The sequence below is a fragment of the Salvelinus alpinus genome, chromosome 27, assembly GCF_045679555.1.
Source record: "Salvelinus alpinus chromosome 27, SLU_Salpinus.1, whole genome shotgun sequence".
In the NCBI taxonomy this organism is placed as follows: Eukaryota; Metazoa; Chordata; class Actinopteri; order Salmoniformes; family Salmonidae; genus Salvelinus; species Salvelinus alpinus.
The window spans coordinates 35722514-35866692 of NC_092112.1; the positions used below are offsets into that span (position 1 = coordinate 35722514).

The 144179-nt window shown below is 42.2% G+C and overlaps 6 protein-coding genes and 1 long non-coding RNA gene across 20 annotated transcripts; 4 read left to right on the forward strand and 3 right to left on the reverse strand.

The window, feature by feature from the left end:
* Window positions 1-217: 217 nt before the first annotated feature.
* On the reverse strand, window positions 218-26113 carry LOC139556474 (protein sel-1 homolog 1-like). 4 transcript variants are annotated; one of them, XM_071370464.1, is made up of 22 exons: window positions 25601-26113; window positions 25310-25353; window positions 24798-25002; window positions 24040-24207; window positions 23193-23298; window positions 21241-21403; window positions 19481-19534; window positions 18914-18973; window positions 18713-18794; window positions 17598-17752; window positions 16677-16733; window positions 16288-16356; window positions 16055-16132; window positions 15569-15631; window positions 12617-12704; window positions 11435-11583; window positions 3876-4041; window positions 3165-3242; window positions 1934-2106; window positions 1724-1852; window positions 1246-1465; window positions 218-1191 (listed from the first exon to the last, which is right to left on the reverse strand). In XM_071370464.1, the coding sequence occupies exons 1-22, from the start codon at window positions 25773-25775 to the stop codon at window positions 1148-1150; spliced, it is 2526 nt and encodes an 841-aa protein (XP_071226565.1). In that variant the 5' UTR covers window positions 25776-26113; the 3' UTR covers window positions 218-1147. The 4 variants fall into 4 exon arrangements, with proteins under 4 accessions (XP_071226565.1, XP_071226564.1, XP_071226563.1 ...); XM_071370463.1 differs by having other exon boundaries at window positions 1228-1465; XM_071370462.1 differs by having other exon boundaries at window positions 218-1465; window positions 3165-3239.
* Window positions 26114-34807: 8694 nt separating this feature from the next.
* On the reverse strand, window positions 34808-44905 carry ahsa1a (AHA1, activator of heat shock protein ATPase homolog 1a). Its single transcript, XM_071370469.1, has 9 exons — window positions 44354-44905; window positions 39840-40030; window positions 38488-38570; window positions 38185-38302; window positions 37993-38090; window positions 37333-37458; window positions 35816-35917; window positions 35668-35719; window positions 34808-35312 (listed from the first exon to the last, which is right to left on the reverse strand). The coding sequence occupies exons 1-9, from the start codon at window positions 44431-44433 to the stop codon at window positions 35140-35142; spliced, it is 1023 nt and encodes a 340-aa protein (XP_071226570.1). The 5' UTR covers window positions 44434-44905; the 3' UTR covers window positions 34808-35139.
* On the reverse strand, window positions 41111-43459 carry LOC139556478 (uncharacterized). Of its 2 annotated transcripts, XR_011671127.1 has the most exons (4): window positions 43320-43459; window positions 42658-42697; window positions 42158-42282; window positions 41868-42007 (listed from the first exon to the last, which is right to left on the reverse strand). It is a non-coding gene; the product is annotated as an uncharacterized lncRNA (long non-coding RNA). The 2 variants fall into 2 exon arrangements; XR_011671128.1 differs by lacking the exon at window positions 43320-43459 and having other exon boundaries at window positions 41111-42007; window positions 42442-42697.
* A 608-nt stretch (window positions 44906-45513) lies between the features above and the next one.
* Window positions 45514-71165, forward strand: vipas39 (VPS33B interacting protein, apical-basolateral polarity regulator, spe-39 homolog). 3 transcript variants are annotated; one of them, XM_071370468.1, is made up of 20 exons: window positions 45584-45630; window positions 46280-46410; window positions 51996-52088; window positions 58277-58382; window positions 59980-60120; window positions 60441-60479; window positions 60583-60647; window positions 60802-60858; window positions 61121-61213; window positions 62615-62648; window positions 62978-63080; window positions 64668-64695; window positions 65061-65134; window positions 65548-65623; window positions 66036-66170; window positions 66709-66750; window positions 67093-67269; window positions 67633-67722; window positions 68214-68318; window positions 70582-71165. In XM_071370468.1, exons 3-20 carry the CDS (start codon window positions 51996-51998, stop codon window positions 70600-70602), a joined length of 1479 nt encoding a protein of 492 aa, XP_071226569.1. In that variant the 5' UTR covers window positions 45584-45630; window positions 46280-46410; the 3' UTR covers window positions 70603-71165. The 3 variants fall into 3 exon arrangements, with proteins under 3 accessions (XP_071226568.1, XP_071226569.1, XP_071226566.1); XM_071370467.1 differs by lacking the exon at window positions 46280-46410 and having other exon boundaries at window positions 45514-45630; XM_071370465.1 differs by lacking the exons at window positions 45584-45630; window positions 46280-46410 and adding an exon at window positions 46154-46234.
* A 9696-nt stretch (window positions 71166-80861) lies between these two features.
* LOC139556479 (probable G-protein coupled receptor 132) lies at window positions 80862-96366 on the forward strand. 2 transcript variants are annotated; one of them, XM_071370472.1, is made up of 3 exons: window positions 80866-81010; window positions 81333-81432; window positions 93661-96366. In XM_071370472.1, exons 2-3 carry the CDS (start codon window positions 81420-81422, stop codon window positions 94728-94730), a joined length of 1083 nt encoding a protein of 360 aa, XP_071226573.1. In that variant the 5' UTR covers window positions 80866-81010; window positions 81333-81419; the 3' UTR covers window positions 94731-96366. The 2 variants fall into 2 exon arrangements, with proteins under 2 accessions (XP_071226572.1, XP_071226573.1); XM_071370471.1 differs by lacking the exon at window positions 81333-81432 and having other exon boundaries at window positions 80862-81010.
* Window positions 96367-117611: 21245 nt separating this feature from the next.
* cdca4 (cell division cycle associated 4) lies at window positions 117612-121941 on the forward strand. Of its 2 annotated transcripts, none has more exons than XM_071370473.1 (3): window positions 117612-118723; window positions 119120-119508; window positions 119827-121941. In XM_071370473.1, exon 3 carries the CDS (start codon window positions 119834-119836, stop codon window positions 120638-120640), a length of 807 nt encoding a protein of 268 aa, XP_071226574.1. In that variant the 5' UTR covers window positions 117612-118723; window positions 119120-119508; window positions 119827-119833; the 3' UTR covers window positions 120641-121941. The 2 variants fall into 2 exon arrangements, with proteins under 2 accessions (XP_071226574.1, XP_071226575.1); XM_071370474.1 differs by having other exon boundaries at window positions 119242-119508.
* A 5759-nt stretch (window positions 121942-127700) lies between these two features.
* Window positions 127701-139688, forward strand: LOC139556481 (SERTA domain-containing protein 2). Of its 6 annotated transcripts, none has more exons than XR_011671130.1 (3): window positions 127709-128217; window positions 135464-137959; window positions 138282-139688. XR_011671130.1 is itself a non-coding variant. In XM_071370478.1 (3 exons), the coding sequence occupies exon 3, from the start codon at window positions 135468-135470 to the stop codon at window positions 136137-136139; it is 672 nt and encodes a 223-aa protein (XP_071226579.1). In that variant the 5' UTR covers window positions 128078-128217; window positions 130719-133680; window positions 135464-135467; the 3' UTR covers window positions 136140-139688. The 6 variants fall into 6 exon arrangements, 4 of the variants coding, with proteins under 4 accessions (XP_071226577.1, XP_071226579.1, XP_071226578.1 ...); XR_011671129.1 differs by having other exon boundaries at window positions 135464-137163; window positions 137825-139688; XM_071370478.1 differs by adding an exon at window positions 130719-133680 and having other exon boundaries at window positions 128078-128217; window positions 135464-139688.
* Window positions 139689-144179: the final 4491 nt, after the last annotated feature.

Genomic DNA, 144179 nt, shown 5'->3' on the forward strand with positions numbered 1-144179 from the left:
AACCTGAGACACAGAATCATGCGCTGCAATGAGGAAGGAAATGGGATAGCTAGTGAAGGGGTAGCAAAGGATTCTCTATCCTTCATTCTGATGCTTGACCATAGCATAGCAGAGCTGAAATGACTGACAATAATATATTTCATGACTTGGTCCACTCAAACAAGTAAGTTGACCAAAGTTCAGCTACGTAGTGAAAGGTTTTGAACTGGACGTCAAATAAATGAGCAGTTTTATGTTTACTTCATTAGTTCAACACATGTGCTAACAAAGCATATTCGCTAACAAAATAAGATCCTGAAGAAAACGTCTGCATTGAAAGACAAACAATGCATGTTTGCTAAAGAAATATTTGCACACAAAAAGCTTTAACGCTTGCCAATCAAGCAAATGTGCTGACAAAAGCATGCTTGAAAAAACTAGCTTGATAAAGAATCAATGTTTATGAACAGAACATGCTTACAAAATGTGTTCTTAACAAAACTTATTTGTGAAAACATTTTGCTAAAGACAAGGAGATGAAGATGACTTCACGTGCCCAGTTCTGATTGCTGCCACCTGACGAATATGTTGGTATTGCAAGGTTTGTGTAGCCATCTGGAATCTTATTTTGTAACCTTAAACTCATACGTAAAATCTGAAAAGGAAAAGCAGAAAAAAATCTGGCCATTGTTTCCAAAGCTTAATCTCTACTAGAGCGCCCAAAACAAGACAGTTTCATTCCCAGATCGGACGATAATTAAGAAGATGCCTCGATTGCCCCGTGTGGCTAGTTCTGAGAAGTGATTCTGCTGCCGGTACCCTGAGTCACACACTAAGAGGTTGAGTCTATATTGTCTTTTCTACAGCCTCTGTTCCATGGCCTTGTCCATCAACCTGCTCCACTCTCCCTCTCACCGATTCCTTTCTTCATTCTTCAACTTGGGAGGTCTGAGAGCATTGATAGAGACGGAGAGTTAAGTAGGGCGAGTCTGGCCTGTTCAGTAGCCTACAGTCTGTGGTCAACATGCCGGAGTCAGGAGGGAAAAGGTGGTGCCCAAGATGGGAGCAAGTTAGTCTGCCTTTACCCACCAACCCTCCAGAGAAGAGGTAGAGGGTATGGATCAGGATATCGCCTTCCCTTTCTCTCTTCCCACTCCATCTCTATCTCTCACTGCTGCGCCTCTTCGGCCTGGGGCTGGGCCCGGGCCTCAGGTTGGGCCTGGGCCTCAGGTTGGGCCTGGGCCTCAGGTTGGGCCTGGGCCTCAGGTTGGGCCTGGGCCTCAGGTTGGGCCTGGGCCTCAGGTTGGGCCTGCTCCTGAGCAGGCCTGGCTGGGGGAGGAGGGGGCTGCGGGGGCATTGCCTGGTGTTGTCTCTGGCGGTAGGCGATGACGGTGCCTAGCAGCAGGGCGATTACCGTCATTAGGTAGAGGTCCCACTCAGGGCCCAGGAGCTGGTCCAGGTCCACCTGACTGACCACCTCACTCATCTGGTGGAGGGGGAGGGAGGATGATACAGGGTGGGAGGGGAGAAAGAGAGGGGAGGTCAGAGGGAGCAGAAAGAGAGAGAGAGAGCATTGACTACATTGAACAAACATAGTACAATCCCATGAATCCTGTACAAATGTAATAAATTAAGTTAGCCTCAAACATTGAGCCTGGCCCCCATGAGTTGAAATGGAAACAACCAGGGAAATGAAACTCCCAGAGGCACCGGATCCAGGAAGTGCTCTGTACTGTACACTCACGTTGAGGTCGTGCAGGTATTGCAGGGTGTAGACCAGGCCCAGTTTACACAGAGCCAGGAAGACGGGCACCTGGGCTTCGGGACTAGCCTCGGCAGCCATGTCGTAGAAACGCTTGGCCAGGTGGATATCCTACAGGAGGGGGAAAGTAAGGGGTTAGACTTATAGGGTTGCATGTGTGTATGAATGAGTTTGTTTATGTGCGGTGCCAACCTGTTTGATGCCCAGGCCTTTCTCATGCATGTAGCCCAGGTTGAACATGGCCTGAGCGCTGTGCTGCTGCTCCGAGGCCAGCCTATAGTGGATGACAGCGGTCTCGTAGTCCACGTCAGTACCGTACCCGTAGAAGTGGTAGTCCCCCAGCTTTATCCTAGCCACTGTATAACCTGGGTAACAAAGTTGAACATACAGCACACACACAAGTCAGTACGGGAACCGTACACACATTAAGTACTTTACACCACTGGTACTAAGTAAAAATACTTTAAAGTACTACTTAAGTAGTTTTTTGGGGTATGTGTACTATATTTTGACAACTTTTACTTTACTACATTCCCAAAGAAAATATTGTACTTTTTACTCCATAAATTTCCCCTGACAACCCAAAGTACTCATTACATTTTGAATGCTTAGCAGAACAGGAAAATTGTGAAATTCACACACTTATCAAGAGAACACGTGGTCATCCCTACTGCTTATGTTCTGGCAGACTCACTAAACACAAATGCATATTTTGTGAATCATGTCTGAGTGTTGGAGTGTGCACATGGCTATCCTTACATTTTTTTAAAGAAGAAAAGGGCACTCTCTATATTAAACCCTTTGCTTAATATAAGGAATTTGAAATTATATATAATTTTACATTTGATACTGAAGCATATTTTACCAATTACATTTTCTTTTGATACTTAAGTATATTTAAAACCAAATACTTTTAGACTTTTACTCAAGTAGTATTTTGGGTGACTGTCACTTGAGTAACTTTCTATTAAAAAGTTATCAATACTTTTACTCAAGTATGACAATTGGGTACTTTTTCCACCACTGGTTAGTTAGTACCATAACCGTAGAAGTGCTAGTCCCCAAGCTTTATCCTAGCCACTGTATAAACCGGGCCCAGTTTTTCAAACCAAATATCATGGGCTCATATACCATGATCTTTGTTTTAGCATATAATGGGATCCTTCCTTTTTGTCTTAAAAATGCATCTAAATATGAGGGACCACATCTGAAGGGGAAGCAGAATTTAACACAACTCAGGATCATTTTGATCTGGATGAAATGTTTTGAAAAGCTTGGCCCTGGGCAACACAGTTGAAGATACAGTGTCCCCCAGCATCATCCAACTATCCTCCCCTACAATTACTGAAGGGTACAAAGACAAGATGGCCGCTCAGTACAGCAAAAATATGGAAGGGTGATTTATGAAGGAGGCTCAACCAACCCTGTGCTGCTGCTCTGGTCCAATGGAGGAGGGCTCGAGGGTATGTCTCGTTCTCGTTGAAGATCTGCGCCTCCTCTACTTAAAACGAAACACGCACGCACACACGGTTCAAATAGAAAATGGTACCAAATGGTTTAATATCATCGGAAGTGCTTATTAAAACGCATTCACAAAGGTCATGTCTGTAAATAGATATCAGAAGAGCTGCACAAAGAAATTGATTGTTTTGGCATGGTGTAGCAATTTCTTCATATCTAAACAACCACAGGGGATTCATTGCCTTCCAGTGATTAGCGTTCGGAACACATTACAACAGATGGCGGGCCACAGACCGTCCCCAGGCCATATGCTTGGTTCACATGTTATAGGGTCACAGTGCTCTCTGGTGACAGAGGTAAGTGGAAGCATTGGTGTCTTACCAATGTACATAGAAACAAATTTTCTCGCGAAGCGTGTAGTTGTTCCCCTCCCTTCATTCATTCATTTAAAAAGGAAGGATCATGGCTCCCTTTTGCCCATGCTTACTGCAATCCAAATGCTTTTGAAGCCTTGCGGGGGAGTGAACAAGTGCACACTTCAGGGAGAAGGGGGAGAAACAGAACTGGGCTGAGGTTCCGAGATGGTTGCTGCTAAACAGTACGGAACTCAAAACAGTTCCCCTGTCAGCTATCTAGTGGACTCTTATGACAAATACTGTGTATTTGTTCTTACGCTGGTCCAGGATGAAGGCCACGTTGCTCTGCGCCACCTCATATCCCTGCTCGGCCAGCAGCAGGTACTGCACCAGCGCCCCGTCCATGTCGCCGTCCTTGAAGTTGCCGTAGGCTGCCATCAGCCTGTCCGACCAGCGCCCACGCTCACACACATTCTTGAAGAGCTGCCCACAGACACAAATATGAAGACACAGACACATGCAGTTAGAAACACAGAGAGACAAGAACAAAAGGGGCTGTTAAGGCAATTCGAGGTAGAAATTGCCCATAATCACAGATCTAGGATCTGATTACACAACTCCTGATTTGAACTTTTACCATTGGGAGGATAAAAATGTACCCGAACCTGGTTGTGGATCAATGGCTAAGGAATGGGTAAGTAGGTTTTGGCTAGACAATGACTGACACCGAGTAGTAAATGGCTAAATAATTAACTAATGGATGGCTGAATGGCGGCTAATGGAGGACAATAAATTGCTAAACAGGTGGCTAATTGGTTCATGCCTAGCTAGAAGACAGCTAACTGGTGATTAATGCATTGATCTAATGGATAAAGGTTAACAGATGGCTTATTTAAGCAATAAGGCCCGAGGGGGTGTGGTATATGGTCAATATACCACGGCTAAGGGCTGTTCTTAGGGACAATGCGGAGTGCCTGGATACAGCCCTTAGCTGTGGTATATTGGCAATATACCACAAACCCTGGGATGCCTTATTGCTATTATAAACTGGTTACCAATGTATTTAGAGCAGTAAAAACAAATGTTTTGTCATACCCATGGTATATGGTCTGATATACCATGGCTATCAGCATTCAGGGCTCGAAACACACAGTTTATAATGACGATTAATGCACAGCTAACGAAAAGCTAATAAACTGTGAAAGGCTAGCTAACGGCTAGCTCCAAGGTGGCTAGTGTAGCAGGGTTGCTTGATACTTAAAGGCTAATTAACTGAAGCGCTGGGCCTCTGAACTAGCTAGCTAATTGCTAATCCTACAGCTTTCCAATTATAGAGCGCTATCTAAATGACTAGTTAATGGCTAATGCTGTAGCTAGCCAATTACAGTGCATTCGGAAAGTATTCAGACCCCTTGACTTGTTCCACATTTTGTGGTTACAGCCTTATTCTAAAATTGATCAAATATTTTTCCTGTGTACAAATGTATTAAAAATAAAATACAGAAATACCTTCTTTACATAAGTATTCAGACCCTTTACTATAACACTCGAAATTGAGCTCAGGTGCATCCTGTTTCCATTGATCATCCTTGAGATGTTTCTACAACTTGATTGGAGTCCACCTGTGGCAAATTCAATTGATTGGACATGATTTAGTCTTGAGGAATCCAAGATGGCGTAGCAGTCGGACGTGTGTTTGTCTTGTCTTGTCCCGTGTAAATAGTCCTCGTATTTTTCGTATACATTTCGTATATATTTTAATTTCACTTTCCATCTAGGAACTGAATATACATTCCTACATTCCGCCTCACCCAATGTGGTACGGACCTGCTATTTTTTATACTTTAGAACCGTAACCCCAATCAGAAGCTAGCCAGATAACTAGCTACTAGCTAGTAGTCAGTTAGCCACTGCTGCGGTCTTCACCCTTAACTCGGACACAGCCAGCTTCAGCTCGGGCCAATACCTGCCACTCTGCAAGCGCGATATCAACCCAGAGCATATAGGACTGCTTTTTCTCTACCACATCACCGGATTCCTGACGCAAGCTCTGGACAATTACACCGTATCATCACAGCTAGCTAGCTGCAACCGAGTGGCTACTACTGGCTAACACCTCTGTCCCGAAGCAAGCACCAGTTAGCCTTGAGCTAGCCTCGAGCTAGGCCCATCTGCCGGCTAGCCGAAGAGGTCTACCAGCGAATTCTTGGGCTACAATACCTCTTTTGCCAATTGGACTGGACCTTTTTTTGCCGACACAGAGCCCTGCCAATCCATCACAACTGGTCTAAATCAGCTACAAGCTAATTTAGCCATTTTTTGCCGCTGCTAGCAGCCTTTACCTTCTGCACAGACACCAGCCCTGTTATTAGCCTGGATATTACTCACCAATTTACCAGCATCGGACTGTCTCTCGACAACAACGCCGGATTCCTGCCGTAATCCCTGAGCCACTACTTCTGATCCTCACAGCTAGCTTGCAGCTAGCGCAGCTAGCGCCACTGCCACGAAGCTAGCACCAGTTAGCAAACACAATTCTACAATTCACAACCTCTCTTTCGCCATCGCCATCCGGCTTGGATTCTCTGTCGACACGACCACGTCTGAGCAGACCCCCTCCATCTGAGCAGACCACCCCCCGGGCTACTAACTTTAAACGCCGCGTGCTAGCTTAGTGGAGGCCTCCCTGCTCCATCTACGGCTGCCCCCTGGACACTATGATCACTTGGCTACATAGCTGATGCCTGCTTGACTGTCCATTAATTCACGGTACTCCATTCTGTTTATTTGTGTTTTATCTGTCGGCTCTGTGCTTTAACTCAGGATCTGTGTGTAGTTAATCCGACCCTCTCTGCCTAGTCGTCGCCATTTTTACCTGTTGTTGCTGTGTTAGACTAGCACCCTGTTATTGCTGCTGTTATCTTACCTGTTGTTTTAGCTAGCTCTCCCAATCAAGACCTGCAATCACTTTATGCCTTATTGTATGTCTCTCTCAAATATCAATATGCCTTGCATACTGTTGTTCAGGCTAGTTATCATTATCATTGTTTTGGTTTGCAATGGACCCCGTAGTTCCACTCTCCGTACCTCTGATACCTCCTTTGTCCCACCCCCCACACATGCGGTGACCTCACCCATTGAGACCAGCATGTCCAGAGATACAACCTCTCTTATCATCACCCAGTGCCTGGGCTTGCCTCCGCTGTACCCGTGCCCCACCATACCCCTGTCTGCACATTATGCCCAGAATCTATTCTACCACGCCCATAAATCTGCTCCTTTTATTCTTTGTCCCCAACGCTCTAGGCGACCAGTTTTGATAGCCTTTAGCCGCACCCTCATCCTACTACTCCTCTGTTCCTCGGGTGATGTGGAGGTAAACCCAGGCCCTGCATGTCCCCAGTCACCCTCATTTGTTGACTTCTGTGATCGAAAAAGCCTTGGCCTCATGCATGTCAACATCAGAAGCCTCCTCCCTAAGTTTGCCTTACTCACCGCTTTAGCACACTCTGCCAACCCTGATGTCCTTGCCGTGTCCGAATCCTGGCTTAGGAAGGCCACCAAAAATTCTGGGATTTCCATACCCAACTATAACACTTTCCGTCAAGATAGAACTGCCAAAGGGGGAGGAGTTGCAATCTACTGCAGAGATAGCCTGCAAAGTTCTGTCATACTTTCCAGGTCTATGCCCAAACAGTTCGAACTTCTAATTTTAAAAATTAATCTCTCCAGAAATAAGTCTCTCACTGTTGCCGCCTGCTACCGACCCCCCTCAGCTCCCAGCTGTGCCCTGGACACCATCTGTGAATTGATCGCTCCCCATCTAGCTTCAGAGTTTGTTCTGTTAGGTGACCTAAACTGGGATATGCTTAACACCCCGGCAGTCCTACAATCCAAGCTTGATGCCCTCAATCTCACACAAATCATCAAGGAACCCACCAGGTACAACCCTAAATCCGTAAACATGGGCACCCTAATAGACATTATCCTGACCAACCTGCCCTCCAAATACACCTCTGCTGTCTTCAATCAAGATCTCAGCGATCACTGCCTCATTGCCTGTATCCGCCACGGGTCCGCGGTCAAACGACCACCCCTCATCACTGTCAAACGCTCCCTAAAACACTTCTGCGAGCAGGCCTTTCTAATCGACCTGGCCCGGGTACCCTGGAAGGATATTGACCTCATCCCGTCAGTTGAGGATGCCTGGTCATTCTTTAAAAGTTACTTCCTCACCATATTAGACAAGCATGCTCCGTTCAAAAAATGCAGAACCAAGAACAGATATAGCCCTTGGTTCACTCCAGACCTGACTGCCCTCGACCAGCACAAAAACATCCTGTGGCGAACTGCAATAGCATCGAAGAGCCCCCGCGATATGCAACTGTTCAGGGAAGTCAGGAACCAATACACGCAGTCAGTCAGGAAAGCAAAGGCCAGCTTTTTCAAGCAGAAATTTGCATCCTGTAGCTCTAACTCCAAAAAGTTCTGGGATACTGTAAAGTCCATGGAAAACAAGAGCACCTCCTCCCAGCTGCCCACTGCACTGAGGCTAGGTAACACGGTCACCACTGATAAGTCCGTGATAATCGAAAACTTCAACAAACATTTCTCAATGGCTGGCCATGCCTTCCTCCTGGCGACTCCAACCTTGGCCAACAGCCCCGCCCCCCCCGCTGCTACTCGCCCAAGCCTCCCCAGCTTCTCCTTTACCCATATCCAGATAGCAGATGTTCTGAAAGAGCTGGAAAACCTGGACCCATACAAATCAGCTGGGCTTGACAATCTGGACCCCCTATTTCTGAAACTGTCCGCCGCCATTGTCGCACCCCCTATTACCAGCCTGTTCAACCTCTCCTTCGTATCATCTGAGATCCCCAAGGATTGGAAAGCTGCCGCGGTCATCCCCCTCTTCAAAGGGGGAGACACCCTGGACCCAAACTGTTACAGACCTATATCCATCCTGCCCTGCCTATCTAAGGTCTTCGAAAGCCAAGTCAACAAACAGATCACTGACCATCTCGAATCCCACCGCACCTTCTCCGCTGTGCAATCTGGTTTCCGAGCCGGTCACGGGTGCACCTCAGCCACGCTCAAGGTACTAAACGATATCATAACCGCCATCGATAAAAGACATTACTGTGCAGCCGTCTTCATCGACCTGGCCAAGGCTTTCGACTCTGTCAATCACCATATTCTTATCGGCAGACTCAGTAGCCTCGGTTTTTCTAATGACTGCCTTGCCTGGTTCACCAACTACTTTGCAGACAGAGTTCAGTGTGTCAAATCGGAGGGCATGTTGTCCGGTCCTCTGGCAGTCTCTATGGGGGTACCACAGGGTTCAATTCTCGGGCCGACTCTTTTCTCTGTATACATCAATGATGTTGCTCTTGCTGCGGGCGATTCCCTGATCCACCTCTACGCAGACGACACCATTCTATATACTTCCGGCCCTTCCTTGGACACTGTGCTATCTAACCTCCAAACGAGCTTCAATGCCATACAACACTCCTTCCGTGGCCTCCAACTGCTCTTAAACGCTAGTAAAACCAAATGCATGCTTTTCAACCGTTCGCTGCCTGCACCCGCACGCCCGACTAGCATCACCACCCTGGACGGTTCCGACCTAGAATATGTGGACATCTATAAGTACCTAGGTGTCTGGCTAGACTGCAAACTCTCCTTCCAGACTCATATCAAACATCTCCAATCCAAAATCAAATCAAGAATCGGCTTTCTATTCCGCAACAAAGCCTCCTTCACTCACGCCGCCAAACTTACCCTAGTAAAACTGACTATCCTACCGATCCTCGACTTCGGCGATGTCATCTACAAAATAGCTTCCAATACTCTACTCAGCAAACTGGATGCAGTTTATCACAGTGCCATTCGTTTTGTTACTAAAGCACCTTATACGACCCACCACTGCGACCTGTATGCCCTAGTCGGCTGGCCCTCGCTACATGTTCGTCGTCAGACCCACTGGCTCCAGGTCATCTACAAGGCTATGCTAGGTAAAGTGCCGCCTTATCTCAGTTCACTGGTCACGATGGCTACACCCACCCGCAGCACGCGCTCCAGCAGGTGTATCTCACTGATCATCCCTAAAGCCAAAACCTCATTTGGACGCCTTTCCTTCCAGTTCTCTGCTGCCTGCGACTGGAACGAATTGCAAAAATCTCTGAAGTTGGAGACTTTTATCTCCCTCAACAACTTTAAAAATCTGCTATCCGAGCAGCTAACCGATCGTTGCAGCTGTACATAGTCCATCGGTATATAGCCCACCCAATTGACCTACCTCACCCCCCATACTGCTTTTATTTATTTACTTTTCTGCTCTTTTGCACACCAGTATTTCTTCTTGCACATGATCATCTGATGATTTATCACTCCAGTGTTAATCTGCTAAATTGTAATTATTCGATTTATTGCCTACCTCATGCCTTTTGCACACATTGTATATAGATTCTCTTTTTTTTCTACCATGTTATTGACTTGTTTATTGTTTACTCCATGTGTAACTCTGTGTTGTCTGTTCACACTGCTATGCTTTATCTTGGCCAGGTCGCAGTTGCAAATGAGAACTTGTTCTCAACTAGCCTACCTGGTTAAATAAAGGTGAAATAAAATTTAAAAAAAAATTGGAAAGGCACACACCTGTCTATATAAGGTCCAACGGTTGGCAGTGCGTGTCAGAGCAAAAACCAAGCCATGAGGTCGAAGGAATTGCCCGTAGAGCTCCGAGACAGGATTGTGTCGAGGCACAGATCTAGGGATGGGTACCAAAAAAATGTCTCCGGCATTTGGAGTGGCCTCCATCATTCTTAAATGGAAGAAGTTTGGAACCACCAAGACTCTTCCTACAGCTGGCCGCCTGGCCAAACTGAGCAATCGGGGGAGAAGGGCCTCGGTCAGGGAGGTGACAAAAAAACCTGATGGCCACTCTTACAGAGCTCGAGAGTTCCTCTGTGGAGATGGGAGAACCTTCCAGAAAAACAACCATCTCTGCAGCACTCCACCAATCAGGCGTTTATGGTGACGGAAGCCACTCCTCAGTAAAAGGCACATGACAGCCCCCTTGGAGTTTGCCAAAAGTCACCTAAACACTCTCAGACCGTGAGAAACAAGATTGAATGCCAAGCGTCACGTCTGGAGGAAACATGGCACCATCCCTACGGTGAACCATGGTGGTGGCAGCGTGGGGATATAGAAAAATAAAATAAAAAGTTCAGGGACTGGGAGACTAGTCAGGATCAAGGAAACGATGAACGGAGCAAAGTACAGAGAGATCCTTGATGAAAAACTGCTCCAGAATGCTCAGGACCTCAGACTGGAGCGAAGGTTCACCTTCCAACAGGACAACAACCCTAAGCACACAGCCAAGACAATGCAGAAGTGGCTTCAGGACATGTCTCAATGTCCTTGAGTGGCCCAGCCAGAGTTCGTACTTGAAACCGATCTAACATCTCTGGAAGACCTGAAAATACCTGTACAGCAACGCTCCTCATCCAACCTGACAGAGCTTGAGAGGATCTGCAGAGAAGAATGGGAGAAACTCCCCAAATACAGTGGTGACAAGCTTAGTGTCATACCCAAGAAGAATCAAGGCTGTAATTGGTACCAAAGGTGCTTCAACAAAGTACTGAGTAACGGGTCTGAATACTTTTGTAAATGAAATATTTCTGTTTATCAAATTTGCCAAAATGTCTAAAAAACTATTTTTGCATTGTCATTATGGGGTATTGTAGCTTGATTAGGGAGGGAAAAACGATGTAAACAATTTTAGAATAAGGCAGTAATGTAAAAAGTCAAGGGGTCTGAATACTTTCTGAATGCACTGTATGTACAGCAGCTAGCTAAAGGCTAGCTAGCTCACCTCCACGGCGGTGTGGCAGGAACGCAGCACGCCGGTGCCTGTGGCGTGCATCTGGGCCAGGTTGTAGAATGCCAGAATGTGCCCTGCCTGCGAGGCCAGATTGAAGAACTTGAAGGCCTGCTTGTAGTCACGCTTCACCCCGATGCCATCTGGAGAGGAAGAGGAATAGATAGACAAAAGTGAGTGAGATACCCAACAAAGAAAAATGGTGTGCAAGAGAATAAAAATAGCATTTCTATAAAAACAATTATGGGGTGGCCAAGGGGGGACCAAAACCAGTCATGGGTGGCCATGAGAAATCAGCAAATTCTATCACAAATAGCATTGAAAATTGGCTTAAACTACGATGCATTTTATTTAATGGTCTAGGTGCCTACTTTGTTTCATGTTTAACAAATTTAAGCTCACAAATCAAATACAGGGCAAAATAAAACATGTCAAATGGGGGTATGTACTGGTTAAAAAAATGAAAGACTTTTAGCTGTTTAATGTTGTTACTATATGTCTCAACTCTCATTAGAAAGGGAATAACACCCTGCTGACACAGGAGCAAACGGTGAACAGTGGTATTGACGAGAAAGACACCCGTTTCAGTAGTGCGAGTTGCGGCTCATAATGGAGAATGCAGTCTTTCTTTTAGAAAATGACCTCGCAACTCAAGTAGACAATTGACAATGACTGCATATCAACAGCAATCATTTCTGTAATCAGCTGTTAACGATGATGTGCGGAGCGCTTTATATCCGTAGAAAATCATTTGAAAAGGTGCATATCCCTTCTTACTAACTTTACAACATTGTTGCGTTAGATAGGCGTATTTGTTAAAATGTTTCCCCTTTATGATGATGATCAGGACCTGTTAGTGGTAGTTTTGTGAAGAGAAAAACAAGACATCATTTTCCAGTGAGGGAATTTGTTCTGAACCAGATTGACAGCGCTCTGACCCAATGAGAATGGGGTGTCACTAAGGGTGGCCAATCATATTTCATGAGTGGCCGTTGACACCCCGCTGATAACACCCCTGCTGCGGAGAGTGCAGAGTTGGGAGCAGAATGTTGGTGGGCAACTAACATTGCACTTCCAGGAAACCAAAAGTGACAAGGCTGCTTTACACTATACAACAACAGAAAAAAAAGGGTGGCCTATACACACACACACACAGTCCCACATGCACGCACTCACTGTAGTACATGGTGCCCAGCTGAAGCTGTCCATCCACCCAGCCCTGCTCCGCTGCTTTCTGGAAGTACTTCAGTGCCAACTCGTAATTCTGGAGGATGGAGACACACACACAAAATTGTGTAAATCACACAGGAAATACCGACATACGGTGCATTCTGACCCCTTCACTTTTTCCACATTTTGTTACGTTACAGCCTTATTCGAAAATTGATTAAATTGTACCCCCCTCAATCTATACACAACACCCCATAATGACAAAGCAAAAACAGGTTCAGAAATTTTTGCAAATGTATAAAATAAAAAAAAGGAAATATCACATTTACATAAGTACTCAGACCATTTACTCAGTACTTTGTTGAAGCACCTTTGGCAGCGATTACAGCCTCGACTCTTCTTGGGTATGACGCTACAAGCTTGGCACACCTGTATTTAGGGATTTCTCCCATTCTTCTCTGCAGATCCTCTCAAGCTCTGTCAGGTTGGATGGGGAGCGTCGTTGCACAGCTATTTTCAGGTCTCTCCAGAGATGTTCGATCGGTTTCAAGTACGGGCTCTGGCTGGGCCACTCAAGGACATTCAGAGACTTGTCCCGAAGCCACTCCCGCGTTGTCTTGGCTGTGTGCTTACGGTCGTTGTCCTGTTGGAAGGTGAACCCTCACCTCAGTCTGAGGTCCTGGAATAGGTTTTCATCAAGGAGCTCGCTGTACTTTGCTCATCTTTTCCTCGATCCTGACTAGTCTCCCAGTCCCTGAAAAACATTCCCACAGCATGATGCTGCCACCATGCTTCACCGTAGGGATGGTATTGGCCAGGTGATGAGCGGTGCCTGGTTTCTTCCAGACGTAACGCTTGGCATTTAGGCCAAAGAGTTCAATCTTGGTTTCATCAGCCCAGATAATCTTTTTTCTCTGGGCTAAAGGGCAGAGTCCTTTAGGTGCCTTTTCACAAACATGTGCCTCATACTGAGGAGTGGCTTCCGTCTGGCCACTCTCCCATAAAGGCCTGATTGGTGGAGTGCTGCAGAGATGCTTGTCCTTCTGGAAGGTTCTCCCATCTCCACAGAGGAACTCTGGAGCTCTGTCAGTGCCCATTGGGTTCTTGGTCACCTCGCTGACCAAGGCCCTTCGCCACCAATTGCTCAGTTTGGCTGGGCGGCCAGCTCTAGGAAGAGTCTTGGTGGTTCCAAACGTCTTCCATTTAAGAATGACTGAGGCCACTGTGTTCTTGTGGACCATCAATGCTGCAGATATCCCGTCTCGGCACTCTACAAACATTCCTTTGACCTCATGGCTTGGTTTTTGCTCTGACATTCACTGTCAACTGTGGGACCTTATATAGACAGACGTGTTCCTTTCCAAATCATGTCAAATCAATTGAATTTACCACAGTTGGACTCCAATCAAGTTGTAGAAACATCTCAAGGATGATCAATGGAAACAGGATGCACCTGAGCTAAAATTTCAAGTCTCATAGCACAGGGTCTGAATACTTAGGTAAATAAGGTACGTTTTTTTTTATACATTTGTAAAAATAAAAAAATAAAAAAAACGTTTCTGTTCTGTCATTATGGGGTAGTGTGTGTTAAAAAATGACATTTAATCCTTGTTAGAATAAGGCTGTAAGGTAACAAAATGTGGAAAAAGTGAAGGGGTCTGAATACTTTCCGAATGCACTGTAAACCTACAGTACAGGGCTGCTGGATTCTATTGCCTATGCCAATGTCTACAAAAGCTGAATTTAGGAATGTAACCACAGTGCAAAGCAGGGATAGGCAACTGGCTGATCGATCAATTCCACCCCCCAAATTTTTTTTTTATTAAAGTGGGGGTCTCAATTTACTGTTGAGAATTAGAATAGTAAAATACAAAAAAGGTGCAAATTTGGATGTGCATCAGCAGTTCTCTCTTGCTATGTCAGTCAGTAGGCAGGTGTCCATTGACCCAGGTTTGTTTTGACAAAGGCAATGTCGCAAAAATAATAATTGCATTATGGTAACAGCAGATATAGGAGAAATTTAGTAAAGATAAACAGCATTTTTATTCAATTGACAGGGGTGTACTTTTCTTTTGTTAAACTTGTGACAAATGGAAACTTGAAAAATGACCTATAGGGTCCTACTAGAGTAATGTGAAAAAAGAAATTATTGCTGAATACTTTTGAAGGTACGCAGGGCACGTGATATCATTTAACTGTAAGCTACACTCCACATTTCATTCTAAATGCCTGCTGCTTGCAAAATGAAATGTAACTATAAAAATAATTGCAGGACAAGGATTGTCCTGACTTTCAAGAATGCCCGAATTACTTCGCCTTGCTTTTCTGAATGCAAGTTTCAACCTCCAATTATTACAGATCTACAGAAGTGCAAGTTCATGGCACGGACCGTGGCGATACGTTGGCACATGATAATTATTAAAATACAGCAAATATTGGTCAATAATTGTATTCTATCCATGCTGGCTTTCGCAGGTTACCTGAGACATGAAAGATCGGTGGGAGGGCACACAGGCAGTCGCCAATTTATTAATACGCAATTTGACTAAATGGGCAAACCCTTCAACTACTCCATTTTATTTGTTTTTGGGTGTGACGTTATTACGTCCAGTTGTTTTTATCAACACAAGATAGTTAAATGGAAACGCACCCTAGCAGGCAATTGTCGCCTACATTCTCTATGCAAACGGTCTAAATGTCTACAACAACAAAAACTAAAAATAATATTGTGCAAGTTCATAGAAACAAAGCTACTGACAGCTAATATGTTTTAGATTGGTTAAGTTAGTCTAGCGGCCAGCTATCTAAACTTGAAGTAATCATAGTCGAATTACCAACCGGTGGCCCCGATTGATGTTGTTAGTCACTCTCACGCAGATAGAATATTAAAAACTGCAAACATTTGTCTCCACCCCATAGCAAAGTGTGTAGAATTGCAGAGGGAGAGCGGTCACTCACCACCGGCACACCTCTCCCGTACAGGTACGCCATGCCCAGCCCACTCTGCCCAACAGGGTTACCCTAGGGGACAAGAACAGCGAGTAACGACATCAAAAAGAGACAGAAACCACCCAAGACACAACAATAAGTATTGAAAATAATAGTGCACTCTTTAAAGAACCACATATATAAACCTGTTAAAATGTTACTATTAATATAACAGATTGATCCTGAAATAGCATGTGCATTGAAAATATATGTACAGTATAGGAATGTTTCTGTCTAACAGTTTGACCACTATAAGCAGTGGATTGTTATATTGGTAATTGTTACATTCAGTACAGACACTGTGGGCTTTGTGCAAGATATCCATATGAGTGAATGGTTTGATAATAGTAAAAAGGAACCAAACAGAGCTATATAGATATTATTATGGATGCCTAACAATCCATGGTTGGACCACAGATATAGAATGTCCATTCTAGTCAAGGTTTGGTTACTCACCAGGTCGGAGGCCTTCTTGAAGTACTGCAGGGCCGTCTCATTGTTCTGAGACAAGTACTCACTGCCCTCCGAGTACATCTGAAAGATAGTGAGAGAAAAAGAGAGTGAAGAGAACAAATGAAAACAGAGTAAGAGAAACCACTGAAAGGTAGCACAGCCACAGAGTAAGGGTAGAGATACTTGCTTATTTCTCCACAGTGCTACAGGCCTATAAGATCATGTAATAATCTTACCTTCCCAAGGAAGGCCATGGCGTGCGTGTTCCCAGCATTCGCGGCCTGGTTGAAGTAATCGTAGGCCCGCTGTCGACAAAAAAAACATCCACACTAAATACAGGAGTGAGCATGACAGATGTAGGATCTTAATTTGAGCCAGTTTGCTACAGCATGAAAATAATCATGCAGCCACAGGAAATGTGAATTATAACTGTTTTTTAGGGTTGATACATTTTTTGTAAGGGAAAATCAAGTCTGAAATGTCTAAGTGGATATGACAAACTTCCGAAGCCTTTTTAAACTTCAAATACACTACAAGTTTTACATTTCCTGCACAGGGTGATCAAATTAAGATCCTACACCTGTAGTGTTTGAACAAGGTTGAAAATGGGTCAGGGAAAGGTTACCTGGTGGTTCTGCTCTACCCCCCGACCACCGTGCAGATGCAGCTGGCCCAGTCCCACCTGTTGGGAGCAAAGCATGGGGTCATAGCACGAAACGCCACGTCGGAATACCAAATGGCCCCCTAATCCCTACATAGTGTATCACTTTTGACCAGGGCCCAGCTTTTCAATCATTACCCGCTTACTCATTATCTTGCTATATTCATGCAAGCACCAGAGAAACTTTAAAATTAGATAATTAGAATATTTCCATTAACTCCCACGAGGAACGGTATAATGCCTTGCTGCCAAATATACTCCTGAACTCATCATTTACGGAATTTTCCATTCTCCCTGACTGTCTAGCTCACATGTCAGACACAAGGCCCGCGGGCCATCTTGCTAGTGACATTTATATCATTGCGCAGTCTGGATTTGGGTTGTCAATTCATTTTGGCCCACTTCCATACAGCCCCCAGCACACTGTACTACAGGTCCCAGCAAGCTCTGCCAACATCCTGCGCACCAAATGGCAGTGCATTGCCACATACCCCTCCTCCCAGACCCACCCACCTACAAGCCAGCCAGTACACGTTCATACTGTACGTTCATAAGTGGGCATTATGAGGAACCATTTAAATGTTTTTTTTAACGATGTCCAGTTTGGGTGGCATTTATATGCATGTTGTTTATTCCCCAATATGGCCCGTGCTGCGATTGAATTCGACACCTCTGGCCTTTATTTTATATAGTTAGATCTTAAATATCACATTATAAAAAAAATATATATATAGGTCCATTATCTTTTTCTACATACTTTATACTTAGTTTTAGTCATTCAAGTTGATCCGGAATGCCTTTTCCATCGCAAAGAATCCTAAAGAATTTCCTATGCAGAAAAATAAAAAACCTCGTAAGAGCAGTGTGCCCCATCTGAACCCTAACCTGGGCCTGTACATCTCCCTTCTCAGCCAGGAACTGGTAGTACTGGATCAGGTCTTCCTCCAGCATGCCGCTGGTAGAGCCCGGGTTCTCCACCTCGTCCAGTAGACGCACCCTCTGCACCGCACTGCCCCCAGTCAGGGACACGTCACTGGCCACTGGAGGTTAAGGAGAGAAAGAATGAAAAACTCCCTGCTCTTTGCGTAACACCTAAGGAAAGCCTCAGGACTCAAATCTTGCTCTGTGAATCAAAAAGTGACTTTTTGAATGCAGCCTTTCCTTTTCGTTAGTCAGTTTGCAGCACCTACAATTTAGGGCTTTTCAAATGCAGGTCTTCTCAATTCAAAACACTAACCAGGTCTCCATCCAACCTTTTTATGCGAGTCAAGTACATGTCGGATAAAACATTTCACGACAGGCCTGATGGAAACAGCAAATTTGTCGGTAAACTCTCCAAATGTCGACAAAATGCTTTAGACAAGATGGGATCTTTTTTGTGTCTGTAAAATGTATTATGCTAAGTAAACTTGGAGTCATGCGATGATATGCTGCGTGGTCCTCCCACTACGACTCTGGAAAGCATGTAGTTTATTAGGCTACAGAGGAAATAAAATTACGAGAAAGTCACAGGGTGGTGAAAGTGCACCGTGATGAGCTTGATGCTCCCAGACAATAAATAGGTTATTATTCTGGTGACATGATGATCAATGCTTGCCTGCCATTTGACAAAAATAATCTTGCTATTTTTTTCATAATCTCATCATCTGCACTGTATCCATGAGCTGTTGGCTAGAGCACACGTGCCAAGACCATAGTGAGCACATTTGTTAAATTACACAACACTTTTGGTGGCAGAACCATCCGTAGAGTTGAAAATGCGATGGAAACCCATTGAACTTGTATTTGGTACATGGGAATTTAACCGCAACAGTATATTTTTTTTATGCACTACGTTTTATCCGCAACAAGGTTATATGATGAAAACAAATTGTTTTTATGCCGAATTTAGAATATTCACATGAAAATCTGTCACCTATTGTATAGAAACCTAGCTACTGAGACGAACTCATCTGAGACAGTGAAAGACGTTCATTGGTTGAGAGGGGGTGGCCTCCTACCGTGATTGGCCACCAGTCTGTAGTGCGTCAGTGCTGATTCGCAGCTCTGGGGTACGCCCACACCACCCCAGTATCGGTATCCCTAAAGAGAGAACAATAGCAAAGGACGGAAAGGTAAATCATTATTCAGTATATCCAGGAAGAACAAGAGACATTATAAGGCTTCTCTACTCAAAGGTACAAAGAGCAGAAGTAGCTCACCAGAATCATATGAGCCACCAGGTTCCCGCCCAAAGCCCCAAAGGTGTAGTAAACCAACGCCTGAAACAGAGTTGGAGGGTTATGCTTTACATTCCAGGCTTAGCAGCCAACTTTGACATCATCTAGGAAATAGAGCTGGGACGATAAACCAAACATAATCAACACCAACCAAACTGACAACTTATCGTGGACTTTTTGCTGATATCGTTCATTACGATAAATAACCTATAGGGCCCTACTAGAGTAATGTGAAGTTTGAAATCAAGTAAGTTTGCAAATATCAGTGATTGTTAAACTGGACAATTGATAGCTACAACATTTAAAGTAGTAATAGTTAAGGGTAATATTTGTATTTATTTAAATAACTGTGGTGCACTGTAATGTTATAAACTCATGCTTCTACTTATTATAATTCAGTCAATTTATCGTAATATGGATGCGTGTCCATGTCGCCCTGCTCTACTACAAAAGCTACCTCTGAACAAACAGAGCTTTTGATCAGTATATAGGCTACATGGGAAAAGGAGAGGTTTGGGGAGAGAAAGTGGAGAGGCTGGGTGTTGGTACCTTCGCTTGACTGGAGTTCACTCCTAACCCGGCAGCGTACAAGAAGCCAAGTGCCTATAGGAAGTACAAGGTGGAGCGTTAGGCTACCTACAACCACACAGAGATGCATGAACACAGATGAAATCTTATATGCATTCAACAATTGTCCGTCAAAAGTTAAATTCAAGTCTGTCAACTTCTTTTAAGCGAGTTGCATACGTAAAAAGACTGTCATTGGGCTTTTTTTGACGGACAATCAACTCTGTTATTCATCATCCATCAACAAATGACTCCCATTGAAAAACAAGGTCAATCATATATTTTAACACAAAATCTACGTGGCTGTAGCTTTAATAAGCAGCTACAGAGGATGTGTAAATGTCCCAATAGAACTACAGTTGTAGGGATAGTGCGAGATTTGGGCAATTAAATGGTAGGAAGCATGAGATTTTACTCACCAAAGTAACAGTGTGGTCAAAGACTAAGTAACTTAGTTGTAGTCACGATCTGGTTACCTATAACTTTTTTATTTGTGTGTGTATATAACTTACTTCCAGATACCTTTAAACTCCCCACAATGCACTATTTCTCAACGTCATATGGAGAATCTACTCTGCATTAGCTAGCCATGCAGACCAATTGTTGGCAGTGGTGAGATACAATCGACCAAATCACGTGGTGGTGTGATGTAAACAACCAATCACACGTGCGGGCCGCAATGATCTTACAACCAATCACACGTGCGGGCCGCAAAGCCATCTTATCCCGTAGACTTCCAGTCATTGTGCCAATGCTACTTCGCAATCGCCTGGAGACAACCTGAAACCCCATTGTCTCAATGACCATGTTTACATGCTGACCAATATCCTGTTATTATTGTGATGATGTTTCCATTTTGTCAAACAAATCACTTTTTTTTTTTTTAAGTAGGCTACTTGCACAGTTCGATCCACCATAATTCCATAATATATTTTTCTCATGCTCCGTACAGCCTACTTTCACCCTAATTTAGACAACTTATGATTTCCGACATTTGGTAGGCCATATTATATTTACGGACATTTGGTAAGGCCATTTGTTTGTCAACTATAGTTAGATACGTGCAGCTTCTCTTCTGTCATAACTTGTTGCCCTAGAAGACTAAATAAAGTAGTGCTCACCAGAATGTCTTACATTGATAGAATGAATGCATTAGTAACCTATTTAACACAGCTAAATTTGCCTTTTTCTATTTAGGGACCAGGGAGAAAATGCAATAACTCCAAAACAATGGAAAGCTGGGTTCTGTGCAAAATGTCCAAATGTCATCAGTTGACGGTTAAGGAAATGTAAAGCTGAGAAAACAATGAAACACGTTTCTGATAAGACTTCAGTTCATCTTGGGCGCAAATACTGTCTGCTTGCATAACAGTGTCAAAGAAAACACATTACACAGGCATTTCTCAAGTGATGCTGAATGGGAAGAAGGAAAAAAATAACATTTATCTTCTGTTGTATCATTTTACTGCAAGAAATGTATAATTATGCAGGAGTTAATATTATATAACGCTACATGTGAGAGGTTATAGACCTAGTCAGTGTCCATATTTCAGTAACTATTCCATTTAACCCATATGAACGTCAATTAGGAATATTCTGTTTATTCATGGATACTTGAACAGCTTATTCCAAATAAGACATTAAGCGGGACATGAGCTACAACCCGGAATATGATGCACATGTAAACGTGGTCAATGAGACTACCCTGGATCCATTAAGTTTAAATAGGAATGTACCATTACCATCTGAGCTTTGGGGGAGCCCTCCAGGGCCAGCTTCTCAAACAGCTCCTTGGCCTTGGGGATGTTCTGGGCCATGTAGTCCCCAAACAGCATGGCATAGGCCACCTTCTCCATGGCCTTGTGGTGGCCCTTGCCGGCAACCTTCAATAGCTTCTCATACAACCTGGTGAGGAATAAGATGAAGAATAGGAGGAAGGTTGAGTAAATAAAAAGGTGCTGTGGATGTACAGAGCCTTCAGAAAGTATTCACACCCCTTGACCTTTTCCACATTTTGTTGTATTACAGTCTGAAATGAAAATATATTAAATTGGCATTTTGTGTCACTGGACAGATAGACACAACAGCCCATAATGTTAAAGAGGAATTATGTTTTTAGACATTAAAAATGAAAAGCTGAAATGTCAAGAGTCAATAACTATTCAACCCGTTTATGGCAATCCTAAATATATTGAACAAAGATATAAACTAAACATGTAAAAGGTTGGTCCCATGTTTCATTAGCTGAAGTAAGAGATCCCAGAAATGTTTCACATGCACAAAGGAATCAATTTGTTTACATCCCTGTTAGTGAGCATTTGTCCTTTTTCAAGATAAATCCATCCACCTGACATGTGTGGGATATCAAGAAGATGATTAAACAGCATGATCATTACACAGGTGCACCTTGTGCTAGGGACAATAAAAGGACACTAAAATGTGCAGTTGTCACAACACAATGGCCATAGATGTCTCAAGTTGGGGGAGCGTGCAATTGGCATGCTGACTGCAGGGATGTCCACCAGAGCTGTTGCCAGAGAATTTAATGTTCATTTCTCTACCATAAGCCGCCTCCATCGTCATTTTGGAGTATTTGGCAGTATGTCCAACCGGCCTCACAACCGCAGACCATGTGTTACCACGCTAGCCCAGGATCTTCAGATTCGGTTTCTTCACCATGCGGGATTGATGAAACTGGGTTTGCACAACTGAAGAGTTTCTGCAAAAACCATCTCGGGGAAGGTCGTCTGCACGCTTGTTGTCCTCACCAGGGTCTTGACCTGACTGCAGTTTGGCATTGTAACAACTTCACCTTCAATGGCCACTGGCAAGCTGGAGAAGTGTACTCTTCACGGATTAATCCTTACTTCAACTGTGCCGGGTAGACTGTGTGTATGGTGTCGTGAGGGCGCGCTGTTTGCTGATGTCAACGTTGTAAACAGAGTGTACCATGGTGGCAGTGGGGTTATGGTATGGGCAGGCATAAGCTATGGACAACAAACACAGTTGCATTTTATTGATGGGAATTTGAATGCAAAGAGATACCGTGACGAAATCCTGAGGCCCATTGTCGTGTCATTCATCTGCCGCCATCACCTCATGTTTCAGCACGATAATGCACGGCCCCATTGTCGCTACGATCTGTACACAATTCCTGGAAGCTGAAAGTGTCCCAGTTCTTCCATGGCCTGCATACTCACCAGACATGTCACCCATTGAGCATGTTTGGGATGCTCTGGATCAACGTGTACGACAGCGTGTTCCAGTTCCCGCCAATATCCAGAAACTTCGCATAGCCACTGAAGAGTGGGACAACATTCCCACAGGCCACAACCAACAGCCTGATCAACTCTTTGCGAAGGAGATGTGTCCTGTTGCATGAGGAAAATGGAGTTCACACCAGATGGTTCTGATCCACGGCCCCTACCTTTTAAATGTTTTTTTTTAAACAGATGCATATCTGTATTTGCAGTCACGTGAAATCCATAGATTAGGACCTAATGAAGACACTAACCTGCTACAAAAAAGTCATAGCTGTATTGAAGTGGGGTGTTTTTAGGGAATCTCTTAAGCAAGAGGAAGAACGATAAGACTATGTGAGATTTCTAGAGTGTTCTTGCTGTCAGCAAGCGCACTTATGAACATTAAGGTGAACACTGTAGATGAGACAATAAAGAGGAGAAGGAGAGCTCACTCTTTCTTCTGGCTCTTCCGGTTGGTTCCGTTGATCATGCGGAGGGCTGTCTGGTACTCCTTTTCGGTCTCCTCCGCTAGATGCCTCTGCTCCACCTGCTCCTCCGCTACAATATACAACACAACTAGAGTTGCAAAGGGAGGGTATATTTCTGGTAAGTTCCTAAGTTTACCAGTAAACTACCAGAATTTTTTGTAACTTTCAAGGTTTTGGGGGGAATTTTATCAAATGGAATCTAGTGGCCTTTTTGGGTACTTCAGATTATCACAAGTATCTTATTTCTGGCCCTCTGTGTGGTCTTATCACATGTAAAATATATAATAAAATTATTCTTAAAAAAATAGAATGGCAAAGCTGTAAAACATCCTAAATATACCATTGGTGTTGAATATGAGGGTTTCATTATGAAATATCCCTTATATTTACACACTTATTTTACTATGTCAAAATGTCTTTGTAAATGTTTTGTCAACAAACTGGTGGCAGTTATGAAAAATTACAATAGCTGGAAGAGTTGCTTCATTGAAAAGTGAATTTAAAATAATTAGGTTATTTCCACTAGAAACTCAGACAATATGGACAGATATAAAAAAATGAACACACATGAATGCATTATTTTAAAAGTTATTCAACTATAAATCACCAAAGATTCTAGTAACTTTGGTAAATTGCAGGTAGTTTTGCAACCCTAAACACAAAGCAACTTTATTCATCCGCCAAGGACAATTTGTTTCAGCCACATAAGTGGTGTGTCCATGTGCGAGTCCCTCTAAGGCAGAGAAACAGGGTGGGTAAAAAAACAATAATATTTTTTTTTTAACACGTGTATGCTTTAAGGGAGACTTACTCTCACAGAAGCCCCATCTCTTGTCCCTGTCGTAGTCGTAGGTGGTGGCGCACCACAGGCGGTCGTCCCCCCGTCCATCGGTAGTACAGTCCATATACTCCTTCCCCAGGAAGAGGAAGGGGAAGAGACAGGGCTTCCCGTTGGCTGTGCCACCATTCACCACAGGAACTGCATCAACCAAAAATCACAGGTGGTAGGGGCAGGGTGGTATGTTTAAGCAAAAACACTGACAGGAAGCAGATGGATGGTGATTAACATGTATGTGGAAAACATCAACAAATTGAAGCTCAAATCTGTTTTAAGTTATGCTAAAGATTGAACCATTCTGGTTAAATTATGAAATAAACCCTACAGTAGTGGCCAAATGGTGCATATACCCTTCACCAGAGTACTTTCAGAGATGTCACAGGTGCAAGCGTGTTTTAATTTCCCACGAGGGCCAACGGTTTCACTGAGCACAAGTTCAAAAAGACATTGCATTGTTGCCATGCTCAAGGCCAGGTGTCAGCAAAGCTTAGTTTGTCCCAATTTCTCAATGTTCTCAGTTCTAGAGGTATAAATGTGGGGTAGCTGAAATCTATGGAGTGAAACTTTCAGTGGATTGCAGACAGATCTCATAATTAATTACTACATAGATATGACACTTCATGTAACATTCCGCAATTATTTTATTAGTCAAGACAGACAAGTCATAGAAATCAAACTGCAATGGCCACTAGTGACACCTGGCCAATAAAGGCTATCTTACGGATCCTTACCCTCTTTAGGCCTTTCCTCGACGGGAGGAGGTTGAGTGGGCAAGTCCTCCTTCTCTTCCCCCTCCAGCCCACCTTCCTGGACCCCACCATCGAGTCTTCTCTCCCCCTCGGCCTGCGAGGCCTCCCTGGGGGAAGTCACCATTCCTGCTACAATCCTGGCACCTACTGGGACCTCATCCTCCTCAGAGTTGGGCTCATGGTAAGACTAGAAGGGGAAAACAAGCAATATGAGGGGATGGAGGGGTTACATGATGTAATAACTTCACTTATTATATTGTCATTAGCTTGAAGGTTAGTGGATTTGAGTGAGATCAAGGCTATACGCGTGTTTTCTTATGGTTGGTTCTTTGCAAAGCAAATCTGCTTTTGCCATTTATGATGCTAACCTATATTTTTGCTTGCATGATACCAAACAGCTTCTTATATAAACTTGGAAAACGATAGGTAGGCCTACTTCCATGTCTAAATGCAATAGAAAAGGGCAATGCAGGTTCATGTTTACAGCTAACTACCTTCAATTCAGGAGCATGATCATTATTCCCCTCTGGCTCTTCATCTGCAGAAAGACAACAAAGAAAATAGTAATTGATTAGGTATTGCGCATCAGCTGACAAACAATATTCATCCAAAGAACGACTCCGTAGAATAAAGCACTTCCCTGCTGACAGTAATGATAACTAACGTTAGTGCCTCAGAAAATGACAAGCTTGCTAGCTAATGCTAGCCAGCACTTGCGTTACACAATCTGTCAAATAGTTTCAACGTTGACATCTACCTGGCTGACTTTTTTTATTTTTACTTACCAGCTGTTGTTCCGTGTGAGAAAACTATTAGGAGAATCACCATAGGCAAAATCATCCTCGTAGTATTTAATGACCCTTTAGATAACAAGCTAACGATTGCTAGCCAGCTAATTACCAAAATTAGCTCCGTGGCTAATGTTAAACATTCAAGTACAGGATTACTCTTCTCGTGCATACGCTGCTAACTAACATTCATTAGGACAAAGCCCACGAACTGAGGACAAAGCCCACTAAATAAATAATAATTGAAAGGAAGGTGCAGCTTTAAAAAAAAAAAAAAACTAATGCTTTCTAACAGCTAAAGTTAACATGCTAGCTAAACAAAAGCTATAACGTTAACGCCGGTAGGCTTCGCTATGCTTTGATATAAATATTTCGTCAGGTAGTTATATGTACGTGTTCCTGGTCTTTGAAGCTTGTTAATAAATACCAACGATCAGCTGTACTTAGCTAATATCGTTCGCAGTTTAAGACAACAGCTAGCAACCCCTGACCCTTGAACACCACTTCCTAATCCCTCCGATAGACCAATCCTAGACCACGATGACTAACATTGACCAATCGTTGATGGTAGAGGACATGTCATCCAATCGGCTGTGCACACACACGTTTCTTGCTTGTACAGTAGACAGGTTCGTCCACGACAGCCGAAACGCCTTCTGACACATATCGGGATCTTCTCTCATGTAAATTTGTGTGGCAAGCAATACAATGTATTTGGCAGCCCCCAAATAGCAAATTTGAAGTACTACTAGCAAATAAGCACATTTTAGCATAATGGGTATAGTAAGCTACTGTTAACTGCCAAAATTAAGGAAACACTTAAGTAAATGAGGGATACAAAGTATATTGAAAGCAGGTGCTTTAATCCACACAGGCGTGGTTCCTGGGTTAATTAAGCAATAAACATCCCATCATGCTTAGTGCCATTGCTGTACAACAGGATCTTGTTGCCATCTGATGCACATTCAGATGGCATAAATCAGCACTGCAGAACTCTCCCTGTCCTATGCCCTGCCTTGATTGTATTACTGTTGATGATATCTGGAAATGTGCATGTACACATTTGATAACACTGGAAGATTATTACCTAAAATGGATGAATTGAAAGTGTGGGTTCACAGCTCCAATCCAGATGTGTTGGTCATTACTGAGACATGGTTAAGGAAGAGTATTTTGAATACTGATGTTAACCTTTCTGGTTATAACCTTTTCGGCAAGACAGATCTTCCAAAGGTAGGGGAGTGGCAATCTTTACCAAGCAACACCTTCAGTGCTCGTTTGTCTCCACCAAGTTTGTCCCTAAACTATTTGATTTGCTGGTTTTAAGTATTAAACTTTCAAATAGCTATTTGTTGCCTGTTGCTAGGTGCTATCGTCCTCCATCAGCACCGGCCTGTCCTAAGCTCTCTTCTGGCCCCTTACACTAAATCTGAATTTGTCCTGCTAGGTGACCTAAACTGGGACATGCTTAAACCACCTGACCAAGTCCTAAAGCATGGGACTCCCTGAATCTTTCTCAGATTATTACCAATTCCACAAGGTATGACTCCAAACACCCAGAAAAGGCTACTCTTCTTGATGTTATCCTCACAAATAATCCTGATAGGAATCGGTCTGGTGTTTTCTGTAATGACCTTAATGATCACTGTTTCACAGCCTGTGTTCGTAATGGCTGTTCAGTAAAACGACTTGTCCTGATTTGTCATAGACGCTTGCTAAAAAAACTTTAATGAGCAAGCCTTCCTTCATGAACTGGCCTCTGTGAAATGGTATAGAATCAGCTTGATCCCCTCTGTCGAAGACGATTGGACCTTTTTGATATTTTCAGTGGTATTGCTAACAAACATGCCTCCATAAAGAAAATGAGAATTAAAAACAGATTCAGCCCCTGGTTCTACCATGATCTTGCAGAGTTACTCCACCTCAATAATTGCATTTGGCGAAAGGCTCGGCACACGCATACTCAGACTGACTGGCTCTCGTTCAGGCAAATGAGAAATAAGTGCACCCAGGCTATCCGGAAGGCCACATTTAGTTACTTTAAGGAGCAGTTCTTTCTCTGCGGTTCTAACCGCAAGAAGTTCTGGAAAACAGTTAAAGACCTGGATAATAAACTCTCCTCCTCACAGCTGCCTATGTCCCTTAAAGTTGATGTGGTTGTTACTGACAAGTAGCACGTGGCTGAACTTTTTATTCACCACTTCATTAAGTCAGGATTCTTATTTTACTCAGCCATGCCTCCTTGCCCGTCCAACATTTCCTCATCTCCCACCCTTTCTAATGCGACTATCCCTAATGCTTCTCCCTCTTTTTCCCCTGCCTCGCTACAAAGTTTCTCTGAGTCCGAGTCAGAGGCCGAGGTGATGAAGGAGCTCCTGAAACTTGACCCCCAAAAAACATCTGGGTCAGATGTTTTAGACCCTTTCTTCTTTAAGGTTGCTGCCCCTATCATCGCCAAGCCTATCTCTTTAACCTGTCTCTCCTCTCTGGGGTGGTTCCCATTGCTTTGAAGGTAGCCACCGTTCGTCCTTTAGTTAAAGGGGGAGATCAAGCTGATCCTAACTGTTATAGGCCTATTTCTATTTTGCCCTGTTTATCAAAAGTGTTGGAAAAACTTGTCAATAATCAACTGACTGGCTTTCTTGATGTCTATAGTATTCTCTCTGGTATGCAATCTGGTATCCGCTTAGGTCATGGATGTGTCACTGCAACCTTAAAGGTCCTCAATGATGTCACCATTGCCCTTGATTCTAAGCAATGCTGTGCTGCTATTTTTATTGACTTGGCCAAAGCTTTTGATATGGTAGACCATTCCATTCTTATGGGCTGGCTAAGTAGTATTGGTGTCTCCGAGGGGTCTTTGGCCTGGTTTGCTAACTACCTCTCAAAGAGGGCAGTGTACAGTTGAAGTCGGAAGATTACATACACCTTAGCCAAATACATTTAAACTCAGTTTTTCACAATTCCTGACATTTAATCCTAGTAAGAATTTCCTGTTTTAGGTCAGTTAGGATCACCACTTTATTTTAAGAATGTGAAATGTCAGAATAATAGTAGAGAGAATGAATTCTTTCAACTTTTATTTCTTTCATCACATTCCCATTGGGTCAGAAGTTTACTTATACTCAATTAGTATTTGGTAGCATTGTCTTTAAATTGTTTAACTTGGATCAAACGTTTCGGGTAGCCTTCCACAAGCTTCCCTCAATAAGTTGGGTGAATTTTGGCCCATTCCTCCTGACAGAGCTCGTGTAACTGAGTCAGGTTTGTAGGCCTCTTTGCTCGCATACGCTTTTTCAGTTCTGCGCAGAAATTTTCTATAGGATTGAGATAACAACTACAAAGATAACAACTACATATTAAAGCAAGTGTTGTACATACAGATGGCTTTGTGAAGGCTACTCCAATACCTTGACTTCGTTGTCCTTAAGCCATTTTGCCACAACTTTGGAAGTATGCTTGGGGTCATTGTCCATTTGGAAGACCCATTTGCCACCAAGCTTTAACTTCCTGATTGATGTCTTGAGATGTTGCTTCAATATATCCACATAATTTTCCTGCCTCATGATGCCATCTATTTTGTGAAGAGCACCAGTCCCTCCTGCAGCAAAGCACCCCACAACATGATGCAGTCACCCCTGTGCTTCACGGTTGGGATGGTGTTCTTCGGCTTGCAAGCCTCCCCCTTTTTCTTCCAAACATAACGATGGTGATTATGGCCAAACAGTTCCATTTTTGTTTCATCAGACTAGAGGACATTTCTCCAAAAAGTACGATCTTTGTCCCCATGTGCAGGTTACTTACCGTAGTCTGACTTTTTTATGGCCGTTTTGGAGCAGTGACTTCTTCCTTGCTGAGCGGCCTTTCAGGTTATGTCAATATAGGACTCATTTTACTGTGGATATAGATACTTTTGTACCGGTTTCCTCCAACATTTTCACAAGGTCCTTTGCTGTTGTTCTGGGATTGATTTGCACTTTTTGCACCAAAGTACGTTCATCTCTAGGAGACAGAACGCTTCTCCTTCCTGAGTGGTATGACGGCTGAGTGGCCCCATGGTGTTTATACTTGCATACTATTGTTTGTACAGAGGAACGTGGTACCTTCTGGCGTTTGGAAATTGCTTCCAAGGATGAACCAGACTTGTGGAGGTCTATAATTGTTTTTGAGTTTCCCATGATGTCAAGCAAAGAAGCACTGAGTTTGAAGGTAGGCCTTGAGATACATCCACAGGTACACCTCCAATTGACTCAAATTATGTCAATTATCCTATCAGAAGCTTCAAAAGCCATGAATTTTTCCAAGCTGTTTAAAGGCACAGTCAACTTAGTGTTTGTTAACTTCTGACTCACTGGAATTGTGATACAGTGAATTATAAGTGAAATAATCTGTCTGGAAAAAACTGTTGGAAAATGACTTGTGTCATGCACAAAGTAGATGTCCTAAGCGACTTGCCAAGACTATAGTTTGTTAACAAGACATTTGTTGTGAGGTTGAAAAACAAGTTTTAATGACTCCAACCTAAGTGTATGTAAACTTGCGACTTCAACTGTATAAAGTCAGAAAATCTGCTGTCTCCACCACTGTCTGTCACCAAGGGAGTATCCCAAGGCTCAATCCTAGGCCCCACTCTCTTCTCAATTTACATCAACAACATAGCTCAGACAGTAGGAAGCTCTCTCATCCATTTATATGCATTTTCTTTTTTTTACATTTTAGTCATTTAGCAGACGCTCTTATCCAGAGCGACTTACAGTAGAGTGCATACATTTTTACATACTGAGACAAGGATATCCCTACCGGCCAAGAGCAGACGCTCTTATCCAGAGCGACTTACAGTACTTACAGTGCATACATTTTAGTAAATATATTTATTTTTTTACATACTGAGACAAGGATATCCCTACCGGCCAAACCCTCCCTACCGGCCAAACCCTCCCTAACCCGGACGACGCTATGCCAATTGTGCGTCGCCCCACGGATCTCCCGGTTGCGGCCGGCTGCGACAGAGCCTGGGCGCGAACCCAGAGACTCTGGTGGCGCAGCTAGCACTGCGATGAAGTGCCCTAGACCACTGCGCCACCCGGGATGCAGATACGACTCCATTTTGTTGCTTCCAGCCTACAAACAGAAACTAAAACAGCAAGCTCCCGCGCTCAGGTCTGTTCAACGCTGGTCCGACCAATCTGACTCCACGCTTCAAGACTGCTTCGATCACGTGGATTGGGATATGTTCCGCATTGCGTCCAACAACAACATTGACGAATACGCTGATTCGGTGAGCGAGTTCATTAGAAAGTGCATTGACGATGTCGTACCCACAGCAATGATTAAAACATTCCCAAACCAGAATCCATGGATTGATGGCAGCATTCGCGTGAAACTGAAAGCGCGAACCACTGCTTTTAACCAGGGCAAGGTGACCGGAAACATGACCGAATACAAACAGTGTAGCTATTCCCTCCGCAAGGCAATCAAACAAGCTAAGTGCCAGTATAGAGACAAAGTAGAGTCGCAATTCAACAGCTCAGACACAAGAGGTATGTGGCAGGGTCTACAGTCAATCACGGATTACAAAAAGAAAACCAGCCCCGTCGCGGACCAGGATGTCTTGCTCCCAGACAGACTAAATAACTTTGCTCGCTTTGAGGACAATACAGTGCCACTGACACGGCCCGCTACCAAAACCTGCGGGCTCTCCTTTACTGCAGCCGAGGTGAGTAAAACATTTAAACGTGTTAACCCTCGCAAGGCTGCAGGCCCAGACGGCATTCCCAGCCGCGTCCTCAGAGCATGCGCAGACCAGCTGGCTGGTGTGTTTAAGGACATATTCAATCAATCCTTATCCCAGTCTGCTGTTCCCACATGCTTCAAGAGGGCCACCATTGTTCCTGTTCCCAAGAAAGCTAAGGTAACTGAGCTAAACGACTACCGCCCCGTAGCACTCACTTCCGTCATCATGAAGTGCTTTGAGAGACTAGTCAAGGACCATATCACCTCCACCCTACCTGACACCCTAGACCCACTCCAATTTGCTTACCGACCCAATAGGTCCACAGACGACACAATCGCAACCACACTGCACACTGCCCTAACCCATCTGGACAAGAGGAATACCTATGTGAGAATGCTGTTCATCGACTACAGCTCAGCATTTAACACCATAGTACCCTCCAAACTCGTCATCAAGCTCAAGACCCTGGGTCTCGACCCCGCCCTGTGCAACTGGGTCCTGGACTTCCTGACGGGCCGCCCCCAGGTGGTGAGGGTAGGTAACAACATCTCCACCCCACTGATCCTCAACACTGGGGCCCCACAAGGGTGCGTTCTGAGCCCTCTCCTGTACTCCCTGTTCACCCACGACTGCGTGGCATGCACGCCTCCAACTCAATCATCAAGTTTGCGGACGACACTACAGTGGTAGGCTTGATTACCAACAACGACGAGACGGCCTACAGGGAGGAGGTGAGGGCCCTCGGAGTGTGGTGTCAGGAAAATAACCTCACACTCAATGTCAACAAAACAAAGGAGATGATTGTGGACTTCAGGAAACAGCAGAGGGAGCACCCCCCTATCCACATCGACGGGACAGTAGTGGAGAAGGTGGAAAGTTTTAAGTTCCTCGGTGTACACATCACGGACAAACTGAATTGGTCCACCCACACAGACAACGTTGTGAAGAAGGCGCAGCAGCGCCTCTTCAACCTCAGGAGGCTGAAGAAATTTGGCTTGTCACCAAAAGCACTCACAAACTTCTACAGATGCACAATCGAGAGCATCCTGTCGGGCTGTATCACCGCCTGGTACGGCAACTGCTCCGCCCACAACCGTAAGGCTCTCCAGAGGGTAGTGAGGTCTGCACAACGCATCACCGGGGGCAAACTACCTGCCCTCCAGGACACCTACACCACCCGATGTCACAGGAAGGCCATAAAGATCATCAAGGACAACAACCACCCGAGCCACTGCCTGTTCACCCCGCTATCATCCAGAAGGCGAGGTCAGTACAGGTGCATCAAAGCAGGGACCGAGAGACTGAAAAACAGCTTCTATCTCAAGGCCATCAGACTGTTAAACAGCCACCACTAACATTTAGTAGCCACTGCCAACATACTGACTCAACTCCAGCCACTTTAATAATAGAAATTGATGGAAATTATGTAAAAATGTATCACTAGCCACTTTAAACAATGCCACTGAAATATAATGTTTACATACCCTACATTACTCATCTCATATGTATATGTTTATACTGTACTCTATATCATCTACTGCATCTTGCCATCTTTATGTAATACATGTATCACTAGCCACTTTAAACTATGCCACTTTATGTTTATATACCCTACATTACTCATCTCATATGTATATACTGTACTCTATACCATCTACTGCATCTTGCCTATGCTGTTCTGTACCATCACTCATTCATATATCTTTATGTACATATTCTTTATCCCTTTACACTTGTGTGTATAAGGTAGTAGTTGTGGAATTGTTAGGTTAGATTACTTGTTGGTTATTACTGCATTGTCGTAACTAGAAGCACAAGCATTTCGCTACACTCGCATTAACATCTGCTAACCATGTGTATGTGACAAATAAAATTTGATTTGATTTGAGATAGGTCTCATACTCAGCTGGCCCGTACCCGGATTTTGTGTTAAATGCTCTACAACAAAGCTTTTTTAGTGTCCAACAAGCTTTCTCTGCCCTTACCCTTGTTCTGAACACCTCCAAAACAAAGGTCATGTGGTTTGGTAAGAAGAATGCCCCTCTTCCCACAGGTGTTATTGCTACCTTTGAGGGTTTAGAGCTTGAGGTAGTCACCTCATACAAGTACTTGGGAGTATGGCTAGATGGTGCACTGTCCTTCTCTCAGCACATATCAAAGCTGCAGGCTAAAGTTAAATCTAGACTTGGTTTCATCTATCTAATTGCTCCTCTTTCACCCCAGCTGCCAACTAACCCTGATTCCGATGACCGTCCTACCCATGCTAGATTACGGAGACGTAATTTATAGATCGGCAGGTAAGGGTGCTCTCGAGCGGCCAGATGTTCTTTACCATTCGGCCATCAGATTTGCCACCAATGCTCCTTATAGGACACATCACTGCACTCTATCCTCCTCTGTAAACTGGTAATCTCTGTATACCCGTCGCAAGACCCACTGGATGATGCTTATTTATAAAACCCTCTTAGGCCTCACTCCCCCCTATCTGAGATATCTACTGCAGCCCTCATCCTCCACATACAACAGCTGTTCTGCCTGTCACATTGTGTTAAAGGTCCCGGAAGCGCACAAATCCGTGTCGCTCGTCTTTTCAGTTCGCTGCAGCTAGCAACTGGAACGAGCTGCAACTAACACTCAAACTGGACAGTTTTATCAATCTCTTCATTCAAAGAATCAATCATGGACAGTTGTGGCTGCATTGTTGTCTACCTTCTTGGCCTTTGTACTGTTGTCTGTGTCCTATAATGTTTGTACCATGCTGTGTTGTCATGTGTTGCTGCCTTGCTATGCTGTCGTCATGATGTCTCTCGTCGTGATGTGTGTTTGGTCCTATATTTATATATATTTTTTTATTTTTAATCCCAGCAGGAGGCCATTGTTTTGGTAGGCCATTGTTTTCCACCACCATCGACAAAACATAAAATTATAGAATTTCTCATGGAAGAATGGTGTCGCATCCCTCCAATAGAGTTCCAGACACTTGTAGAATCTATGCCAAGACCAATTGAAGCTGTTCTGGGTCGTGGTGACCCAACACCCTATTAAGACGCTTTATGTTGGAGTTTCCTTTATTTTGTCAGTTACTTGTATATCCAGTGGGATAATATATCCCCATCTATCCATCCATCTCAATCTTGTATGATCGTATCCAAAGGACTTTCTTCTGGATGTGTTAGCTGAACTATATTATTGATGCCAAAACCTTTTGTAATTAAATGTACATGTATCCCTTGCTGTCCATATTTCATGAGTTGTGCAATTTGTTTGACGTCTTCATTGTTTAAATATGCATGCTTTCTATTTATTCAGACTAATATCACTAAGAATATCAGGCTTGAGCAACCGTTTCCATACCATTTTTTCCAGAGAAACATCACGTGACATAGGGTAGCCATTGCGCAACAATATTAACAAGCATTCTTTTGATCATTCGTCTTGCAGTTAGTCGTCATTAAACCCACAAAACATAATTCAGTAAAAATGTAATTTATTTCACCATGACACACTTTAAATGTGCAGAATTGGAGATTGAGAATGCTAATAGTTAATTCCAAATATACTGTCGTTCGAGTAATTGTTTCTACATCTCATTTTGCTTATAGACTCAGTAAGGTAAGCACAGACATCAAAGAAAGCCTTGAACCAATGACCCTTACACGGACTGCCAGTCTTCCAAGTGGAAAAGGCACCGTTTGTCTACGCACGATGTAGGGCTGGTGCTACAAGAGAGACTGTGCTAAAGAGAGTATTCATCCACATTAAATAATCTGTTTATTTTTTATTTTATTTTTTTAAACATTATTCAGTAGAGTCGGGCCCCGAATCCAAAAGTCTGTTTGATGGCTTCAAAGTAGTGTCTCTTCCAACCCTCCTTTGTCCGATCCTCCTCTACCGTCGGGACTCCTTTACATTCTACCTTCAGCTCAGTCTCATTGCCTCGATCCTTCATGTTCAGGGTAATAGTTGCATAGTGCTCTGGAAAAGAGAAATCAGAGCCAGTTTGAGAATCATTTGTTGCTAAAACAATAATATATCCAAGCCAGTTATGTTACTATCCAAGGTTTCTCAAGTCCAGTTGTGGGCACCCAACAGGGTATGCACGTTTTTGTTCCTGCCCAGTATCAACACACTGGATCCAACTAATCATCATGCCTGTAATTAGTTGAATCAGGTGTGTTCGCTGTAGGATGGACCAAATCCTGTACACCCTGTGGGTGCCCAGGAGCAGAGTTGAGAAAGCAGTTAAGAATTGTAGAAATTACCCGTATAAAAAAAATACCTAAGTAACACACAAATCAAGAGCACCACTGGGCAAGTTGGGGAAACCTACCACAGGGCCAGGTCTTGAACCTCCATTTCATAACTATCTTTTCATCTGGGACCTAAGAAGTGGAAACCAAAACCAGTTAGATTTGGTATTTCTCCACCAATGGGTCATGATCAACAGAACATGATCTCAAGCAGATGCGTGTCCTCACCAGCTCCAGAAACTCTCCGTTGACGCTTCCCTCTAGCAGCTGAAACTTCCCTCCTTTGTCTCCGTCAACCACTGCTGCAGTATGGGTGAACGCCTGGACCATCTGCATTACGAGAGAGGAGACCATAGATTAGTCAAATCAGCACTGATTCCTATGCCCTCAGCCAATTGTAGTCATGATTCAAAAGAATTATGGGATGACAATTTAAAAATTAGGTTGGCGTTATATTATAATAGGCAACATTTTTAAAGCGGAAGTAATCCACAGAGAGTTAAAGTCTAGTCTATTGAGGTTGCTCTTCGTTCCCTATTAAAAGCAACAGATGCAGTAAAATCCAACATAAGGGTATTTGTGTGAAAAAAAAACATTTGCACTGATAAAATGATTTGCAGTGGTAAAATTAATTTCAGTAGTGAAGTGCAGGAGAAAAACAATCGCAAATCAAAATTCTATCAAAACCTTGGTAGAACACTTTCCATTGAAGGCAAACAAACACATGCACTCATATATACTTACTGGTTTTCTGTACATAGTGTATTTATGCAAATTGTGTCATAATTCAGCTTTGTTGCTATTGATACTTTGTAATGTCAAATTTGTGAAATAAACCATTCTCTACTTCCTCAGTGACTGGGGAAAGTACTGGGGTGTATTCATTAGTGCACACTGTAGAAAAACTTTTTGCAACGGGAATGTTTTGCAAAGAAAACCAAGTTAAGAGTTTATTTCCAAAATGCTATTAAACTTGTGTTTTTCATCAGAAATGACTGCCTATGGGTACCTTCATGTGTGTTAAATATTACGCTTCTCATTTATAGATTTTAGATATAAATTAAACAATTGTTTTCACAAAACGCTGTATCATTGTTAGCTGGAATGGAATGTTTGTATCCTGTATATTTGACTCTGATATGTGGTTGTCTCACCTAGCTATCCTAAGATGAATGCACTAAGCTAAGTCGCTTTGGATAAGAGCATCTGCTAAATGACTAAAATGTGAAATGTAAATGTTTTAAATACAGATCTCATATGACAGTATTCATAATTTTTTATGTCACAAATGTATCATTTGTACATCTGTATTTGTTATGTTTGACTGTAAAACCTGAGGCAGATATACAGCGTTTTGCTAAAAATCATGATTTGTCTCTTTGAAATGAAAACATCAAGTGATAGATTTTAAACAAATATATGTCTGTCATTACACAACCCAATGCCATGATTAGATTGTGAAAAAACTCTTTCAGAAATTCTTTAAACAATAAATGTTAATTTACCAACATTTCTGAAAATGGATATATTGCTTTTTGGATATAAACTCTTCAAGTGTTTATCGGACAAGTTCAGGTTAGTCCCTCCAGTTTCTGCCCTTACACGTTCGTTTGGTTCCTAGTGAATTCACCTCTGGATTGGTTTCCAAGCATATTACTTCAGCCTGTCATGTCTGGCCCAATCAGTGATGTTGGAGGAAAGGACACAAGGAAGGGAAGCTAGTATTTGACTACTTTACTACTCACGTCCTGGTTGATGAAGGTTCTGTACAGCTCGTCAGGTGAGGTGAGGAAGGTCTCCTTGAGACTAAACTTGCAGGTGGGGATCTTGACCCCTGTGCTAGGAGAGGGGGCTGATACGCAGGAGCCAATCTGGGGACGTAGACAAGCGTGATCATCCTGTTATTCATAAATTCTATGATTATGTACATTAGGTGAAGCTCACGTGATGCTCAATAAGCTTGAATACTTAAAATCCAGAACGTGGGAAATTCAGTAGATGGATTATGTATTGGATTCATTATGTGGCACTTTACATCAATAAGGTGGATGGGGAAATCACTTAATTCACTACCTATGTTGGAATGCTACTTGAACGGAAACTTATCAGTTGAATTCTTGCCAATAAAAAAAAGCATTCTCTAATTTATTTTATCTTGAACATACAACATGTACAGACACGGTCTGTTATTGCCAGTAAGGTTTTAATCATGCTCACTAGCCCCTTGATACAATGGTTCTTTGATTGTGTCTCAATTCTTCCCCCTTCTCCTTTTGTGTGTATTGGATTGACGTAAATATTAGCTGGAGAGAGTTTCCACCATTGTTAAATCCATGACGGAAGTGAAATAGAAAGGAGAAAGGTAGATAATGGAGACGTAAGGTAAGAAGGCAACTGCCACCCACCTGGGTTTTGTCCACTTTGACCTTTGTCTGCGTCTGCGACGGCTGTGGCTTGCTCGCCACCCCATTCGCCGTTGGGAGGATCATGCCCTGAGTGAACTCTGCAGTCATCGGAAAAGTTCAATTTCAATCAGTATCAAGCTGAACTATTAATATCTGTATAAAACAGGCACGAGGGCTAAATAAAGGCCTCACCGGATTTGAGGTGGTCCACATAGCTCCCCAGGGCAGCGCGCACTTTCTTCGCTCCCTCCTTCTTCATGAGTTCGGTGAGGGTTGTGTTGGGTTCATCTTTGCAAAGTGACACACTGATCTGTGCCCGGGGGGGGGGGGGGGGGGGGCAAAGATTATACCCAATGTCATGTTAGGTGTGGTCTTGTTCTTTTTACCATACAAAATGCAAAGAAATAACATTACAACCAATAGCCATCAGCGGTCGATGTGCAAATTAGCCTGACCAAACATGATCCTTAATGGCATTCTGTCATAACAACCTACATCTAGGTCGTCCATGTCATTTTCATCGGAGAGGTTGGGAACTTCGATGTTCCCTTTGTACTTGATTCCGGTTTTTGATGTTCCTGGGACAGAGCGAGAGAGAAAGAGACGTCATGAAGCGTACTTTGAAGAGACACTTTGACAACCCACCCACTTCTCACTGAACCCCTGGGGCGTTGTGTGCTGGAGAATATAATTACAGTCTCATTGCCATGGAAACAAGGGCTATGCTGCTCTTTAGTAGGCAAAACCCTCTGCTTCAAACAAAATGTAGGATACATTTGGCAGAAAATACACTGGCAGAAAACCTAACATATCTTACCATATGTTCAACATGAGTTCCATATAGAGTGATGTGTGTGCCTGCTAGTGGTCACGATACCAACATTTTACTAATGATACAATACTAGGCCAAGTATCACAATACCGAGTAGTATCAAGATACCACGGTGGGAAAAAAATTCAGAGTAGCCTAGCCATCCCGTTCGCCCTGTCCCCCGGACGCTTTTCTAAATCTTCTGAGCATGTGCTACGCAAAAACCTGTCAATTAAATTCACACTTCTACTCAATACAATTCACACTTCTACTTGTATAGAATACAGCATAGAATGGTGCTTCTACACCTGCATTGCTTGCTGTTTGGGGTTTTAGGCTGGGTTTCTGTACAGCACTTTGAGATTTCAGCTGATGTAAGGGCTATATAAATAAATTTGATTTGATTTGAATGGCTGATTTGCTCATATTTGCAAAGACCTACCTTTGGCTGCAGGAATATACGTGCATGAGCTGCATGTCATTGTGGTAGGCTTCAGTTAACACACCTCCCTCCTTCACACTGTCTACCTCAAACACACACACCAGTCTCTCTCCCACAAACACTGCTCCCAACTTTCAAAACACTGAGCACCAAACAGAACTTAAGGAGCACCAGAAAGATCGGGTTTTGAAATATTTTAGGCTTCCATTAGGCCTATATGAATCACATCTCATGAGTAGCAGACCCTTTTCCTTTCTTCCTGTGCCAATCAAATTTGCCTAAATCTACTGTCAAGCTGCCAGGTTGTTAGCTAGCTAGGTAACATGACTGAACATTGTTATCAAACCAATAATTAGCGACCCCGGATTGGTTTAAAACGGCCTGCGACATGGTTTGTGAAATGATATAAAATGCGCGCGAATCCCGAAAAAGATTAAAAGGCATCTCTGGTAATATGGGTCTTGTTTTTTTTAACCGTTTAGGCTAGAGACAAGACGTTTTCTTTGCTGTAAAGCTGCAAGCATGCTTGTCAATTTACCCTCTCTGGCACTCAGAGGCTGCGTTCAACACTAGTCTAGTCTCTGCTGCACTCACCAGTCCACGTCGCCTTGACGTTCCACTCGTAGAAGTAGATGAGCTTCCCCTTGCGGTTGTTGATGGATGCCTCACCGTCCAGCTTGGGGACGTCGGTGACCTCGCAGCTCCCCTCTGGGCCCTCCACGCGCAGCCCCAATAGGAGCTCCTTCAGCTTGTCTGTCGACCAGCCTGTCACATCTCGTTCGGTCCTGTAGGGACACATAATGAATATATTCAACTGGGTCGTGTTCATTGGGAAAGAGTCACTGTAACAAAGCATTCTGTAACAGAAACAAGCATTTGTTATTGGAGGATTTCCCCATTTCAAGGGCTTTTTCTAGAGGGACTCAAAAGGCAAGCTCTTTTAATAACATTCTTACGCAAGTGAATTGTTTCCTGTAGGAATATAGTTCAGTTGTAGTTAAGGGGATTCATTGACAGCGTTTCTTAGCTTGCACCATGATCACAGCGAGGCAGACCATAATGAAATTTCCCCCGAATAAAAGTAATGATCAGGTAGAGAAAACATTTCGCTCTTTTCGGTTCAGAGGGTTGTGATCATTGCTACCGTTCGGTGTCAAGTGTTATAAATATCCCCCATCTGCACCCTGTCCCTGGTGCTCCAGAAATAGCTTTGCTTAAAACCCTTCAGTCAGTGCCACCAACTAGAACATTCCAGAGGCTTCTGGACAGACCATGGGAGAAAGGGGGGGGACAAACACTTGGGAGCCTAACTCTCAGAAAACATTTTGATAACCGTGTGAATCTCTCCGACAAGGTGACTTATCAATATAGTCTGCTCTATTTACTCAGATTTGAAAAAGCTAATTACCATCAAAGTAGCTATCATACAAGACTGCAAGTCCCCACACATCATCTCTAGCTAACAAGTTTGCTGTCAACTCGCTAGCTACCTTGATCCAAAATTAAGATATACGTTTTTAAAGTGTATTTACTGTTCCATATCTTATTTAACTAATATTTGTTTATGCATTTGGTCTTGTATAGAACACTATCCTAGTAGCAGTCTAGTATTTATAACATGCCATGAATACTAAGCTGCTCTGCAAAAAGAACTAGCCATCTGTTTGATATTAGCCTCAACCTTACTTCAGCTAACCAGATCCTCTTCTCCTTCAGCCAGTGTCAGTCTTTCCTTAACTATACGAAATCTATTTCAATTCATGGTGTCAGAATGCACTGCTGTACTAAAAGCAATTCAGAACTAACTTGTTGACATGTTCTGTTGCAGATTCAAACCCAGATTAACTCATTGCAGAAAGTATCCATTATGAATAAGTGTATTTATTTGACAATGTACCTAGTCACCCATCAAATCACATCACACCTGAACTCCAACAATTACATTGTTTAAGAAATCAAAATAGTAAACAATGCATAACATATAAACCTCTGAATTTAAGCCAACATTAAAATGATTTAATCATCAACGTCACAAACCTGGAACGTCGAAGAACACCATATGAACTATATTATTATTATTATTATCTGAGAGCGCACAGATTCTGCTTTTCCATTTTAGGAATTAGACCAGTACAAATAACAGTGTAAAACAAAATATTGTGATTTTGGTAGGCAAGTTACAAATTGAAAAAGTATTTTATATAAAACCTAGTTAACTCCAGGAGAATGAGTAACACACTTATACTCAAAACAAGGAAGCCATGCCTAAACGCAGCTATATCAACACCCTTCTTGTCAATTTAACAGGTCCATGTTGCTGCTGTCAATTGTGAGCAGAATATTTATCACTGCATTCAGTCTGAACCCCAGAATAAGCAGCAGGACAACATTACACAGGTGAAAAAAAGGTAGCAAAAACAGTACACCACAACACTTTTAAACATGTTACTGAGTCTAGATGTTATCAAATCAGGAGAAGAACAAGTGAAGGAAGCAGCATAGGGAAAATGTGTGAAGGTAGGGTGGGTTTATAGAGATAAGATTGAAACTCTCGAAGTGTTGAAAGTTGAGGGACCATAGAAAGGTATAGTGTGGAGTAATGGTTAACTAGAGCTGGTTGACCATGGAATAACCATAAAATGGGGTGCTTGTGTGCTTCTGCAGCCCTTTTAGGCCCATGTCCAGTCATACTCGGGGTCTCCATGTGTGTCCCTTGACGTCATTCCGTCTGTTGCAGCATTCAATTTGTGGTCATCGTGCGTCTATGAATTACAACATTAAAGATAAGTGATCACAGCATTTCAACAAATTGAGCCATAGACAATACAACTTAAGCATTGAGGACAGCATTTTGTTGACAACATGGTGGTTTACACTATGCCTACTGTGTGTGAATGATGGAAGAATCTTACACTCAAAATGGACCTACAGCTAGTGTATGTGCTTCCTTAGGCCTGCACATCAACCAGTACTGGGAACACTGGAGACTTGGAATGCTTGCTCTCAAAGTGCTGCTTGAACGTCTTCGGGTCTGAATCTATAAACATCAAGTACAAAATGGAGGAAGTTAATCTGTGGCTTAGATTGAATTCAAAAGTTGGCGAATTATAAACTAAGCAATACAAAAATCAACTACCCATATGAAAGACTGTACCACACACATGGAGAGGAAACTAAAGGCACATACAGTACTAACCAATACTACTCAACCGACAGACAGGGCAGGTGTGGACCAGGGATGCAGTCTTCTGGTTCGCAGCTGCTGCCTTCTTAGCAGCCGCCATGGTATCAGTCAACAAGTTCAACTTGAGTGGAGCATGCCTTATACATCAATAAACCCATGCAACGTCTTCCTGCAATGTCTTGAACAGACCAAAGCAGGAGAATAGTGTTCCAGGTTGAAACAGCTTACCTAGTTGAGAGGTGGCAAGACTCAGGCACACCCACTGGTTCTGGAATAGAGAAGGTGCAAATAAGGTTCGCAATTTGGCATCAATAGTAATTCTACCTCAAAAATAAATGTGCGAGTACTAATTAATTTAAAACCCACCATAGTAGGTAGGACTAAATAAGGTTACATAACATACTAGCTATACTAATGATCTGTTCAGGCGATAACAGCAAACAATGTTTTCCCACAGTAAATTAAGCACACTTGCCTCAAGAGGATGCTAATCAGTCCATCTCTGAAACCTCCCAAAAAGACAGACTAACATAATACAGCTAGCTTGGGTAGCTATAAGTCAAGTAGGCTACCCACCCCTCACCCACAAACACACATAAACGCCTAGCCCTAGCTTCACCATCTAAGTTAAGTAGAAAGCTAGACTTCGTTTATAAAAAGCCAAAGACATCTACACTTGTTTTAATTAATTTCTCATGCATTTAAATGGCTAGAGAAACAAACGGTTAATGTAGCCATCTAGCCAGGCTAATGTTGCTAACTAGATAACAGGCAATTTCAATTTAAAACTTGCCCAAGACAGTTAACATAAGTCAATTTAAAACAACTTTAGCCAATTTATGATTTACTAAATGAGGCTAACATTAGATAGTTAATCCAGAGATTCTTACCTTGGCCTCGACTTGGCAGTATCGTCCAGATCTTCATGGCCCTGGTGAGTGTTGTTAAGCTTGAGACAGGCATTTGTAGTTCTAGATGATGGCCGCATTAGCAGCTAATTAGCATTTCATTTTTGGAGGGGAGGGTTTACATAGTTATCAAAACGTCCCGGCAGGGTATACCTACATGAAAACACAGCCCTTAATTGAAGCGTTTCTAAAATCCACAATGGATCAAACGAATGATGGACACACGATTGGAACCATTTCTGTGTTTGACCGCTAGGTTTTATGTGTATTACGACTAATACTGTCGTAGACTGTAGGTAAGTGGGTCGTCCACCAAATTCACACAGAAATATGAGTTACAGATCTTTCACTCTAATTGAAAGCAAGTCTAAGAAACAGTAGATATGTTCTATGTGCACTATTTATATTGCTTCCATTCCGTAGGTTTCGTTTTTGCATATTTTACTTTTGGTATTGTACACCAGCTTCAAACAGCTGAAAATACAATATTTTTGGTTATGGGAAATATTTCATAGCGGTTTAGATAGTACAATGATTCTCTACACTATACTTGCTTGTTTTGTCAGATTAACTGAAATTAGGTTAACTATTAGAATTTTAGCAACCAAGAAATGCCGGCGCTGTTTCTGCATAGTGCATCTTTAAAACGCAGAAATAGTCTAGGGTAAAGAGCGACGGAACGCTCAACTCCGATCTCATTAAAAAAAACGTAGTTGAACGTTTCGTTCTCATAAGAAAACATAGTTTAGCGTTCCTCGGCTAGGGTGGATAGGGACAGTACAGCTCAGATGCTGCTGTAGCCTCTCTCAACCCCTCACTTGATAACGACCTGCCGATAATCACCCTCACAAGAACAGAAATTAAGATAGAAACGGAGGTGCAGGTTATGCAATGTATACAACAGCATAATCGAATCCCACAAAATATGCGATATTTGAAAAAGGCCTTTTGCCGAGGTCTTCTCAACTGGATCTGAGACAGCCCATCTAGCTGAAGAAAGCACAAACGTTACTCACCAGTGCCAGTTATTGACGTTTGTTGCATCGGCTCTCTCCTCCACGATCCAGCGTGGATCCCCTTCTCCCCATTTCGCCATGATGACAGCGGTGTCTAGTTATTGTTTTAGCTACAGTAGCTAATATTATTTGCTAACTACTACCAAAAAACTGTTCAAATGATTACCTAAAGCTGGCTAACTAGCTAACTAAATTAATTACAAATGCCTATAACCAAAAAGGATGAAACGTGACGACGAGCTACGTTAGCTACACAGCTAGCCACAGGCTAACGTTGGTAATATCAACCTAGATGGCAAAGTGTAGCTACTGTGTATGTATTTTTAATTGACAAATAATTCAATTAAATCGCTAACCAAAACATTAACTTTAGCTAAGCCGACTGTATCATTTGTATTTAATCTATCTAAAACTGCGTTATGGCCGTAGAAATGTACCTGAGCGCCGGTGTGCTTGGTTTTAGGACCCTGGTTTTTCTCAAACTCGTTTCGAAATGCAAGGAGCTTGCGCACTCGCCGTAGAAATTACTAGAAGCGGACTAGAAATTACTGCAAGGGGAAAAGAAGCGGATGTAGCTACATGCGGAAGTTCCTGTCAAAAGAAAATCTTCGTCACTAGTTCCCAAAGCCACACAGTCATACACCTCGCCTATTTCTACCCTTTATCTTACTTAACATTATGCCTTACCTTCAATTAAGACAAAATAATATATTTTTTTGTTTTCATTAATTATTACGACATAGCGTCTTTGTGGCTGTGGTAACTAGTGGAAACCAAATAAAAGCACCGATATTTATTCTTACATTTAAAACAAATAAAGCCTATATTACAGTACTAACAGTATTTGATATCAAGACACGTCTTAATACTAAACATATTGCTTTGTTTGGAAAATGTGTGACAGGAAGGTGATTCCTGTCTCTCTACGATCCATTGGTTCCACAATAGGATTTTATTAAGAAATCATAACAATAACATTGCCTCTATTTGGACGTTTTAATTTAAATTAGTTATTATTGTGAGTTATTAAAATGACAATCAGGTTGGCAGTAAAAACAATATTACTCGTGAATAAAAACAACCATTTTAGGGGACACGGAAGTAAAACAATTGAGGATACATGAAGATATTACGTTTGTAGTCTTTTTGTGGTTATCCTTAATTCTTTGAAGCATACGGTAAATCACAAGCGCACTACATTTCCCATCAAAGGGTAGGGCAGATTGACCAAGAGACGTCTACTGCTACCGACCAGCTGTATAGCTACATTTCTGAAGGTAATTATTCGTTTATGAGCTTTTAGAGCCATCATTTACTAATTATCCTTTACTCTTCCACAGCCCTGAAATATGTCGATATTTCCCGAGATAGTCATGATAGAACATTTTCCTTTCCCTCTCTGCCTCCCTCAAAAATACCTGCCATCAATCACCACAATCATAGCCTAGCTACAGGCTCACAAGAAGAATACTTACCTGTTGTCTAGCAATCGAAAACCCTAATCTCCATAGTTTTTAGCGGTTAGCTTTCACACAGCTGGCCATGTGAACTACAATTCTAAACCGACGCTGTGTTACAAAAATCAATAATAATCGCTTGTGAAACGTTTTTTAGAAACATGTGGCCCTTGTCTTCCATATCAGCGAGAAATAATCTTTCCAAAAAAACTACACACTTACTATAACTTTACCAGATTTGCACAGATCCATACGCTGTGTGTGCCACCAGATGACAAACTACACTTCATCCCCAGTTAAGTTTACAGGAAACATACACACAGGTGTTCGACGATACCTAATTAGAACAGGTGGTCATCTGTCTTCCGTAAACAAGCACTGTAACATGGAGACATGGCTGTGTGGGAACACTAACCCTAAAAAGGTGTGTAGTAATTTAACTTTTGTTTTTTGTTTTTATTATTTCTAGCTGATATGAAAGATACGTTCCATCTTTCCAAAACCATTCCGCAAACAACGCGGTTTAACGTTCAGAACAAGCTTCGGGACTGTTAACAAAACTTCCCGGCCAGAATATACTATCATCAATAGGCGCTTAAGGTAGTTAGTGTCTATTTTTTCTTTTTACCATGTTTGTCATGAGTGTGCAAATCTAACAATAGTGTCAGAAGCAAAAGTAGCAGGGGAAAACATATCCCAATATATTAGACCTCTGATTATTTAATGAATTAATAAGACAAGGTCTAAGGGAAATCCATAGTGATTGCGGTTGAGATAACTAATGGTCCAATGACTGTACCTGCTAGCAGCATGTGTCCAAAGCTACATACATAATCTATAGACGGTTCTGATTGTTTTTAGATGCACCCCCACCCACCCAAATCAAAATCTACACGAAGAAAAATATTAACGCAACATGTAAAATGTTGGTCCCATGTTTCATGAGCTGAAACAAAAGATTGCAGAAATGTTCCATATGCACAAAAATATTATTTATTTCATATTTTGTGCACACATTTGTTTACATCCCTGTTAGTGAGCATTTCTCCTTTGCCAAGATAATCCATCCACCTGACAAGTGTGGAATATCAAGAAGCTGATTATACAGCATGGTCATTACACAGGTGCACCTTATGCTGTGGAAAATAAAAGGCCACTCTAAAATGTGCAGATTTGTCACACAACACAATGCCACAGATGTCTCAAGTTTTGAGGGAGTGTGCAATTGGTATGCTGACTGCAGGAATGTCCACCAGAGATGTTGCCAAAGAATTTAATGTTAATTTCTCTACCATAAGCCGTCTCAAACATCGTTTTAGAGAATTTGGCAGGACGTCCAACAGGTCTCAACACCGCAGACCATATGTATTGTGTCGTGTGGGCGAGCAGTTTGCTGATGCCAACGTTGTAAACCGAGTGCCCCATGGTGACAGTGGGGTTATGGTATGGGCAGGTATAAGCTATGGACAACGAACAGAATTGCATTTTATTGATGGCAATAAAGAGACCCACGGTCATGCCATTAATTCATCGCTATCACCTCATGTTTCAGCATGATAATGCACAGCATAATGACACAAGGATCTGTACACAATTCCTGGAAACTGAAAATGTCCCAGTTCTTCCTTGGCCTGCATACTCAGACATGTCACCCATTGATCATGTTTGGGATGCTTTGGATCAACGTGTACGACAGCATGTTCCAGTTCCCACCAATATCCAGCAACTTCACACAGCCATTGAAGAGGTGTGGGACAACATTCCACAGGCCACAATGAACAGCCTGATCAACTCTATGCGACGGAGATTTGTCGAGCTGTATGAGGCAAATGGTGGTGACACCAGATACTGACTGGTTATCTGGTCCACTCCTCTACCTTTTTTAAGGTATCTGTGACCAACAAATTCATATTTGTATTCCCAGTCATGTGAAATCCATAGATTAGGGCCTAATGAATTTATTTCAATTGACTGATTTCCTTATATTAACTGTAACTCAGTAAAATCTTTCATTGTTGCATTTATATTCATTTTTTGTTTAGTACAATATGGATGCCAATGTTTTGTTTTTGCTTTGTGCGCACACCTGTCTGGTTGACACCTGTTTCTTGTTAGCTAATGAGTCCCGCAAAACAGGCAGGTGCTGCCCCAGAAGGGTAGTAAAGGAAACGTGTGCGCATTGGTATTCATATTTGATTTTGATTTGGGGAAGGGGGTATCATCTAAAAAGTGGATTTAAGTTTCTTGTTCACTGCTCGGCACCGTAAACAGCGATTCTCCAATCAGAACCATCTACCAATTATGGATGTGGCTTCAGACGCGGGACACAAGCATCTAGCAAGTAGTCATTGGACCAATGATAACATTTTATGGAATTCTATAATGTGAATGGAATTCTACAGTTTTTAAATTAAATGTTTATAGGACAAAGTTACATGTATTTAAGTATGTTTTTGTTGTAGTGGGGACAGTAATGTACATTTGTTTTTACTTTAAAGTAAATATATTTTCATGTTTAGCTCACATAATATAATTTCAAAGTATGCATTAAGGTCTCTATAATGTAATACATTTGCCAAAAACAAATGTAGACATTCATAAATGCATTTCTATAGCTTTTTTACAACGGTAGGGGAGTGCCAATATGGAGGTACAGTGGCTTCAAAACCGTGTCCCCTGGCAGTCATCTAGTGTACATATAAATCATTGCATTAGACCATGAATTATCTGGAACGCAGTCGCTATGGAATGCCCTTAGACCTTGTCTTATTAATTAATGAAATAATTAATCAGAGCTCTAATATATTGGGCTAGTGGAAACAAAGTGCACAGTACATGCTGACACTGACCAAGTGTGTCAGCTACAATCTCAAGAAGCATTTCAGTTAGGCCTCCAGCAGGGATAGGCAACCCTGTTCCTGGAGTGCTGTAGGTACTGACGGATTTTGTTCCAACTAGGCACTACACTTGACCAACTGAGCTTTTGATCAGTTCAATGATTGTCTAAATTCAACACACCTGGTCTTCCAGGTTGGTAAAATCAAAAACACGAATTGCCTGTGGCACTCCAGGACCAGGGCTGTCTACCCCTGACCTACAGGCTAGTGAAAAGACTATATTTGAATATTCTATGACATTTTGGATACAGTAGCGAATTCTGGAGGAAGCCCGGCTGGGACTTGAACCAGCAAGCCTAGCTTCTGTCTGTCCTTATAGAACATAGTCATCGACATGGCCACAGTGGAGAAAGTCGAATGCTTCAAGTTCCTGAAATGGTCCCTTCACACCAACATTGTGGCGAATAAGGAGCAACAGCGCCTCTTCAAACTCAGAAGGCTGAAGAAATTCGGCTTGGCCCCTAAGACCCTCACAAACTTCTACAGATGCACCATTGAGCATTCTGTCGGGCTGTATCATTTACATTTACATTTAAGTCATTTAGCAGATGCTCTTATCCAGAGCGACTTACAAATTGGTGCATTCACCTTATGATATCCAGTGGAACAACCACTTTACAATAGTGCATCTAACTCTTTTAAGGGGGGGGGGGGGGTTAGAAGGATTACTTTATCCTATCCTAGGTATTCCTTAAAGAGGTGGGGTTTCAGGTGTCTCCGGAAGGTGGTGATTGACTCCGCTGACCTGGCGTCGTGAGGGAGTTTGTTCCACCATTGGGGTGCCAGAGCAGCGAACAGTTTTGACTGGGCTGAGCGGGAACTGTACTTCCTCAGAGGTAGGGAGGCGAGCAGGCCAGAGGTGGATGAACGCAGTGCCCTTGTTTCTTGATAAACATGAGTTATCATCTCATGCAACTTCACTGCACACAACCGCAGGGCTCTTCAGAGGGTGGTGGGGTCATCCCAACGCATCCCCGGGGGTCCAGGACATCTACAACACCTTGTGTCACAGGAAGTCCAAGAAGATAATCAAGGACCTCAGCCACTCGAGCCATGACCTGTTCATCTGGCTATCATCTAGCAGGCAAACACAGTACAGGTTCATCAAAGCTGGGACCGAGAGACTGAAAAACAGCTTCTATGTCCATCACTAGCCGACATCCGCCCAGTACACTGCCCTGCACCTTAGACACTGTCACTAGCCAGCTACCACCCGTTACCCTACCCTGTACCTTAGAGACTGCTGCCCTATGTACATAGTCATTGACTATTTTAGTAATGTTTACATAATGTTTATTGTTCTGAAATCATTTCTGTAGTTAGAAACAGATAAGATTAGCATTCCTGCAACATTATGTTGTTGAAATTTTTATTTGATCTCTGAGAAATTACGCTAAATGTTTACTCATTTTATATATACATACTGTATTCTCGACATACAGTAGCTCATCCTATATAACTACTGCTGGGCATACCTTTTCCTACTTATACAGTGCATTCGGAAAGTATTCAGAACCCTTGACTTTTTCCACATTTTGTTAAGTTACTGCCTTATTCTAAAATATATAAAAAATACTCACCAATCTACACACAATACCACATAATGACAAAGTGAAAACAGGTTTTTAGAAATGTTTGTACTTATGGAAATACTTTATTTCAAGCCATGAGGTCGAAGGAATTGTCCGTAGAGCTCCGAGACAGGATTGTGTCGAGGCACAGATCTGGGGAAGGGTACCAAAACATTTCTGCAGCATTGAAGGACCCCAAGAACACAGTGGCCGCCATCATTCTTAAATGGAAGAAGTTTGGAACCACGAAGACTCTCCCTAGAGCTGGCCGCCCGGCCACACTGAGCAATCGGGGGAGAAGGGCCTTGGTCAGGGAGGTGACCAAGAACCCGATGGTCACTCTGACAGAGCTCCAGAGTTCCTCTGTGGATATGGGAGAACCGTCCAGAAGGACAACCATCTCTGCAGCACTCCACCAATCAGGCCTTTATGGTAGAGTGGCCAGACGGAAACCACTCCTCAGTAAAAGGCACATGACAGCCCGCTTGGAGTTTGCCAAAAGGCACCTAAAGACTCTGACCATGAGAAACAAGATTCTCTTGTCTGATGAAACCAACAGTGAACTCTGTGGCCTGAATGCCAAGAGGAGGAAACCTGGAGGAAACCTGGCACCATCCCTATGGTGAAGCGTGGTGGGGATGCTTTTCAGCGGCAGGGACTGGGAGACTAGTCAGGATCGAGGGAAAGATGAACGGAGCAAAGTACAGAGAGATCCTTGATGAAAACCTGCTCCTTTCACCTGCTCCTTCCACCGCACCTTTCAACAGGACAACGACCTTAAGCAAACAGCCAAGACAATGCAGGAGTGGATTTGAGACAAGTCTCTGAATGTCCTTGAGTGGCCCAGCCAGAGTCTGGTCTTGAACCCTATCGAACATCTCTGGAGAGACCTAAAAATAGCTGTGCAGCGATGCTCCCTATCCAACCTGACAAAGTTTGAGAGGATCTGCAGAGAAGAATGGGAGAAACTCCCCAAATACAGGTGTGCCAAGCTTGTAGCATCATACCCAAGAAGACTCGAGGCTGTAATCGCTGTCAAAGGTGCTTCAACAAAGTACTAAGTAAAGGGTCTGAATACTTATGTTAATGTCTAAACCTCTTTTTGCTTTGTCATTATGGGGTATTGTGTGTAGATTGAAGGGAAAAAAACTATTTAATCAATTTTAGAATAAGGCTGTAACGTAACAAAATGTGGAAAGTCAAGGGGTCTGAATACTTTCCGAATGCACTGTATATTGTCCATACTGTCCGTACACAGTATTGTACTGTTAGACACTTACTGCACTGCTGAAGCTAGAAACATAAGCATTTCGCTGCACCTGCTTTAACATCTGCTAATCTGTGTAATGCGACAAATGAACTTAGATTTTTTTAGCCATTAGGCTATGCCAAGAAGTCTCAACTTTCTGATAACATTCCTGGTGTTGTAAAAGACACCTCCCCCTTCTGAAGCACGCCTCTATGTTTAACTACCTCATGTCTCCCATGGATCCAAGGGATGTTTCCGCTGATCTCACTGTAGCACCATCCCACTTCTGAGACTAATGTAGCAAATTCTGGAGGACTCAAACCTGCAGCCTTATGTCTGAAACCGCTTGATATGGTTGCTGTTGTTGTACTAAGGACGCATCCGCAATGGTTGTATAAACAATAGAGATATGATATATCCTTCTGTGGTATAAACAATGTGCAGTAAATGTAACTAACTCTGTTCCAGATGACAAGGGGTAAACCAGATGAGGAGGAATACTGGAACAATTCGAAGTTCAAAGCTTTCACATTTGATGATGAAGATGATGACTTTACCAAGGTAAATAACTTGAAAGTCTTAGGGGTGTCCCAAATGGCACCCTATTCCATATATAATGCCCTGCAAGGTTTTTATAGTAAACTGAAACTAAAACCCATGAAATAAAATAATATACCAACCAGTTTGAACTGGGGGTAGCTGACTTGATTTTTCTTACATACTAAAGTTAACAATCGACCACCGCGGGGTCAATGTGTACAGCTGTCCCAACGCTCTGTCTAACTGTTAATAATCATTGTGTGCAATACAGTTATGGAACCTCAGAAATTCTACTTTTATATCACCCCAAATAGATTTTACAAATACAAAAGATACATGTACTCTGTGGAAATCCCTGGTAAAACCGCTAACAGTAAGTGTATCTTTTGTATTTGTCAAGTCATTTTTGTATGATAATTAAGTTGTGTTCAAGGTTTCCAATGGCAATCAAAGATCAATTGTTTCTTGATAGAGTGTTTCACACTTTACCAAATCACCTCAGCTAATCAAAAGGGATGTGGAATTAGTCATGAGAAGGGCTTACCTAACCTATGACCTGATCCACAGTTAAGGCACGATGTGTTGATGAGGAATTGGTAAACTGTATGGTTGAAAGGAGTGCCTAAAAAGTCTGGCTGCACATCTGACTGGATGATTTGCATAGATAATAACAGAGAGTAGCAACGGCGTAAAGGGGGGGATGCAAATAGTCTGGGTAGCCATTTGATTAGATGTTCAGGAGTCTTATGGCTTGGGGGTAGAAGCTGTTTAGAAGCCGCTTGGACCTTGGCGCTCCGGAACCACTTGCCGTGCGGTAGCAGAAAGAACAGACTATTCCTAGGATGGCTGGAGTCTTTGACATTTTTTAAGGTCTTCCTCTGACACCGCCTGGTCTATAGGTCCTGGATGGCAGGAAGCTTGGCCCCAGTGATGTACTGGGCCGTTCGCACTACCCTCTGTAGTACCTTGCGGTCGGAGGCCGAGCAGTTGCCATAACAGGCAGTGATGCAACCAGTCAGGATGCTCTCGATGGTGCAGCTGTAGAACCTTTTGAGGATCTGAGGACCCATGCCAAATCTTTTCAGTTTCCTGAGGGGGAATAGGTTTTGTCGTGCCCTCTTCACAACTGTCTTGGTGTGCTTGGACCAGGTTCGTTTGTTGGGGATGTGGACACCAAGGAACTTGAAGCTCTCAACCTGCTCCACTACAGCCCCGTCAATGAGAATGTGTGTGTGCTCGGTCCTCCTTGTCCTGTAGTCTACAATCATATCCTTTGTTTTGATCATGTTGAGGGAGAGGTTGTTGTCCTGGCACCACATGGCCAGGTCTCTGACCTCCTCCCTATAGGCTGTCTCGTTGTTGTTGGTGATCAGGCCTACCACTGCTGTGTCATCGGCAAACTTAATGATGGTGTTGAAGTCGTGCCTGGCCGTGCAGTCATGAGTGAACAGGGAGCACAGGAGGGGACTGAGCATGTACCCCTGAGGGGCCCTGTGTTGAGGATCAGCGGTGCGGATGTGTTGTTACCTACCCTTACCACCTGGGGGCGGCCCGTCAGGAAGTCCAGGATCCAGTCGCAGAGGGAGGTGTTTAGTCCCAGGGTCCTTAGCTTATTGATGAGCTTTGAGGGCACTATGGTGTTGAACACTGAGCTGTAGTCAATGAATAGCATTCTCACATAGGTGTTCCTTTTGTCCAGGTGGGAAAGGGCAGTGTGGAGTGCAATAGAGATTGCATCATCTGTGGATCTGATAGGGCGGTATGCAAATTGGAGTGGGTCTAGGGTTTCTGGGATAATGGTGTTGATGTGAGCCATAACCAGCGTTTCAAAGCACTTCATGGCTACAGACGTGAGTGCTATGGGTTGGTAGTCATTTAGGCAGGTTACCTTCGTGTTCTTGGGCACAGGGACTATGGTGGTCTGCTTGAAACATGTTGGTATTACAGACTCGGACAGGGAGAGGTTGAAATTATCAGTGAAGACACTTGCCAGTTGGTCAGTGCATGCTCTGAGTGCACGTCCTGGTAATCCGTCTGGCCCTGAATGTTTACCTGTTTAAAGGTCTTACTCACATCGGTTGCAGAGAGCGTGATCACATAGTCGTTCGGAACAGCTGGTGTTCTCATGCATGTTTCAGTGTTATTTGCCTCGAAGAGAGCATAGAAGTAGTTTAGCTCATCTGGTAGGCTCGTGTCACTGGGCAGCTCTCGGCTGTGCTTCCCTTTGTAGTCTGTAATAGTTTGCAAGCCCTGCCACATCCGATGAGTGTCGGAGCCGGTGTAGTACGATTCGATCTTTGTCCTGTATTGATGCTTTGCCTGTTTGATGGTTCGTCGAAGGGCATAGCGGGATTTCTTATAAGCTTCTGGGTTAGAGTCCCACTTCTTGAAAGCGGCAGCTCCAGCCTTTAGCTCAGTGTGGATGTTGCCTGTATTCCATGGATTCTGGTTGGGGTATGTACGTACGGTCACTGTGGACAACATCATTGATGCACTTGTTGATGAAGCCAATGACTGATGTGGTGTACTCCTTAATGCCATCGGAATAATCCCGGAACATATTCCAGTCTGTGCTAGCAAAACAGTCCTGTAGCTTAGCATCTGCTTCACCCCCCCCCCCCCCCCCCCCCCGGTTGCACATTTAACATGCTGATAGAAATGTGGTAAAACGGATTTGTTTCCCTGCATTAAAGTCCCCGGCCACTAGGAGTGGCTCCTCTGGGTGAGCGTTTTCCTGTTTTCTTATGGCGGAATACAGCTCATTGAGTGCGGTCTTAGTGCCAGCCTCAGTCTGTGGTGTTATGTAGACAGCTACGAAAAATACAGATGAGAACTCTCTAGGTGGATGGTGTGGTCTACAGCTTATCATGAGATACTCTACCTCAAGCGAGCAAAACCTCGAGACTTCCTTAGATATCGTGCACCAGCTGTTGTTTGCAAATATAGATAGTCCGCCACCCCTTGTCTTACCAGACTCTGCTGTTCTATCCTGCCGATACAGTGTATAACCAGCTTATGTTGATGTCGTCGTTCAGCCACGACTCCGTGAAGCATAAGATATTACTGTTTTTAATGTCCCGTTGGTAGTTTAATCTTCCTCGTAGGTCATACATTTTATTTTCAATGATTGCAAGTTAGCTAGTAGATCGGAAGGCAGTGGGGGTTTATTCGATCGCCTACAAATTCTCAGAAGGCAGCCCAACCTCCGCCCTCTTTTGCTCCGTCTTTTCTTCACACAAATGACGGGGATTTGGGCCTGTTCCCGGGAAAGCAGTATGTCCTTCACGTCGGACTCATTAAAGAAAAAAAAAGCTTCTACCAGTTCGTGGTGAGTAATCGCTGTTCTGATGTCCAGAAGTATTTTTGGGTCATAAGAGACAATAGCAGCAACATTATGTTCAAAATAAGTTACAAATAATGCAAAAAAAAAAAAACACAGTCAAATGTCAGCCATCTTCTCGGGCACCATGATATATCATCACAAAACCATTTGATGTTACCAATTATTTTAATGATTACTTCATTGGCAAAGTGGGCAAACTTAGGCAGGAAATGCCAACAATGAACAGTGAGCCATCGTACTCTGCATAAAAAAAACGAATAATGAAAGAAAAGCATTGTAGTAAGTTTGAATTTTGTCAAGTTAGTGTGGGAGAGGTGAAAAAGTAATTGTTATAGATCAATAATGACAAACCTCCAAGTATTGACAACTTAGATGGAAAGCTACTGAGGATGGTAGCTGACTATAGCCACTCCTATCTGTCATATCTTTAATCTGAGCCTAGAGGAAAGTATTTGTCCTCAGGCCTGGAGGGAAGCCAAAGTCATTCCGCTACCCAAGATTAGCAAAGCGGCCTTTACTGGTTCTAACAGCAGACCTATCAGCTTGCTGCCAGCTCTTAGCAAACTGTTGGAAAAAATGTATTGACCAAATACAATGCTATTTCTCTGTAAACAAATTAATAACAGACTTTCAGTATGCTTCTAGAGAAGGGCACTCAACATGTACTGCACTGACACAAATGACTGACTGGTTGAAAGAAATTGATAATAATAAGATTGTGGGAGCTGTACTGTTAGATTTCAGTGCAGCCTTTGATATTATTGATCATAACCTGTTGTTGAGAACTTATGTCTTATGGCTTTTCAACCTCTACCATATCGTGGATTCAGAGCTATCTATCTAATAGAACTCAAAGGGTTTTCTTTAATGGAAGAGTCAAACATGTAAAGTGTGGTGTACCGCAGGGCAGCTCTCTAGGCCTTCTACTCTTTTCTATTTTTACTATTGTTCTGCCACTGGCATTAAACAAAGCCTGTGTGTCCATGTATGCTGATGATTAAACCATATAGACATCAGCTAATGTAGTGACTGAAACCCCTAACAAAGATTTGCAGTCAGTTTTGGAATGGGTGACCTGTAATAAACTGATTCTGAACATCTCTAAATCTAAGAGCATTGTTTTTGGTACAAGTTCTAGACCTCAGCTGAATCTGGTAATGAATGGTGTGGCTGTTGAACAATTTGAGGAGACTAAATTACTTGGTGTTACCTTAGATTGTAAACTGTTATGGTTTAAAACATATAGATTCAATGGTTGTAAAGATGGGGATATATTAATACTATGCATGTCAGTCTCTCTTGGCGAAGAGTTGAGGAAAGACTGACTGGGTCACTAGTTTTTATTTTAAACGTTGTGTTGGACATTCCAAATGGTTTGCATAGTCAACTTACACACAGCACTGACACACACACACACTTACCTCAACAGACATGCCACCAGGGGTCTTTTCACAGTCCCCAGGTCCAGAACAAATTTAAGGAAACGTACAGTATTATACAGAGCCATGACTTCATGGAACTCCCTTCCATGTTATGTAGCGCAAGTGAACAGTAAACCAGGTTTTAAAAAACTAATAAAGTAACACCTCACGGCACAACGCCTCTCCCCCATGTGACCTACTCCCCCATGTGACATTTATACTGACATGTATGTGTAACTCTCTCACACACACGCTACATGTTAATGTTTCTAAATGTATGTCAATTGTAAAGTCTTTTTTTCAGTAATGTCTTTTAGGTTTTGTGTCGGACCCCAGTAAGACTAGCTTTCTCCATTGGCATCGGGCTAATGGGGATCCTAATAAATCAAATCAAAACCATTACCTTATGTATTACTGGCCCCCAGTTGCAAGAACTGACATCCCTAAAAACCAAACTATATAACCCAAATGGCTCCTTGCCTCCCACGCACGCTTTCTGTCCATAATACTAAAATAAAATATATAAAAAAATGTAACTACATTAAAGAAATGTGCAAATCAGGTCTGTAAACTAACTGGAACTAAGCTGGATTGCATATTTTTTGTGTGAAAAACTCATAGAAATAAAACACTAAACCATATAAACCTTGATGCACTACTTTTTTACCGTGGCCTATAGGGGTGGTACTATGTAGGGCAGTGTTGCCCATCTCCGGTCTTCGAGTATCCCCAACAGTACATCTTTTTTTTTCATGGCCCCAGGCCGACAACAAAAATGTGGGCTGTTGGGGGTACTCGAGGGCCTGATTTGGGAAACACTGATGTAGGGAAGGGCTCTCCTAACCTGTTTCTGGAGAGCTAACCTGTAGGATTTCGCTCCAACCCTAGTTGTAACTAACCTGATTCAGCTGATCAACCAGCTAATTATTAGAATTGGTTGCGCTAGATCAGGGTTGGAGTGAACCTACAAGAACTTAGCTCTCCAGGAACAGGGTTGGAGAGCCCGATGTACGGAATACGATGCTATTTGGGACGCAATACTTTTATGCCAGGCAGTTGGCCAATCCTCTTCTTTAAACTACTGAGTATGCAGGCTTTTGCTCCAGCACACTTGATTCTATTAATCAGCTGCACATCAAACCGGTGTGTTTGAGCAGGGCTTGAGCAGAAGCCTACAAATCCTAAAGATCTTCAAGAGGAGGGTTAGCCACCTCTTATGTATGTTACATTTGGATACTTTAACTAGCTTACCCTATCACACAAGGGTAGGACACCAAAGAAAGACAATGGTGGAAACTTTTAGCAAATGTCAACATGGAAACATGGCCAGCGGCTGGGTATGTGGCATCTGAAGTTTGGAAACATACTTGCTCACATTGGACTGTCAAGGTACAGAAATGTAGTGTGAACATAAACATGTTTTTTCTATTTCTAATGTATTTAAGCTAAAGGAATCCAAGCGGGCTGTGAACAGTATCCGCAGCCTGGTAGAGGAAGAGGATGAAGAAGATGATGTGGAGAAGGTCAGCTGGAGTGGAGAGCCTGTTGGAAGTAAGAGAACTGTCCATCATCAGTTTTTTCTCTGTACTGAAAGTGCACTATATTGAAAACTTGACTGCTGAGTGACATACATTTTGGGGGATTGTATTAACCGTAGACTAATGAACAAAATATTAAAAGCTTTTTAAGTGAACTATTCTTTTAAAAAGGTGCAGTCTGTGTGTTCTCTTTCCTGTAAAAAAAAAAAAAAAAAGTTGCTTGCTGACAATTAATGGGTCTTTGCAAGTGCCAAGATGAGAAGATGAGGTTGGTGCAGTCATTGGTGTAAACCGAAAAATGAAAAGTGCTACAATAGAAATATACATTGAGTGTATACAAAACATTATGAACACCTGCTCTTTCCATTATATAGACTGACCTGGTGAATCCAGGTGAAAGCTATGATCCATTATTAATCCACTTCAATCAGTGTAAATGAAGGGGAGGACACACGTTAAATAAGGATTTTTAATCCTTGAGACAATTGAGACATGGATTGTGTATGCAACTCAATATTTAGAATCTCCATGATCTCGCCATCACGGTTGACAACTCCATTGTGTCCTCCTCCCAGAGTGCTAAGAACCTTGGCGTGATCCTGGACAACACCCTGTCGTTCTCAACTAACATCAAGGCGGTGACCCGTTCCTGTAGGTTCATGCTCTACAACATTCGCAGAGTACGACCCTGCCTCACGCAGGAAGCGGCGCAGGTCCTAATCCAGGCACTTGTCATCTCCCGTCTGGATTACTGCAACTCGCTGTTGGCTGGGCTCCCTGCCTGTGCCATTAAACCCCTACAACTCATCCAGAACGCCGCAGCCCGTCTGGTGTTCAACTTTCCCAAGTTCTCTCACGTCACCCCGCTCCTCCGCTCTCTCCACTGGCTTCCAGTTGAAGCTCGCATCCGCTACAAGACCATGGTGCTTGCCTACGGAGCTGTGAGGGGAACGGCACCTCCGTACCTTCAGGCTCTGATCAGGCCCTACACCCAAACAAGGGCACTGCGTTCATCCACCTCTGGCCTGCTCGCCTCCCTACCTCTGAGGAAGTACAGTTCCCGCTCAGCCCAGTCAAAACTGTTCGCTGCTCTGGCACCCCAATGGTGGAACAAACTCCCTCACGACGCCAGGTCAGCGGAGTCAATCACCACCTTCCGGAGACACCTGAAACCCCACCTCTTTAAGGAATACCTAGGATAGGATAAAGTAATCCTTCTAACCCCCCCCCCCCCTTAAAAGAGTTAGATGCACTATTGTAAAGTGGTTGTTCCACTGGATATCATAAGGTGAATGCACCAATTTGTAAGTCGCTCTGGATAAGAGCGTCTGCTAAATGACTTAAATGTAAATGTAAATGTAGAAGGTGTTCTTAATGTTTTGAACTCAATGTATTTTCCTAAATGAAGCAACAGACACTATGTGTGTTTATAATTTAGGTTGATTCTTTGTAATTTGGTTCGTTGCCACAAGGGAAACAGAAAACGAATGGACTGTACCTTTTTAAGTTTTGTGATAAGTTCACTTAGGACCAGTACGTTTGCTAGTAACTTGAATGGTTCTGGGCCTAAATGTTGTAAGTTGTGGCCTTAAATGTTGATGTTCCCTCAGGTATCTCGTGGTCGGTCAAGGAGACAGAATCCAGCATTCGCTCCACAGGAGAGGTGCGGGACCAGAGCTTCCCCAAAATCCACACTGCCCCTTCGTTGCCCAAGAATAGTTCTGGCTACTCCTTAAGCTCCTTATTCAAAGGTACAACTCAGTCCACCTCTTGACAGGTTTTTAAGGCCATTCTCGTTGGGTGTATTTAGATTGGAAGTGTTGTGTTGTGGGTCGATTTTTGAGTTTGGGATAACCGATCTTGTGACCGTTGCATTCGACCCAATCAAAATGGGTTCGCTTCATTCTGTCAAACAGATTTGCCCTCGGTACAGTTTTGAATCTATAAGAAACACCAATGAGCTCTAGCTATACACTAACCATTGTCCCTAGTTTTGCACATTCTCAATGCGAATACTAATGTCAACATAAGTATTTCCTTATCAATTAACACACACTCTCTCATTTTTTAGGAAAGGCCAAAACTGGGAGCTTCCAGTCCTTCTCTGAGTGTGGGTAACATTTTAGCGAGAGTTGTTACTCCATTTCTGCCATATGTGTGTGAAAATTGCTATTTTGAAAAGCGTGGTTCTCAACTTTTCTAGTATTTTATAGCTTTCGGTGATCCATCCATCCGAAATTACGCCCCGGAACTTCGGAAACCAAAATCTGAATACAAGGTAAGATATGTTTTATGTTACACATAATCAGTATATTTCAGAGCACTCTGAAGAGTTGTTCCACAAACTGAACTAACTGTTATTAACATCACTAATACTGTATTTACTGGACTGTCGTTGGTCTATTAATGATGACGTCATCTTGTTGTGGCAGGACTACGTCAGTGACTGGACCCCTGAGGAGACTGTGAAGAGGATGCAGCAGGGAAAGGTAGGATCAATGGTGTAAAATCAACATTTATTTGTCTTCAAACTGACTGTAAATTGTAAGCTGACTGTTGTTATGCCTACTGTTAGTCACTTTGGATAAAAGTGTCTGCTAAATTGCATACAGTTTATTAGGTTGTTATTATCATCGGTTTTATAATGCTCCAGTAAATACTCTGCTTTATGTATTTAACAATTCTATGGACTGTGATATAATATTAATATTGTATTATTCTAACTCAGTCCATGATTGTATTTTCTCATAGGTCTACTCTTTGGAGAAGTTCCGCTCCTTACAGGACAAACTGCTGCTACTGGACGAGGCTGTGAATGCACATGATGGAAACGTCATCACTGCGGTACGATTTGATTTGACTCTAGTTGAAAGAAAACATCATTTTTATTACAATGAACAAAAATATAAACGCAACATGCAACAATTTCAAAGATTTTACCGACTTACAGTTCATTTAAGGAAATCAGTCAATTGAAATACATTCATTAGGCCCTAATCTATGGATATCACATGACTGGGAACACAGATATGTATCTGTTGGTCACATATACTTTTTTTTAAAGTTATGAGCGTTGATCAGAAAACCAGTCAGTATCTGGAGTGACCACCTTTTGCCTCATGCAGCGCGACACATCTCCTTCGCATAGAGTGGATCAGGCTGTTGATTGTGGCCTGTGAACTGTTGTCCCACTCCTCTTCAATGGCTGTGTGAAGTTGCTGGATGTTGGCGGGAACTGGAACACGCTGTTGTACACGTCGATCCAGAGCATCCCAAACATGGAAGAACTGGGACATTTTCAGCTTCAAGGAATTGTGTACAGATCCTTTCGACATGGGGCCGTGCATAATCATGCTGAAACATGAGGTGATGGCGGCAGATGAATGGCACGACAATGGGCAATCTTTTCACGGTATCTCTGTGCATTCAAATTGCCATTGATAAAATGCAATTGGGTTTGTTGTCCGTAGCTTATGCCTGCCCATACCATAACCCCACCGCCACCGTGGGGCACTCTGTTCACAACGTTGACATCAGCAAACTGATCTCCCACACGACACCATATACTCTGTCTGCCATCTGCCCGATACAGTTGAAACCGGGATTCATCCGTGAAGAGCACACTTCTCCAGCGTGCTAGTGGCCATCGACGGTGAGCATCTGCCCACTGAAGTCGGTTACGCTGAAATGCAGTCAGGTCAAGACCCTGGTGAGGATGATAAGCATGCAGATGAGCTTCCCTGAGACTGTTTCGGACAGTTGTGAGGCCAGTTGGACGTACTGCCATATTCTCTAAAATGATGTTGGAGATGGCTTATGGTAGAGGAATGAATATTCAATTCTCTGGCAACAGTTCTGATTGACTGTAGTCAGCATGCCAATTGCAAGCTCCCTCAACTTGAGACATATGTGGCATTGTGTTGTGTGATAAAACTGCACATTTTAGAGTGGCCTTTTATTGTACCCAGCACAAGGTGCACCTGTGTAATGATCATGCTGTTTAATCAGCTTCACGATATGCCACACCTGTCAGGTGGATTGATTATTTTGGCAAAAGAGAAATGCTCACTATCAGGGATGTAAACAAATTGGTGCACCACATTTTAGAGAAATAAGCTTTTTGTCCGCGTGGAACATTTCTGGGATCTTTTATTTCAGCTCATGAAACATGGTACCAACACTTTACATGTTGCGTTTATATTTTTGTTCAGTATACTTATACTGTTCTGTAACCTCTCATTGCAGGTTTTAATATATTTAAAGAAGTCATTAAGTAAAGGTAAGGTTTTTAATCCGTTTTTTTATTTTTTTATTAGATTGAACTTTTTTTTACCTCACTCTATTCTGGTTGAGTTACCAGGAATTTACGCCAGTGCAAATTTTGCACCTTTTATTTTTCTATTTTCTTCGTCTTCTACATTTAGTTCTACCTTTTTTATTTATTATTCCCAGGTGTTGAAAATGTATGCATGCTGACAAAAGCATCTGTTAAATGGCATATACTATTCCTTTAGAACAATAACAGTTGCAAACTTTGGATGTTGCAAAAGTTAAGTGCACATGGCAAATATTCTGCAAATAATGACAGTTCACTGTGTTTCTGTGCAGAGATTCTCTTCCGGGAGTTGATAACAAGAGAAATAGCTCTTAGTCATTATATCCACTACCTGAAGGAAATAGGAGAACAGAAGCTTTTGGTGGAGCTTTTCAAGTGAGTAACAATTCACTAAAATACAGTGTATTCGGGAAAGTCTTAAGACCCCTTGACTTTTTCCACATTTTGTTATGTTACAGCCTTATTCTAAAATGGATTCATTATTTTTTCTCATCAATATACACACAATACCCCATAAGGAGAAAGTGAAAACAAGTTTTTGGAAATTTTTGCAAATGTATTAAAAGAAAAAACAGAAATATCGAGACAGGATTGTGTCGAGGCACAGATCTGGGGAAGGGTGCCAAAAAATATCTCCAACATTGAAGGTCCCCAAGAATACAGTGGCCACCATCATTCTTAAATGGAAGAATTTTGGAACCACCAAGACTCTTCCTACAGCTGGCTGCCCGGCCAAGGTGAGCAATTGGGGGAGAAGGGCCTTGGTCCGGGAGGTGACCAAGAACCTGATGGTCAGTCTGACAGAGCTCTAGAGTCCTTTCTGGTAGAGTGGTCAGACGGAAGCCACTCTTCAGTAAAAGGCACATGACAGCCCGCTTGGAGTTTGCCAAAAGGCACCTAAAGACTTTCAGACCATGAGAAACAAGATTCTCTGGTCTGATGAAACCAAGATTGATCTCTTTGGCCTGAATGCCAAGCGTCATGTCTGGAGGAAACCTGGCACCATCCCTACGGTGAAGCGTGGGGGTGGCAGCATCATGCTGTGGGGATGTATTTCAGCGGCAGGGACTGGGAGACTAGTCAGGATCAAGGCAAAGATGAACGGAACAAAGTACAGAGAGATCCTTGATGAAAACCTGCTCCAGAGCGCCCCAAACTGTGGTGAAGGTTCACCTTCAACAGGACAACGACCTTAAGCACACAGCCAAGACAACGCAGGAGTGGCTTCGGTACAAGTCTCTGAATGTCCTTGAGTGGCCCATCCAAAGCCCGGATTTGAACCCGATCTAACATCTCTGGAGAGACCTGAAAATAGCTGTGCAGTGACGCTCCCCATCCAACCTGACAGAGCTTGGGAGGATCTGCAGAGAAGAATGGGAGAATCTCCCCAAATACAGTTGTGCCAAGTTTGTAGCGTCATATCCAAGACTCAAGGCTGTAATCGCTGCCAAAGGTGCTTCAACAAAGTACTGAGTAAAGGGTCTGAATACTTATGTAAATGTGATATTGAAAAAATATATATATATACATTTGCAAACATTTCTAAAAACCAAAAGGCAGTTTTTGCTTTGTCATTATGGGGTGTTGTGTGTAGATTGATGAGTGGGGGAAAAAATCAATTGTAATCAATTTTAGAATAAGGCTGTAATGAATACTTTCCGAATGCACTGTATCCTTTAAGCCATAAGATTGTATCAATGTAGTTGTCATGTAACCTTGTTGGACTGGTTTTTACCGCTCCTGTTCAAGGAGTGTAGCATCTGAGTTGTGTTTATAAGGCACCAAAGGAAATAAAACAGACTGAAACAGGGAGGGACTGTCAGGATTTGTCCATTTTAAGAATTATTTTGCAAAAGATTTTAAATATTTTCCATTGTGTACCCAAATGATGGTACTGTGTGGTCAACTTGCTACTTGTATGCAGGCATTCTGATCAGTCCTCTTTTCTCTCGTGTCATCAAGGTCCCTGGACAGAACAGAAGACATGGCGGTATGTACTTCTCATGAACTGCCAAGCCATTCTGGGGGGGGACAGTTACCTCAAAAGTCTAATTCAGTTACATTTCAGTCCATCCTAAAATGTGTCAAACAAGTGCAGGGGCAGCACATTTGAGTTGAAATAACCTAACATAGCAGGTGTAAAATAAATGCATGAGCAGGGTCTCCACATCTGGTTTTCAGGGGAAAAGGAAGCTCGGTTGAAGATACTGTATCCCTGAAAACTGTCTGTGACACCGCTGACGGTGGAGTTGAAATGAACAATACAGATTGTGCCTTTTTAATGCTCTGCACTCATTGGTTGTTGATGGTTTTAAATCTCAATCCACCTTCCTCTGTTTCCATCTCCATATTCAGCTCATGCAGTACAGAGATCACCTCAACATCAGAGACGAGAACAAGAGGAGGGACTTTCTGAAGAACTGCCTCAGGTAAAGATCCACTCCACATTACCTCACGTCTCAGGGTCGTGTTCATTAGGCACAAAACGGAAGAATTCGTACAGACACAGGAAGGCACTACATGACCGCGTCCAAAAAGAAGTGCTGATTTTCGTTTTCTGTTGCAAAATGTTTTCCGTTGCGTACCCTAAGGAACAGAACCAAGGTAAAGAATCCAAAGTTTTCTCTCATGAACAGCATCTTTTTCTTTTCCCGTTTTCTGCCACATTTTGATATTGTTGACTGGGGTGTTTTTAAATCATACAAGGTCGTACAAACCTTTTCCTGAAGTAAGGTCATTTAACACATTTGAATGTTACCTACTCCTGGAGTCAGAGATACTACACAGCAGGATTAGCTTTGGAGAACAGCGTTACTAACTAGCACCATGGACTTTGTTGCAGTCTCCCCTTCTCACCAGACGATGCCACTCACGTTCAAGACCACTACACACTCCTGGAAAGGCAGATTATCATCGAGGTGAGAAACCGCTGCTATTTTTTAAACATACTCGACTGAAGAACACCAATGGCTGAATCTTGCTCATGGTACAGTAGTAACATTTTATTTTGCGCTTTAAATAAAATCTTGTTTGAAATCTGTTAAAAAGCATGGCGCACTAATATGGTCGTCATAAGGTTTCAATGTGTAATTTGGGAGAACAGTTTCGCCACAGATACCTACGCTATGACATATTTTGTCATAAGCTCGATCATTGCATAATATGTCAAATCCTATGTCATGTTTGACATGTTTATGTAGGCTTTAAAACCAAACATTCCAAACCTTCCCTTCTCTGTTTCTCCAGGCTAACCATACGTCATATCAAGCCATGCTTATGACAGCTTTATGTAGGTTTTAAAACCAAAAATTCCATGTGTTCCCCGTTCAGGCTAACGACAAACAGGTGGAGAGTAGCGGCCAGGCGGACATCTTTAAGAAATACCCGCGGAAAGCCTCCATCCTCAACATGCCCATCATCACTACTCTCTATTACTCCTGCTTCTACCATTATGGGGAGTCTGATGTGAGTTCTGGAACTGAAGTGGCCCTCAAACCTGGTCCTGGAGAACCACAGGGTGTGCAGGCTTTTGTTCCAGTACGAGCAAGTGCTCCAGATTTGGCATGATGATAAGTTGATCAGGTGAATGTGGTGTTAGTCCTGTTAGGGCTGGACTGGAGCCAGAGCTGGCACACCCTGTAGCGCTCAGGTTTGATGACCACTGTGCTACGGAGACAGTTTTTTTCTGACTGTAATTCTCTATTGCGACCACAAGATGGAGACAGAGATTGTCAGTCACCTGGCTGTAGTAGGGAACCTAGTGTTAATCAGTGTTGATGTAAAAATGCATTAATCTGTGCATTAATCTATCAATCTTTTATATTATACATATTGCCATTATATCCAAACATTTAATAATTAGTCTTGTTTTTAATTGAAATAACATTATGGTTGGAGTTGATTAAGGTCTGTTTGTGCGTGTGTGCCTGTATGTGTATGTGCCTGGGTCTGTATCTGTGTCTGTGTGCACAACATCAACTAACTAGCCCAGTCTCTCCCACAGGGCACGTTCAGCAGTCCAGCCAACATACGGAAGACCTTCAGGGTAAGAGAGAGAGAGAGAAGCTCGGACTACACATTAGTATTTGTCTGTCCATTTTGTTTTGTCTTTATTACTAGGTAAATGTGTCTGGCTTGAGTCACTGTTGTGAATCTTTTCGTTAAACAATATTCTGGCTCCGTTTGCAATGAGACCATATGAATATTTTTGTTATTCATGCCAATCCATCTGTCCAACTATTTTAAGACCTTCATTGAGCTGAAGTTGTCAGAAAGACATCGATTTGCCTTCAACCCTATTTCCCAACAGAGTTAAGGGAAAATGTGTGTTTCCAGGTTAAACAACATTCAATGATTGTAATAACTCCCAAGTTTTGTCATCATCCAGATTTCAGATAAACAGTTTCTCCTCACATGTCTGGGTGCGAGGGCGAAGCTGAAAGCCTGGTTCGATGTGGACGCTCTGTTCACCACCAAGAACTGGCTGGGCTACACCAAGAAGAGGTCTCCCATTGGCTTCCATAGAATAGTGGACATCCTTCAGAAAAACAACGCACCAGTACAGGTAGGTAGGACAACTACAGCTGCACTTCCCCAGTCTGAACACCAGGTGGTACTGTGTTTTTAAAATCACCTGAAATAAGCACTGGTCTCTATTTCCATTGTTTTCAGTATTCTGCAGATATATTGGGTGTGGCACATTACATGCAATGCAGTTGAATTGGACAATTCAAAATGCCATAAGCATAATAGCTCAAATTAAACCAGAAAATGGCACTAAATAGAATTTAATTCATAGCTAGATGCTGTGTGTTTTCGTTTTTTGGGATTACACTGACTGTTATGCCACATCATGCAGATGTGTTGCCACATTTCTTTTAGTCGCTCATCCGTCTCTTTCTGTCCCTCTTCTCCTTTCTACTCCTAGGTGTTGCAGGATTACGTAAACCTGGTTGAAGACGCGGAGCAGAAGATCAGTTTGGCGCAGAAGTATAAGTGTCACGACGTCATCATCAATGTGAGACATCTGACAGACACACATGTTATAGCTCGATGTAGGAATCACCCCTAACCACAGATCTAGGATCAGATTATGCAATCCCATATCCTAACCTTAACCCTTAGAGTCATAGAAAAATGGGCTGACCCTGGATCAGTGGTTAGAGGTAATTTCTACCAACTTCCATGTTTTAAAGCACTATAATGAGTATTGATTATCTATTTATTTTTTATTTCAACCTTTTTTTTAACCAGGCAAGTCAAATTCCTATGTAGAACTACATCCTATGTCTCTAGCACTACTGTTACAGTATTTTGACATAACTTACATTGGTAACAGTACTGCAGTTTAATACTATGCCTACAATGCCTAGTGCGCAAGAACTCGAACAATTGTGGCAAATGATATCATTGACAGTACGGATAACATTTAATCTCTTATACTGGCATCACATGCTATTTATCATTATGTGGCATGATGATTGATTGGCGGTTCCTTTGCCCAATCAGACGTACAGGGACCTGAAGGACCGGCAGCAGTTGATTGTGTACCGGGGGAAGGTGGAGAGAGGCTCATCGGAGTACAGGAAGATCGAGGAAATCCTCAGCAACTCGGTAAAATAGGCTCTGGGGGGGAAGTTTCCCCTAGGTACAGATCTAGGATCTGCTTCCCCTCCTCCAATCTTACCCTTAACCATTAGTGTGGGAAATGCACCCTACACTGTAAGATAGGGGTCATCACCACAAGTCGGCTTCAGTCACATAATCTGAGAGCTTTTCTGTTACGCCAGCGGTCACTAACCCTGGCCCTGGAGAGCTAAAGTGTGTGCAGGCTTTTGCTCCAGCCCATCACTAACACACTTGAGTTTACAAATATGTTACTCAAAAAAACTCAATGAGGTCAATCAGTGGTATAAGTATCCGAGTTGAAAGAAAAAGCCATACACCCTTTAGGTCTCCAGGGTCAGAGTCAATGACCAATGAGTTACCCTGTACACTGGAGGGCAGACGTGTACCGGCTTTTGTTCCAGCCCTGCACTAACACCCCCGATTCGGCTAATTAAAATCTTGATTAGCAGTTCGTATCAGGTGGTATAGGGCGAAGCTGGAAAGTACAGCCTATACGTATAGTGACCCTCCCAGGTCCAGAAGTGAAGAACACTTATAGGTGTTATTACGACACAAATACAACACAATTTGGCCCTAAGGAGACAGAAAATCAACAATTAAAGTTGCTTTGATTGTAAAGCGCGAGGACATTAAGCAAAATGACTTCTTTCAACACCCAACAATACAAGACTCCTTTGCATCAAAGGGTTTCTTGAGAACAATATTGTGCAGTAGATTGCCTAACTATGTGCAACATCCTGCATTTCCCATGTGAATTGGGTCATTTTCATTGTGGCACACAACTGAAACGTTTTTTAAACGTTTTGCAATACAAAAATATCCAGGTAGCCCCTCCCTGTTTCAGTCTGTTTTTCTTCAATTTGGTGCCTAATGAAAACAAACCTGTCTGAAAGTGTCACGTCTCTAGCAAGACGGGAAGTCTGCTTGTGTAAGGAAGTGGTGAGGATCAGATAAGGTGCAAATTTAGTCTCTCGTCTGTTCCTCTTGTAATGATAAATATGACAATCATAAGAGGATGGCTCATAATAAGACAGTGTGATGATGTGTCTACTTCAACTGAAGTGGCTGGTCATTGTCAGTTTTAAGTGGAAGGCTAAAATTGACAGCCCTATTTCCTTATGGGGCATCCACTGTTGTGTAACACAATCTGTTTTCTCAGTCTGGTTGTGTTTTTATGGAAAGACAGTAGTTCCTCTTCAACCTTGGTTCCTTTCTGTGTTGATACTCATGGCCAGACAATGTATTTAACCTTCTAAAACACTTCCACTTCTCTTTTGTACATCTCAACAGAACTACACTTGTGCATGGTCAAATCTGAGTTATGTAATCAGATTAGTCATGTTGAAGGGACATTTTCACACACCCATATTCTCCAGCCTATTCTAAACTGCATTATAGTCAAGACTAATGATAATTTGGTCTTGGGACATGATCACTTGAATTGTGGGCTGGGTGGTCTAGCCTAGGGTTTCCCAAACTTTAGACAGGCAGCCCAATTCTGATCTGTTTCCACTAATTGGTATTTTGACCAATCACATCAGATCTTTTCACATCAGATCTTTTGCAGAGATGTATGTATGTATTACGTAGTAATAAAGTAAAGTAACTATCTTCGAAGTGTTTTCATTTCTCAATTATAAAACCGATATGGATGAAAATACCCTCAAATAAAAGGTGACATTCTGATCTGTCGCCTCATATAAAAATGCTGATCTCAAATCCAAAATGTTGGAGTATAGAGCCAAATTAAAAGTTTAAGCATCACTGTCCAAATAAATATGTTGGGGAGTGTATATTTTTTTTAAATATATAAAAATAAGTTTGAGTCACAGAGTGACTTCCAGGGATGCAATGGCGGACTAGTTTGTCACTCCGATGCACTCTGTGTGAACTTTTTGCATTTATTTGTCAAATTATCCTATAAAACTGTGTTATCCACTTCGAAAAGTGAACTAAACCCTTGGTCTGAGCAAACTGGTCTGAGCGTGGCAGGCAAGCTTCGAAAACAAAATAAGTTAGAGTCACAGTATTTAGTCCCAGCTCTAGTCCAGAAGAATTCATCCAATGGTAATCAAGTTTGATGAAATCACATTTTTAGTTGTCCATTAAATAATTAGATCTGTCTCTGGATTTATTCAATCAGAATCTGTGAAACAATTAGATAGTTGTTTTATATCAAATCATAATTCAACATGGTTAAAGTCAGAGTTTTATCATCACTAACAGGACTTTGGCTCTTTTCTTGCAGCAAATCCGATGGAAAAACTGACATCCATTGCTAGAAGACTATGACAACACTGCTTCAAATGGACATTTCAAACTATTTGTTTCAGATGAGACATGATGTGTGGGACAAATTATTTTAAAGTAACGGCTCCTGGAGTGAAGATGCAGTTGACGGTTTGACTGCAAGACGAAGTTCACCTTCCATACTTTGTTAGCTCTGGTCCATGGCATTAGTTTGCATTGCTCCACTAACCGTTAGTAGAGGAACACACACTAACGCCCTGGACCAGAGCTAACTTTAAGTGTGACAGCCTAGGAGAGAGCAGGTGGCCATACGAATGAATGAGCCAAAACCTTCCATTTTCATGACTTTTTTTTTGGTTTGCAGTCTTGTGTAATGCTTGCTCGACGTGCGTATCCATCTTTTTGCCAACCCTGTTAGCTGTGCTCTTTACACAAGCCGAAGCAGAAGGTGCAACAGCGGTAGGAAAAGTCTGAACAACAGTATATAGACATGTATTCCTCTGACCCCCTGATCTACTTTATGTTTTTATAAACATGAAAATAAAACTTTAAGAACGGCTGAAACACGTTCTTGACTTGCAACTGTGGTGGTACCTACATTTTAGAGCTCATTTACCTTTTTGGTGTACCATTTATTTATTTTTTTAATCTAATTCGTTGTTTTTTTTCAACAGAAGGTTACTCAATTACTTACAAAATGGTGGGTTGCAGTCAGTTTGTTACAGTCAACATCAAATTCATCATCTCCAGCTCGACTGCTACAGTATGTCAACATGTGTGAAAATGACAGGTTTCTAATATTGTAGTAAAAAAGCTAGAAGATGAGGGACAGTTGGAAATGTACTGGGGTGGGGGGGTTGTCTAACTTTTACTTGTTTTCTTTGGAGAGGGTAGTGTGTTTTTTTTTTTTACTGCTTTACTTTCACCCTTTTGCAGGTTTTACTATATTATTTATTCCATCCTAGCCACATTTCCTCAGCTGCTTGCATGGGCACCCCTATATCAAGGTGTTTTGGTACTTCCCTTATGCACTACGCTTTGAGGCACGCTAACTATACCACAGGTCAATATAGTCTACCTGTCTGTATATCCTGCCCTCTATCCACCATTCATAGTGACAATATAGTGATAGGTGGATCATTTGTCCAGATCTGCAATAGGCTAACTAGCAATCATACCGCACATAAAATCATTCAAAGCTGCACCAATTTTCTATATAAGCGGAGGGGCCAGGTGCATCATTGTGCATGAAAGAACAGTGAAGACATGAGACACAGCTCAAAAGCTCCCCTATTGATCTTGTTCGGGGACAATACAATTATCCTACCTAGGCTAGCCTACAACACCAGCATGCAATCAATAATTAATTGACGACGCGACGGTGGTAGGCCTGATCACCGGCGACGATGAGCCTACAGGGAGGAGGTCAGTGACCTGACAGTGTGGTGTCGAGACAGCAACCTCTCCCTCAATGTCAGTGAGACCAAGGAGCTTATCATGGACTACAGAAAATGGGGAGGGGGGGGGGGGGCGAGTATGCCCCTATCCACATCAACGGGGCTACAGTGGAGCGGGTCGAGAGCTTCCTTGGTGTCCAAATCACTAAGGACTGAAAATGGTCCACTCACGCCCACAGTCATGAAGAAGGCACGACGGTGCCTCTTCCCCCTCGGGAAGTTGGAAAGGTTTGGCATGGTCCTCCAAATCCTCAAAAAGTTATAAAGCTACACGATTAAGAGCATCTTGACTGGCTGCATCACTGCTTGGTATGGCAACAGCACCGCCCTCGATCACATGGCGCGACAGAGTGGTATGGACAGCCCAGTACATCACTGGGGCCATGCTCCCTGCCATCCAGGACCTCTATATCATCCCACAAAACACCAGTCTCAACGTCAACAGTGAAGAGGTGACTCCGGGATGCTGGCCTTCTAGGCATTGTTCCTCTGTCCAGTGTCTGTGTTCTTTTGCCCATCTTAATCTTTCCTTTTTATTGGCCAGTCTGAGATATGGCTTTTTCTTTGCAACTCTGCCTAGAAGGCCAACATCAATTTAATGAAGCTACCAGGTAAGGACTTGTGAGGCGTCTGTTTCTCAAACTAGACACTAATGTACTTGTCCTCTTGCTCAGTTGTGCACCACAGCCTCCCACTCCTCTTTCTATTCTGGTTAAAGCCAGTTTGCTCTGTACTGTGAAGGGAGTAGTACACAGCGTTGTACGAGATCTTCAGTTTCTTGGTAACTTCTCGCATGGCAAAACATTCATTTCTCAGAACAAGAATAGAGTGACGAGTTTCAGAAGAAAGTGCTTCGTTTCTGGCCATTTTGAGCTTGTAATCGAACCCACAAATGCTGATGCTCCAGATACTCAACTAGTCTAAAGAAGGACAGTTTTATTGCATCTTTAATCAGGACAACAGTTTGCAGCTGTGCCAACATAATTGCAAAAGGGTTTTCTAATGATCAATTAGCCTTTTATAATTATAAACTTGGATTAGCTAACACAACGTGCCATTGAAACACAGGAGTGATTGTTGCTGATAATGGGCCTCTGTACGCCTATGTAGATATTCCATTTTAAAAATCAGCCATTTCCAGCTACAATAGTCATTTACAACATCAACAATGTCTACACTGTATTTCTGATCAATTTAATGTTATTTTAATGGATACATATTTTTTATTTTCTTTCAAAAACACGGACATTTCTAAGTGACCCCAAACTTTTGAACGGTAGTGTACGTTTTTCCAGCAACAGACTATGATCAATAATGTCAAAAGCCACACTGAAGTCTAACAAAACAGCACCCACAATCTTTTTATCATCAATTTCTCTCAGCCAATCATTAGTCATTTGTGTAAGTGCTGTGCTTGTTGAATGTCCTTCCCTATAAGCGTGCTGAAAGTCTGTTGTCAATTTGGTTACTGTAAAAAAGCATTGTATCTGGTCAAACACTTTTTTCCCCAAAAGTTAGTAACAGGGTGATTGGTCGCCGATTTGAGCCAGTAAAGGGGGCTTTACTGTTCTTAGATAACGGAATAACTTTTGCTTCCCACCAGGCCTGGGGGCATACACTTTCTAGCATATATTTTATTGAATTATAAATATAGCATCAAAATTATGAAAATCTGATTTCTACCTAGCTGAGCATTGTCTGCAGCCGGCTCTGATTGTAATGTAGCCTAATGAAGCAGGCAGGGAGAGTTATCTTGTCCGTGGTGGTCGGCGAACCCTCAACCTTCTGGCCTGTAGCCCTGCTTGGCGTCGACTGTGCCACAAAAGCATGCTGAAGTGGCAAAATCGATATCCACGTTTATAAACACAGGGTCGCAGTTATTGTTATTTGTGGTTGTAAACATTCATTTTGAGTCAATTCTATGAGTATGGGGGTGGTGCTTTTTTTTTTTACCCCACACATACAGCTGAAATTGGAAGTTTTCATACACCTTAGCCAAATACATTTAAACTCAGTTTTTCACAATTCCTGACATTTAATCCTCGTAAAAATTCCCTGTCTTAGGTCAGTTAGGATCACCACTTTATTTTAAGAATGTGAAATGTCAGAATAATAGTAGAGAGAATGATTCATTTCAGCTTTTATTTCTTTCATCACATTCCCAGTGGGTCAGAAGTTTACATACACTCAATTAGTATTTGGTAGCATTGCCATTAAATTGTTTAACTTGGGTCAAACGTTTTGGGTAGCCTTCCACAAGCTTCCCACAATAAGTTGGGTGAATTTTGGCCCATTCCTCCTGACAGAGCTAGTGTAACTGCGTAAGGTTTGTAGGCCTCCTTGCTCGCACACGCATTTTCAGTTCTGCCCACAAATGTTCTATGGGATTGAGGTCAGTGCTTTGTGATGGCCACTCCAATAACTTGACTTTGTTGTCCTTAAGCCATTTTGCCACAACTTTGGAAGTATGATTGGGGACATTGTCCATTTGGAAGACCCATTTGCAACCAAGCTTTAACTTCCTGACTGATGTCTTGAGATGTTGCTTCAATACATCAACATAATTTTCCATCCTCATGATGCCATCTATTTTGTGAAGTGCACCAGTCCCTCCTGCAGCAAAGCACCCCCACAACATGATGCTGCCCCCCTGTGCTTCACGGTTGGGATGGTGTTCTTCGGCTTGCAAGCCTCCCCCTTTTTCCTCCAAACATAACGTTTGTCATTATGGCCAAACAGTTCTATTTTTGTTTCATCAGTTCAGAGGACATTTCTCCAGAAAGTCTTTGTCCCCATGTACAGTTACAAACCGTAGTCTGGCTTTGTTATGGCGGTTTTGGAGCAGTGGCTTCTTCCTTGCTGAGCGGCCTTTCAGGTTATGTCGATATAGGACTCGTTTTACTGTGGATATAGATACTTTTGTACATGTTTCCTCCTGACTTGTGGAGGTCTACAATTTTTTTCTGAGGTCTTGGCTGAATCCTTTTGATTTTCCCATGATGTCAAGCAAAGAGGCATTGAGTTTGAAGGTAGGCCTTGAAATACATCCACAGGTACACCTCCAATTGACTCAAATGATGTCAATTAGCCTATCATAAGCCTCTAAAGCCATGACATAATTTTCTGGAATTTTCCAAGCTGTTTAAAGGCACAGTCAACTTACTGTATGTAAACTTCTGACCCCCTGGAATTGTGATACAGTGAATTATAAGTGCAATAATCTGTCTGTAAACAATTGTTGGAGAAAATTACTTGTGTCATGCACAAAGTAGATGTCCTAACCGACTTGCCAAAACAAAACTTTTAACAATAAATTTGTGGAGTGGTTGAAAAAATATTTTTAATGACTCCAACCTAAGTGTATGTAAACTTCCGACTTCAACTGTACAATTATCTGTAAGATCCCTCAGTCAAGAAGTGAATTTCAAACACAGATTCAACCACAAAGACCAGGGAGGTTATCCAATGCCTCGCAAAGAAGGGCATCTATTGGTAGATGGGTACAATTTTGAAAAGCAGACATTGAATATCCCTTTGAGCATGGTGAAGTTATTAATTACACTTTGGAATGTGTATCAATACACCCAGTCACTACAAAGATAAAGTTGTCTTTCCTAACTCAGTTGCCGGAGAGGAAGGAAACCACTCAGGGATTTCACCATGAGGCCAATGGTGACTTTAAAACAGTTACAGAGTTTAATAGCTGTGATAGGAGAATACTGAGGTTGGATCAATAACATTGTAGTCACCCCACAATACTAACATAATTGGCAGAGTGAAAAGAAGGGAGCCTGTACAGTATAAAAATGATTCCAAAACATGCATCCTGTTTTAAACAAGGCACAAAAGTAATACTCCAAAGTAATTAACTTTTTATCCTGAATACAAAGTGTTATGTTTGGGGCAAATCCAATACATTACTGGATACTACTGTCCATATTTTCAAGCATAGTGGTGGCTGCATCATGTTATGGGTATGCTTGTAATCGTTAAGGACTGTTTTTTCAAGATAAAAACATAACTGAAGGGAGTTAAGCACAAGCAAAATCCTCAAGGAAAACCTGGTTCAGTTTGCTTTCCACCAGACACTAGGATCTGAATTCACCTTTCAGCAGGACAATAACCTAAAACCCAAGGCCAAATCTACATTGGAGTTTCCTACCAAGAAGACAGTGAATGGCAGATAAAAAAAAAAAAAAAACTGAAATCTGCTTGAAAATCTATGGCAAGATTTAAATGGTTGTCCAGCAATGATCAACAACCAACTTTGACAGGGCTTGAATCATTTTGAGAAGAATAATGGGCAAATATTGTACAATCCAGATGTGCAAAGCTCTTAGAGGCGTACCCAGAAAGACTCACAGCTGTAATATCTGCCATAGGTGATTCTAATATGTATTGACTCGGGGGTGTTAATACTTATGTAAATGAAATATCTGCATTTCAAAAATGTCTAAAAACATGTTTTCACTTTTTCATTATAGGGTATTGTGTCTAGATGGGTGAGAGAGAATTTTTTTTAATCAATTTTGAATTTGGGCCGTAGCATAACAAAATGTGGAATAAGTTTAAGGGTATGAATCTGGTGCCCGACGACACTGTCAATGACATGACATTGGTTGATGCATGCAACGCAGGGGAACACAACCACTGATGACGTCTAGTGTGCATCATGTGATTTTAAACAAAAAAGCTCATTTTAAACAAATCACATGATGCACACCAGATGATGTCATCAGAAACTTTTCTTCTTCCCTTTAATGCCAGAGACGTGGTTTTGTTTATCTGATACTGTAGCTCAGGGTTTCCCAAACTCGGTCCACAGCTGATTCAAATGTAAATGTTTTAAATATTAACCTTTTATTTAACTAGGCAAGTCAGTTAAGAACATATTCTTATTTACAATGACAGCCTACCGGGGAATAGTGGGTTAACTGCCTTGTTCAGGGGCAGAACAAAATATTTTTACCTTGTCAGCTCGGGGATTCGATCCAGCAACCTTTCGGTTACTGGCCCAATGCTCTAACCATTAGGATACCTGCCGCCCCATAATTAAAGCTTGATGATGAGTTGATTATTTGAATCATCTGTGTAGTGCTAGGGCAAAAAACTAAACGTGCACCCAGGGGGGGCCCCAGCGCCGAGTTTGGGACACTGCTGTAGGTCACCAGAAAATTCTGAAGTAACAACAGGTTTGAAACCACTGATGTACAGCCCTGTCAAGAACCCTTAGGCTCACCGCTTCCCCCTAGGCAATTGTGTTCAACTGAAAGAATTTGATAAGTATAGATAGGCAATTGCAATTTAGTACTAGCTCCATCTTTTCCCCAAATGGGTTAGAATTTGGTCATAGTTCTTCACATCTATCCAGTTATCTCAGATCTACAAAATTTCCCAGGGAAGTTCCACACCCACGGTTTCGGGTCAACAAGGGCAAAGGGAAGCTGGGTCGTGTTCAGTAGGGCATGCAACAAAAACCTTTTTCAAACTTTTTGAAACGTAAATAAGTGTTTCGAAGCCCACCCTGAGATTCCTGACATCCTGTCCCTGGGTCGTATTTATTAGTGATCACCGTAGCAAAACATTTTGCAATGAAAATTAGCTTATTTTTGGACAAGTTTAGGCAGTCCCTCCCCATTTTGGTCAGTTTATTTCTAGTGAATACAACCCAGGTCTCCCCTGTCCAGAGGGAAGATGAGAGAGAAGAAAGCTATGGTTCTAAAATATGACTACTACACCCCTGAAACTATCACCTCGCCTGAAGTTCCCCTTTTTTAGGGGGATTTGGATTCCGATATCCTCATGATTATATTGATATTAATGAAGTTTTAATATTTTTTTTATTTAACTAGGCAAGTCAGTTAAGAACAAATTCAAATTTTATAAATAAGCATCAACCAGTGGGTCTTGTGACGGGTATACAGAGATGACCAGTTTACAGAGGAGGAAAGAGTGCAGTGATGTGTCCTATAAGGAGCATTGGTGGCACATCTGATGGCTGAATGGTAAAGAATATCTAGCCGCTCGAGAGCACCCTTACCTGCCGATCTATAAATTACGTCTCGGTAATCTAGCATGGGTAGGATGGTCATCTGAATCAGGATTAGTTTGCCAGCTGGGGTGAAAGAGGAGTGATTACGATAGAGAAAACCAAGTCTAGATTTAACTTTAGCCTGCAGCTTTGATATGTGCTGAGAGAAGGACAGTGCACCATCTAGCCATACTCCCAAGTACTTGTATGAGGTGACTACCTCAAGCTCTAAACCCTCAAAGGTAGCAATAACACCTGTGGGAAGAAGGGCATTCTTCTTACCAAACCACATTACCTTTGTTTTGGAGGTGTTCAGAACAAGGTTAAAGATAGAGAAAGCTTGTTGAACACTAAGAAAGCTTTGTTGTAGAGCATTTAACACAAAATCCGGGTAGGGGCCAGCTGAGTATGAGACTTATCTGCATATAAATGGATGAGAGAGCTTCCTACTGCCTGAGCTATGTTGTTGATGTAAATTGACAGGCCTAGGATCGAGCCTTGGGGTGCTCCGTTGGTGACAGGCAGTGGCTGAGACATCAGATTTTCTGACTTTATATACTGCCCTCTTTGAGAGAGGTAGTTAGGAAACCAGGCCAAAGACCCCTCAGAGACACCAATATTCCTTAGCCGGCCCACAAGAATGGAATGGTCTACCGTATCAAAAGCTTTGACCAAGTCAATAAAAATAGCAGCACAATAATGCTTAGAATCAAGGGCAATGGTGACATCAGTGAGGACCTTAAAGGTTGCAGTGACACATCCATAACCTGAGCAGAAACCAGATTGAAAATCCGAGAGAATAATATAGACATCAAGAAAGCTAGTCAGTTGATTATTGACTAGTTTTCCAACACTTTTGATAAACAGGGTAAAATAGAAATAGGCCTATAACAGTTAGGATCAGCTTGATCTCCCCCTTTAAATAAAGGATGAACTGTGGCTGCCTTCCAAGCAATGGGAATTTCCCCAGAAAGGAGAGACAGGTTAAAAAGGTTGAAGATAGGCTTGGCGATGGTAGGGGCAGCAACTTTAAAGAAGAAAGGGTCTAAACCATCTGACCCAGATGTTTTTTTGGGGTCAAGTTTAAGGAGCTCCTTTAGCACCTCGGACTCAGTGACTGCCTGCAGGGAGAAACTTTGTAGCGGGGCAGGGGGGAAAGAGGGAGAAGCATCAGGGATAGTCACATTAGAAGGGGTGGGAGATGAGGAAATGTTGGACGGGCAAGGAGGCATGGCTGAGTCAAATAGGAATCCTGACTTAATGAAGTGGTGATTAAAGAGCTCAGCCATGTGCTTCTTGTCAGTAACAACCACATCATCAACATTAAGGGACATGGGCAGCTGTGAGGAGGGTTTATTCTCCAGGTCTTTAACCGTTTTCCAGAACTTCTTGGGATTAGACCCACAGAGAGAGAACTGCTCCTTAAAGTAACTAACTTTGGCCTTCTGGATAGCCTGAGTGCACTTATTTCTCATTTGCCTGACCGAGGGCTAGTCAGCCTGAGTATGCGTGTGCCGAGGCTTTCGCCAAATGCAATTCTTGAGGTGGAGTAACTCTGCAAGATCACGGTCAAACCAAGGGCTGAACCTGTTTTTAATTCTCATCTTATTTATGGGGGTGTGTTTACAATACCACTGAAAATATCAAACATTTTACAGCTTGCTCATAATTTTTTTTTAGCAAGCGTCTATGACAAATCAGGACCGGTCGTTTGACTGAACAGCCATTACAAACACAGGCTGTAAAACAGTGATCATTAAGGTCATTACAGAAAACACCAGACTGATACCTATCAGGAATATTTGTGAGGATACCATGAAAAAGAGTAACCTGGGTGTTTTCTGGGTGTTTGAAGTCATGCCTTGTGGAATTGGTAATAATCTGAGAAAGATTTAGGGAGTCCCATTGCTTTAGGACTTGGTCAGGTGGTTTAAGCATGTCCCAGTTTAGGTCACCTAGCAGGACAAATTCAGATTTAGTGTAAGGGGCTAGGAGAGAGCTTAGGGCAGGTAGGGTACAGGTCAGTGCTGATGGAGGACGATAACACCCAGCGACAGTCAACAAAGAGCTATTTGAAAGTTTAACGCTTACCAGAAAATCAAATTGTTTGGGGATAGACTTGGTGGAGACAACCGAGCACTGAAGGTGATCCTTGGTAAAGATTGCCACCCCCAACTTTGGAAGGTCTGTCTTGCCGAAAAAGGTTATAACCAGAAAGGTTAACGTCAGTATTCAAAACACTCTTCCTAAACCACATCTCAGTAATGACCAACACAGAAGTCTTTCTTTCGCCTTTTATTCTTTCAGTTTCTCTAGAGTTTAGGTTTTGAAAACATGGCTCAGGGTGGTCTTGTTTTTGGCCACGTTTTGTGCAATTTTAGGTGGCTTTTGGCTCGGGAGTGGAGTAAATTCAGAACATCCCTAGCAGCTTTCCCACTAATCATTGCTATAGCATAAAGGCTATGGAATTACTCAATGTCATGGCCTTGGCTAAATGTTAGCATTGTTGCAAATTATGACCGTGCTGGCTTACTCATTGCATTCCCTTCTGTTTTTACACAGAAGACTTAGTAAATGAATCACCAACAGATTACATTTTTTAAAAGTATTTTTTATATATATAAAAAAAACTCTCGTGCTCATGTGTGTCTTTTTCAAGAAGTCAGTGCAATATATTTTTTAAGGTGGTAAGAGTACACTGGAGCAATACATCAATGATTTGTCACTTGTGGTATTACTATATTCAAACCACGTGACATTTCAGAGCGCCGGGATCTTCCCCTGCGCACGTACTACTATCGTAGCGGATGTTTAAACAGCACTTTAACAGTATGCTTATGAATGTAGAATGTATGACAAAGGTGGAAGAAGCATGCTCTCTTTCAGGCAGTAATGGATGAAGACTGTTTACGGATTTCGAGAGATGTTACAGGAAAACGGTGAGTTTCTCTGACAAATGTTGAAATGTGTGATTGAGATAATTGTAACTTTTAAGAAATTATTGATTTAGGTAGCAGTTAGCTCTGGTCCAGGTCCTTAATGCGCCTTCCTCTGTAGTGAAAGGATACGCACTAACCGCCCTGATCCAGAGCTATCATGCAGCGTGCACTTCTGGATATTACGTTCTGACTGATATTATTATTTGCGACTTAGTTATCAGTTCAGTTTTATGGTCTATCGTGCCGTGATTGGAAGTGTAGTTTTGTATTTTGGTGATCGACTAATGAGAAAAACTCTAAAAATGTTTTTTTTGTCTTCAAGGATCATGCGGGGAAATGTAGATACATTTATAGGTCACCTCAGTTACTGGTAGTTTGCTGTTATTGTAGCCTACATTGGCGTAAGGACATGAAAGAAAATTGTGAGTTTATTGTTGGTTATTTGTTATTTATATTTTATTATAATAATATTTCAAAGCAACTGTGATTAATCATTCCAGACGGCTATGCATTATTAAGTGTTCAATAAGCAAAGCATAGCTGTTCACCTTGCCACCATGTTCGACTCAGTGGGTAGTTAAATGTTGCATACATTTTTTTTTGTAAACAACGAGATGATCAATATTTAATGAATTGTTTAAATGGTAAAATATTTTAAATCAGTCAGGTTGTTGTAGGAACCTTGCAGTGCATGTTGTTTATGTCAATTTATGTGATTAAATCTGTCGCACGAGCGCTCACGCACGCTCAGCCGGTTATATCTCAACCTTATTCTCAGAATATTGTGTGTGCCATCAGGTAGGCTACGCTAGCCTAGACATAATAACAAGATAGTGTAGCACAACACGACCCACTTAGGTCTCCCATACAAACTGTCAAGTGAGTTGAAAGAAGCGCCTCCTCAAAAATCCCCGGAGCACCGAGATTAACGGGGGTGAAATGAATGTGCGCTACCGTCACTAATGGCAGGCGACACATAGAGCAAAGGTTTTATTTTCTCCTAAAGTCATCGTGTTCATCCTTAACATAAATGTGTGTCAGGAAAGAGGACATGTGACACAATGAAGACAAAGCCTTACAGCAGGCGGAGGAGCCAGCCCCTCTTTCAATATCGATCAAAAGTGTCTAGTCGGGTGGTAGATTTCCTTTCAGCACACAAACTCAGTTTCAGAGAAAACGGTCCAATATATATATATGTAGGCTATGCACTTACTGAACCAGTGTGCTGGCCCATGGTTCTGTAGAAGCTACAGCTTCTGGGCTATGATTTATACATTCTGAATCGTAAATGCCATGCTAAATGCGTAGGTTACTTGTATTACTATGCATTAATGATTCAAATTTGCATTTGTTTTATATAGCCTATCTCCTAGTCTCGTTTGTCAGGCAGCAGTTCCCTGATGCCTATTTTCCCAACCTGGTTTCATAGACTAGACGAACATAGTAGACGTAACATAGTAAATGTAAATCCGAGATACTCAAATTAGGGAGTTTCGAGTTCCAATCTCATCACTGATAATTTTTCAACTACTTACTATTTTTTGGCTACTTTGCAACTACTTAGCATGTTAGCTAACCCTTCTCCTAACCCTAATTTGTAACACTATACTACAGCATTTAATTGTAACATATCATACCAAATGGGTGGTGGACATCCAAAAATTAATACATACCATACGAAACATAACATATCATATTAAATGGAGTGTCTCAGATTTACGTACAGAATAATACGGAATGCTCTGAGACCAGGTTGATTTTCCCAGTGCTCTAGTGATCCATTCATTCACCCCTCTCATCATAAATGTGACCGACCAGCTTGATTCGGTCTTATGTAGCAAAATTTGAAATTTACATTGGATAAAAGTAGAGACTCAGAGCTAGAAAATTGTATATCATACACTACAGTTAAGGAACAATGGGAAAGTAATTATGCTTTGAAAGTTGATGAACTTGTAACCCCACTTTTGAGAAAATGGCCCTTGAATATTTTGGTGCACCTACTGGAGAGCTCTTCTTTGTCTACACACATTCAAATCAAAATCAAATCAAATTTTATTGGTCACATGCGCCGAATACAACAGGTGTAGTAGACCTTACAGTGAAATGCTTACTTACGAGCCCCTAACCAACAATGCAGTTGAAAAAAGTATGGATAAGAATAAGAAATAAAAGTACCAAGTAATTAAAGAGCAGTAGTAAAATAACAATAGCGAGACTATATACATGGGGGGTACCGGTACGGAGTCAATGTGCGGTGACACTTGAGGTAATATGTACATGAAGGTAGAGTTAAGTGACTATGCATAGATAATAACAGCAGAGAGTAGCAGCGGTGTAAAAGAGGGGGAGAGTGTGGGGGGGCTATGCAAATAGTCTGGGTAGCCATTTGATTAGGTGTCTTATGGCTTGGGGGTAGAAGCTGTTTAGAAGCCTCTTGGATCTAGACTTGGCGCTCCGGTACCACTTGCCGTGCGGTACCAGAGAGAACAGTCTATGACTAGGGTGGCTGGAGTCTTTGACAATTTTTAGGGCCTTCCTCTGACACCGCCTGGTATAGAGGTCCTGGATGGCAGGAAGCTTGGCCCCAGTGATGTACTGGGCCGTTCACACCACCCTTTGTAGTGCCTTGCGGTCGGAGGCCGAGCAGTTGCCATACCAGGCAGTGATGTAACCAGTCAGGATGCTCTCGATGGTGCAGCTGTAGAACCTTTTTAGGATCTGAGGACCCATGCCAAATCTTTTCAGTTTCTTGAGGGGGAATAGGTTTTGTCGTGCCCTCTTCACGACTGTCTTGGTGTGCTTGGACCATGTTAGTTTGTTGGTGATGTGGACACCAAGGAACTTGAAGCTCTCAACCTGCTCCACTGCAGCCCCATCGATGAGAATGTGGGCGTGCTCGGTCCTCTTTTTCCTGTAGTCCACAATCTTCTCCTTTGTTTTGATCACATTGAGGGAGAGGTTGTTGTCCTGGCATCACACGGCCAGGTCTCTGATCTCCTTCCTATAGGCTGCCTAGTCGTTGTCGATGATCAAGTCTACCACTGTTGTGTCATCGGCAAACTTAATGATGGTGTTGGAGTCGTGCCTGGCCGTGCAGGCATGAGTGAACAGTACAAGAGGGGACTGAGCACGCACTCCTGAGGGGCCCCAGTGTTGAGGATCAGCGCGGCGGATGTGTTGTTACCTACCCTTACCACCCGTGCGGCCCGTCAGGAAGTCCAGGATCCAGTCGCAGAGGGAGGTGTTTAGTCCCAGGGTCCTTAGCTTATTGATGAGCTTTGAGGGCACTATGATGTTGAACGCTGAGCTGTAGTTAATGAACAGCATTCTCACATAGGTGTTCCTTTTGTCCAGGTGGGAAAGGGCAGTGTGGAGTGCAATAGAGATTGCATCATCTGTGGATCTGTTGGGGCGGTATGCAAATTAAAGTGGGTCTAGGGTTTCTGGGATAATGGTGTTGAGGTGAGCCATGACCAGCCTTTAAAAGCACTTCATGACTACAGACGTGAGTGCTACGGGTCGGTAGTCATTTAGGCAGGTTACCTTCGTGTTCTTGGGCACAGGCACTATGGTGGTCTGCTTGAAACATGTTGGTATTACAGACTCGGTCAGGGAGAGGTTGAAAATGTCAGTGAAGTGAACACCCCCTTTAAAAATGTTTTGTTGCCTTACAGCCTGAAATGAAAACACATCAAATCAGACTTTATTTACACATGGATAACCTACAACCTACAATATCCAAGTGAAAAACATTTTCAAAAAAACTCTCTAATAAACAGTAAAATACCCTATTTGGATAGGTGAACACCCCCCAGAGTTAATACTTGATGGAATCACCTTTTGCTTGAATTACAGCCATGAGTCTCTTTGAATACGTCTCTACTAACTTTGCAGACCTAGACTGTGCAATATTTGCCCATTCTTCTTTGCAGAATTGTTTAAGCTCAGTCAAATTGCATGGTGACCGCTCATGGACTGCACTCTTCAAGTTCTTCCACAGATTCTCAATAGGATTTAGGTCAGGGCTCTGACTAGGCCACTCAAGGACTTTCACCTTAATTTCCTTCAGCCACTGTACGGTTGCTTTGGCAGTGTGCTTTGTTTCATTGTCATGTTGAAACGTGAACCATCTTCCCATTTTTAACTTCCTGTCAGAGGGCTGCAGGTTCTCCTCAAGAATCTGTCGGTATTTTGCACTGTACATTTTCCTTTCTATCCTGACAAGTGTTCCAGTCCCTGCTGAAGAGAAACACCGCCACAACAGGATGCTGCCACCGCCGTGCTGTACTGTTGGCATGGTGTTCTTTGAGTGGGAAGATTTATTGGGTTTTTGCCAGACATATCGTTTTGCTTTCAGGCCAAAAAGTTCAATTTTGGTCTCATCTGACCACAGCACCTTTTGCCACTTAGCCTTGGAATCTACAATCTACAACAAACGAGACTTGATGTGGCTTTTTTTGAGGACTGTTTTTTTTCTTGCCACCCTCCCATAGAGGCCAGATTTGTGGAGCGCTTGTGATATTGTGGTCACATACACACGTTGACCAGTCTTTGCCATAAAGGCCTGAAGCTCCTTCAAAGTCTCTATTGGCTTCTTGGTAGCCTCTGTGATCAGTCTCCTCCTTGCCCGGTCATCCAGTTTGGAGGGACAGCCTGAACTATGCAGGGTCTGGGTTGTGCCATATGCCTCCCACTTCTTAAAAATGGTCTTAACAGTGCTCCGAGGGATAGACAAAGCCTTTTAAATCGTTTTATATCCATCCCCTGACTTGTGCCTTTCCACAACTTTATCTCGTAGATCTTTTGAAAGTACCTTTCCGCCCGTAGTGGATTCTTTGCTTTGAATTGCACCACTAAGCAGTGGAGTCCTCTATGAACAACTGCTTTTATTTTGAACTAATCAAAGTCACTACAATTGATCACAGATGGAAGTAAATTAGCTTGATTTGTGATCTGGAAAGTGTTTGGTTATACCTCAGAAAGTTTGAAATTGCAATTCTAATTCTTATTCAAGTAGGGTATTTTACTGTTTTACTTTTAATACATTTAAAGATCTTTTTTTCTCCACTTGGATATTGTGGGTTACTGTGTGTAAATAAATTCTGAAAATGTCAAATGTTGTGTTTTCATTTCAGGCTCAAAGGCAACAAAAGGTGAACATTTTGAAAGGGGGTGGTGACTTTCTATACCCACTGTACATGGATGAACGCTTCTCCCTCTCTGTCACGGATGCCATGGTTGCCCTTAGTTTGACGATGTAATCCGGAGACAGGTGTTTTATACAACAGCTTTCTGTGTGTTCTATTTTCAACTCCCTCTGCATATTTGCAATCAAACGGCAGCTTCCATCGGGCAGAGCTAGCAGGAAGGTTCTTGTCTTTTTCTGTAGTTAAACCAACAAGGCTCGTAATTTAACAATTTTATTCGTATTTACAGATGGCAATACAAGTTTGTTATTAAGGCACATGAAAGTTCACATGTTCCAGAAGGCATTTCTGCCAAAAAACACATCTTGATAAAAATAAAAGTATGTTAAAGTCAAATGCCTGTCCTGTGAAGTAGTGACGTGCGACATACACCTAATTTCCTGAAACGAGTCACAAATGTAACTGGGAAATAAACAATTTATTATTTAAGCATCCATCTTGAACAGCCATAGGGTAAAAAGTCTGCTCTGCCACACAGGAAAGTGTTGCTCTTGTAAAAATGTAATTGGTTTAACAAGGCTTCTTGACCCACACTCATTTCAGAAGTATTTTTTGGTCAAGTAAAGACTGGGCTGGTCCAATTTGTTAATTTCTCCTCTGCACATCACAGGGACTGAGTCAACTGTATAGCTGCAGGGTTAAATCTTTTTCAGTTAAAAAGACAAAAGCAAGATGTAACACACTCTTTGGCTGAGTCTTTGCCTTAGAGTGCAGTTTAACTGCTTAGAGTGCAGTTTAATTATCTAACTGCTTTGACACAAGTCACTCAACAATTACACTGTATAGAATTACACAAGTCACTCTCTAATATTAAGGAAGTCTCGGTTCTGCTCACCTGAGTTAGAATACCTCATGATAAGCTGTAGACCACACTATTTACCAAGGTACTTTTTATGTATATTTTTTGTAGTATTTAGTATTTACCACCACAAACTGATGCTGGCACTAAGACCGCACTCAACGAGCTGTATAGGGCCATAAGCAAAAACTAAATAAATGCTCACCAAGAGGCGACGCTCCTAGTGGCCGGTGACTTTATGTGGTCTGATGAAGCGGATGCTACACTACACGACTGTTTCGCTAGACCAGACAGGAAAATGTTCTGAGATTCATCCGATGGCATTGAAGAGTTTAGCACATCAGTCACTGGTTTCATTAATAAGTGCATCGACGACGTTGTCCCCACATTGACCAAACATACATATCCCAACCAGAAGCCATGGATTACAGGCAACATCCGCACTGAGCTAAAGGCTAACGCTGCCGCTTTCAATGAGCGGGACACTAATCCAGACCCTTATAAGAAATCCTGCTACGCCCTCCAACGAACCGTCAATACAAGACCAAGATCGAATCCTACTACACCAGCTCTGATGCTCGTCGGATGTGGCAGGGTTTGCAAACTATCACGGATTACAAAAGGAAAACCAGCCGCGAGCTATCCAATGGAATGAGCCTACCAGACAAGCAAAATACGTGTACCTTCTAAGTACGCTTCGAGGCTAGCAACACAGAACTATGCATGAGAGCACCAACTGTTCCGGACGACTGTGTGATCACGCTCTCCGTAGCCGATGTAAATAAGACTTTTAAACAGGTTAACATTCACAAGGAAGCAGGGCCAGACGGATTACCAGAACACATACTCAGAGCATACGCTGACCAGTTGGCAAGTGTCTTCACTGACATTTTCAACCTCTCCCTGACCCAGTCTGTAATACTTATATGTTTTGAGCAGACCACCATAGTCCCTGTGCCCATGAACGCCAGGGTAACCTATCTAAATGACTATCGCCCCGTAGCAATCATAGCCATGAAATGTTCACATCTCTCAACTCCACCACATTACCCTCTGCAAAACCCTGCCAAGTCTGAGTACCTAGGCAATGTACCCCTCGAGCTCCTCTGAGACCGCCGGGGACCCTCCCAATGCCGTCTCTTTATACCTGCAGCCTTTCCCCTCCGGAATAGTTGCCTTTTCCCCCCGACCTCAACAGATTTGTCTACTGCAGCTTGCAGCACTCTTGCTGGGCCATCCCGTTGACTGTCCGACTGCAAGACCCACATGGAATCATGAGGGTCGACCAATTTCTTTTTTTGTGCACGATCTTCTCACTCTACAGAGGGACGGTGATCTTCCTTCTTCCCACGACCTTTGTTGGAACCACATAACTGGTCTGCCTCCCAATGTTCGCCCTGACACGCTTCAGCGGGGCTTCCTCTCCAGAGTCGGTGGCGGTCCCACTTTGTCACAACTTCCTGGTTGGTGAAGAGTAGTCCTTGAAGGTCCCACATGACATTCATTCCCATGATGCCGGGCACTTCTTGTGGTTCCCTACTCTCTGACGGAGGATGCTTCAAGAAGAAGACACACTTCCCATGTAGTTTTCTTCCCATGCACTTCATGTCTGTCTCCAGACAGCCAAAAACAGGAATATCCAGCCCTTTGGTGGCTGTAAAACGCACCCACCTTGCACACGACAGTTCTAGATCACCAGATAGCTAGATCAACTCCAAAGTGCTTTTTAAAAGTGTGTCTTGGCAATGGTGGTGACCTCTGACCCAGTATCAAGCAAACATTTAGTCTTAACTCCAGCAATTTTCACCTCCACTATCAGGCAGCTACCAAAAGCTTTCAAGGTCTTTCACAGTCTAACTGACTGCAGATGGTTGATACGTTCCTTCCACCCTGGCTATCAATGTCTATTAGTTGGACCAAGACTGGCATGGTTATACCAGTAGACCCCCCTTGAAACCCCTGCACCATGTGCAGTAATGGCTAGTATGCCCCGGCTGTCCGCACGTGTACCAAATACAGTGCATTCGGAAAGTATTCAGACCCTTTGACTTTTCCCACATTTTGTTACGTTACAGCCTTATTCTAAAATGTATTAAATAATTTTTTCCCTCATCAATCTACACACAATACCCCATAATGACAAAGCAAAAATAGGTTTTTAGAAATCTTTGCAAATGTATTAAAAATAAAAACTGAAATATCACATTTACACAAGTATTCAGACCCTTTACTCAGTACTATGTTAATGCACCTTTGGCAGCTATTACAGCCTCGATTCTTGGGTATGATGCTAGAAGCTTGGAACACCTGTATTTGGGGAGTTTCTCCCATTCTTCTCTGCAGATCCTCTCAAGCTCTGTCAGGTTGGATGGGGAGTGACGCTGCACAGATATTTTCAGGTCTTCCAAAGATGTTTGATCTGGTTCAAGTCCGGGCTCTGGTTGGGGCACTCAAGGACATTCAATGACATGTCCACGAAGTCACTCCTGTATTGTCTTGGCTGTGTGCTTAGGGTCGTTGTCCTGTTGAAGGTGAATCTTCGCCCCACTCTGAGTTCCTGAGTGGTCTGGAGCAGATTTTAATCAAGGATCTCTCTGTACTTTGCTCCGTTCATCTTTCCCTCGATCCTGACTAGTCTCCCAGTCCCTGCCACTGAAAAACATCCCCACAGCATGATTCTGCCACCACCATGCGTCACCGTAGGGATGGTGCCAGGTTTCCTCCAGACGTGACACTTGGCATTCAGGCCCAAGAGTTCGATCTTGGTTTCATCAGACCAGAGAATCTTGTTTCTGTGGGACCTTATGACTGTGGGACCTTATAACTGTGGGGCCGTATATAGACAGGTATGTGCCTTTCCAAATAATGTCCAATCAATTGAATTTACCACAGGTGGACTCCAATCAAGTAGTAGAAACATCTCAAGGATGATCAATGGAAACAGGATTCACCTGAGCTCAATTTCGAGTCTCATAGCAAAGGGTCTGAATACTTATCTAAATACGGTATTTTCTTTTCTTTTTCTTTTTTTAAATCTAAAAACCTGTTTTCGCTTTGTCATTATGGGGTATTGTGTGTAGATTGATGAGGGGAAAAAAATATTTGATCAATTTTAAAATAAGGCTATAACTTAAGAAAATGTGGAAAAAGTCAAGGGGTCTGAATACTTTACGAATGCACTGTGAATCGTTCATCGTTGTCCATCAATGGAGGTCTGGTGTTCCTCCTCCCTGGGGCCTGTTCCTCTTGGGGGGTTCGGTCTCTCCTGGCCTGGCAAATGTCCTGAACCAGTTCTTCCTGCTAAGGAAGCTATCTTCTGATTTGTGTCTTGGAGGCCCTCTAAAGCTACAGAAGATGACGGCGTAGCCGCCGCAGCCTCACTCACCGTGCCTCGTGATTTGTTGCTGTTCTTGGCTGGGGTTGGGGGGTGTTTTTCCTCCTCTTACCAGGTGATGGCAACATTAATCATATCAATGAAGGGCAATTTTTTCTCCTTTAGGACCATCTTCATCTCCCGACGAAGGCCATCCTCACTGAATTCCAACATCAGCTGTTTCTTGAGTATTTCTTCCGGCTCTGTAACACAGTTGGGATCTTTTTTTAGCACTCTGTCCAACTTTGTCTGCAGGTCATATGCATAGGCCCGAATGGTCTCATCAGCTCCTTGCGTCTTCCCATACAACTCCTTAAACAAGGTCCCCAGACGAACCTTACCCCCGTACATGTCCAAAAGTACTGCATAGATGCCGGCAACATCCTCTTCATCCTCTAACATCAGCTTCACCGTTTCACTGGCCTCTCCTTTCAGGTGCTGCCTGATTAGCTCCGCCCAATCACTTACCGGCACACAGGAGACCCGTAAGCTCAACTTCACCAGGGCTAGCCATTCCTCAACCGTCTGCTCCCAAGAGGCCCCACTGAAGTCTGATAGTTTTCGGTCACGAGGAATATACACAGTTGGTGCAGCAGTTAGGCTTGGGCGGTATCCAGATTGTCATACGTTCATACCGACCTTGTGCCATACCAAGATATTCAATAAAACCGACACTGAACACAAGGGGCTTATGAAGTGTGTGCAGCCTGTGCAAGAAACAAATCAGAGCTCATGCTTTTCATGCAACTTTTTTCAAATCATCATAAGTCACATCATGCAGCATTAGAATTAATTAAAAATCAAAACATATAGCCCATCGTTTGTATCACAACTAAAGTTACATAAATAACTCTAAATTAAGCATATAGGAGGGCCTGTTTCTTTGTTAACCGCTCAACACAGAATAGACGCATGTGCGCACCCACCTCAGAAATCGTTTGGAGAAAATATCCTTTCTATTTAATTCAGCTTTGTTCAGTTGTATTTTTAATAATATAAAATAATTGTATATCTTACCTTTTATTTAACTAGGCAAGTCAGTTAAGAACAAATTCTTATTTACAATGACGGCCTACCCTGGCCAATTGTGCACCGCCCTATGGGACTCCCAATCACGACCAGATGTGATGCAGCCTGGATTCGAACCAGTAATGCCTCTTGCACTGAGATGCAATGCCTTAGACCACTGTGCCACCCGGGTGCCCAATAATAATAATGCCATGGAATTCTCCGAAAATCTTGTCTGCTAAATTAGTTAGCATAGCCCACAGCCATGTGGCATAGCCAGATAAGGGCCTAACATAAGGAGAACTCAGAGTATGCTATTCTGTTCTTCTGAAATAGACTACATTTTCTTCATATCGTGTTTCTTTAGACCTTTCTAAAATAAACATTGGATTTATTGTGATGGTGCAGGCTATATTAAATTGATTTATTATAATTCTTAAAATGCAGATGTTCGAAAGGTCTACATCAGTGGCTTGTAGGCTATGTGTGGAAGCCAGGAGATGCTAAATGTGTTTATGTTAATTAACGGTCAATTATCATGAGACCGGCAGTTATTTGCTTGACAATCACTGGCTGACAAAATTTCATGACAGCCACATCATCCATCTCCAACTTAGACTGGGACCCCTTTTAGTTTGGTTTATCTAAAATGGGTGACAGAATAGTTCACAAAATAGCATACTGTAACCTACCTCACGTGCACGTGTAGCCTAGTTTAAAGCCAACCAATGAAAACATACCAATACAACCAATACAACCTAGAAGTCTTAGAGCATTTGTATCAGATAGCTCAATATCAAAACGAACAAGTAATAGGGAAAGCCACATCTCTCAACTCCGCCACACATATCTATAGACGCCTTTACAGGGTGGGTTCCAACGTGTTTTCCCATTGAGAGACTTCAGAGTTGTTGCAGGTAAATTATATTCATTACTCACAAAGAATTGTCTGGGTTGTCACACAGTTCCAGGCTGATAAATGGAAGAACAAACAATATAGTCCGGGTGTTCTAACAGGTTCCAAGATGGTAACGATGTAAAAAAAAAAAAAGGTAAAGCCATGAATGTAAAAAAAACATGGTGGTTTGGTTGAAAAAACAATGGTTTACACGGTTGAAAGCTGTTTCTCTTTGGCATCTTCCATATAGGCCTCCTACACTTCTTCCAATTATACTGAGGCCATCTTTACCCATAATCCCTTTATGCTGTCCAACAGGCCATTAGGTGTCACAATAGTCATAAAGTTGGGTTTCTGTACATACAATAAACAGTTGTCATACAATTCTATATTCAATAACAAATCAACCAAAATATATTTTATACTGTACATTTTCTTTATGTACCAAAATGGGTCTAACAATGACCATCAAGGTTGATGACTAGATCAAGGTAGGTCAACAAAGTCGTTTTCAGTTGAGATACACCAACTAGGAGTTGTGGTATTACTTGTCTATCGTGTGGTTTTTGGTTGCTTGCTAATTGATTCTCAGCAATGAAGCGCTTTAACATGCAAATGACTCAACATGCTAAGGGCCTTGACAAATCAGATGTACATTTCCATAAAGCCGAGGGCTGACTTTAAACCATGTTGCCGCTTTTGGACAGTCGCACATAGTCATGTATGCACTATGCACATAACTCAGATGCACATAACCACTATGCACATAACTACTATGCACATAACTCAGATGCACATAACCACTATGCACATAACTACTATGCACATAACTCAGCTTCTGTGTCCTTCGAGCAACTCACTCTCACTCATTCTTCCTTTAGTGGCCCCTAAGGGGTTTTCTGTGAATACAGAGTAATTATGTTTCTGTCTCTGTATGTGTGTGTAAGTAAGGTAAAGTCTATCACATTAGACTACAGTGGCTGTAGAGTAGACAAACCACGAGAAGGAATGGATGTGGCTTACATATTAGGGGCATACTGTAGATCTAGAATTTTATAAAACAGAAAGCTGTGAAACAAGCCAGAAAAACGCCTTTTGCGATCAAAATTAAAAAGCCCTTGTTAGTTTGCTTACTAGGCCAATAGGCCATCTTCAAGCATGATTTGTTCCGGAGATATCCAACCAATATGAATGACATGTAAACGTCTGTGGGAAAATGCTCTGCAAATAGAGTGAATCTTGTGATTTCCTCATTTGTGTTTGCATACATTCAAAGGTTTAATATATCACACAACCTGCATACCAAAATAGGAAATGTGACCTCGCTTTTTCTCTCTTTCCCTCTCTCTCTCTACCCTCCAGACACTATGTATGAGACGACCATGACTCAGATCAGCGTGGCAGCCACCAACTGCAACCTGACCTACTTTGAGGACCGCGTGCCCCTGGTTGTGCTTTACAGTGTGGTACTGATTATTGGGCTGCCCGCCAATATCATTACTGTCTACCTGACCTTCCTCCAGGTGCGCCGCAAAAACGTCCTGGGCATCTATCTGTTGAGCCTGTCCGTGTGCGACCTCATCTACCTCTGCACCCTGCCCATGTGGGCCGACTACGCGAACATGGGCCACCAGTGGCGCTGGAGCTCAATGGCTTGCAAGGTGACGGGCTACTTCTTCTTCAACAACATGTACATCAGCATCTTCCTGCTGTGCTGTGTCTCCAGCGACCGATATGTGGCCGTGGTCTACGCCGTGGAGTCGCGCGGCCTTCGCCAGCAGAAGCTGGCAGTTGCGGTTACCTTGGTAATCGTCTTGGTGGTGTTCATGGGCCACGTGCCAGTTTTTACCATGATGGAGGGCAACGTGGTAGAGAAGAAATGCTTTGAGCCGGGCCAGAGCACGCTCACAGTGACGGGTTTCAACTACGCACGCTTCGTCATTGGCTTCTTGGCCCCACTGGTCGTGCTGGTGGTCACCAACCGTGCCATCCTGGCCAGCGTGCAGGCCAGCACGGGGCTGCGGCCGTGCCAGAAGGAGCGGGTGCGCTACTTGGCGATTGCCGTGGTTATCCTCTTCCTGGTGTGCTTCGCGCCGTACCACATCATCCTGCTGCTGCGCGCAGTCACCTTCCACATCCCCAAGCTGCAGAAGACATGCAACTTTGAGGAAAGCATATACACCCCTTACACTATCTCTTTGGGCCTGTCCACCTTAAACAGCGCCATCAACCCCATCCTCTACGTGCTCTCCAGCGACAACATTCGCAAGGAGCTGCGTAGCGGCCTGAAATACCTCCGGGGGCGGGCCACCCTGCAGCCGCGTTCCACCGACAGCAGCCAGCACAAGATGCACAACTCCAAGAACTCGTCAGAAGTGGCAGCCGCCATACTGGATGTGGCAAAGGATGGCAGAGGAAGGGTAGAGGTTTGATATGGGAGCCAGAGGGGTATCCAGATATGACTGCTGAAGGAACTCTGGGATGGTGACTTGCAGGTACTCTGGAATATTAAACAAACTCAGCATAGAGCCAGGTGGAACCCCAAACATAGCAAGAGCAATGGGAGACAATGTATTCCAGCCATCCCAGAAACTGACTGGAATGTATATGATTGAAATGTGTCAAGCAGGACTTCAACTCCGCTTTGAGTTAATTTCTGCCTAATTTTTTGCTGTTCGTCTCCGGTTGAAGAAATTGGGTTATTCCTGCTATGCGGTACCTTTAGGACCTCATAACTTTTGTATTCTATTTTTAGTTTACTATCAGAAAAAGGGAAACATATTGGTCAAACTCAGGAACTTACATTTTTTTAGGTGCATAATCATAACATGGTGGAACATAACAGGGTGGAACATAACAGGGTGGAACATAACAAGGTGGAAATGTGGAGCCTATATTAGCCATAGCGCTGGGAGTGAGCAAGATTGAGCTAGCATAATGGTGAACACTTGAACAGGATTTTAAATTCTCTTATCAAACATATTTTAACATTTGTAAATGTTTTGACTTGCTCTAATTTAGCCTAACAGGGTGGAAATGTATGAGTGGGACATGCAGACTATTAATATTTATTTAGCCGTGCACCATTGTTTTCCCACCAAGGAATTATGACTCTTCCTAAATATGGTGTCATTGTAGGAAGGGGTTGTTTTCTTAAGTGGAGAATTACGACAAACTAACAGGATGGAAAGTGATATCAGGGACACACAGAAATAAATAAAATGATAATAAATAAAGTAATCATGAAAAAAACGTTATTGATGAGAGATAATTTAACTAGGACTATAAAATAATGAAAACATATTTTAAATAGTGTATTTTATGGCTAATATTTCTCATGGAAGTTGATGAATAACAACCGGGGGACAAAAAATGCCTACATCTACTGAAGAAAAGTGTTCAAAATGCATAGAATTCCCTTTTAATATCCATATTTTTAAGGTAAAGGACACCTGACTTTATATTTAAAGCCTTTTAGAATCCACATTTTACACTGAATAAGAAGTAATATACTGAATCCTGGGTGACAGAAAAGGCGCCACATAGTTGTAGGAATGACCCAATTGTCAATGTTTGCCAAATTCAGCATTTATTTGTGTCCATGTGAAAGAAAAGTTTGAAACTTGACTGCTCTGGTGCTAATGTAGGAGTGAGAAACAGATTTTCTATTAATGGAAAAATTGTGTTTGCCTTTGGACAAACAGTATTTGTTAAAGAAATTGTGCAAAATGTGATACGCTGCAATACATATTATATATATATTGTGTTTGTCTCTAGAAACATAGGTGATTTCACAGTAGATGATCAACAGCATGCTCTTACAGTTTATTTTATTTTGAAAACGAAAATGTTTAGTGTTCGTCATGTTTTTGGTGTTGTGTTTTGCAACATGAAGATATAATCTTCGTATAACCTTTAATATACATTTAGTGTTTTTCGTCCTATGTTGCAGACCTTTTTAAAAGTTTGTAAAAAGCAAAGGCTTGTTCTTTTTATTGAAACATTTCATCTCGATGAATATTATTTATACTGTTTCTGTACATTTTTAAATAAACATTTGAAGTAAAATGTGACATTTCAGTTTCATTTTTGAAGTGGAAGTCTGTCCAGATTTATCTTGCTCCTACGGGTGAAACGTGAGTTTCACACTATAACAGGAACAAACAAAGAGTGAGAATGCATAGGCACTTAAAGGTACTGACACATAATAAAAGCTTTATTCCACTAATGCACTGTCAGGCTTTTTAGTTTGCATGCATAGCCTATATTACGTGTGGTTTCAGTGTTGTGACAGAAAAAAAACAGCGTTTGATGTTAAAAGAATATGAACATGCAGATGAAGGTGTGTTTAGGAGCTGTCTCAATAGAAAGAGCATCCGGTAAGCTTGTGGTTTGGAACATTGTTTTTTCGCGGCCAAAAACATGCATAAAAGTGTCACGTCTAGCTGTTCTTGGGCATTCATTTTGGTTGACACGGTCATGGATGAAAAGTGCATGAGGTGGAGAGATTGCGTAGAAACATGAGAGATGTGGGCCATAAAGTTGCAGGAATTCTTACCATTCTTAACCCATTGAATGGTTTCTCTTGTACAGCTCTATGTGTATGAACACGGTTGCTATTTGACATGCGGGTGTAGCGACACCTGCAAAAACATCTGCTAAATATGTGTATGTGACCAATACAATTTGATTTGATTTAGTTCATCAAAGGCAAATGCACACAAAGTGGTGACTACCATTGAAGAAATCCCAGTATAGATGGTTCCACAAGTAGTCTAAACTAGAGCAAGTTATTATCAATCAATCACATGTATTTATAAAGCCCTTTTTACATCAGTCGATGTCACAAAGTGCTGTACAGAAACCCAGCCTAAAACCCCAAACGGCAAGCTATGCAGATGTAGAAGCACAGTGGCTAGGAAAAACTCCCTAGAAAGGCCGGATCTTAGGAAGAAACCTAGAGAGGAACCAGGCTCTGAGGGGTGGCAAGTCCTCTTCTGGCTGTGCCGGGTGGAGATTATAACAGAACATGGCCAAGATCTTCAAATGTTCATAGATGACCAGCAGGGTCCGATAATAATAATCCGAGTGGTTGTAGAGGGTGCAACAGGTCAGTACCTCAGGAGTAAATGTCAGTTGGCTTTTCATAGCCGATCATTCAGAGTTAGAGACAACAGGTGCGGTAGAGAGAGAGTCCAAAACCGCAGGTCCGGGACAAGGTAGCACGTCCAGTGAACAGGTCAGGGTTCCATAGCCACAGGCAGAACAGTTGAAACTGGAGCAGCAGCATGATCAGGTGGACTGGGGACAGCAAGGAGTCATCAGGTCAGGTAGTCCTATTACAGCTTTGTATATCAATCAATTTCTTTTTTACCTTGATATATGTATAGGGACATGAAAGGTGTTATGAAAACAGACTGCTATATTCAAATTCAAACAGACACAGGATGTAGGTGTCTGATGGTGCTGTATACTGTGGCTCTATATAGTCTGTTGCAAATACAAAAAAGTAATTTGCTAATGTTTTTTTATACAAAAACAATTTAATAGAGTAATATAATATAGAGTAATATAATAGTCAGAACAGTTAACAGGGTCTGTTTCCTGTACTTCTAAGACATGCCAGGCTAAGATTTTATGTCACACGAGTTCACACTTTGCTGACGTGGAAGAGACAAGCTCGGTGAATACATAGTGTGTGTGTAACTAGAGCTTGTAGTCTCAGTTTTTACAAGTAGCTGTCTTGCATAGCAGACACAAATTCCTGACATCTAAAGTTTTTTTTCTAAAGTCTTAAAATAAATTTGGGAGGAACTTCAAATTAAATAATTTTAGGCTACTTTACATGAAATATCGAGAGAGAAAAAAATACATCTACAGAGGAAATCTACAATCTTTTCATTTTGTCAACCAAGATTTCACTGCAACTGCATTTCTCATGGGAAACATGTCTATATTAAATAATGGCTAAATAAACTTCCATTGTGAAAGAAAACTATGCACAATGGCAGCTCTGTGTACTATCCTCCAAAAAGGATAAGCACACGCATCAAAATGAATTAAATATATCTGTTTAAGAGAAATCTTTCTCACTTGCCAATCATCCTTGTGCCCTGCTTGTGTTGTTGAGCATACATAACACAAGTGCAGTCACTCTGTGAGATTTCAGACCCTCGCCACGTCAGTAAAACATGCCACACATCTTTCACTAGCATAACACCCGTTTATACCAGTTATAGCTCAGCCCTGTTGATATAACAGCTAATCCACCCAGGCTAAAAATACATCATTTGTGTATGATATGATTTTGACTGACGTTTTTTCTTTGGTTTGCTGATGTTGTTTTATGACCGACAGTTTATTTATTAGACTGACTGCTTTTCTCGGTGGTTTAGTAGCTGCGCATTCGAGTGTGAACTTGTGAGCTGTGTTTTTCTGCGTTTTCTATTTGTGTCCGTTTCCTCCCACAGAAACACAAACATGTCCAAGTAGGATTAACATTACTTTTAAGTTATTTTGCTGCGAGGTTGATGGACTGACTACTCTCACCAAACAGCCTTTCCACCTCGTCAGCCTGATTCCAGTAATAAGCCCTGAATATACTGTACAGTGCTCATAAATAACAGCTTTTAAAATGGAAACCTTGGTGATTCGTTTTTACTGTATCAAACACAATAGGACAAGGAGGCAAAAGGGCAACTCTTATGTATAGCATCTTGCCAACAGGTAAGATCACACAAATGGCTTCGGGTAAATAGAAAAGCAGTCGGTAATGCCATGACTAGAGGTCGACCGATTAATCGGAATGGCCGATTAATTAGGGCCAATTTCAAGTTTTCAGAACAATCGGAAATCGGTATTTTTGGGCGCCGATTTGCCAACATATATATATATTTTTTTTTACACCTTTATTTAATCTTTATTTAACTAGGCAAGTCAGTTAAGAACACATTCTTATTTTCAATGACGGCCTAGGAACGAGGCAGAACGACAGATCTTTAACCTTGTCAGCTCGGGGGATACAATCTTGCAACCTTACGGTTAACTAGTCCAATGCTCTAACACCTGATTGCATTGCACTCCACAAGGAGCCTGCCTGTTACGCGAATGCAGTAAGCTATGGTAAGTTGCTAGCTAGCATTAAACTTATCTTAAAAAAAACAATCAATCAATGACTGTCATTGCTCCAATGTGTACTTAACCATAAACATCAATGCCTTTCTTAAAATCAATACACAAGTATATATTTTTAAACCTGCATATTTAGCTAAAGGAAATCCAGGTTAGCAGGCAATATTAACCAGGTGAAATTGTGTAATTTCTCTTGCGTTCATTGCACGCAGAGTCAGGGTATATGCAACAGTTTGGGCCGCCTGGCTCTTTGCGAACTAATTTGCCAGAATTTTACGTAATTATGACATAACATTGAAGGTTGTGCAATGTAACAGGAATATTTAGACTCATGGATGCCACCCGTTAGATAAAATACGGAACGGAATAAACGTTTTGTTTTCGAGGTGATAGTTTCCGGATTAGTCAAAGGTATATGGTTTAGAGAGAAATAGTCTACGCGTTATAATTCCTGTAATAACTTGTGGCTGAACTTGAAAGGGGTTCCTTCGTTATTTTACCGTAAATGTCTTCCATAGAGAATGTCTTGATCTACTTCAAATAAGGTCTGTGTTTCGCGGAGGAGCAGACTGACAGGGGACCATGCAGACAAGCTCTGCTCTGCTTTCTGCACTACAACCTAAAACTTCTTAACTGGGAATATTGAAGACCCATGAAAGCTGGTGGTTCGTTTTAACATATGTTTTCATGTTATTTGAGACTAAATTGATTTTATTTATGTATTATATTAAGTTAAAATAAAAGTGTTCATTGTTCATTCAGTATTGTTGCAATTGTCATTATTACAAAAATGTGTGTGTGTGTGTATGATATATATATATATATAAAACAATTTTTTTTTAAATCGGCCGATTAATCGGTATCGGCTTTTTTTGTCCTCCAATAATCGGTATCGGCGTTGAAAAATCATAATCGGTCGACCTCTAGCCATGACACACATAGTCTGGAGAGAGTATTACATAAAGAGACGGATATGACAATAACGATATTCGGAGGGTTGATATCTTTATTTCATGAAGACACATAGTAATCACTGATAGAGCGTGATCACATATCAGACTATAGAGAATGGCCAATGGGATACAGAAGACCATACCCACCATCACATACGGACATATTCAACCTCCCTGTCCTAGTCTGTAATCCCCTCATGCTTCAAGATGTCCACCATTGTGGTAACCTGCCTAAATTACTATCGCCCTCCATGTCATCAAATGTAATTTGTCACATGCGCCGAATACAACAGGTGTATCCTTACTGTGAAATGCTTACTTAAGCCCTTAACCAACAATGCAGTTTAAAAAAAATTAGAGTCAAGAAAATATATACCAAATAAAAATGTAATAATTAAATAACAATTATGAGGCTATATTCAGGGGGTACCGGTATCAAGTCAGTGTGCGGGGGTACAGGTTAGAGGTAATTTGTACATGTAGGTAGGGGTAAATTGACTATGCATATATAATAAACAGAGAGTAGCAGCAATGTAAAAACAAAGGGGGGGGGGGGTCAATGTAATAGTCCGGGTGGCCATTTGATACATTTTTCAGCAGTCTTATGGCTTGGGGGTAGATGCTGTTAAGGAGCCTTTTGGACCTAGACTTGGTGCTCCGGTACCGCTTGCCGTGCAATATCAGAGAGAACAGTCTATGACTTAGGTGACTGGAGACATTGACGATTTTTTGGGCCGTCCTCTGACACAGCCTAGTAAATACGCTACCGTTCAAAAGTTTGGGGTCACTTAGAAATGTTCTTGTTTTTGAAAGAAAAGCACATTTCTTTGTCCATTAATATAAAATACAGTGTAGACATTGTTAATGTTGTAAATGACTATTGTAGCTGGAAACGGTTGAATTGTAATGGAATATCTACATAGGCGTACAGAGGCCCATTATCAGCAACCATCACTCCTGTGTTCCAATGGCACGTTGTGTTAGCTAATCCAAGTTTATCATTTAAAAGGCTAATTGATCATTAGAAAACCCTTTTGCAATTATGTTAGCACAGCTGAAAACTGTTGTTCTGATTAAAGAAGCAATAAAACTGGCCTTCTTTAGACTAGTTGAGTATCTAGAGCATCAGCATTTGTGGGTTCGATGACAGGCTCAAAATGGCCAGAAACAAATACATTTCTCCTGAAACTCTAGTCTATTCTTGTTCTGAGAAATGAAGGCTATTCCATGCGAGAAATTGCCAAGAAAGTGAAGATCTCGTACAATGCTGTGTACTACTCCCTTCACAGAATAGTGCAAACTGGCTCTAACCAGAATAGAAAAAGGAGTGGGAGGCCCCGGTGCACAACTGAGCAAGAGGACAAGTACATTAGTGTTTGGACAAGTGCATCTAGTTTGAGAAACAGACGCCTCACAAGTCCTGAACTGGCAGCTTCCTTAAAAAGGAGCCGCAAAACACCAGTCTCAACATCAACAGTGAAGAGGCGACTCCGGGATGCTGGCCTTCTATGCAGAGTTCCTCTGTCCAGTGTCTGTGTTATTTTGCCTATCTTAAGGGTTTATTTTTATTGGCCAGTCTGAGATATGGCTTTTTCTTTGCAACTCTGCCTTGAAGGCCAGCATCCCGGAGTCGCCTCTTCACTGTTGACGTTGAGACTGGTGTTTTGTTGGTGCTATTTAATGAAGTTGCGTGGCAGATGTGTTGTTGCCTACCCTTACCACCTGGGGGCGGCCCATCAGGAAATCCAGGATTCAGTTGCAGAGGGAGGTGTTTAGTGCCAGGTGTCCTTAGCTTAGTGCTTTGAGAGGCTGATTAAGCTCCACCTTACCTGACACCCTGGACCCATTACAATTTGCATACCAACCCAACAGATCCACAGACGACGCAATCGCCATTACATTGCACACTGCCCTATCCCACCTGGACAAGAGATATACCTATGTGAGAATGCTGTTCACAGACTACAGATCAGCTTTCAACACCATAGTCCCTTCCAAGCTCATTATTACACTTGGATGCCTGAGTATGAATATTTCCCTCTGCAACTGGATCCTGGACTTCCTGAAGGGCAGACCACAGGCGGTGGGGGTAGGCAACAACATCTCTGCCACGCTAACTGTCAACACGGGATCCCCCCAGGGGCGTGTGTTCAGCCCCCTCCTGTACTTCCTGTACAATCACGAATCTGTGGCCACGCATGACTCCAACACCATTATTAAGTTGGCCAACGAAACGACGGCCACAAGACAGCCTACCGGGAGGAGGTTAGAGCCCTGGCAGAGTGATGCCAGAAAAACACAATGTCAGCAAAAACAAGGAGCTGATCGTGGACTACAGGAAACGGGGGTGAGCATGCCTCCATCTGCATCGACGGGGCTGTAGTGGAGAGGGTCAAACTTTTCATGTTCCTCAGCGTGCACGTACATGTAGGAGAATCTGACATGGACCAATCACACCAACACTGTAGTGAAGAATGCGCAAGAGCGCATCTCCAACCACAGGCATCTGAAGAAATTGATCCTCAAGAAATTCTACAGCTGCACCATCGAGAGCATCTTGACCGGCTATATCAACGCCTGGTATGGCGACTGCACGGCCCTCAACTGCAAGACTCTACAGAGGGTGGTGTGGACTGCCTAATACATCACTGGGGTCGAGCTCCCTGCCCTCCAGGACATTTATGCCAGGCGGTGTCTGAGGAAGGCCCGGAAGATTGACAAGGACTCCAGTCACCTGAACTATGGACCAACAGGCCCCCGAGACGGCTTCTCCCACCAGGCCATCAGACTGCTGAACAGCTAAGCACTCTACCTGCGCAGACCTGCACCGTAAAAACTATTTTCACCTTAAAGACTATCTGCACCTAGAGACTATTTGCACCAATGACTCTCCACATATCCAAACCTTACACAAAGCACACACATACACAAACACACATTCAAATATGCACACGCACACACACGCATACTCACACAAACACACACACAGTCAATGCGGCTGTTCTATTATATACTATTTATTTAACTGTGCGGCCAAGTCACTATTCGCTTTACATTTGTAAATACAATCAGACTTGACATAGCACATTCATAATCTATACTGTATATCCTACTGTGTACATATCCGTTTATTACTTTGCATACTACCATGGCTTCTTCTAATTACTTAATATTTTTTATTATACTTTTTATTATTGATATTGATTTTTGTACTGCGGTGTTGAGGGAGCTAGCACGCAAGCATTTCACTGCACCTTTCATACATGCTGTAAACTGTGTACATTTTATTTAATGCTGTAAACAAATCATTTGATTTAATTTGACCACCACAGCACCCTAATAAATTGCAGCAATTAAAGATATTGCAGCAATTGGAATAACGACAGAGGTCATACGGCGTGACAGGGACAGTGAGACGGTCATCTGGTGCATCGGCCCTCTCCATCCACCACACTCTCCTCATTAATAATTAATCCACTCAATGACCAAGGCAGCCTGCTTAATTGGACCTTGATGAATCATTAAGTACCCAGCACCTGGCAAGAGCCAATAGGGCCCTCCTCTGCCCAAGGGGGGGGGGGGGGGGGGGGCACCACAGCCCCTCCCCTTTGCCACCATTGTCCTTGGCCTGGTTGGTGTTTGTTAATGTACCCGTCTGTCTGAGTCTGAGAGCTGAGTGGTGGCACGGGCAACTGTCGGGACAGCCTAACGGCCTACGGGGCTTTGGGGGTCCTGTTTGTCTGTGGGGCTGATAGGTGACCAGGGCCTCAATCTAAGAAGGTGGCCATTTACGCATCATTCACCTGACTACACCTTTCAGCCCTGCCCCTCTCTGAACTCTTGTCGGCAGGCTAGGATAGGTCTGGGACAGTGAGATAAACAGAGCAGAGCGGGCTGGAAAAGGTGGTGGCGTGTGGGTGGGTTGGGGAAGAGTGGGGAGGGAACAGTTGTTGACAAGGTTCCCCTGTCCTGTTTCTAATTTGTTTTAAGGGCTTGTCTCGGTCACGTTCAGTGAGGGTAAAACATTATAGACGGTTCAGAAGGGTCAGTATGGGCCCTGGTAAAAAGTAGTACACTAAAAGTAGTGCACTCTATAGGGAATAGGGTGCCATTTGGGACACAAACAGCATCTCATCAGACAGTATATGATTCCAAGTATCCCAATCTGAAAGTTGGCCCCATGCCATTGTCTCGTCACTTACACCCAATCACAAATCAAGCCCATATCCACTACCTGGAGCCAGGTTCATAAACCTAGTCCTAGGGATCCACAGGGGTTCACATTTGAGCCTTTGCCCAGCAATAACTCACCTGATTCAGCTAATCAAATGCTTGAGGAGACTTGTGTAGATCTTACATGATTTGATAGGTATAGGCAATATTGTCGGAGGCCCTCTAGTTGTGTTTTCACCATTTTCCTTCTATCTATCAAATTTGTTCAGATGTACACAACAGCCCAGGGCGTGGCTAGGGGTTGTTTCTGGAAAGGACTATTGACAAATTCCATTCTGTCTGCTACTGATTTGGCATGACCGCTCTATGCTTAATAAAACGGGGAATATATATAACTCATTTCTGAGGTCTGTGTTGTGAAAAATTCTGGCTGTGTCAGTGAGAAAAATATCGGTGGGAGTTCTAGGTAAAAAAAAAAAGAATGACTGAATTTAGGCAGAACAAGTTCTTTTGATTCATTGTATGGAATTGCTACCGAATAGACAGAAGCAAACCAATACTTCAGAACTTGGTTCTGGAAATTCAAAGCTAAAAAAACGTGTTAACAAGAGGAAGAAGTCTCAACCTGACCGCATGTGAGATACCTAACACCAAACATGTCTTTTCATTGGTTAACCATAAATATTCAACCTCACACCCTTGCACGTCAATGTCTATAAACGTGGCCCAGTAATGTCAATCATGACCACATTTCCATTTGTCATTCAGCAGACGTTATTTTCCAGAGTGATTTACAGTAATGAGTGCATACATTTTCATTCATACTGGTCCCCAGTGGGAATCAAACTCACAACCCTGGTATTGCAAGTGCCATGCTCTACCAACTGATCCACACTGGACCACTTGTGAGTGAATTGTCACCAAACACCTCATTTTGTTGCATTTAGGGTTTCACACATTATTCAAAGGTCCGCACATCATTCACCATATCCCCACACGGGGGAAAACACAGAGTTATCATAGACCGCCAGTAAAAAAAAACATACATTTACATGTTGTTCATTTCACACTACTTTTTCAATATATTTTTATTTTAAGGCTTGTATGAATGTCTTGCTTAATATAATGTTTTGTATCACCGTCGCAAATCAACTGCATTATACTTAAAAAAAACACTTAAACTTCAACCAGTGCCATGGCTCTTTGGCTAGCTTTGCTTCGAACCTATGTCGATGAGCGTTAGCGTTCTACCTATCAACTGCTGCATCCAAAATAGGTATTTTGTAACTATCACAACCAAATATAAGCTTAGTGACTTTTGAAGCAATAATCAAAACAACATTGTAAACCTATGAGAACCCCTAAATAGTTTTCTGTTTAGAAGTAATAACTATGTAAATCTAAGATAAGTTTAATGGGCAGTTGTTTTCCCCCACAGTGACCGTTGTACTTGTTTATGATGTGAATAGTGACTCAAAATATTGGTACATCCAACCTGTTACAACAGTGGCAGGTTGACTGTTTTGTTGTTGTTTGAACTGCAGATTGCCCATTTAAAGCCAATTCTGGAAGACTCCAAGCCAAACCGGGATGATTAGCAACCCTAGTTCCCTGTTCAAAAGGAATATCCTATAGATCACGTAGGGACATACATTTCCCATGAAGAACAACAGGTCAAACTGTATAACCTGGCTTCTTAGTTTGAGACTTGTAATTCAAAGGGAACAATTTTCTTAATCGTGACCTGTTTCAACTTCTCACATAACAGTCCATGATGAAGAGTCCAGTCTTGGCTTGATCATATCATAATGCATGAATGGTGGAATTCTTAAAGCAGGGTTTCTCTGTAGGGACCCACAGGAGTGCACGTCTTCCAATACAGCACTTAGATAGGTCAAGGGCTTGCTTGATGATGGTTCAATAGAATGAAAGTTCATAGACTGATATGTATGGTACAGATGGAAAACATATTCAAAAACTAGAAAAATAACCGGTTTCTAAAGTAGCTATGTACAGTATGTGGTGTGCTGGGAGGGGTCTTTTTAAGGACCTGCCTTGGCATGAAACTCTCTTTAACTCTTCCTCTTCTCACAGAAGGCATCTGCTTGCTCTGCATAGTGGTGACATCTCTCACACTGACCCACTTCTCTGCTGTTTGAGGTCAAGTTTGTCAGTTTACCAAGGTGTTTGTGTTACACACTCTCTCTTCCCTACTCCTACTGATCTCTCTTGTCTCTGAGGCTCTTTTGTTCTTTCTGCTGCTTCTCTCTCTCTCTCTATCTCTCTTTCATGGCACCCTCCATTGTGTCTTCCTTTTTCCTGAAAGGCATGCATTTTTTATGCACAAACAAGCGTGGGCTCCCACTGACTTTAGCCCCGGGAAACACAATCTCACTCTCGGATCCTCTGTTATTCCTTGGAAAAAGCTTCCCCCTTTTCCAAAGGATGATTCCCCAAATGCACCGGATCTCAGGCAAGCCTGAACAACTGTGAAATCAGCATGCAAATGCTACAGATACTATCTGTATGTAAAGATTATGCTTCAGGTACAGTATATCATAGATAGACCATTCAGTCATTGCATAAGGAAACAAGATATTTCAATAATGTCTTTATATTTCTGCTGTTTAACATAAAATAAATAGCAAAAAAGGTCACAAAGACAGGTGTGCTCGATAGAAAGATGTTTAATAATATAGGTGATGGAAGGATAGATTGTCAATTGGGGACCAACTTGATGTTCTTACTCAGTTTTGCATTCTACGTCCAAGATGTAACAGCAAACATCCGCCAACCCAACCCAAATCCCAGATGTGTGCTTATGGGGAAACCTTTATGTATTGGCTGCATTGTAATGAGAAACAAAGATCATAATAGTCTTTAGGAAGAGAAAATTGGGTCAAACATATTTCTACATTTTGCTATCTTATGGACCTGTTTCTCCCCCTACTGGCTAACCGAGGTACAAGCAGTACCAGTATGTGTTGACAATGACATGTGGTGGTGTTAGTCCATTGTTCTTCAGCCTGAACCTGGGGAACAATAACAAGGTGTGCAGGTTTTTGTTACAACCAAGTACTAACACACCTGATTAAACAAATCGACTAATCATCAACCCCTTAATTAGCTGGTGTGTTAATACTTCTTGACTGGAACAAAAGCGCGCACAACCTATGGGTGACAGGATTGAGGTTGGAGACAGTTACCTCATGAAACGAGAAAAAAAATCCTTGGCAAAAGAACACACACTGATAAATAAATGGGTGGGTGGATGGACAGATGGATGAGTGGACTGATGGAAAATGGGTAAATTAATAGGTATATATTGTAATTGTATTTATTATCACCGACCTATCATTAGAAAGTACATAAAATACAAACCAATACATCTGTCCAGCTCGGGTAACTGTTGGTCCTTCCCCTGTTCTGAGGTGTTTTGGCTAACAGTATCTGAGTTGAAGAATGTACAGGAGTTGTTATCATGCCACTAGATGGAGACAGAAAACTAATTGGTAACATAACTAAGTGGCTTGCCCTCATTTCAGGGCTTGTGTGGTTGCTCTTAATTTGTTCTCTTAGTCCAACAGGTATAGACAGAATATATGAGAACAATGAAGTTGGGCTCCTCAAAACATTATCTATTCAACATTGTCTACCTCAAATAGGCTTAGTTCCTGCTCAAAACTGTCACATTTTCACTAATGTTTCAAACCCGATAAGGAGTGAGCAGGCCGTTTGGTGCAATTCAGACATTCCATAGAGTCTAATCATTGGGCTACTAAAGTGGTACTAAAAGAGAGATATAGCACGTCCTGTCTTAAACGCTGTGTAGTGTGAGTAGCGCAAATGCTTACTCGCTTCCTCTAGTCTGCAGGTTGGATGATGAGTGAGTCTGAAGCAAACAGGCAGCTAGCGCATAATAATCATGCAAAATAACCAAGTCAGGCAAATACAAAGACTTAGAAAACTTGTTCAGCCAGCTCCCGACATGCATCCATTCAGTTAGACTAATATTTTTCAGGAACGCTGTCGACAAATTGGGGCAGAAGTATTTTTTTGTCTATTTATTAGACATTTAGCAGGATAAAATCTCTTTGAGATGTCCGTCTTTTTCAAGTCCCCAAATGAAAAAACTCAAAACACACAAACAATACTTCATAATGACAAAGCAAAAACATATATATTTTTTTTAATTTGCAAATGTATAAAAAAAATACAAAAAATGAAATATCATATTTACATAAGTATTCAGACTCTTTACTCAGTACTTTGTTGAAGCACCTTTGGCAGCGATTACAGCCTCAAGTCTTCTTGGGTATGACACTACAAGCTTGCCACAACTGTGTTTGGGAAGTTTCTCCCATTCTTCTCTGCAGATCCTCTCAAGCTATGTCAAGTTGGATGAGGAGGGTCCCTTCATAGCTATTGTCAGGTCTCTCCAGAGATGTTCGATCGGGTGCAAGTCTGGGATCTGGCTGGGCCACTCAAGGACATTCAGAGACTTGTCCCGAAGTCACTCCTGCGTTGTCTTGGCTGTGTGCTTAGGGTCGTTGTCCTGTTGGAAGGTGAACCTTCGCCGCAGTCTGAGGTCCTGAGTGCTCTGGAGCAGGTTTTCATCAAAGATCTCTCTGTACTTTTCTACGTTCATCTAACCCTTGATCCTGACTGGTCTCCTTGTCGTGCCGCTGAAAAACATCCCCACAGCATGATGCTACCAAAACCACGCTTCACCGTAAGGATGGTATTGGCCAGGTGATGAGCGGTGCCTAGTTTCCTCCAGACATGACACTTGTCATTCAGGCCAAAGAGTTCAATTTTGGTTTCATCAGACCAGGAATCTTGTTTCTCATGGTCTGAGAGTCCTTTAGGTGCCTTTTGGCAAACTCAGAGCGGGCTGTCATGTGCCTTTTACTGAGGAGTGGTTTCCGTCTGGCCACTCTACCATAAAGGCCTGATTGGTGGAGGGCTGCAGAGATGGTTGTCCTTCTGTAGGGTTCTCCCATCTCCACAGAGGAACTCTGGAGCTCTGTCAGAGTGACCATCGGGTTCATGGTCACCTCCCTGACCAAGGCTCTTCTCCCCAATTGCTGCCCGGGCGGCTAGCTCTAGGAAGAGTCTTGGTGGTTCCAAACTTAATCCATTTAAGAATGATGGAGGCCACTGTGTTCTCGGGGACCTTCAATGCTGCAGAAATTTGTTGGTACCCTTCCCAAGATCTGTGCCTCAACATAATCCTGACTCTGAGCTGTTTTCGCTTTGTCGGGTATTGTGTGTAGATGGATTAAATACACATTTTTCTCATCAATTTTAGAATGAGGCTGTAATGTAACAAAATCTGGAAAAAGTGAAGGGGGTCTGAATACTTTCCAAATGCACTATAACATGGGAACTACTGTCTAATAATAATAACAATGATTTTTTTTTTAAATTAAAGACAAGTTGTAAAACTAGGCCTAGGTCTATTGTAACCATTGTTGAGCCACTTCTGAGCTCAAGTTCAGATTGTTTTTAAATAGGTGCCTTGTGTTTTTCTCTGTATTAGCAGTTGCACAGAGGGTTTTTTTTATATCTAAGGAATTATCTGACTTTTTTTTATAATGAAAATATCCCACAGATTGTTTTTTAATTGAAAAGGTGTCAGAGCGTTTGGTGGGATTGGCCTTAAATCAGTGGTTCCCAACCAGGGGTACTAGGACTTGGCCTATCCATGGGTGGGTACTTGAGAAGATCCATGAGACCATAGGCCATAGGCCTACTGGTAAAATGCAAATGAGAGGGTACTTCAGGAGTACTCCAGGCAGAGAAAATTTGGTTGGTGGTTGGTGGTTGGTGGTACAGTAACGGAAAAAGGTTGGGAACCACTGCCTTAGACCAATCGTCATACAGTACATACAACGCTAGACTTTCTACATGGTCCTTGCAATCCGGCATCCTTGGGACGTACAACTCTGACGTCACCCCATAGAAGTAGAAATGTAAAATCATTAAGGTTAGGTAATGGTTATGGTTAGGGTAGGGATGTCTCAAGGATTCCGGGTAGCACTAACCCTTTCTTCACGTCTTTCTTTCTCTATGATTCATTTCATATATTATCCTCATGGCCACTGACAATACTTGTATAACCAATTAGGTTCAGTAATGTTGGGTAGTCGAGGGATTTTAGAAGAATGTCTAAAGACTCATATGAAATAAGTAGACAACAGAATAGCCACAATATTTTGTTTCAAATCAGCATAAGATTCAATTGAATACACAAACTGATGTTTGTGTCAATTCGGTCAAATTTCCCGGGCCACTTTTATGGATGTGCACCGTTAAGCTTACTGTATGCTTCCCAGTAGAAACAGTTTGTGTGTATATTTTGTGATGTTTCGATCTTCAGCAGGTTTTTTTTCCGGATTTTCCTGCACTATTTTTTTCTTGAGGCAAGTCGAAGTTCAGTAGCTGAAGTCTACACGCCTTTGCCGGGGATTGGTCAGCAATATGTAGTATTTGTTGTCATTCAACTAGAGATTACTAGTTTTCATGCAAATGTTTTCACTTGAGAAATACTGCACCAAACATAGTTAGACGTAAAATTGCAAGACTAAAGACCTCCTCTGCAAACACATTAAAATGAATGGAAAATGTCTTGATTTATCTTAGATTCATTCTGACTATTTTAAGGAAGTGTTTCTTTATGTGTTGTTGGAATGGTGTTGCAAGAGGGACAAACAGTAATATTGCCGCTTTTTTCTAGTTTTTCAACCAAAGGCCTTTTTAATGGAGTATGCGAGGCACAGACGTTCGCTTCGCCGAGTTCTGCTAGGTGCAATCTTAACCTAGTTTGCGGACGCCTTTATGCTAATAAAAAAGGTGTTAATAATGTTCTTTATTGCTGTCAGGAGCATCCCACACAAGCTGTCTCTCTCGCTTTACAGCCAATTTATGCTTGATACGAAAACGTGGTCGGAAGCGCCGTATGGATAGTGTGACACAATGCGGAGCCTCCGGAGGCATGCAGAGGCCAAATTGAGCACCATGCCGCATCACCTTGCGCCTCTCAAATTGTGTAACAATGCGGAGGGCTCCGTATAGCTCCGCATTGACATGATTGGTTGACGGTAGGTGAGGGCGGGAGGTCCTGTATGAACACAAACTCACTTCCTTGACAACTTCCTTCACAACAACCTAGCTGCTCCGCGAAGCGCAAAAAGTATATTTGGTCTGACTTCTGCGGAGGCCGCATCGCAGTAAATGCTGTATGGCAAATGCAGAAGTCGGATTGACCATGAAGCACCTTTTAGTGTCGCCTTTGCTGTCGCACCTCAGCCTTGTCCGTGATTCTGCTGTCATTGCCCTTTCTGTGTGCTGAGGGGCAAAGATGGGACATATGTTGGGGGGTTGTGAGGGTGTAATCACTACTCACACAATAAGAATAGCTTAATATGCATTTTTAAGCAAATACAGTCCTGAACAGAGTAACGGAAACCCCATTTTTGGAGGATTTACAAATTACACAGTGGTCATTTTCTGATATACTATCTGGTCAGACCCATTTGGTTGGACAGTGACCTAGAATGCAGCCTAATTTCATCACATTTTGCTTATGTTTTGATATATGTATATGTTTATTGAGGTGTTGAAATAATAACATTGTTTTATTTTGTTTACTGTTGAATTTCTTGATACTTTTGTAAAGGTCTGATGATGGCTCCATTCCGTGTCCTATATTTAGGCTATGTAGCCTGGCCCAGAGTTAAAATAGTTTATTTACCTATTACTTGGCTGATAAATATTTCTACCTTAATGTTCAATCTCTTCCTTCATTTTCATCCAAGCTAGTTGTGTTTAATTTTAGATTCAGTAAGCCTCAAATGTTTCCCAAACAGAGCGGGTATTGTGTCAGATGTCTGTGGACCCGTGGTGCAATCTGTTTATTCAGTGTGGCTTTTGTTCATGTTTTCCCCAGTTCAATCGACAGCCTGTCGATCAAGATCCATGTGTCCGCCCACTTCACCCTTCCCTCTGCTGCATCTGGCTGCCTGGCAGCAGTGCCTCGAATACAATCTGTATCCAGGGAAGCTGAGAGAGCTGCGCCTTTAATTCGTTTATTCACGAAGAGCACATGAACCCTCGGCTAAAAAAGCTGATTCTGTAAAGGTAAGACAAATAAATAGAAATATGAATTAAGTAATGTGTGTTGAGTCTAACGAGTTAATGGTATTTTTTACAGATTTTTATAAATAAAATGCCATTCGAATGTGTTACAAATGCGCGGTCGATTTCGAACGCAAGTGCTCAATGCGGAAGTTCACGAGCGGTATTCCTCGCTCAACGTTCCATAGATATGTGTTACATTGTAACCGCTTGTCACCAGTAGCCTGGTAATCAGCACTTTGATGTGCTTCATCAAGACGTGGTCTAGCGGGATACATCTTAACTGGTGTTTAACGAACAGAAGTTAACAAAAGTAGCTGGTACATTCAAAATGGCTTCCTCTCTGTCGCTTCCCTTTCCCTCTAAATTCCTATTTTTGCGTCTGAAAAGTAAGTTAAGGGGACAACACACAAACCATTATTAAGTATACTGTCGTGTTGGACCAAGTTTTGTTGTCTCATAATATTGCTCTGTTAAGGCGCACAACTCAGCTAGGTGTCACGAACGTCTGTATACTCTCTTAAAACACCTTTGCTTGAAAAATATTACATTGTTTGCCTCTTGAGACGCCGTAGCAACAACATAGCCAGCCACTTCCTCAAAATATTAAGAATTAATTGAAGATAAATCAAGAAATCTGTAATTAATTTTGATGCTTCGGTTTGGCTGGTGCCTAGTCAAAAAGAAACAAGTGTGATTGCATACTCTCTTGAGACTTTTGCTTGAAAAATGAGAAAAGCAGCAATAGTACTGTTTATCCATCTTGAGACGCTGTAGCCAGTATACGCTTCCTCAAAATAGTCAGAATTCATCTATGATAACTCAACGAATCGGTCTTACATATTTAAGGTTATGCTGAGGAGATCTTAGTTGCTCAATTTTACATCTAACCAGTTGCAGTGCATGGGTAAAATCACTGGGGAAGCCCCCCCCCCCAGAAGCCATATAACAACTTACACTGTTTGTTTAATTGCAGTGTTTGCTGTTAATTCATATGCCTTGTGACTGTTATATATAGGCCTAAAGGCATTGACAATAAGAAGACAGTGGCAGAATAAATTCAACCACATCTTTGTTTTATAACAAAACCGGATAACAACCTATGTCCGGTGAAGTCGACCACACATATTTCATGTAACTTGTGATTTACATTAGTCAGTTACATTACGTCAGTTACATTACCTGCAGCATGGTTAAGCAAGTTAATGTTTCCAAAATTTTTGGACCACTAAACTATTGATTTGGAACCACAGTGTTACCACAAGTCACAAAGAAAACAGGAGCTGCCTCCACTATTCCAGCACCATTTTAACTTCAACATCATCAAATCCCTTCTGCTTAGTCTAATACAGTGACAACTAAAAGATACCAAAAAACGATTTAGTCCAATCAGCTAAATATGATGTGGCTGTCCATGGTTCTGATTTCTGTTTGTGCACGCGTCTGCGCACGTGCGTTGTGCAAGTAGAAAAACATGTTGACTCACCCTACTTGTAGAGAAACGCCAATGTCATCCTCCTCTTTTTCATGTTGATGAAACAGTATATCACTTTGTCATACAGTACACACTTGTATTTTTTGTTGGCCTAGGCTAGCCTTCTACATCTAGCTACTGTACATATTGAACTTTGATCCTCTCAGGCCAGGGGCACAACAATGTATGAATTAAAGGTTGGATCACAATCGCCATTATAATCATTGGCAAGTACGGAGAATTAAGTAAAACCACAAGTCCAAATCCCTATAAAGGTTAAATAATAATAAAAAACGATTTAAAAAATCTCGATCCATGGCTAATTTAGGGAAGGGTCGATTTTAGCTACCTAGCCACCGGAGGACAACAACACAATGAGATGCAACAATTCAAGTTGTTTCTGTTAATGACGTATGCTCAAAGGGATTTGATAGGAAAGAAGCCAAATCCAAGCTGGCTTCCCTTGACACTTAATAATTTTTTTATTTTTCGCCAGGACCATTCACAGTTGAGCTTGCTAGTTTAGCTCGACGCTGATTGGCTAATCTGTTTCGCTCACTCGGATGCTTTCTCCTGTGAGATACATTCAGCCTCTTGCGAATTGAAGGAAAATAATGAAACTCAGAGACGAAAGATAAATAATTTGATGTTATATTTCTGAGGGGGGGTTACATTTTTAGGGGAAGCCTGGCTTCCCTTGGCGTCAATGAATACACACCACTGTATCTAACTAAGATGTTTAATGCAGTATTTCTCATCTATCGTAGAAAGACAAACACTTCATTGAAGAATCCCTACTGTTGACCAATGACCGAAGAAAGGGTTTACACTTCGGCTACCGAAGTTCAACTTGCCTGGACAATTGTTTTTTGTGCACGAACAGCCAAAAAAACCTTGCCGAAGACCAAAACTAACAAAAACGTCCCAAAATGTCATAATCCAGTGCATTCGGAAAGTATTCAGACCCCTTGACGGTTTCCACATTGTTACGTTACAGCCTTATTCGAAAATGGATTAAAGAAATAAAAAGTCCTCAATCTACACACAATACCCTATAATGACAAAGCAAAAGCAGTTTTTTAGAAAAGTTTGCAAATGTATTAAAAATAAAAAACAGATACCTTATTTATGTAAGTATTCAGACCCTTTGCTATGAGACTCGAAATTGAGCTCAGATGAATCCTGTTTCCATTGATCTACAACTTGATTGGAGTCCACTTGTGGTAAATTCAATTGATTGGACATTATTTGGAAAGGCACACACCTGTCTATATAAGGTCCCAAGGTTGACCAGTGCATGTCAGAACAAAAACCAAGCCATGAGGTCGAAGAAATTGTCCGTAGAGCTCCGAGACAGGATTGAGTCAAGGCACAGATCTGGGGAAGGGTACTAAACATGTCTGCAGCATTGAAGGTCCCCAAGAACACAGTGGCCTCCATCATTCTTAAATGGAAGAAGTTTTGAACCACCAAGACTCTTCCTAGAGCTGGCCCCTGGTCAAACTGAGCAATCGGGGTGAAGGGCCTTGGTCAGGGAGGTGACCAAGAACCCAATGGTCACTCTGACAGAGTTCCTCTGTGGAGATGGGAGAACCTTCCAGAAGGACAACCATCTCTGCAACACTCCACCAATCAGGCCTCTATGGTAGAGTTAAAGGCACATGACAGCCCGCTGCTTGGAGTTTGCCAAAAGGCACCTAAGGACTCTCAGATGGTCTGATGAAACCAAGATTGAACTCTTTGGCCTGAATGCCAAGCGTCACGTATGGAGGAAACCTGGCACCAACCCTACGGTGAAGCATGGTGGTTGCAGCATCATGCTGTGGGAATGTTCTTCAGCGGCAGGGACTGGGAGACTAGTCAGGATTGAGCGAAAGATGAATTAAGCAAAGTACAGCGAGATCCTTGATGAAAGCCTGCTCCAGACCTCAGACTGTGGTGAAAGTTCAACTTCCAAGTAGGACAACGACCCTAAGCACACATCCAAGACAACGCAGGAGTGGCTTCGGGACAAGTCTCTGAATGTCCTTGAGTGACCAAGCCAGTGCCTGGACTTGAACCCAGAGAGACCTGAAAATAGCTGTGGAGCGACACTCCCCATCCAACCTGACAGAGCTTGAGAGGATCTGTGGAGAAGAATGGGAGAAAATCACCAAATACAGGTGTGCCAAGCTTGTAGTGTCATACCCAAGAAGACTTTAGTCTGTAATTGCTGCCGAAGGTGCTTCAACAAAGTACTGAGTAAATGGTCTGAATACTTATGTAAATGTAATATTTCTGGGGATTTAAAAAAATATATACATTTACGAACATTTCTAAAAGGTGTTTTTATGTCATAGGTTATTGTGGGTAGATTGATGGAAAAAAAATATTCAAGACATTTTAGAATGAGTCACGGTCTTAATACTTTCCTAATGCACTCTGATGGGAAGCATGAGGACACGTTTAGGCCGGCAATTAAACATTTTACTAAGATTTTTGTGCAGTATTTCTCAAGTGAAAAAAAATGCATAAACTAAAAACTAGTAGTCTCGTTGAATGACAAACACTTAATTAAAAAATCCTGTCCCTAGTTCCCACTCCTGCTAGGAGTAGTACTGTTGACCAATAAACGACGAAGGGGCGTAAAATTCGGCTACCGAAGTTCGAACTGCAGCAATAATTTGTGTGCATGAACAACCAGAAAAACCCTGAAAAACGCCACAAAAATGTGTCATATATGCGAACTGTTTAGACAGGGAAGCATGCGACATTTACCCCGCTTCTAGTCTCACGTCGATTCATTAGTATTTTTTTTACTGCTATTTTACTATGTTCGCGTTCCCCTGCTCAGACATTGCGTTCATCAACCACTGATTGTGTGCCACATTATCGACTGACAGATTGCTATAACATATGTGGTTAGCTGATAAGTCAAATACCTATCCAGGCGTTGTAAGATCTGGCAGGCGTCAGCAACGCCTGGGCAGAGGAATGCGCTGATTGTAGGCAGAGAGAGCGGTAGGTAGGCCTATTCGTCATCCGGCCGGCGATGAATCAGCATTGTGTCTGTAAGTACGGTGGGGGGAAGGGAGGAGTAACTTTAGCTGGGTGGAACTTCCACAGGAGGGAGGCATGTTTGTTTGTGCTATCTGGGGTCCTTGGGACATCTCTACCCTAAACCATAACCCAACCCACGATGGCCAGTTTACATTTCAATGGGATGATGCCAGAGTTGGACGTCACAAGGATACGCGATAGCAAGTACCATGTTGGTTTGATCGAATGTCGGTATTTGTATGCGTCAGACACAGTGTATGTTATTCACCATTCTGCCACTGCCAATGTAACGGGCCTGGAGGATGGCATGCTGGGATCATTTTTTTTACTTTACAAGACAACAACTGAAGATACTAGGTTTAATATATGTGAGTGTAGGCCATCATTTGTAAGTAAGAATTTGTTCTTAACTGACTTGCCTAGTTAAATAAAATAAAAAGTGTAATTTACATCCACTTGTGTAGAGGTAAAATTATCATCTTGGGCCAGAAGACCATTTGCTTATTGTTGAGAATTTTCATTCTATAACTACTACAGTATAAGGTTGATTTCAAACTAATGGTTATAATTTTATTTTTTAAAATCGCGATACAGGCAATCATTTTTCAAGCCCATCAATCCTTTATGGCCTTCTTGGAGTTTAATGTCACTGTCAAAGCAAACACAGAGGAAACTCTGCTGTCCTATTTTACAAGGAACGTTTTCGCTTGAAGAAAAACACAGTTTGTTACAAATTCCAATCCACTGCAGGCAATTTGAAAATCATTCATGATAATCATGTTTTTGTTGTGATTTGCCATACAGGAGGTAGCTGGGAGTTTACTTACCATGATAAATGCTCATCATTTGCAGACTTCACCATTTCAGAAGTGTGGCAAAAATAGGGTCATATGTGTCGGGTAGGCTGATCTCCCATGCCTTCATCTCAACCGTGACTGACCCCTCTCCCTCAATGTGTTATTCTTATAGTTATCCTTATAGCGAACAAGATTTTCTCCTGTGATCTTTGTGACTATCAAACAAATCATCTCCATCTGCATAGAAATTCTACCCTTCAATATGAAAATATCTTTTTGCATTTACGTATGTGATTCTTTGTTTTTGCCTGCAACTAACATTTTGTTGGTTTGGTCTACAAAACGATGCATACTGCCCCTTGTCCTTCCATCGTCCTGAAGCTCGAGCAACCTTCAGGTTCTCACCCAATGCAATGTGACACAAACAATTTGCATTGAGGAGGTAAAAGCGGGCATTATTATTCGTAGCTGCTCATAGCCTTTTACAGTTCCTCAGCACCTGGTCCCAGTAGCCGAGTTCTAGTGTATCACCCCTCCCCCCTTCTGCACACACACAAGTCACCCAGTGACTTTGGATGTAATGTGCATTGACGTGCTGGTGACTATCATGTGTTCTCCCTGCTCTAGCTGAATGTTTGTCACTTTTAGGCTCCCGCAGCCCTGGTTGGCAGGCCGCCGTGGCTGGAGGCAAGTGTCCAACACTCGTCTCAGTACTGGATGTATGTACAAAGTGCTGTTTAGCCATTAGCCATTTTCGGTGTGTGTGTCTGCCATTTTATCTTTACTCAGCTGAATTTTTTGGGTTAATATTACAAAATGCTTGCATCGGGAGTGGGATCTCTTTTTCTGTTTAAGGCACTATGTTAGAATTGATAAAGGTCCACTTTCCACTTCTTCATGTTTCGCTTTTCTTGCAAATGGCTCCAGCAAGTCTGTGTTCATATTTGTTTTAGGGATATGTACTTATGATAATGATTTACAAAAACTGACATTGGTCGGAATATGCTCTTGATACGTTAACTAAGAAGTTTTTTTTATAATCCTGGTTTGAAGTTGATGTCACTCTGTTTTGTCTGTAAACAGAAATATAATTTTGAATCCCTTTGTCTTAACAGGCATTTACTAAAATGTCATATTGGAAGATGTGCTCAATGGATGTTGGATAATCAACAAAGATCCTATCACTTCAGACGAATGCCTTACTGGCATTGTTCCTCTTTCTTTCTCTCTACTGTAGCACACAAACAAGCTTTGAGTTTGCTTCCCGTTTCAAGACTGGAGAGCTAGAGTGTGCTCCAATCCCAAGAATTATGGTAGCAAACTGTACCATCTTATCAGTGTGGCGATCTAAGTTGGATGTTCCACTCAGCAGGCACCTTGTAGGTCTGTCTGAAAAGACCTGAAAGGGAGTTAAGAACAGAAGCAGTTTTTCAGTAACATGCGGAAGCAATGAGAAAAAGAGGAAGCCGTCCCATATATATGCCTGTGCGTCGCCGTAGGAAAGGTAGAGAAAGTAAATGAACACACAAGTACATTATTCATAATATCTTAGATTTTCAGGTGCACTCAAGTTGAACATTTCAATTCTAGCATTAGCAAATTGTCATAACCATTTTGAAATCCTAATACTGATATTCTAGTGTGTTTTATTAAGAAATCTTATTACTGTAAGTAAATAGGACGTGCACTTTTGGCATCTTTACCAAACAACATAAAACACTGAAATAACTAAGCATAACTTGCAAAACAACTGAATGGAAAAGGTTACTTCTTAAAAAGCTTTATATGTTCTAACCAAAGTGTTACTTGGCTCCCCCCACAGGGCCAACATGTACTCCAAGGGCACCAAACGCAAGTTCTCTGATGGTGTGGACAACAAGGCGGTGGCAGCATCCTATAGCCTGCAGCGCCAGTCCCTGCTGGACATGTCCCTGCTCAAGCTGCAGCTGTGCCACATGCTGGCGGAGCCCAACCTGTGTCGCTCGGTGCTCATCGCCAACACGGTGCGCCAGGTCCAGGAGGAGATGGCCCACGACGGCAGCTGGCAGGTGGTCACAGAGGCCTTAGGTGGCTCTGGCCATGGCCCATCTGACCGCTTGGTGGACACCGAGGTTCTGTGCCAGTCGCCGGAGCAGCAGGACGGTGGGCCTAAGCTCTACTCAGTGATGGGCTACGACGGCTGCCGTGAGGAGGAAGTGGTGACGGACAAGGCACTGTGTTCTGTGGTTGTTGGCGACAGGTCCCCGGCCCTCCTGTTGGGGACCATTGGCCACTGCTGGGACAGGGGGGAACTGAGAGTGGAGGATGGGGTCAGCAAAGACTCAGGTACGGGGGACGAGGAGGGGACGAGGTCTGGGGAGGGGGCTAAATTGGCAACGGGGCAGGTGTTTGGGATGTTCGAGATCAAGAACGGTGCCCCCGGGTCAGACCCGGCACTAGAGGAGCTGTTCTCTGACGTTGATGCCTCGTATTATGACTTGGACACCATGCTGACAGGCATGCAGAGTGCCCCCAAGATGGGGCCTTACGACTTTCTGGACAGCTTGGCCTCCTCACACGGCCCTGTGTCCAACTCCAGCTGTAGAGCCGATCTCAATGAACTTGACCACATTATGGAGATCATTGTGGGCTCATAGCTTACAGACTTAAAACTCGAATACTGTTTCATTGATCTTGTGCCACTGCCTTTTTGTCTTGTATGTGCGAACATACAGTATTTACACGCTTTCCTCTGTATGGAAACTGAGTGAAATCCATCTCCGTGCAATGAAATGTTCATCTGAAAAGGTTCACGCTTTCTCAAGTTCACCATCCTTTTTCTTATGTATACTTTCTTTATGTTTGTATTTGAGTGTGTTCTCTCTTCTGTTTTTTTTATGTAGTTTCTGGTTTAATTTATTGTACTTATTACACTACATCAATTCAGAGCAGCACAACATATTTACATGAACTATACATATTTTCTTTAAAAAGATATATAATATTGTTAAAACGTTTCTGTATAAATATACACACATATTTTTTTACTTGAGAGACAGTCTGGGAATTGTTCCAGACTGTCTGTTTTTTTTTTCTATATTTCTAAATACACAACAATTGCACAAAAGCTCAGTGTGATTGGGACTGATTTACCTGTTGTCTTCCAAAGGTTTAACTTTGGTTGTGTCTTTGAGCTACAAGAGTAAAGATGCATTGTCGAAAACATGAATTGCGTTCAGTATGCTCACAATGTGATGCACCCTTGTCTTGGTCTATGGTTTGGTGCTACAGTATATGCACCGTGTACAGTATTCCTTATAAACACATTGCCTTCTTGAGCCATACAGTTCGTTCTTGCACCACGGCTAGCTTAACCTCACAGCCTAGCATGTGGTGCCATTTGTTTGCTATTAGAAATAACGTACGTTCTTATATTTGTCTCATTACAAATGAAGAATTGTAATGGGTATATTTCTCATTTTATGTTATGACTTTTAGCCTATTTTATTTATTAAGTGCAAACATATGGTGGTGTTAAACCTTGGTAATACTTAAGGTTGTAGAAGCTTTTCAGCTTTCTGACATGAATTGATATTTTGGAATCATAATGAGTTTCCGGACTTTCATGCATACTTTTAGTGAAGTAATTACTTTCTTATTCAAAACAAACTGAGAACATGTAAAGAATTGTGCTATTCAGCTGACCTATTCCAACAAAATGTCTTTTTTTATCGCGTTCAAAGCCTGCACTCAGGCACAAGATAATATTGTGAGTAAACAACTGATTGCTGATTAAACAGACATGTGGGAGATCTCACATTTCTTTTTTATAAATAAGTACTGTACATTTGACATTTGTGACCATGAGCTAGAGTATATTTAGCTTTTTTTTTATACAAGTAAACTGTAGCAGTTTTTACAATTTTTAATAAAGGTTACAACATTATCGTAATATGAATGAATTGTGTGGTTCTGTTTTCTGAGGACATATGAAGTATTAATTGATGTTGGATTGTCATTCCAAATTAGTGCCCCTGCCAATCTTTCAGGTAAATCAAACATTCACATCTCTGATTCAAAGTATGTGAAAGAGAAAGCTATAGAGTGAAAATAGTGCAATTGAGCTAAAACTACTTTTACTCAATCAAAACATAGCTGCTAGACCTAAATGTGTAATCTGTAAGATTTCCTGCTGATGTACCCATAGATTTTTTAAAGAATTTGACTTCAAAGACACTGCAGTGAATTCAGGGAAAGCCCTAACCGACTGAATCCCGGTCCAATGTCAACCCGATACCTTAGCCATATACTAAGTTCCTGATTTAGGTTGCTCATCACTTCTGAAGCCATTCAGCAAATGTGTGGGGTAAACACTTTTACACCGTTAAACCAGTAGATCTGAACCTCTAAAAGTTGCTACAATCAAATAATCACCTCCACAATGATTGGCACAATTGCTAAAGATGGGCAAAAAAATACTATAAAATAGATAATACAAATACTGAGCTATATTGTATGATTTAAAAAAAGTATAAATATTTTACACTAATACAACTGCTCAAAGTGCATTTTGTAAAAAATTCTCTAAAAGATATGCGTCAATGATTTGCACCCCTAATGATTCTTATAAATAAACAAAACAAAATAGAATCTGTGTTATGTTATACTTTTTTAAGTTAATCTAATTTTATGGAACTGCATTGTGGCCTTTCATGGCTTCCTGTTTCACACTGGGTTATAAAAATCTGGTAAGACGCATGTAAAATCCATTTGTCATCCATCACCATTGAGAAAGGCAAAGAACTCACAAATGAAAAGAGACATGGTTGTTGACTCATAAATCAGGCAATGGGTACAAAAAACTACTGAAGAGCAAATGTACCACTTTTTGGGCAACAATTTAAGAAGTTTAAAAACCACTGGGACAGTGGTAAACTTGCCTGGTAGAGGATGGAAGTGTATCTTGTCTCTACGCAAAGTGAGGAAGATGGTTTGGGAGGCAAAGACCAAGGGCCACAGTGGGAGAATTACAGAACTTGGTCGTATCTTAGGGTCTACAATTAGACGCCACCTTCATGCCAATAGGCCATTTGGAAGGGTTGCCATAAAAAAAAGCCTTAATTGAGAGCAACCAACAAATGTAAATGGCATTGGCACTTGGATTGGAACCGGGTGCTATGGTCAGATGAGAAGAAAATATAGCTCTTTGGCCACGTACACCAGTGGTGGGTATGGCCTCGAAATAAGGATTCATATGCAGAAAATAACCTCATACCTACTGTAAAATATAGTGGTGGATCTTTGATGTTGTGAGACTGTTTCTTTCACTGGTCCTGGGGCCCTTGTTAAGGTCAACGGCATCATGAACTCTACTAAGTACCAGGACATTTTAGCCAAAAACCTGGTTGCCTCTGCCAGGAGGCTGAAAGTTGGCCGCAAGTGGATCTTCCAGCAAGACAATGACCCCAAGAATACAATCCACAAAGAAATGGTTAATTGACCAGAAAATCAACATTTTTCAATGGCTGTCTCAGTCTCCGGACTTGAACCCCATTGAAAACCTGTGGTTTGAATTGAAGAGGGTAGTCCATAAGCACATACCAAATGATATCAAGGATCTGGTCTAAGATCCCTCCCAATGTGTTCTCCAATCTCATTAAACATTATAGAAAAAGGGTAAGTAGTGTTATCCACGTAAGGGGAGGGTGCACAAAGTATTGAAAAAAGGGTGCATATACCATGCATATACAATTTCATAAGACAAAATAAAAAATACAATACAGAACAACACAAATATTAAAGAAAAACTATTGCATTTCTTAATAAGAAGATCCCCAATCAATATTTTGAATTGCTCGAGCCGCACAAGAACATCCAACTGTCATTTGTAGTTGGTTCCAGAAATGAGGTGCTTTAAAACTAAAAGCGGATTTACCTAGTTCGGTGGAGACCCGAGGAACCTCAAGAGTTAACCACCCTTGTGAATGGGTTTTGTATCTCATGTTTTTATATTTTAACAGCGACCTTAGGTAAGTCGGAAGCTTTTGTAGTAGAGTTTTGTAAACAAAAAGGGAAACAATTAAGTGATCTACGGGACTTTAATGAGGACCAGCCAACCTTTTGATACAGGAGGCAGTGGTGAGTATTAAAACTGTCACCTGTGATTAAGCAAAGGGCCCTTTGATAGACGGCTGCAATCTGGTAAATGGTGTCACCATAGTCAAGAACTGGCAGGAAAGTTGACTGTACAATCTGCTTCCTGCTATTTACGGAGAGGCAAGATCTATTTCTTTAAAAAAAAGCCCACTTTAAATCATAGCTTTTCAACTAGCTCATCCGTATGTTTTTTAAACATTACATCTTTGTCAATAAAAATGCCCAGATATTTAAAGGCGGAAACTCGATCAATAGGAGAACCATCTAATGAATAAATATGTAGTCCATCTGAAACATTTTTGTGAGAATTAGTGAACAACATATATTTAGTCTTGCCCGCATTAAGTAAATCCTGTGGCTCAGTTGGTAGAGAATGACACTTGCAATGTCAGGGTTGTGGTTTCGATTCCCATGGGGGACCAGCATGAATGAAAATGTAGGGGCTCACTACTGTATATCACTCTGGATAAGAGTGTCTGTTAAATGACAAAAAAAGTACATGTTTTAAACCAACCAGGGCTTTCTGTAAGGCAACACAGTCACATTCCAGCACTAACATAGCCTGGTCAACAGTTGGGGCAATGGAATATATACCAGTGTCGTCTGCATACAGATGAATAATACAATTTAACAGATATATATTTCTCAAACCTGTTGCTAGAAGCCTGATCCAGGCCTATTTCAGTCAGCCTTTGAATGCAATGGTCAACAGTGTCGAAGGCTGTGGAAAAGTCTATAAATAAGGCAGCACAATGTTTTTTATGATCTAAGCAATTTAACACATCATCTAGATTAGAACAAGTGTAGCAGCTGAGGTGCTATGTCAACGTCTGAAACCAGACTGGTGCACATTTAGAATAGAATGAGAAATTAAAAAATGATTAGCTGAGAGTTGGCCAGGGATTCTGAAACTTTGAAAAGGCAAGATTACTTTGAAAATGGACAGTAGTTATCTAAGCCAGAAGAATTTCCTCCTTTGTGTAGCGGGAGGACGAGCCACTTTCCAGATCTTGGGGATAACACCAGAAACAATTGTCAAGTAAAAAATATAGGTTAATGATTCTGCAATAAGTAGGGCAGAGAGCTGCTGCATTAAGAAGGTATCAAGAGAATCAGCCCATGTGAGGGGGGGTTACATCGATTTTTATCAAGGCACTTAGTACATCATAGATATAAAATGGTTGAAATCAAAGTATGCCAATTGCATGCTACCTCAACTTTAGACATCTGTGGCATTGTGTTGTGTGACAGAACTGCACATTTTGAGTGGGCTTTTATTGTCCCAAGCAAAAGGTGCAACTGTGTAATGATCATGCTGTTCAATCAGCTTCTTGATATGTCACACCTGTCAGGTTAATTAATTATCTTGGCAATGGATAAATGCTCACTAATAGGGATGTAAACAAATATGTTCACAAAATTTGAGAGAAATAAGCTTTTTGTGGTTATGGAACATTTTTTGGATCTTTTATTTAAGCTCATGAAATATAGGACCAACACTTTACATGTTGCGTTTATATTTTTGATCAGTGTATAATTGGTTTCATACTTTAGCGCTTGATCGTCCCGGACCGTAAGTCCGGACCCCCTATGCCAAAAGGCACTCTTATCTTCTTTCTCCTTGACATAGGTTGGCTATATTTTTGTTTGTACCTACAATGCCCTCCACTAATATTGGCACCCTTGGTAAATATGAGCAAAACAGGCTGTGGGAAAAAAAAATATTGTTTATCCTCTTGGTCGTTCATTCAAAATATTCACAAAAATCTAACCTTCAATTAAAGTAAAATAATTGAAAGGAAAAAATGTATTCTTATCATAAAACAAATATTATTCTCATATGTGTGCCACAATTATTGGCACCCCTTTGCAACCTCCTTTGCCAAGATAACAAGTCGGAGTCTTCTCCTATAATGCGTAATGAGGTTGGAGAACACATGGCAAGGGATCTGAGACCATTCCTCCATACAGAATCTCTACAGATCCTTCAGATTCTGAAGTCCACACTTGTGGACTCTCCTCTTCAGTTCATCCCACAGATTTTCTATGGGGTTTAGGTCAGGGGACTGGGATGGTAATGGCAAAACCTTGATATTGTGGTCAGGGAACCATTTTTGTGTTGATTTTGGAGTGTGTTTGGATCATTGTCCTGTTGGAAGATCCTACCACGGCCCAGTTTAAGCTTCCTAGCTGAGGGAGTCAGGTTTTGATTTAATATCTGCTGGTACTTGATGGAGTCCATGATACCATGTATCCTAAAAAGTTGTCCAGGGCCTTTGGAAGAAAAACACAGCCACAACTTCAAATATCCACCACCATATTTCACAGTTGGGTTGAGGGACTTTTCTGCATGGCTATCTTTCTGTCTACGTCAAACCCACCTCTGATGTTTGTTTCCAAAAAGCTCTATTTTGGTCTAATCTGACCATAGAACCCGGTCCCATTAAATTCCAGTAACGTTTGGCAAACTGTAGGAGCTTGAGTTTGATGACAGCAAAGGTTTTTTATGGCAACCCTTCCAAACAACTTGTGGTTATGTAGGTGGCATCTGATCGTAGTTTTGGAGACTTTCTGACCCCAAGACCCAACTAACATCTGCAATTCTCCAGTTGTGATCCTTGGAGATGTTTTGGCCACTCGAACCATCCTCCTCACTGTGCGTGGGGTCAATATAGACACACGTCCTCTTCCAGGACAGTTGTTAACATCTCCAGTTGCTTTAAACTTCTTAATTATTGTCCTGATAGTGGAAATGTGCATTTTCAACCATTGAGCTATTTTCTTATAGCCATTTCCTGATTTGTGCAGCTCAGCAACCTTTTGTCAAACATAATTTCTGTATTCATAGTGATGGATTACTTTGGGAACTTGGCCTGTGTGTCACCTCATATTTATACCCCAGTGAAACAGGAAATCATTGGTTACCGCTAATCACTCAGGTGAACTTAAAAACACAATGTGAATGGGAATATACTTCAGTTAGATTTTACTCATAATAATTTATGGGGGTGCCAATAATTGTGGCACACGTTTCAGGGAAATATTTATTTCACATGTATTTTTCCAATCATTTTACTTAAATTAAAGATGAGATTTTTGTGAATATTTTGAATGAAAGACCAAGAGGATAAACAACAAATGTTTTACACAGCCCGTTTTGCTCATATTTACCAAGGGTGACAATATTATTGGAGGACACCGTAGGTCTGGTTTGATGCTGAACAACGCTTTACACAATGTACTCCATTACCCATCCCCGCACCTTTTCCCTGGCCACTACTGGTTATGTGAGCATTTATTTCTTGTGGATTGCACCTGGCTAGGCTGCAGGATACTGTATTCTGGAAAAGTGAAAATGATTCAACCTTAGCTTGGCAAATACATTACACATTTTTCCTCAATCTTGCTCATCGTTCTATTTTGTGCCAAAAACGTAAATGCCATTTGAATCGTCTTTAGCTAGTACAGTACTTTCGTTCGGTCACGTTTCCAGTATGCGAGCGCAAGGCGGCTAATTAGAACGAGAAGGCAGGCGTGGGGGGAAGTGTACTCTGCCAATCAGACGTAGTTACTAGGCGGGCCTGAAATTTCATTCGACCAATCAAGGTTCTCCCACCTGACGACCGTCAATCAGCTGAGCCTCTTTCGGGTAGGTTCTACAATGTTGTAGCCAAAGTTTTGAACGGTAGTTCTTCAGTTAGCTAATAGCTAGTTCGATGCCTGCAATAGAGGAGTTTGTCCAGGAATGGCTATACTTTTGGCAAGCATATTTCGACTTTCAAAGTCAGAGGATTTTTATAATACGGCCTGTTAGCATAGCTAACAGTATATTTATTGCTAGCTAGATGTATTTTAGATCTTAGCAGCCTGTCTCAGTTTTACTACTTTGCTGTGGCGAGAAATTGAACTAGATAGTTAGTACAACACAACATGATATGGGCCAACGTGATATTTTATCCTACGAGACGTCGGTGAGAAGAAAAAGCAGAATTCGAACTGCCTCAACAATGTGTCGTTTGGATGTGGAGTGTGCCGTGAAAGGACCTGAACAACATGGAAATGCCATCCCTTCGTCAAGGTAATATACGTTATCCAATCAATATAATTGACTTGGTTTAGTACACCGTTTGTTGATGTTCGTAAAAAAAATAAACTCAGTTTAACTCTGCCACAAACTTCATTACTAACCTAGCTAACGTTAGCATTGCTAGCTAGCCACTTGTCTTTAGCCAAGTTATCCTGCTACTGTGTACTTCCTCTCATTTTCCTCCACAATAAGACACAACTTTAAATATATGATTTAGACATGCCAAGTAAATATCGTATATATACCTGAAACATTAGTTGACTAACTAAACTAGCTAAATTCACTAACAGTAACTAGCTAACCACATTTTTGTCGACCATAGGTAACTAACGTTAGCGCGAGTTGTATCGGTAACCAAAACGAACATTATTGTTTGAATCGATAACTGGCAGCATAATTGCTAGCCTCTGTTACTATAAGTTGAGCGACTTCCTAGTTATGTTAATCGGTTCTTAATGTATTTGCCATTGTGTAACGGGGACAAGGCGATTGTTGCGTTTTCACAACTAACGTTAACGTTAGTTCACGTTGTTCGTGTGCGCTGCTGTGTAATGTGGGATCAACTTGGCTAGCTAGTTAACTGGGGTAGCGCCAGCAAGCAACGTTGGCCGACACATCTGAGATGTGGAGTTATCTAGCTAGCACGAGCCACTTCAACATAATGGTTTTGCACTTCTGCCTGCTGGTGCATCATGTCTGACACTTGCAGATAATCGTAGCCAATATGTTTTATTAACCATCCAATTTGATTTGGCGGAATGTTAATTAGGTTTCTGCCCTACACTATGTTGTGTCTGACTTGAAGCAAGAGGTGTGACAGTAGCCGGACAGAATATATCTTATTTAGCGAAGATGCAGCATTATGCAGAAAAGCCTCTACAGTTGTTCACACATGACTTGTGCACGCACACATGCATGTCAGTAATATGAGGTCTCATGCTGTACTAGTGAAGTGGCCTTTCTGAAATGAGGCTATACAATTAATGGATTTTGTTTTTGCTCTATTTCGACACTCAGAATCTGTGAGCATCTTCATGTGACATGAGTGTCCTTAATGATGTGTAAAATCAAGCAATTATCAACGACTTTTGACAATACTATTTGTTACATCTTCTCCAGGTTATTTACTAGGAGGAGAGTGGTAATGCCTCACGTGTGTGATTTCCTCGGACACTTCAGAATGTAGGTAGGATGTTGCAGTGTTAGTTCCCCCTCGACTGGATCTACATGCTCAACCCCAATGAAATCAGTAGGTGAGGACTTCTCCGTGTCTGGAAGAGTGACTAATCTGTTACCTAATGAACGTGACTCATTTTGTCAGGGTGGTTCCGCCACCCAGTGACAAATCTGTCCATATAAAGACTTCCGCCGGAGCGGTCTGTCCGCTTAACTGTTCATTACTCTGATCCTACTCTGCTTATCAATGATTGTCTCCGCCTCCTCTTCCCTTCCACTCCCAGGCCATTATCCCCACTGCACTTCCTCGTTTCTATTCTTTCTCCTCCCACTTTGGCCCACAGCCTACCCCTCCTCGCTCTCTCTGGCCATATATCTGTTGCCTCCAGGGCTGAGAGAGAGGGGGAGTGAGTGTGTAGAATCGTGACTTCACTCATGTGCCACCGACGCAGGGAAGTCCATAGAGTGGGCAGAAAAGAGGCAAGAGACGCTGTTCTCCGTTTACAATTGGCTGACTGGTCCGTTGTTGCGTCAAGTTACAACCATTCCACATTTTCTGACGGATATTCCATATTTTAACTCAATCTTATGTCCTCCAATTTATTATCTTATTGAAAACTATTGAGTTGGCTCACATGGCTGGGTTTTCCTACTCCACATTTTTTCTTGTGTGAAAGTACCATAAAGCTTGGGACAGTCGTGCCCATGGCACATGATTCCCATGCCTGGGTAGCATTCCGGCCTCTACAGCCCCTACTCGTCTCCCCCGCATTTCACAAATTTACCTAAATGAAAAACAAAGTATTTAAGGAGAGTTGAACTGACAGTAGTGTATCAACTCCCTGGCAAAAACGTATCAAATCTTTAGTCACTGTTACTAGCCGACTACCACCCGGTACTCAACCTTAGACTGCTTCCCTATCTATGTACATAGTCATTGAACACTGGTCACTTTAATAATGTTTACATACTGTGTTTTACTCACTTCATATATGTATATACTGTATTCTAGTCATGGCTCATCTAACTACTGCTATACACACCTTTCTATTCATATACTGTCCATAATGTCTATACACACCATTATATACATTTATATTCTGGACTCTGACTTTGCTTGTTGTAATATTTCTGTTTGTTAATTTGTTTATTTTTGGGATTTACGTGTTAGGTATTACTGGAGCTAGGAACTTAAGCGTTTCTCTTTACCCGTGATAACTGAAAAATACGAGACCAATAAAATTGGATTTGATTTACTAGATTTAGTCGATAGTTTACCTGTCCACACTGAATCTTTTGAATCTTTTCTTCAACAGCCAGGGTCTACAACAGGGTTTCCAAATCTCATCCTGGGGACCCCAGGGTGTGCTTGTTTTGGTTTTTGAACTGGTACTTCACAGATGACTCAACTAATCATCAAGCTTTGATAACTTGAATAAACTGTGTGCTGCACCCCTTGGGGTCCCCAGGACAGAGTTTGGGGGAAACGCTGGTCTACAAGGTCCTAGTTTCTGCCGAGTCCCCAACAACCGGAACATCCGGTTTTCAGGGGAAATGGAAAGAGCCTGTGATGCGACTTCCTCTTTCGGATGTTAAACATGGCGAAACTGCATCTTAACTCCTCCTCCACTATTACTGGATTGGTTGAACCGTGCAGAAGAGAACCTCCCCAGACGTTTTTATTTTCTTGTCAATACCAGTATGTAGGGGATCTACACTGAACAAAAGTATAAACGCAACATGTAAGGTGTTGGTCCTATGTTTCATGAGCTGAAATAAAATAATCCTTAAGTTTTTCATGTGTACAAAAAGCTTATTTCTCTCAAATTGTGCACAAATTTGTTTTCTTCCCTGTAGTGAGCATTTCTGCTTTGCCAAGCGTGCAATTGACATGCTGACTGCAGGAATGTCCATCGGAATTGTTGCCAGAGAATCAAATTTTAATTTCTCTATCATAAGCCACCTCCAATGTTTTAGATAATTTGGCAGTATGTCCAACCGGTTTCACAACCAGACAACGTGTGGTCGAGCGGTTTGCTGATATCAGCATTGTGAAGAGTGCCCCGTGGTGGGGTTATGGTATGGGCATGCATAAGCTACGGATGATGAACAATTTGTGTTTTATCAATGTCAATTTGAGTGCACAGATACCGTGACAAAGCCTTGAGGCCCATTGTCGTGCCATTAATCCGCCACCATCCCCTCATATTTCAGTGTGATAATGCACGGGCCTGTCGCAAGGATTTGTACACAATTCCTGGAAGCTGAAAATGTCAGTTCTTCCATGACCTGCATACTTACAGACATGTCACCCATTGAGCATGTTTGGGGTGCTCTGGATCGACGTGTACGACAAGTGTTCCAGTTCCCGCCAATATCCAGCAACTTCTTACAGCCATTGAAGAGGAGTGGAACAACATTCCACAGGCCACAATCAACTAACTGCCTGATCAACTCTATGCGAAGGAAATGTCGTGCTGCATGAGGCAAACGGTGGTCACGTCAGATACTGACTAGTTTTCTGATCCATGCCCCTTTAAGGTACTGTATCTGTGACCAACAGATATCTGTATTCCCAGTCATGTGAAATCCATAGATTAGGACCTAAAGAATTTATTTCAATTAACCAATTTTCTTGTATGAACTGTAAAATCATTGAAATTGTTCCATGTTATTTTTTTTCAGTGTAGTTTCAGGTTTTTATGCCTGCTACGTTAGGTTAACAATATCCAGAACACAGTCAGCACAGGAGCAAAAAATAATAATCTGAAAGAAGCATTTGGCCAAAGTCTGCAATGGAATAAAATGAAGGATTCAGAGTAGGGGTGTCAAACTCATTCCATGGTTTTTAGTTTTTCCTTTCAATTAGGACTTAGACAACCAGGTGAGGGGAGTTCCTTACTGATTCATCAATAAAGTACAAGGGAGGCGTAAACCTGCAGACAGTCGTCCCTCCGTGCAATGAGTGTACGCATGGTTTAGAGGATATCCTTTGTCCCGTTATATTTTCACACCGCTGAACTGTGAAGGGTTTACTTGAAATTCCCTGATGCTGCACTGCCAATATCTCTGCTTCAACAGTCCTCTCTGAATCTAGGCCTATGCATCATTTGTGCACAATCCGGTCTAGACTCGGTCTCTAGCTCTGGCCTCTCATCCGGTACTGTTGCCATGGTAAGTAGGCTGTGGTGAAACTGGCTTTATACAGAGGCCCTGTATAAAGAATAGCTCACTGCCTCAACTGCTTACATATGAGAGGCACAGCTAGCTATTGCTCTGCTCATAGTCTAAGCTACAGGTTTTAATTTGCAAATGAAAATCTACGTTACAAACATGTTGTGCTAGGGAATTTTAATGGAATAAGTTTGCTTTTCAAATTTGATTTCATGTGTTGGAACAAGTTAGCGATCCAGTTAACATCGCATTTATCACCCAGGAGCTTGGGTGTAATCCATACTGGGATGCTGCCTTTCTCACTCTTGTTTTCACTGCCCAATTAATTAAATCCTGTGATTTTTGCAGAGGCATCATTGATAGGATTTGATGGACTCATTCCATTTATATACTTTTTTTGCTGCCAGACACAGGCTGCAGACTTCAGTTTCACCAGCCAATGTTTGCAGTGTAGCCTATGTCTTTCAGATACCTCAAAAGCACAGAGCAATAATCCATTCTTCAGCCTATGACTGTTTTGTGAACACCTAGCATATAGGGCAGGTTTGTAAGGAGCACTGCTCTTTGTGGTGGCGTATGCAGTTATGTAACCACTGGCCTCAGACGTGTAATTGGACCACTGCCTCCACACACAAACGTTGAAGCAACACTGCACAGTACAGCACCCTGAAGGTGGAAAATTATACGTTTAGATTAGAAGACGGCAGTACATAAAATGTATTTGAATACCAGCTATTCATTTGTTACTCATCTTTTATGTTCACTATAACTTTACTTTATTAAAAAGAGCATACTTATGTTGTGCAATGGCATTCCTTGCCACACTATCCTCAGTCATTCATTCCCATTGCTGCTGCCTCTGCTGTAGAGGAGACCAGTGTGCACTGGGACCTGAGGAGGCTGCATGCAACCAGACATCCAAGTGATGGATCAGTTGTGAATGCAGAACCGCCTACAGCACGGAGTAGGCTGCTACAGCCCGGCTTCCTGTCGACGCCCCCTCAGCGCAAACACCACACACTGATTGGAAGAGAGGCGGTGCTCCAGGAACAGGGAGAGCTCATCATATTGGCTGCATGCTGTGATCAAGGAATCACTGCAGAGGTAGCTCCTGTAATAGCTCATGTAATTATTATACAGTGTACACAGACAGTATGAGATACGGCAAATCAAAAGGTTGATCCAGTGTTTTACTTCTGCCATTTACCCAACCTATGAATGTGTGGTGATTCTGCTCATTGTGCAAATAGAGAGTGAAAGGAGATGTGATCTGGACCGCTCAGTCAGCCAGTGCTCCGTCCTCAGACATGCTCTTGGGCTGACACTCAGGCAGAATAGATGGATATGGATCGCCATGGTGACTAGCAAGTCTAGTACCGTACTCCAAACACTGCCTCATTCCCCCTGAGACGAGCGGGCCATGTGACCTACGTGCAGCGCTAACTAGCACCACAGCTCTCCCGTTCATGCTGCAGCAACCACTGACAGCCAACAGGGTTTTTCCCTCTTCCCTGTGGGATGGACAGGGTTTCAGCAAATATACAGTGCATTCGTAAAGTATTCAGACCCCCTTTTCCACATTTGGTTCCGTTACAGCCTTATTCTAAAATATATTAAATTATCTACACACAATGATGACAGTTAGGAAAGCTAAGGCTAGCTTTTTTAAGCAGAAATTTGCATCCTGTAGCACAAATTTAAAAAAAGTTCTGGGACACAAGTCCATGGAGAATAATACATGTGTGCCAAGCTTGTAGCATTATACCCAAGAAGAATCGAGGCTGTAATCGCTGCCAAAGGTTAAACAAAGTACTGAGTAAAGGGTCTGAATACTTATGTAAATGTGATATTTCAGTTTATTTTATTTTTATACATTTGTAAACATTTCTAAAAACCTGTTTTTACTTTGTCAATATGGGGTATTGTGTGTAGATTGAGGGGGGGAAGCACTATTTAATAAATTTTAGAATAAGGCAGTACGTAACAAAGTGGAAGTCAAGGGGTCTGATTACTTTCAGATATAGAATCGGCATATGCTAACGTGAGTAGATCAAATTGAAAACAATGGTCGCAGTCTCCAGTTCTTTTTGTTGTATGAAAAATAATATATTCAAACACTACAAAACACACACAAACATCAACGACATCACATCTGTTCAGACCCACATGCGCACAATCCCATCTCCAGCGCCTGCATCACTCTCTGCCACATGGCCTCAAATTGCACCATTTTGTTTCCATCACCCGCACACTTTGAACATTTTAGATAAAGCATTTGACCTTTCCGTTATCAAAAATTGAGGATTGGTTTGATTTTCCAGTTTTAAGTATGTTTTTTCCAAAGTTGATTTAAGAGAAGTATTGTCAAACCCATCGGGTATCTCAATGCACCCTCATACTATTTCTTGAAATATGCAGACAGACGGATTAAAAGTTCTTTGACATTGTAATAGTTCTGACAGACAACTTTATAACTCCGCCCTTAACTTTTGGACTTTATAGCATTCCCAGACGGCATGGATTATTGAGTCATTGTTAGTTTTACATTTGACATGCTGTTGTACTGTAGAATTTGATTTTTTAATTTTAGTTCATACTGGATTAAGTGTACATTTTCATTAACTGTAATTTCGTTAGTTATTGTTTTACCTCAGTGGACTAGACTGTAACCAAAGATGGTGGATAAATAAAGATGTCCCACTCAAGCCAAAGACCATTGGGGAAAAAATTGTCACAATTCCAGTCTGCTTAAGAGGTGGCTCTCCCGTAGGCATCATTGCATTAGCAGCTGGGTCTGTTCTGCTTAGTTTAATTGTTCCTGAAGCAGGAAAAAGGGAGCGCTTCCTCACCTCTGGTCTAACATCCTTTATTCCTTTTCCCTCTACAGGTACATGGTGGGCCGTGGTGTGAAACGTAAGCTTAGTGACTGTGAGGATCAGATGCTGGACCTGCCCTACCCCCAGCAGAGGCAGCTGGTGCTGGACCTGTGCCTGGATAAACTCCAGAGTTGCCAGCGCCGAGCTGAACCCAGCCTGCACCGCTCGGTGTTGCTGGCTAACACTCTGCGCCAGATTCAACGGGAGATGAGGCAGGAGGGAGGCCCGCATCCTGAGTCCTCCCCTCCAGCCCCCGCCACACCGCGCCACTCCCCGGATTTGCCGCCCGTGCCCTCGGACCGTCCCTCCACCCCAGTGGCCGTGCTCTCATCCTCACTGCTGTGTGACGACGCACAGTCAACCTGCACAGAGCTCCCCAAGGGACCGGGGTCGGAGGACGTCGGCAAGTCGCCGGATCTGATGTTTGGATCCTTTGAAATAACCAACTCCACCAGCTACTTGACGGACCTGCAGCTGGATGACATTTTTGAGGACATTGATACATCTATGTACGACCCGTCAGACTTCTCTGTTCTGGCCTGCCCGCCTCCCAGAGGGAGCAGCGGAGCCTCCTTGGGGAATGACTATAACCTCAAGGCATTCTCCACCTGCACCACCTCCAGCAGCACTCTGCAGATGTGTCTCAACGACCTCGACCACATCATGGAGATCCTGGTGCGCTCTTGACTGATTGGCGCCACGTCGTAGTCACAACTGCCCAGCATTTTATGAGCTGGGGGTGGGAAGAATGACTTGATTTTTTTTAATGTCTCTATTTTCATACAAAGAACTTGTTATATTTATACAAAAAGACTGATGGATACCTGCCTGATACACTTCTACTGTATGATAATGCACATTTTTGGTGGCCCGCTGAGGCCATCTTCTTTCCTATAGCAAGATGAAATTAATATGCAGGGACTTAAAGCAAGAAACACAAGTATTACCATTGAGACATATTTATACTGGATTGTTATTCACCAGTGCATTCTTCGCGGGGGGAGGAATGACAACCTGTGGAACAAGGTGATGAAAAGAACATTGGGGGTGGATTCCATTAAGTATTTCTGGAGCATTACAATAATTTATCAAGAATTAATATGAGATATGACTTATTCAATACTCACTACCTCTCTCTAAAACTAAGAGCTCTGTCTCACTATTCAAAGAGATTCATGAACTCGCCGCTTCACTAATTTTGTATTTCGATTGGTCTTGTTCCTTTAACATAGAAAACTGGTGATTGTCAATAATGCAGATTTTTAACACCAGAAAGAATGCCTTCCTGCCGATATGAATCACAAAACATAGCCGATAATTCCATGTTACACTGATGCCTTGTCCATCCATTTTGGTCATTTTAATCAGATGGTAGCGGACAACAAAATAATCAGCACTAGATTTTGATGAATATTTGTTTTGAGAATCTTGAGGATATTGCGTTGATTACTTGGAATGATCTGTGTGTTTTTTTGTAAGACTCTAGAATAGAAAATGCATGCATTTAGTGGTTTGTCTCATTGAAGAACTGTACAATTTGAGTGCTATGTATCTTTTTTCTCCACTAACGGTTGTAAGAAAGAAAAATGCAGATGCCGTCGTATCCCTCTAAAGAACATAGTGCCTATAACGGAGGATGAAGACTGGTGATGGTGGAACTGCCCACTGTGGACCCGCACATGGACACTAGCCTATGAAAAGGTGACAACCTGTGAGTTATTTCTCGAAGTAATTTATTTTTGATGTGATACTCAGTCCTGAAAAGAAGCCATTCTGCCAGGTGTGGGCACATCTGCTTTTAACCCTTCACACTCCCCTCGCCAAAGACTGACACTGCAAAAAAGAAGACCTTGGATGTCGGTGCCTCGTGCTATGGTCAAGACTACGGTGTCCTAATGTTGAGTGAAACCGTCAGCCATCCGGTAGAATCCTCATCCAACATTTTGTTCTCTTGGAATCGCCTTTTCTCTTACAACAGACTGCAGGGTTGGACTCTACTCCCAAGAAAATGCAAGTCATGGATACTGATGTAGGATCTTAATTTGATCTCTCTGTTTCAGGATAACTTTCCTGCAAATTGTATTGGGCTTAAGAAGGCTTCTGAAGTTTAATTTCCACTTTGGAATTTCAGACTTGATTTTCCCTTAAGTATCAACCCCTACAAAAATGTCCATGAATTATAATTCACATTTCTTGTTGACGCAGGATTATTTTGCTGCTGTCGCAAATTACGATCCTACATGTGTAGGTAGTGAAAGGAGTTGCGTAACAAAAGGGATGCCAGCTAGAGCCATTCCAAAAGTTACAGGATGCCATAACTCTTAAGGCGCTGATGGGACATCCCCACTAACTTTTAGCTCCTTCTGTCTAAGGGTCATACCTGTGCTGAGGGACTGTCCTGCATTGCTTGCAGGCTGTTTTCCCCCGAGACTGGAGGGGGAGGGGCAGTAGCTCATCATGTGGAGACCCTTGCTTGTGGAAAAGGCTACACAGTTTCACAACAGCTGGTATGTGTGTGTCTGTATGCCAAGCTCTGTCCCCCAAAAGGGGCCCTCTTCTTCTGTCAGCCAATAAGAATGCTGAGGGAGGGGCTTTGTCAGCCTGTATGAAAGTGAATAACAAATGTAAGCAGCTAGATACAGTTCCTTTTCTCACTGTGGTATGTGTCCTCTTCCTTGGCTCTTTTCACTGTTTATAACCAAGGGTTTGCACAATTTGACAACTTCTGTTGTCTGTTAGTTCAACACCGTGTATCCACAATTTATCATGAATCATATGACTAAAACGGAATTATCTTGTGTCTGCATTGATCCACATATTCTGAAATAGGCTGATTTTTAGATGCGAGATTGGGACACAGGCTCCCGGACTCTGTGGTGAAGCTCTCAAAGTAAACAAGTCCCTGGTGTTGCTGCTCTGCCGTTGACACACAGACCCCTCCCGTCCTTCCAAAACCCCAGCACGACTGCACACAGACCCCACCCTAAGGACGGACTCGGCCTACCCTGAACATCATAACACATGGTACAATAAAACCAAGGAGGCTTATTTATCACACCATCTGCATTCTTCAGTGGGCCCTCACTGCTGAGAGCTGTGCATCAAATGAGTTGAGAATTTCTAAGCTTTGTAAGCTTTTTTTCTTGTACATATTTGTATTTATACTTTTTCCTGTGTGATTTGTTTATTTTGATGACCGCATTGACATAATATATTGCATTTATTTAAGTAACTGGTCTGGGGGTTTTGTAGCAGAGTTCAGGACCCATTTTATTTTCATCGAAGAGGTAATATTGTGAAAACATGTCTGTAAATATTTGTTGCGGATCATGAAGAGATTGATATTTTAGATGTAACTGGGCCTACCTTTTCGTGTCTACGATGGGATTCTAACAAAGTCTAGATGAAGATTACTATGGATCAGGCAGTTGTAAAACTGGCAGCTTTTCACACTGTTTTCAGCCTGCAGACACTTTGCGAAGTTTAACCAAAATATGAAATTGGCAGTACAAGTGGTACATGTACGTTTGTATAACCAATCAATATCCCTGGATTGAGCAATGGAATAGGCTAACGTGATGGCCTGTCTAATATTCTGGCCAGTTATGTAACTCACTAGCCCTCTGGTTCTTAGATGTTTTGGAGATTTTTACCAAACGTGAAAGGACTGCAATCCCACTTTCACTCGGCAGACTCCTTAACCAACGGTCTGAATGCTTAAAATGAAGTGTGGAAAGGAGTAAATAAAGATCTGTTATAGCACATCTTTAAGTAGCCTAAGTGTTCCATTTACTTTTTTCATGTCTTCTCTGCAGTTTGCAAGGAGTTGCACTCTGTAGGGTGTTGACAAACCAATGTGAACTAATACTGATGTAGTTCTCTTGATAAAGAACAATGTCACAAAGATCTATTTGTTAGAAAGGACTTTTTAATACTGAGAGGTCGACAAACACTTCACTTGGAATGGTCTTACTAGAGTTGGAGCATTACAGAATGGACGAGGTGGAGTCCATCTTTGGGGTTTTTACCACCTGTGTGAGTGACCCTTCTGGAGTCAAGTTATTTTCAAAAACATTCTACTGAAAACCAGAATGCTTCGGGATTATCACTTTTGTCCCAAGTGCAATATGAGTGTTTTGTTGGTGATCTATATTTAGTAGAAATGTCTAACATTTGTTTTTATACTCTATGCAATACTATAGCAATTCAGTAAGTGAATAAAATGCAAAAGAGGAATGTCTTGGATTTCTTCATTTTTGTCCATATCAGTGCAGTGCAATAGTTGGCTCTTATCACTTGTGTTATGATCAGCTTTTTTTTATCAGGAAAAATACAAAAGATAATGGAACAGGAGTTTCCTGGCATCATTAGGCCAGCCAGAACAGCAGGGGAAAAACAAGACTTGTCAGTGACTAACTGCCTGCCCCCTTGTGGTCAGATCTAAATCAAATATGAAACCAGGAGTAGTGTTTTCCTCATCAGACAAGCACTGAGAAAAGAAGGGAATTCATCATAGGGAGAGAGTATTGTAATGGTTGTAAAGCATCTTGGCAGATATAAAGCCAATATTTGCGAGGATGCCAAAGGTCTAGTTCCTTTTTCATGATGCTGATCCATCTGGGGCTCCAGAGTGGCGCAGCTAAGACACTGCATCTCAGTGCTAGAGGTGTCACTACAGACCCTGGTTCGATTCCAGGCTGTATCGCAACTGGCCGTGATTGGGAGTTCCATAGGGCTGTGCACAATTGGCTCAGCATCGTTAGGGTTTGGCAGTCTTTGTAAATAAGAATTTGTTATTAATTGACTTGCCTAGTTAAATAAAATATATCTGCATCTTATCTCTTGATATGTAAGACCCACCACACAACCTTAATCAGTTTCCCCTAAATTAAGTATGAAAGCCTATCCTACATTGCAGATTCTGTTGAATATGCTGATGGACAGGAAAGGCATCAAAATGACTTGAACACATTTCTATGGTGGCTCTCTCACCCTGTGCAGAGGAAACCCTCAGAGGTAGTAACCATGGCTGATGGTTAAGGGGAAAAACTGCATCTGGATTAAGCCTCCCCTCAGACTGTGTACACCCTGGGGTGCCACTGAGGAAGTTCCCTGTTTGTAGTCAGCATTTGCAAATGCAGCATTTTCTTACAGATTCAGATTTCCTTTCAAATTCTGGTGCATCATATTGCACTCTCCCAAAAATGGGGAGATATAGGTATGAACCCCTGCTGGCTAATCCAGATTTTGGTGTGAAAATTTGAAGTTGCATATTGTGAGTTTGGCAAAGGACTTGGCACACTGCAAAAATACAGACAAAATTAATACCTGCCCTCTGTTTTCATCAAGACCCAGTAAGTCACTAAACAAGTTTGTCCATGTGGAATTACCACAGGTTAACATGAATCAAGTTCCTCTGAGTGACTCCATAAGGGAACCATTTTAGGTTCTCTGAAGAACCCTTTGCAGAAGGTTGAACCTAGAACTTCTACGGAGGAGGGTTTTTCCTAAAACCGTTTATGAACGTAACACAATTTCGCTTAGGGCCCCCAAAAGGCTAGGGCTGGTTCTGACTGCATGTGTGGGTAAGCAGAGCCACCGCAGCCCCTCATGAGTTCAGATATCTTTTGTGGTCTGCCTGTTTAAAGGCAGCCTCAGACTCCTTTCTATTGTACTCTGCTCAATGATATCACAGAAAATACTAATTTGAAATGAATAAATATTAGCAAAGGTCAAATGTCAGTATGGTAAATGTACAATTATTAATTAAGGGAATGCCAGATAGATACAGAACAAATATTCCAATATAGGGGAAATTTAAAACATTCTCACACCTATCTTTTTAAACTTATCAGATCACTCCTGTTAAAGTTTAAACACTGAGGTAAACACTAATGCTCAGGCACTATTTAAAAGAAAGGAAATGACAATAAAAAGGAATATTCAAATAGGTTCTATGTACAAGCCTTATATAAAAAAACGACAAAGAACTTTGGTCTCCCAAAAAGGTTTCTTCAGATCAAAAGAGTTCTTGGTAGAACCCTATACCTCAGCAAATAAACTGTGTAGGGAAGTCCAAGGTAGCATAGAGCATAATTGCACTCAACATTCAATCTCTTGCATACACAACACATAACACACACATTATTAATGTAAAGTCATGTGGTGTGATGGTATGTGGTGCTGTTAGCCACCTGGAAAATGCAAACGCATCCTGAGGATGAGGGGAATATTCTGTTCTGTTCTTTGATGTTAGATCAAATATGAGCATCCAGTACATAAAAACATAGGGAAAAACAAACTGATGTGGTTTCCTAATTAAATCAGGAAACATACACTCACTGTGAACTAGGGGAATTGTTAAAGGCTCTCCGAGAATCATCATGGTGACTCGTGTTTCATTACTACCACAGACAATTACATATAACCCCACAGCACAACCTAGTGGACAAAATGCAAACATGCAGAGCTTGAATTACAAAACATTCCACACTGTGCAACTCCAAAACCTAAAAATATCCCACATGTGCTGCTTTACAAAAGACAGGATGAATTCCATGTTGAAAATGGTTACTCATAGTCCACACAACACATCAAGATTAAAAAGAATACAAAGAGAATAAAAAGCTTATTTCGCAAGGAAAATATATGCATCTTAAGGTATTCCAACTACAGCTTGGTATTTCTACTAAATGTTTCCCTGCTCAAGTAAAATAAGCAATACTGTGCTCACAGTGAAGCAATCACAGTGTTTTGGCTCTGTACTCCAGTAGTTTACATATGAGATCAGATGATGAATATGAGGAAAAAGTACAAAATGTCAGCTTTTATTTGAAGTTATTAAAATGGCTTTGAAGGTTTTAGGGAACCAAAACTTTTTGATGACAGGCTGACAGATGTCACTTGTTGGTAGGGTGTGTCCTGTTGCATTGATTGAGCATTCTTAGAAGAGGTGATAATGTTAACCTACTAAACTCAGCAAAAAAGAAACGTCATCTCACTGTCAACTGCATTTATTTTCAGCAAACTAAACATGTGTAAATATTTGTATGAACATAACAAGATTCAACAACTGAGACATAAACTGAACAAGTTCCACAGACATGTGACTAACAGAAAGGGATTAATGTGTCCCTGAACAAATGGGGGGAGGGGGGGTCAAAATCAAAAGTAACAGTCAGTATCTGGTGTGGCCACCAGCTGCATTAAGTACTGCAGTGCATCTCCTACTCATGGACTGCACCAAATTTGCCAGTTCTTGCTGTGAGATGTTACCCCACTCTTCCACCAAGGCACCTGCAAGTTCCCGGACATTTCTGGGGGGAATGGCCCTAGCCTTCACCCTCCGATCCCAGACGTGCTCAATGGGATTGAGATCCGGGCTCTTCGCTGGCCATGGCAGAACACTGGCATTCCTGTCTTGCAGGAAATCATGCACAGAACGAGCAGTATGGCTGGTGGCATTGTCATGCTGGAGTGTCATGTAAGGATGAGCCTGCAGGAAGGGTACTACATGAGGGAGGAGGATGTCTTCCCTGTAACGCACAGCGTTGAGATTGCCTGCAATGACAAGCTCAGTCCGATGATGCTGTGACACACCGCCCCAGACCATGACGGACCCTCCACCTCCAAATCGATCCCGCTCCAGAGTACAGGCCTCGGTGTAACACTCATTCCTTCGACGATAAACGCAAATCCGACCATCACCCCATGGTGAGACAAAACCGCGACTCGTCAGTGAAGGGTACTTTTGCCAGTCCTGTCTGGTCCAGCGATGGTGGGTTTGTGCCCATAGGCGACGTTGTTGCCGGTGATGTCTGGTGAGGACCTGTCTTACAACAGGCCTACAAGCCCTCAGTCCAGCCTCTCTCAGCCTATTGCGGACAGTCTGAGCACTGATGGAGGGATTGTGCGTTCCTGGTGTAACTCTTGCAGTTGTTGTTGCCATCCTGTACCTGTCCCGCAGTTGTGATGTTCGGATGTACCGATCCTGTGCAGGTGCTGTTACACGTGGTCTGCCACTGCGAAGACAATCAGCTGTCCGTCCTGTATCCCTGTAGCGTTGTCTTAGGCGTCTCACAGTACGGACATTTCAATTTATTACCCTGGCCACATCTACAGTCCTCATGCCTCCTTGCAGCATGCCTAAGGCACATTCACGCAGATGAGCAGGGATCCTGGGCATCTTTCTTTTGGTGTTTTTCTAAGTCAGTAGAAAGGCCTCTTTAGTGTCCTAAGTTTTCATAACTGTGTCCTTAATTGCCTACTGTCTGTAAGCTGTTAGTGTCTTAATGTTCATTAATTGTTTATGGTTCATTGAACAAGCATGGGAAACAGTGTTTAAACCCTTTACAATGAAGATCTGTGAAGTTATTTGGATTTTTACAAATTATCTTTGAAAGACAGGGTCCTGAAAAAGGGACGTTTCTTTTTTTTATGTGGGGACTAAAGGTGTCGTCAGCCAGGTCAACTGGGTGAGGATTCCAATGGGTTGGGAGCAATCAACCAATAACCAGAGCATTGTCTTTTTCTTCAAATTACGTTGCCTATGTTTAGTAAATGGCTTTAAGCTATATCACCGCCATCTAGTGGCTACAATGAAAAAATATCAGGACTCTAGCACTGCATGTGGTGGTAAACCACCAATATTAGCTTTACGTTTTTTTTCAAACACAAAAGAAAAAGAAAATTGACTACTTTGAAATGGAGATAGGATCAATAGAGTGG

What these genes read in the sequence shown, in the direction of transcription:
- cdca4 (XM_071370473.1), top strand. Translation starts at nt 119,834, where the DNA reads ATGTACTCCAAGGGCACCAAACGCAAGTTCTCTGATGGTGTGGACAAC.
- vipas39 (XM_071370465.1), top strand. Translation starts at nt 46,196, where the DNA reads ATGGAGACATGGCTGTGTGGGAACACTAACCCTAAAAAG. An exon ending in AACCAAAATCTGAATACAAG is followed by an intron (nt 60,648 to 60,801) that starts GTAAGATATGTT and finishes TTGTTGTGGCAG; the next exon opens with GACTACGTCAGTGACTGGAC. An exon ending in AAAGAAGTCATTAAGTAAAG is followed by an intron (nt 62,649 to 62,977) that starts GTAAGGTTTTTA and finishes GTTTCTGTGCAG; the next exon opens with AGATTCTCTTCCGGGAGTTG.
- LOC139556479 (XM_071370471.1), top strand. Translation starts at nt 80,968, where the DNA reads ATGAAGACTGTTTACGGATTTCGAGAGATGTTACAGGAAAACG. An exon ending in AGAGATGTTACAGGAAAACG is followed by an intron (nt 81,011 to 93,660) that starts GTGAGTTTCTCT and finishes TCTACCCTCCAG; the next exon opens with ACACTATGTATGAGACGACC.
- LOC139556474 (XM_071370461.1), bottom strand. Translation starts at nt 25,775, where the DNA reads ATGCACGAGAAGAGTAATCCTGTACTTGAATGTTTAACATTAGCCACG. An exon ending in TGAACTCCAGTCAAGCGAAG is followed by an intron (nt 18,974 to 19,480) that starts GTACCAACACCC and finishes ACTCTGTTTCAG; the next exon opens with GCGTTGGTTTACTACACCTT. An exon ending in AATACCTGCACGACCTCAAC is followed by an intron (nt 1,466 to 1,723) that starts GTGAGTGTACAG and finishes CCCCTCCACCAG; the next exon opens with ATGAGTGAGGTGGTCAGTCA.
- LOC139556481 (XM_071370476.1), top strand. Translation starts at nt 128,075, where the DNA reads ATGGGCCAACGTGATATTTTATCCTACGAGACGTCGGTGAGAAGAAAA. An exon ending in AATGCCATCCCTTCGTCAAG is followed by an intron (nt 128,218 to 135,463) that starts GTAATATACGTT and finishes TTCCCTCTACAG; the next exon opens with GTACATGGTGGGCCGTGGTG.
- ahsa1a (XM_071370469.1), bottom strand. Translation starts at nt 44,433, where the DNA reads ATGGCGAAATGGGGAGAAGGGGATCCACGCTGGATCGTGGAGGAGAGA. An exon ending in AACGTCAATAACTGGCACTG is followed by an intron (nt 40,031 to 44,353) that starts GTGAGTAACGTT and finishes GTGTCCCTACAG; the next exon opens with GACCGAACGAGATGTGACAG. An exon ending in CGTCAAGGCGACGTGGACTG is followed by an intron (nt 38,571 to 39,839) that starts GTGAGTGCAGCA and finishes GCTCTGTCCCAG; the next exon opens with GAACATCAAAAACCGGAATC.